Consider the following 121,896-nt stretch of genomic DNA (forward strand, 5'->3'; position numbering starts at 1 on the left):
CCTGTTGGTGAGTAAGGTGACCAGGGCTGCGGGGGGTTGGCGGTAGAGGCGGCTTGCGATTCTTCTGGTGTTGCAGACGTCAATAAGCTACAGTAATCGCTTACGTGAGCCGTAGGCTTATTTGCCGACTTAGTTATATATAAAAACTAGCGGCCCGCTCCGGCTACGCACGGGTATAAAATATATAGCCTATGTCATTCACTGAAAATTGATTAAAATCGATCCAGTAGTTTTGATTTATTCATTGTTATTACATATATTTAAGGGGAGGATACTGGCGTCTGCAACACAGTGCAAACTAGTGCAGGAGTCAGGGTAATCTGTATTGTATAATTTATGATTGTGTCCAATAAAGATTATTATTATTATTATTATTATTATTACTGCCCGTGGCCCGCACGCGTTAACTTTAGAGTAAAACAATTCTTCTTTCCCTTAAATATCTTCGAAAATATTCATTTATATCATATGCTGTAAAGGGCCATATAGATCTATATTAAATAAAAAATATATTTAAGGTATTTAATCGGATAAGGATTAATGCTGTATTGGTCAAAATCGCTTCGAAAATTAGCCATTATTTGTCGTAAAAAGTAAATGACAAAAAAAATGTTATTGTGGGATATCCATAAGAGATAGGTATATACCATCGCGGAGTTTTCTGTAGACCTTTTCAATGTGTACTGAACTTAGTACATTATTTTGATAAATCTCGTAGGGTTCAGCCTGCGTTTGCATTGTAAACGGAAAAAATGTAATTATTTACGACATCACATTAGAAACCTTAAAAATAACAGTATTTCTCCACTAATGGATGTTATTATACATATAAACCTTCCTCTTTAATCACTCTATCTATTAAAAAAAACTGCATCAAATTCCGTTGCGTAGTTTTAAAGATTTAAGCATACATAGGGATAGAGGGACATAGGGACAGAGAAAGCGACTTTGTTTTATACTATGTAGTGAAGGCCCTCAATGTAAACAATTGTTAGTTACCTTAAAGAAATCGAACATGTCCTGTTCGAGCAAAACGAACATTAAAATTCGTCAACAAAATTATTCTCTGTATATAATAAAAATAATGAAGCTTAAAAATTTTACTTAATTTCGTGCGATTATGCCAGATTATGCATAAGAAAGCGTCACTCTATTGCGGAGCAAGAGGGCCCGTAGCAACAGCCTTCTGCATTCAGTCCTTATTGTATTATTCAAAAACATTGGATAGAAACAATCACGGGTCAAATCAACTTAATTTCCCTTACACTACTAACAATAACTAACACCTTTATACGCAAAATCGTTGAGTCATTAACTCATCACGAAATCTCAAAAACCGCTGGACACATAAGGATGAAATTTGATAGGGAGGCAGTAGTTTATAAGATAATATTGTTACTAACATCAAAATATTCTATGGATGTAAGTATATGAAATAAAAAGAAATATTTATTTATTTTATTTATTTATAAAACGATCACGGGCTTGCCACAGATTTGTATTCAGGATAATCAATGTAACCATCGTTGTTCTTGTCTGCTTGTTTCAACGCCCCTTCGACGATTTGAGACAGCGAGTCATCTTCATACTTAACGGATGTTTCAACTTTCTCACCGTCTGGTCCTGTTGCAATAAAAATTAGATGAATCAAGTTTATGACTCTAAATTGTAAAGTATAGAAGGTAGTAAATATAGCACAAGAAATACAGTCAAGGACGGCTCTGACATTGAAAAAGATAAAAAATGGCTGTAAAGTTGGTTTACGGACGATAGTTTAACGTGACAACGTCATAACAAAACATCTCCTCGAACGCATAGGCCGTCATAAGGGTTAGCCGAGAACGTGCGGCTTAAAATTAAAGTATTTGCATATCGATACCGCGACTGTCGACATCCCCTAAGACTCGGGCTCGGGTGCACCACACCTCCTGCACTACAGGTAAAGGTACTGAATACAGCCCAAATTGTAGTACTATATGATTTCAGGTATAACGAGAGATGACAGAACGTAAACTTACGGCTTAACGGCTTTAGATTAAGAATCGCATTTTGAAGTTAGATAGGTTAGTGGTGGTTTTTTAGTCAGTAGGAGTCTGACATAACCCTCTGGCGCCCCCGCGCCTGAGGGTAGCCAAGATGGATTTTCCCCACGTAAAAAAAATAAATCCCCAGTCAGGCTACTCAAGAACCCACATTCACTTTGAACATTATATTTGCCGTAGAACGCAGCAGGAAATCCTTCAATTTAAGCTTATAGTTTATCCCATAAATCTTCGGTCCTTCTACGTGTTAGATGAATTTGACTTAAATGGTTACTATTTGCGGGTCGAAATGAAAAATTACTAAATCTTGAAACGATTTTTTGCTTTAAAAGTGATAAAGTTATCACTTATCACTTCAGCCTATCGCATTCCACTGCTTCCTCAAGTTCGCGCCTAACAATATGGCGCGAACTCATATGTTTTTGCCCATAGTCACCACTCTGGGCAGGCGGGTTGGTGACCGCGGGGCTGGCTTTGTCGCACTGAAGACGCTGCTGCCCGTGCCTGTGTATTTAAGCCAGCAGTTCGATGGTTATCATTGATAAAGTTAAATCTGAGTAAAAAAACACCTTTCAGATGGATCCTGTGCTGTGGAAAACGGAGATAGATTTTGAGAAAGAGATAAGAGTTTTAGTCGAAGCCATTTTCAACATAAGTTACCTCAATATATACCTTGTTTCATTGTTATACGTGCCTACACTTAGGAAGATCGGCTTGTTGGTATTACCTGTTGAACAATGAAACTCGAGCATGTACACCCCAAGCATATCAAACTGAAGGCATTCAGTAAATTAACTTGACAGTCTTTACGACATCGTGTTCACTTGGCACAATTCGGATCAATTCAGGGTTGTGTTTTCTAATGTTTGATAAAATTGAAGATATCTTCAAGCTCCAGTCGCGAACAGCTTTTTGGCTTGGCTTACAAGGAGAAGGCAGGAGGTGAGACATGGGTTTTGAGATGAGACTGTGTATATTTAGTACTCTGTTAGAATGTTCTCAATTTGGTTGTATTTTTGTATACGTATTACCTCAGAACTATTGACTGGGTGGAGCGATATCGATGATTTTTTTAAACGAAAGGTGGTGCATCTCATGAGGTCCAATTTAAATTTAATTGATATGTATGTGTATTTACTTGACTATTTCTTGGTCTACTTACTTTGTATTACATGTCAATATAATTGAAGTTTTTTTTTTTCGTTTGCGGGAAAACACAGATATTTCAAAATATTTCTGACAAATGGTCAGTGTTATTAGAGAAAAATGCCTTTTTCACATCTCGTCATCATCATCATCATCATCATTACAGCCTTTACAGTCCACTACTGGACATAGGCCTCCACAAGTTTACGCCAAAAATAACGTGAACTCATGTGTTTTGCCCATAGTCACCACGCTGGGCAGGCGGGTTGGTGACCGCAGGGCTGGCTTTGTCGCACCGAAGACGCTGCTGTCCGTCTTCGGCCTGTATATTTCAAAGCCAGCAGTTGGATGGTTATCCCGCCATCGATCGGCTTGTCAAGTTCCAAGGTGGTAGCGGAACTATGTTATCCCTTAGTCTTTCACATCTCGTGTCCTCCCCTTATTAGCAATATGAGGTAAGCTCTACTAACCCTAACGGTCTTTTCTCAAACATAACTACGTTCCCATTGATAGCCCTGGCTGACAATTTATGTCAACCCTCCTTTTTCTACGAGTATAGCGGGTTTCTTTAAAATATTTCAAAACAGTCAAAAAAATTATAAGCTCACACATACACACACACACATTGACAAGCTACATTAATATTATAATTTTTTTTACAATTTTTAAACGCCTTCACCCTCAATGGCCTTCACTAGGATTAACTGCTGTGTTGGAGGTACAAAGACACAAAATACACAAGCACAAACGTCTAGACTACGACAAACATCTGTATGGCTGATACAAATATTAGCTAAGTGCACCACAAACCAGTGCTGTGACCAATGCGCCAACGTGTCGTCTACTATAAGTATCGACGAAAACATTTACAATATTACGGTATAATCTTGCACGTTCCAAAATATTATTTAAGGTTATTTGGATGAAGAAAAATAAAAAATATATATTTTTAAAATAATTTTATTAAAGAAAAATAAATATAATGTCTTGTTCACGAGACTTAAGTTTGCGGGTAGATGTTGACGGCATTAAAGTGTCCATACCGGACTACCTCCTTTCTCGTACGAGTACATTTGCAACGCAAACACTGATCACTACTACCATTGCTCCACAAAATGAAAATAAGAATCATGGTAAATATCCCGTTCTTCAATAATTTTTAACCGACTTCAAAAAAAGGAGGAGGTTACTCAATTCGACCGTATATATATAAATATATATATATTTAATGTATGTTCGGGGATAACTCCGTCGTTTATGAACCGATTTTAATCATTCTTTTTTTGTTGGAAAGAAGATATCCCTAATTTGGTACCATGATAAGGAAACCAGGACCTGATGATGGGATCTTAGAGAAATCGAGGGAAACTCTCGTAAATCCGCATAACATTTTACTGGGTGTACCGATTTTAATGATTTTTTTATTTAATCGAAAGCCGATGTTTATCATGTAGTCACATTTAAATTACATCGAGATCTGATTACAACTTTTGGAGTAATCTTTGATAATGCGTATTTACTTGATTAATTTTTCGTCTACCTACGTTGTATTACTTGTCGATATAATTGAAGTCGGTTTTTCTTCGTTTGCCTGCAAACACAATTGTACTATCAAAAATTATTTATAAGTAAACTAGCTGACAAGGCAAACCTCGTTTTTTTTTTTTCATGAATATTTCAATTTTTTACAGTAATACAGACCTTGTCCAAACAATAAAAAGAATAATGAACACAAAAAAAATTCTCATAATTGCAGCCGTTTTTAAATTATGCGTGCCTGGTGGAAATATTTGTCTGAAAAAATCTTAAACACCCTTCATAACTGCATAAAACTTTTAAAATAATAAGTCAGAATCTTTATACTAACTTTGTAAAACTCTAAAAAAGTCAAATATTCTCTAGTTATAATGATATAGTATATACATATAAAAGGTTAAAGATAATTATTTAGGAAAAACGTCATAATAATTTTAATGCCTATGATCTCTTTTTCAACTGAGCCTTAATATTACTGATTCTGTATTCCAAATAATCAATATAACCATCGTCGTTCAAGTCTGTGTGTTTCAATGCTTGTTCCAGTACTCCTTCGATCTGTTCGTCCGTATAAATAGCACGGTTTTGGTCAATTTGATCTGAAAAAAAAAATAAAAACATCATTTCAAGACTATTTTTAGTACTAAGTAAGAAAAAATGTGTGTGTTCAACTTGTTCAAATGTGTGTGTGTGTTCAAATGTGTTCAACTCCGACACGCGACTGGAATTACCGTGGTATTTTAAAATTATGAGTTATATTCAATTAAGCAAATTATGTTTTACTAGTGGTCGCTAGTGGTCGTAGTGGAAATTCGACTATAATTAATTTAAATTGAGTTTTAACATTGTTAAGCTTCTGTTGTCAAATACTCATACTTATCACTACATAGTATAAAACAAAGTCACTTTCTCTGTCCCTATGTCCCTATATATGCTTAAATCTTTAAAACTACGCAACGGATTTTGATGCGGTTTTTTTTAATAGATAGAGTGATTGAAAAGGAAGGTTTATATGTATAATAAAATTCATTAAATAGTGGAGAAACACTGTTATTTTTGAGGTTTCTAATGTGATATCTTAAATGATTACATTTTTTCCGCTTACATTGCAAACGCAGCCTGAACCCTACGAGATTTATTAAAATAATGTACTAAGTATTGTACACATTGAAAAGTTCCACAGAAAACTCCGCTATGGTATACGTCTATCTCTTATGGATATCCCATAATAACATTTATTTGTCATTTACTTTTTACGACAAATAATGGCTAATTTTCAAAGCGATTTTAACCAATACAGCATTAATCTTTAGCTTTTACTATAAAGTTAACGCGTGCGGGCCACGGGCAGTAATAAATAAATCAAAACTACTGGATCGATTTAAATAATTTTCTCAGTGAATGACATAGGCTATAATTATATTTTATACCCGTGCGAAGCCGGAGCGGGTCACTAGTACTTCTATAATAATAACTAGCTGACCCCGCAAACGTGGTTTGGCCATATATCTTATTAACCCTCTTAATCCCCCCCCCCCCTTCTTAGGGGTATACTCCTACTTAGGAGTATGAAAAATAGATGTTGTTCGATTCTCAGACCTACCCGATACGCACACAAAATTTCATGAGAATCGGTCAAGCAGTTTCGGAGGAGTTTAACTACAAACACCGCGACACGAGAATTTTATATATTAAATAAAAAAGAGTAGATAGATATACGTGTGTATCAAATACATGTTAGTGTGTGTAATGTTTTTTTTATTGATTTAATGTTTTTTATGCATTATTAAAAAAATAGAATTCTACACTCCTTCTCTATATAAACTTTAAGTGTACGAAATTTTATAGTCCGCGCCGCGACCACGCAATTTTTATAAAAAGGCGTTTTTAGTTTTTTACTTTTGAAATACTACCATAATGACGATTCGAAATTGCTTTTGAAGTATATTTGAACAAAGTTGGTTTTAATTGATTTAATATTATTTTTTATTAGAAATGAATGAATGTTATTTGGTCAATCTCTAGCTAAGTTTTTAAATGTAAAATAATCAAACATCGCTTCCATATTTTTTTAACATAATGTGTTAAAAGGGGTGCTAAAGATTGTATGAATATTAAATTCAACATTAATTTATATCTATACAGATAAATAAAATGTATGTGTCTGTTTGCTATATTAAAATACACAGTACATATACCAAAATAGCACTTTTCACAATTTTTGTCTGTCTGTCTGTCTATCTATCTGTCTGTCTGTTTGTTCCGGTTAATCTTTGAAACGGCTGGATTGATTTTAACGTGACTTTCACTGGCAGACAGCTAGTGTAATAAGAAGTAACTTAAGCTACTTTTATTTTAGAAATTTATTTATTATATAACTCTGCGATCTGAACAAAATAACTTTAGTAGACTACAGAAACCTGCAACACTAGAAGCATCACAAGCCCATTGCTGTGCTCATTACCGACCCCACCCCCGATCTTTCTCCGGAGCACTGGCCACCTGCTTGAACTACTTAAGAGCATTAGAATTTAGCTGTTATCTTTTGTAAGGTATTTTAACTTCAAAGACATTTAGTGTGTCATAGGTATTTGAGACGTGAAATTAATTCCCCCCCTTTTTTATTTTTTTTTTTACCCAGAGGAAATCCCTAACGGATGCCTACAGCCCGGGGGAGCTGGAGGGTATGTTCGAGTCGCACGGACTAAAACCTCTGGGGTGTTCCTTCGACACGCCTGGGCGGAATCACAGGGACGCAGTTGCACTTCCGCGAAATTAATTCCCCGCCTGGCAAATCCAGTCATTTTCTCTTTTATAAGGAGTTATAGATACCATTTATCAATTTTTTATGTAAGGCTCAACAAGAAATATCTTGCTCAAAGTTTACAACAACCCGACTGAGAAATTACCTCAATCTTACAGAGCGATAACACAGCTAAATAGCACTGCTCTCAAATAGTGCTGTGTTCCTGAAGTAAGGTGGCCAGTGCTCCGGAGAAGGGTCTGAGGTAAGGTCGGTAATGCGCTTGCAATACTCCTGATGTTACAGTTCAGAGGCTACGGGATCCGCTTACCATAAGGCGTACGACACGCTTTTGCTATATTTACAATGAAAAAATAAACCAAAAACCTTAGCAGCTCTGTTTGTCCCTTTAGGGGGTTTGAGGGGAAGTCAAAAATCTTTTGAAATGTATTTGTACAGGCTAATGCTAACATTTAATTTATTTAAATTGAAAGTGACAAATGTTATGTGCAACATTAATCAGGTATAATAAGGTCGGGGAAAAAGACTTTTCATATTTTCTAGTAAACAGTAGCAATAGAATCTTTTTTGTTGTATTGTTAGTAACTGGCTGGATTTGATACCGTGAAAAGCATTTGTTTTTCTGTCCGCCAAAATGGATGAATTCAACGAAGTAATTCGTTATATTTTAAAGTTTTACTTTAAAACCGGGAAAATTTGAAACTAATTTGTTGCGTTTATGGAAATAATGCAGTCAGGCAATTTTGATGTCAAATGTGCATTTCGCCCAGTTACGGATAAACATTAGGACATTTTTGAAAAATTGAAGCTAGAATATTGAATGGCTACGATATAGCTGAAGATCTGATAATTGACCATAAAACAGTTTTCACGCGTTTGAAAAAAGCTGGCTATACAAAAAAGCCCGATATATGGGTGCCACATGAACTCCATGAAAGAAACGTAATGAACCGTGTACTCAATTGCGACTCTCTCTTAAGACGTAATGATATCGAACCATTTTTGAAGAAATTGATCACTGGTGCGGAAAAGTGGAGCACCTACGGTAAGTATGCACGAAAGAGAATGATCAATAAGTTGATGTGGTATGTATGTATGGTGGGGTTGGAAGGGCATCATTCATTATGAGCTTTTACCAAAACGGCCAAAACCATTGATTTAGATTTCCACTATGAAAAGCTGATGAGAATTAAGCAATAAATTGAGAATAACGACCAGAATCGATCAACAGGCAATGTGTGGTCTTTCATCACAACAACGCCCGACCAAATACGTTTTTAGCCACTCAACAAAAATTGAGGGTTTGACTGGGAAGTATTACTGCATCCACCATATAGCCCTGATCCACCCCAATAGCACCCTCAAATTTTCATCTGTTTCCATCTCTTCAGAACTCTTTCGCTGATTTAAAGTTAACATCAAAAGAGGACTGCCAAAACTACTCGTCACTGTTTTTAATGAGGTCTTAAAATTTCTACACTAACAAAATCCTGTCACTACCTACGAGATGGCGGCAAGTTAACGAACAAAATGGTACATACATATTATAATTAATGTAAATAAATTTTATAAAATCTTTCCTTTAATTTCTATACAAAATACGAAGGAACTTTTTCCCTGACCTAATATGTTTGGACCTTCTATGAGATAAACTTCAAAAACTGTCACTTAGCGTCTAAAATAATAATTTAATTGCTGGTATCAACAAATTGCCCTCGATTTCTGAGATACTGAGTCCCAAAAACTTCAGAAAGGGTAAAAGGGCCTGATAAAATGCCTGCGATGACTGAAATAAGGACTATTTTACATAGGATCATCTTTTCTCGTGAAGATACGGGGAAGCGATTTTTCGTAGCTATAAACCTAGATTGTATAACCAGGTTTCCTTCAAAAGTTACCAGTATATTGTCAGACAATATTTCTTTTAACAATGTAATAAGCATTGTGATTATTACTATTATGCTGTGTGTATATGATTGATTATCATTATGCTGTGTGGTTACGGCAGTAAGAATATAGCCACCCTCTCTCTTCCCGTTAGTATCGTAATAGGTGACTAAGAGAAACGGTTCCGCTACCACCGTGGAACTAGGAAAGCCGACCGATGGCGGGATAACCATCCGACTGCTGGCTTTGAAATACACAGGCCGAAGACGGGCAGCAGCGTCTTCGGTGCAATAAAGCCAACCCTGCTGTCACCAACCCGCCTGCCCAACGTGGTGACAACACATAAGTTCGCGCCATTTTTTAAGCGAAATCTTCCACTCGCGATTAGAAGTGTGTTATTTCTATTAAGCATGATGTATCTGCCTGTAAGTGTTTGTTACATCTAGATTAAGTTATGTATATTATGTATTTTTGTTTTTCTATGTATTGATGTAAACAAATGTTGGTGGATCAATAAATAAATAAATAAATAAATAAATAAACTTGTGGAGGCTTGTGTCCAGCAGTGTATTAGGCTGAAGTGAAGTTGATGATTAAATGATTCAGCGTGTAACATCCCACTGCTTGGTATCGGCATTTTTCTCCATGAAGAAAAAGGGTCGGAACTTAATCCAGCACGCCGCTGCAGTGCGGGTTGGCGGATATATTGCATACTATGAGTAACGAACGCTCATTCGGTTTTTTTTTTGTTAGAGAAACAGTCATTGCATCGGATGTTTAAAAATAACAACATACTTGACAGTGACTTAAAACACAAATAAAATAAAAAATAAAAACAAAACTTACCCCAGTCATATAGAAGGGTAAACAAAACTTACCCCAGTCATATAGAAGGGTTTTCTTCACACTTTTCTATGTACACACATACACCAGTTTCTAATGGTTATTTTAATGCACACAGTATCGCATTTTTGTATGTAATTTTAATAAACTTTTCCATCCACCATAGCTTTTAAACAATTTTACAGATTTGCACAGCACAACATTAGAACCTTAAGGGCCTGTATAAAATTTGCCTTTAGCGCTATCTAAAGTACAACAGTATCTAACAGATAAATAGTTTATGAAGTTCTTTTTTATATAACTAGGTCATAACTATAACTAGGCAAACAAGCGTACGGCTCACCTGCAATACCAGAAGTATCGCAAGCGCGTTTCCGACCCTATTCCCAATCCCCCCAGGAGCATGAGAGAAGAAATTTTCTTTAACAACATCGAATCCCAATGTGAATCTAAAAGTTGTAGTTAATATGGCATATTTCAGAGGGTAGGTAACAGGTGAAATTGGCCTTCAGAAACTGTATCGTCTCTATTCTATATGCGAATTGGAATGTCATAAACATTTACCTATCTGTTGGATACCGTCATCCGTTAAATAGCGATAATATTACAGATTTAAGCACTTTGTTTAGGAATTAAAATTTAAGCCTAGATGCGTTATTTGATTTTTCCCTTACCTTATATTTACACGAAAAAGTTTTCAATATTTCATCATCATATTTACTATATTTGTATAATAAATACAACATAATTATAGAAATTTAGTCCCACAATCCGAAAATTACTTTATGAGAACTTTCAAAAAATCCAATCAAAACCGATATAATTAAATATCCGGTATGATAACATAGCAAACAGCAAAAAAGCAATAAAACAACATTTAAAGGTACAAATTTATTAACAACATTCATCAAGACGACACAACCATATAACCATAGACAACACACTGCATACAGAATATAAAAATATATGCTTATTTCAATTTTTTTATTTTTTTTTTAACTTAAATAAACCTGCTTTCTTACCAACTTTTTTTAACTTTGCTATAAATATATGTATTTATATTGTAAATTAAATGTACAAAGACTATATTGTAGTACATAATTATATAGTTTAGGAATGTAAAAAAACTCATATCAGAAGACAATCTTCAAAAGTTATTAAGTCTACTTTTGCACAATCCGACCTACAAATAACATTTGAAATAAACTTATTCCTAATAGATTATTATTTAAAATTGAGATTTTGTATTAATTCATTTAAATTCAATTAGACATGGTTAAACCGAATAATGATTCTAGGCCTCAGCAGAAGCATTTGCACAATTTTGTTAAAAAAAATATGACAATTTTTGAAGATCGCTCTCTTACTTAGCGTGTGTAACAAGGCTTGAAACACAAATGCATGACAATGTATTGTCTACAGAAATAACATACAAACAATACAAATTTACATTAAAATACTCAAAACATGACACTCATATACAGACATGTACATGTGAAATGACGATACAAAAAATAAAAAAACATGTTCTTAATTATTTCTATATTGAAGACAGAATAGATAAATATTAATAAATAAAAACGTATAATCTTGTATTAAATACAATGTTTTGTGGCACTTTGAAAAGATAGTAAAGTACATTTGCGACACTTTTTCAATCAATTTTACTTTATTTTATAATAATAAAAGAAGAGATTCAAGATTATTCGAAGAAGAAAAAAAAAAGAAAAATATAAATTATTTTCTTTAAATATTTGAGTAGTAAACATTAAAACTAAAAAATTATTTAAATATTAAAAAAAATAAAACAAAAGAAAAGTTTTACAAAATAGTAATCGACCGTATTTGGAAGCACGTCAGAACAAAATATACATATATTTAATTATTAAAAAATACTCCTTAACTGTATCAGAGTAGAAATCAATTTATTTATTATGGCAACACTGGCATCAGACAGAGTATAAACAAAAGAAATAATGCTTTCTAATTATTCTTTTTATCAGTTATATTCATAATACCTTTACTTTATCTTAGAAATTATTTAAATTAATTGTTATTATATGAAACTGGCAAATTATTATTAGATTATTTAATAGATTTCAATACTGAAGAAGTCACAAAGTATAATTATTGATTGATACAATCGAGAATTTCAACTTCATTTAAATTTTAGTGAGTGATGGAGTCATACCAAAATTGCCACATAAAAAAATATCATACTAAAAAACACTAGTTCCCTTCCTTATTCTGGTTCTTCTGCTGTGCCCTAATAAATTCGGGATAGTCTATAAAGCCGTCGCGATTATGATCATCCATATTTAATATAGGATCTATTAAGTTAATTAATTCGTCGTCTTTGAATATTTTCTCTCCCACTGGGGGCTGACCCTGCTGTTGTTGTTGTTGTTGTTGCTGATTATGGCCTTGTTCTGAATGACAACACGAAAATGAAACAATGAAACAACAAAATGTGTGTCAGCAGAATTTACTCTTTAAGAACGATTATTGTTAATAAATATGATATCTTTCTCGCCGGAGACATTGCGCGGTAAAACGTAATGTTTCTTTTTTCCATAATTTTTTCATACCCGGGCCTTACAGCATTTCTTAAAGAGTAAACTCGAAATATATATATATATATATATGAACAGATACCTGCATTAAATTAACCACATATACTACATACCATTTATAAGACATATACATAATATCAGTCAAATAGAAATAATGTAGGAAAAAGATAGATATTTAATTTCAAAAAATATACTTTTAGGTCTATGAGTGTTTTATTAATTTTGTTAAACCTATCTTGTAGATAAACTTCTGCTGATATTTGTCTGATTATTTTATATATATTACAGAATGGTATATAGTAATAGATTTGATTTAGTGCTATCGCTTTCGAACTTGTATATAAAAGCATAAACTCGATGGAATCCACAAAAATGTTAAAATAGCGGAAAAGTTGTCCCACTTCGACTTTTTTTTTAAATTGTATGTTATAAATAATAAAGCTATGTGGCTACGGCAGTAAATAATATAGTCACCCCCTCTCTTCCGGGTGTCGTAAGAGGCTACTAATGGATAACACAGTTCCACTACCACCTTGGAACTTAAAAAGCCGACCGATAGCGGCCGAACTGCTGGCTTTGAAATACGCAGGCCGAAGACGGGCAGCAGCGTGTTCGGTGCAACAAAGCCAGCCCTGCGGTCACCAACCCGCCAGCCCAGCGTGGTGACTCTGGGCAATACCATGAGTTTCAGGCCATTTTTTGGCGCGAACTTGTGGAGGTCTATGTCCAACAGTGGACTGCGATAGGCTGAAGTGATGATGTTATAAATAATCAAGTTTAGTTGTTCTTTGGTTTATTTTAGTAGTTTTTGAATTTACAAAAACAAAACAAAAAAACAACAAAATTCAATTTTTTTAAGTGTAAATTAACATTTTTGTAGATTTTCTGAACTCCTAATTTAAGCTGTAAATGAATACATTTAACATAAATAAAGCCCTTTTACATGTTCACCAAGTTTTCAGTTTTTTTTGAAAAAAAAATCTTATAAATGCTTTTTTTTTTAAGATTTTAGGCTATAAACATTACTTTATATAAATGACAATCACAAAAGTCGATAATATAAAAACCGTTTGAATTAAAGGCTCCTAATACTTATACATCTTTGTAATTGTACTTTTGCTTGTATTTTATTTATCATACTTACAAAAATATGCATAGTTTTCTAATTTCACGTAAAAGGACTACTTTCATACAAAACCAATGCAATTATTTATGGAGACTTGGATACAAAAACAATATATGAGATACCAAGCATATGTCAATAATAAATTAAGGAAACAAAACTCTGTTTTTATAAATATCTTTTTTTATGAATCCCATATAAAATATATTAAATTTAATACGCCAAAAAATGGTCATACATACCAAAAAAAACCAGACGCAATCCAATTTAGACACCCAGCCTATCTTTCCAATAATCTTTTAAAAAAATAATAAAAAAATAAGACTAAACCTCAATCTATAATTTCAATAGTGTTACCAGTACCTAAAGTAATTTTTTTTTTCAATTATATATCAAAATAATAGAAATTAAAAAAATTTAACCAACATTACTAAAAACCTGTCAACTGAAATGAACAAAAATTGCAAAGTAACTATATTATACCCCTCCATCTTTCTATGTCATCGGCTTTATATTAATATATAATATATACATATTATAGTTATATACAATGTGTTATTAAAGTGGCGTCCTTCCATTGAACTGCAATACCAGAATCGATATTATAACAAATATATGCAACTTACTTGCCCTAACACATTAATAAAAATAACAAAATTAATTATGAAAGAATTATTATTTATAAAATTACCGTCCCTAGTGTCGTAACAATGACCAAGTAACCTGATTTTACAGTTAATTCAGTTATTAATTAGCCAATTTCTCCATGTCTTTTCAACATTTTCTTCTGCTGTGTGGTTACGACAGTAATGAATGAAGCCACTCCCACTCTCAGTTGCACTACCACCTTGGAACTTAAAAAGCCGGCCGATGACAGGATAACCATCTAACTGCTGGCTTTGAAATACACAGTCCGAAGACGGGCAGCAGCGTCTTCGGTGCGACAAAGCCAGCCCTACGGTCACTAACCCGCCTGCCCAGCGTGGTGACTATGGGCAAAACACATGAGTTCATGCCGTTTTTGGCGTGAGCTTGGGGAGGTCTATGTCCAGCAGTGGACTGCGATAGGCTGTAGTGTGTGTGTCTCAACATTTTCTTACAAATTAGTCGATTTTAAAGTTACGAAGAAATGAGCAGTACTTACTACTGCTCCATATTTTCCACGTATAATTTCGGCTATGGTATGCCTTCATATATCTCTATATATGACCCTAAACGGCAGGACGACAGTCTAATAACACGGTGTATATATAAAAGTACATACCGTGCCAATGTATTAAGCTCTTTATAAGCTCGCATCCATCGAGCTTATTGTTGTTATCGGCGTCGTGCATCTTGAAGTAGTGGAACTGTAACTCCTGCTCTGACATCTTTGACGTATCGATAGGCACTTCCATGTGCTCCTGGATGTGACTGAAGTTCAAATGAATATGATAAGCATACACATATGGTCGTATTTTTTGTTGGTACACAGGCGGTGAACAAGAGTTTGATGGTAAGACTAGGAGCATCGCCAGCGCAATGCCGACCCTACTCCCAATCCCCCCAGGAGCTCTCTATAGTGCGTTCAACGAGCCGAGATACCAAACGTAAACAAACAAAACGCGAGGTCATTCAACTATTCAGACTTTTGTAACCTTTTTTTAGTCACAATTTTTTTAAATGCTAAATATATTTTATATTTTGATAATTACTTAATTAAATATAATTAAAATTAGCGAAATATAAAAACCATTCCGAGCGCTTCAGGACATGGAATGAAATAAAATAATACAAAATCAAAGCAACCTCCGCGGTCCGAACGTTTTCAAAGCCAGTTAAAATATCGTTAGACCTTGCAGAGAGACGTGCAGCAGATAGCAAACAAACAAGATAGAAAGAGATAGACTATATTTTGTTTGTTCCGTCGTCGCTACGAAAAAATGATGGGCTTTGTTTACGTTTGGTATCTCTTCTCGTTGAACAGACTTTAACTTAGTTACACAAGAACACAACACTACTTTGGACCTGTTTTATCTGTGATTTTCTATAAGGTTGAGGAATTTACAGACGGTACTCCAAATTTTTAACAAGATATTTCCTAATCTACCATATCTCAATAAAAATCTATATATTCTGTTCCTTAGGGAGTCTAATGCCTTTACTGCTCTTCATAGCTTAACTTTTATATATATAAGTCTCTATAAAATATATATTACATATATACTTACTCCCTTTCTTGAGCAATGTTAGCGGCATTTAACAATTGCGGATCTGAAACGAAAATTAAATATGATAATATTGATTTTTAATAAAAAAAAACGATTCCACACGACTGAAGTAAAAGCTCTTTAGCTCCATCTAACTTATATCACCTTCTCAAATTTCGTCCGCCTCGCCCGATCACACTTTTCGTAACGCTCTCGTAACGCATTCACCAGCTTACTCGCCAAGTCAAGCGTGCATAAAGAAGTTTTACTTAAAAAATTAGAAACCTTCTAAAGAATATCGTAAACATCAAGAACACTGAACAATCTTTTTAATTCCCTCACCCTTAACAAATGTATGTACTTTTCAACGTAGAAATGACATCACATACCACCATGGCCATGTCCGTGAGAGTTCTGCACTGGCATCTGTTGTACGGGCACCTGCTGTTGATATTGTTGTTGGGGGGGCTGTTGATATTGTTGTTGAGGGGGCTGTTGATATTGTTGTTGGGGGGGCTGTTGTTGGTATTGTTGTTGTGGAGGCTGTGGACAAAAAATATGATTTTTTTCTTTTATACGAATAGGTCTGCAAACAAGCATATGGCCAACCGAGGCATATGTTTGTTTTTATGATGGTAGGCGATTACCGTAGCTTATACTCGTAGATGATTATTCAGATGATTACCCCCGACCCTGTCCAGAAGCTTTCTACCTTACTCACACAAAAACACTTTAATGCTTATGGTTTAATTAAAAGCGGGCTGATAGATAAGGTGGGTTTCTTTTACCTGCTGAGGTGGGGGTGGTGGCTGGTAATTCTGAAATAAAAAATACATATCGATAATATATCTGTGATTTAGATAACAAAGAAAATCCAATGTGATTTATTATTAATATCAGATAAGTATTATTTTTAATTTGTAAAATGTTGATTCAAAGGTTCTTTTGAAGCCTATTTGAATAAAGTTACTTTTGATCTTGATTTTTTATATGATGATGTGTTAAAGCAACGGTCACAGCACTAGCTTATGGGTATTGCGATGGCGGTAGTAGCCTTGAACACCGCACATGGCACACATTTGTTGGCTACACAGATGTTTACCGCAGTCTGGGCGTTTCTTCTTGTGCATTGTGTTCCTGGACTCCAGATAGAGAAAAAAATTCTAGTGGGAGCCATTAAGTGTAAGGCGTTTATTTATTATATTAAAAGGGCAAAATAAAAATTATTTTATGATTACTAATAACTGTGTTGAAGTTAAGACTGCACATTAACAGTCTGGCCAATTGTAATAATTCTTTCTTATATTATAAATGTGAAAATTTATGAGGATGGAAGGACTTTTTACCCTGAAATTTCCACAGCATCATAACTGCATTTAGAAAATATCAAATATAGCCTACATACTTTTTCTGTATAAATTATTTAGTATCAGTATTAAATTGCATTTCTGATTTTGCTTACCAGGCATACATTACTGACACAATTATATGTTTTGTGTGTAATATTTTAGCTACAGTGAGCAAAATCAGTTATTGGTGTAGCTCCCATTAGACTTTACTACTAATGCCCTAACATATTGATGAGTAAATGTTTGTAGTTTTGATTTTAAATAAATTTAATGAACCTTATTTTGATTTTAAATCCATTTAATGAACCTTGAAAAACTATTTTTAAAATTTTAAAACAACTTTTTTTTAAGGAAGGCAAAAAGTAAGGTCATAGGTAGGTTTCTTGATTATAATTTACAATAATATAATTTTTGCAATGCAGCAATAATAAACTTAGTATAGCCTTTGTTTCGACTTTTTATCGATTAAAAAAATAAAAAATAAAATGTTGGAAAAAGGTTCATTATAATGCCATCTAAAAAATATTGAAGAATAATTAGTATTGTTTATACGTTACCTGATAGTTCTGAGGAGGCACACCTGGCGCAACTTTTTGTTGGTACTGTTGCGAAATAGTACATTGAAGTAACCCAGCTAATATTAACAGACGAAGCATTTTTGCACCTGGAATCGACACACACGCTCACTTGACACGTATTTCACACAAAAAACAAACTTTTAACACTTTTTAACTATAGTTTCGTGTATTTTTTAAGTTTCTTAAATATTATGCTTTAATTTCTTATTCCTTATCGTAATGTGTTAATAATTAGTTTACCTTTAAGCTACGTGGACATGCGGTCACGATAAATTAGCTTATCGAATTGATATATTGATAAAATTAATAAAATGCTGTGCGTTTTGCGGACGTTTTCAAAAAACAAGTCGAGAGTCACACGTCACGGTAACATGTCATACATGACTTTTCCTGTTTACGTTTCGTTGTATGCAAATTATTATTATTGATGTTACAAGTTATTTATTTCGTATTATAGTGTAATATGTAACAATAGTAGTTTAAAAATTGAATATTAAAGTTCTCCTTACAGATAATAAATAAAAAATATATTTGTATATTTTTAGTCGCATTAAGGAATCTAATTCAGATTTTACAATATTATCTTTTAAATTGATAAATTTAAAAATTTGTGCGAAGGGGGTGGTTCTCACTTCGACTGATTTTCATGGTTCAGCACATAACATTTTATAGGATGTACGCAGGGCGTATTTTCAAATTCGGCGCCCCGGGTCATTTTAATTTGCCGCCCCATAAATTAAGAGGAATAGTTAAAGCAGCGTATTTAATTAGGGATGTGATACTAAATAATCGATTTAACTGGGGCATTACTAGGGCACATCCGGAAATATCCTTCTCAAAATCTGGAGCAGCCCGACTGGGGAAGTACCTCGACCTTACAGAAGATACCTACGCACAGCTAAATAATACTGCTGTCAAGAAATGTTGTGTTCCTGTGGTGGTAAGGTGCCCAAAGCTTCTGGGGGGAATTGGGGGTACGGTCAGCAATAGGCTTGTGATTCTTACCATCAGGTGAGCCGGACACTTGTTTGGCGACCTAGTTGTATAAAAAAATATTTTGTGAAATTTTTAGCAACCTTTTTTTTAGGCTGCTCATTCCTTGATTGGATTGAATAATGAAGCCAACGTAAATAACCAGAATAATAAAAATAACGACAATATGCCGAGTACGTGTCATCAGCTTACGCCGCCCCTCGCAGAATGCCGCCCCAGGCCATGGCCCTTTTGGCTTTGGCCCTAGGGTAAATACGTCCATGGGTGTACGTCGAGTACTTATCAATGTGTATTTAATTGACTTCAACTACATTGATAACGTTCTAATTTTATTACTTGTTGATGTAAGCTGATGTATTATTTTTTCTTGTTTGAGAACAATCATAGTCGTTCTATAACTTATTTACATGCTAAACATGCTATCCCACTTAAATTATAAATGTGAGAATGAATGGATGTTTATTACTTTTTTTAACACAAAACTACTAAACTGATTTTAATGAAACTTGAACTTTTGTCTCGACATACCCAATGGATCGCAAATTATAAAAATTAAATCACGGGCGCAGTAAATTAAAAATATAATGATTTTATTCACAAACTTTATTTAGCAGTACATTTAGAGAAACAATCAATAGCTATATAACAGGGTTATCTTTATTCCCGCTCAAAAGGTTATCCATACTAATATTATAAAATTTAAACGTTTGTATGTTTGTTTGTTTAAGCGTGCTAGTCTCATGAACTACTGGATCGAATTGAAAATGTATTTTTGTGTTGGACAGCCCATTTACCTCAGAAGGCTATAGCCAATTTTTTCCTATAATTAACGCTTGTGAAACCGCAGGGCACAGCCATTTTTTTTTTTTAAATATATAACATTCAAAATAGTGTTATATTTAGGAATAAGTTTAGTTACCCGGATTTGCGCTTAAAATACTTTTTTAAGATACATGAAATTTTGAAAATATAGTTTTAATTAATATAATTTAACAACCAGGAACGTAGTTACAAAAATTGTTACCTAATAATTTAAAATAGTTTTCCATTACTTACAAATATATATATCAAAAAATATTATTTCAGACTATAATATGGGAATACTTTTATGTTACTTGTAGGGGCCGTCCACAAAATACGTTCCAAAATAAGGGGGAGAAGGGGGTTTTGCTTAGCTAGGGGAAATGTGACAAGCATGACAAAGGCCTCAAGCTATTGTGACGTAATATTTACTGAGTCACTGAAAGTGACATGACAGAGAAAGGGAGGGTTTTAAAAAAAGTAAAATTTTGCATGACGTATTTTATAAATGACCCCTTATGTAAGTATTGTACATTTATATCTCTATATAAATATTTAACAAGTACATACTAAATAAACATTACAGGACGGTTTTAGGATCCCATTGGCACTTATTGAATACAAAGAAAGGTCACGGAACAATTTTATCTATGGATGACAACATTTTTACAATTGAGTAATATTTTAACAAACAAAATGACTGTATTTATACTCAGAGCTCTACGGAAGCTTCCCAATTAGTCGACAGAGTACAGCGTGGGCATTGTCCAACTTCGTTGATAGTTTGGGGGGTGTTAGCTATGAAGGAGTGTCTGAGCCATATTTATGTGAAAAAGGTATCAAGACATCGGCACAAGTGTATCAATATACCATTCTTGAGAAGGTAATTACGCCTCTTAACAACGCCATGTTTAATAAACAAGAATGTTTTTTTTTAGCAAAACTCGGTGCCTCGGTCATAAAGCTTGATCCACCCAAACTTGATTAGAAACCAACGTTCTGGACCTCATCAGACCTGAAGACTGGCCATCATCTAGTCCCGATCTTAATCCGCTGGTTTATGATTTATGGCGATGGAAAAATATTCCCATGGAAAGAGTGCGTGCTTCAATTGATAACCTTACAGGAGTATACACAGCTAAATAACTGTTATTGCTCTCAACTAGTATTGTGTTCCTGTGGTAAGGTGGCAAGAGCTCCTGGAGGGATTGGGGGTAGGGTCGCTAACATGCTTCCAATGATTCTGGTGTTGCAGGTGTAAGCTACGGTAATCGTTTACCATCAGATGAACCGTACGCTTGTTTGCCTCCCTAGTTCTATAAAAAAAATTAATACCATTTATAGCAGAGGTTCCCAAACTTATTTTGTCTATTGCCTACTTTGAGAATAAATTATTTTATAGTGCCCCAATTTTTTCACCAATTTAAAAACAACTATAACTTCAAATTAAATTAATTATTCGAGCTATATTAACGTAGATTAAACATTAATTCTAAAAGAGACTTTTACTTTAACCCGCAAGAGTTAACTTGAGACCTGAGCGCAGTAGGTAGTACACAGCGGCGCTCAGGTCTCTCAAGTTAACTCTTACGGGCTACATCTGCCAATGAGAATGATTATTTAAACGCAACTTTATAGTATTTAGACGGAGTATCTTTTTTCAAAATAAAACAAACATAATCGATTCTAATATAAAAACTAATGTGAATGAGGATTTAAATCACCCCCCAAGCGTCTACACAACGCCACCATTTTTTTTCCGGGTCTCTTACCCGCTTTATGCCTGCAACGCCCACAAGGGGGCGTTATGGCCCACTTTGGGAAAGGCTGGTTTATAAGATATATAAAATCCATTAGTCAAATAGCAACAGTAGTTTAGTCATAATTTCTAGTTTTACGTAAATGAAACACCTGATACACAGGAACAAGTCACTACTTGAGAGCAATGTTACTTGTCAAATATTGTGAGATTGAAGTACTCCCCAAGTAGGACTATTCCAAATTTCGACCACTATATTCCCTAGTTTCCCTATTGCCTCCTACACATTTAAAATCTCAAAGAAACAAACTTACAAACAAAAATATTAAATATATCATAACATTACTTCTTCGGTCAGACTGTGTCTGATTTTGACCACGAGATTTTTACTTTCCTCATACACATTTAAAATCTTTAAAAAAAAACTTACATTAATTCAGTCTTGTAATTACTATACATATACTTTGTACTTAATCTGTAGGTACAGAAAGCAATCTCGACAGGGACACTTTACAACAACAAAAAAATTACATTTTCGATTTTTTCACAACCGAAAACCGTTTCTTCCTACCTTCCCCTTCCTCCAAAACGACGATACCCTCAAACTTCGAGCTCAAATCCTTTATACAACTAATCTCATCCTTAGTCAAACCCGGCGCTAAATCAAATTTCGCGTACTCATCCCTTGCCACCAAATTTTGACACATGTCAACGACGCCATTTTTAAAATCTTCATCGACGTCATAGACAATCGCTTTCTTTTGCGACGTACACTGAAACGCATTCTGCCACAAATCTCTCTCTTGATCAGCTGACTTCTTGAAATACTTATCTAAGTTAGCCAATGCAGCGCCTATATCAGTATTCTTAGGTTCTAATTTTAGAGCTTTCTTGTAATATTTTAAAGCTTCCTCGTACTTACCGAGCATTTCGTGACCCCTAGCGTAATAGAACATTACTTTACAGTGCTTCTCAATATCTGTTACGTATTCTAAAGCTTCGCACATGTTTATTATGTGTTTCGGTTTATTTAATTTATAATAACAGACGGCTAAGTTAGTGTATGAATTGATTTTCAATCTTTTCACTTCGTTTGATTCGTCAGAATTTTCCGTTTTAGCCGTGTTCAGTATTGATATAGCTTGTTGATAGTTCTTTATAGCTTTTGAGTAGTTTTGTTTTTTCGAGAACAAAACTTTTGCGTGATTGTGTAATGATTTAACGGTTTTGATGATCACTTCATACTTTTTCTGTTCTTCTGATGGTAGGTCGTTGTATCTGTGGACGATAGATTGATTAAAATCATTACTGCGGAGGTAAAAGATATATTTATATGTATATATAATAATTGTGTTTGCCCCCAAAAGAAAAAATAAAAAATCAATCCAAAAAATAACTCGTCATGTCTCTATTAAATAGGACCACATGACTGACAAGCACCAGCTTTCGGTTAAAAAAAATAATCGTCAAAATCTGTACAGCCAGTAAAAATATACACACATATATGAAATATTCGAATTAAGAATAACTCTTCCATTTTTCGAAGTCGTTTAAAATTACAATAAACGCATCATATAAAATACAATATTAAAACCTACGAGATGCGCGGCCTCGGGAGATGAAATAATACAACGAAATATAACTCAGCTAATCATGTATTAATGACACTATCACGTATTACACTACACCTACCTCACATAGCCCTGTATATCATCAACGTCATACAAAACGATGACAAACAGCGCGGGCTCCGGTCTAATTCTCGGCGGGACCCCGAGTGGGCCCCAAGCCATACTAGGCTGCAATAGTAGTAGGAATCTAGCTTTAGGCCCTTTTACTGACGTAAGACCTATTTCTAGACCGGGCAAGAACCTGCCTCTACCCAGACGAAGGCTCTGTAAAAAAAAAACGTGCACCTATTAGCTCCAACATGAGACTGGACTAAACTCCATAAGAACCACAACCACGGTATTTAATAATTGTGTTTGCTCCCAAACGAAAAAAACCGACTTCAATATTACATCGACAAGTAATACAACGTAAGTAGACGAAAAATAGTCAAGTAAATCCGCGTTATCAAAGATTACTCAAAAATTAGTCATCTGATCTCGATCAAATTTAAAAGGGATCACAAGACAAGCATCCGCTTTCGATTAAAACAAGAATCGTCGAAATTATTTATAAATAATGTACTGCTACTGCCCTCTAGTGGATAATATTAATAACTACGTTATAGTTGATGGATAGTCCGAACCGAAGTAGTTTTACTGAATTCCGATAGATAGCGTCGCGATTGCGACAATGTACGCACCGTCACGTAAATACGCGTAATCAAATATCACTCAAAAAGTACTTATTATATTTCAATCAAATTTAAATGTGACTGACTACAACACAAGCATCAGCTTTCGATTAAAAGAAGAATCATCAAAATCGGTAAACACATTAAAATGTTATACGGTATAGTACAACGTAGGTCGATGAAAAAATATAATCAAGCAAAGACGCATTATCACATATAACTCGAAAAGTACTTGTTAGATCTCAATCAAATTGAATTAAATGGGACCACATAATACACACCACCTTTCGATTAAAACAAAAATCATTGAAATCGGTCCACCCACTCAAAAGTTCTGAGGAAAGGAGATCTGTGGTCGAGGTACTTCCCCAGTCGGGCTGCTCCAGATTTTGACCTACCTCAATAAAATTATCCACGCGAATCTTACTCACCATAGGAGCGCCATTGTTCATTGTCAGAGTGCTGTCAAATGGCAATGAAGCCTTTTCGAAGTAAGCCGCGTAGTGAAGGGTGCACATTGCATCAACTGGTACTAGGGGACCATCGCCTATAAAGAGATCACAATTTGTTACAAATATCAGTCAATAATAAGGGCCTACTTTAGTTGCTGATAAAGTTATCTAACATATAAAAATATTCAGCTATATTTTATATAGATTTTTTGTCAGATATTTCTATTTCATAGCAAACACACCCTATACAAGCACACACGCATACGCATACGCATAGACACACGCACACAAGCAGATACATTAAAATAAAATCAATAGCAATCAAAAATTACTTCATTCAAATAGGCTTCAAAAGCACTCTCGACCTGTCATTTTACAAATTTAAAATTATACTCGTATTAAATCGAAGCAACCACATTCGGAATGTCGACTCTGCAGAGACGAATCAGCAAGAAATTCGGCACACTGTCACACACACTCGCACACGTTTAGTTCACACGTTTTATTACTATTATTTATTAAGGCAGACAGTTGGCAGCCGGCAGACATTAGGGTTCAATAGATGAATAATTTAATCACAAATGCATACAATTTGTTTTTGAATTGATATATTTTTTGGGTGTCACTATTTTCTATGGTAACTTATTCCACACACACCGACACCCTGAAGTTAGCTAGTCAACGAAGAAGAAGTTAGCAACGTGAAGTTAGCTAGCCAATGAAGTATAACTTCTTACATGTGTACGTAAGTACACACACACACTTCTTTTGGTAACTTTGGTGATTTAAAAAAAAAATTAAACAAGTAAAAAGTGTAAACATACCTTCTTCAATTATCAACATCTTAACTTCACCACTCGGTATGCAATCAACCATTTTTGACGAGAGATCACTAAATGAATGGTATTCCGGAGAGGAGAGCATATTCTTTTCTGTCTCCGCTTCTAAGTTTTTGTATGTATCTTCTGAATCACTGTAACAATGAAATTTAATGTGACATGAGCGGCATCTGGAGATGAAATAATACAACTATTCAGCCAGTAACATGCCTCTGCTGGGCCTAGGACTCTTTCTCCGTGTATGAGAAGGTTTGGAGCTTGATCCAACAAGCTACTCCACTGCGGGCTGGCGGATATATTCCCTACGATTGCTATCAAGTGTCTAAGAAAACAACCGGGGCCGATAGCTTAAGCGAGCTCTCCAAGGTACGGTGGTTCGCAACAAACAATAATATTTCAAAAATAAGAATCTTTAAATAAAATTGAACTCTTAATACATTTATCTTATAACTTTTCCATTAAAACAACAATTCAAGAAATCCCTCTAAAACATACAACCAGAAAAGTCAGAGTAAATTTGGACACGATTCCCCAACGCCAACACTCAGAACCTGGACGTGACCTACCAGTTGTTTAGCTCGTAAAGAAGTTAAGAAAAATTCATTCAAAAAAAGAGAGAAAGATAATTTATTTTGTCGTTAGTGAGGGACAGGGGTGAGAGTGAGAAATTTAAAGAGTAGGCAGCAATAGACCACAAACTGGCCACACGCAAAATGGGATATTCTCTGGCCCGCTGGAGATACAATTTACGTAAGATCACCGGCGAAAGCTAGGTGAGGACTTTGGCGCGAATTCTGAATAAATAAATAAATATCTATGACACAGACACGATCACCTGTTCCTAAAGTAAGCAAGGTAATGTTTATGTTATGGGTAACAGCTGGCTGATATAACTGATTTTTTTTGTCGATAAATACATATAGATAATACTTATATAAAAATAAATAATTAAATTTTATAATTTTAAATAAGTAGGAAACAACCTACAACCACAACATGCTGTGTGGCTACGGCACTTAAGAATTTAGCCATCCCCTCTCTTCCCGTGGGTGTCGTAAGAGGCGACTAAGGGATAACAAGGTTCCACAACCACATTGGAACTTAAGAAGCCGACCGATGGCGGGATGACCATCCAACTGCTGGCTTTGAAATACACAGGCCGAAGACGGGCAGCAGCGTCTTCGGTGCGACAAAGCCAGTACTGCGGTCACCAACCCGCCTGCCCAGCGTGGTGACTATGGGCAAAACACATGAGTTCACGTTATTTTTGGCGTAAACTTGTGGAGGCCTATGTCCAGCAGTGGACTGTATAGGCTGTAATGATGATGATGAACCTACAACCCCCGAAGGAGAAAACGGGGTCACTGCAAACTGTCCCAACAAGCTAGCCAGAAGCAAGTGAGATTTTAAGTTCAATAAAATATTCATGTTATAACCTGTTGCCATCATCCATGTCAGGAAACAAATCATCATCGCAGTTCAACATCATACCCATGCTTGACTTCTTGAAGTCCATATCTAGATGAAATTCTGCATTGCCACTCAATAAATCTCTGTAAATTAAAACAATTATTTTAATGGAATATGATAACTGAGGTAGGACACAGCAGGATATTCCTGCTCAAAATATGGAGCAGCCCGACGGAGGCAGTACCTCAACCTTACAGAAGATCACAACTAAATAATACTGCCTTCAAGCAGAGTTGGGTAAGGCTTTAGATTATGAACCGTCGAATTATCTAAGCTCAAAGTTTTACCTTTTATCGGCATAATATCGTTACAAAAAAAAATAACCCTAACCTATCTAACTTCAAAATGACAGTTCTTAATCTAAAGCCTAGCCCAGTTTTGTGTTCCTGTTGGTGAGTAAGATGACCAGAGCTCCTGGGGGGAATTGGGGCTAGGGTCGGCAACGTGCTTGCGATGCTTCTTGTGTTGCAGACGTCTATAAGCTACGGTAATCGCTTACCATCACGCGAAGCCGTACGCTTGTTTGCCGACCTAGTTATATAAAAATAAAATAATTGTGTTTACTTGCAAACGAAAAAAAACCGACTTCAATTACATAGACAAGCAAAACATCGTATGTTGACGAAAAAAATTAACAAACGCGCTAGTCGTCACTACGATTTTCGAAGGATACCCTCGATTTCTCTAGGATCCCATCATCAGATCCTGGTTTCCTTATCATGGTACCACCCCTAGGATATCTCCTTTCCAACAATTTCTTTTTTTTATCACAATCTGTTCATAACCGGCAAATTTATCCCCGAACATACAATAAAATATATATAACAACTTAAGTTAAAAAACTTGGCTTTTTCAGGAACTCTTGGAATAAAACTAACAACCTAACCGACTATAAAAAATAGGAGGCTCGCAATTCGACTATATATTTTTTTAATGTATGTTACCTCTGAACTTTTTCTGAGTGGACTGATTTTGATGATTCGTTTCTTAATAGAAAGGTGGTGCTTATCACATGGTCTCATTTAAATTTAATCGAACTCTGAGAAGTACTTTTCGAGTTACATCTAATAATGCGTATTTACTTCGTTGATCTATGTTGTATTATATTTCATAACTTTTTACTGGGTGTACCGATTTTGATGATTCTTGTTTAAATCAAAAAAGCTGAAAGCTAAGAAAGCTGATGCTTGTCTTGTGGTACCATTTAAATTAAATGGAGATTTGATGGAAACTTTTTGAGTAATCTTTGATAACGCATATTACTTGACTATTTTTTCATCTACCTACGTTGTATTACTTGTCCATGTAAAAGTCGTTTTTTTTAGTTCGTGTACAAACACAATTATAACAATTGAAAGGCAGTCCTTGTCATGCAATATTAAGTCTGATAGAGATTTGACGAGTACTTTTTGAGTTATCGCAAATAATTTGTATTTTATTGACTTTTTTATCACCTACCTAAGTCAGTTAGTCGGTCTAAATGAAATATTTTTTCATTTGAAAGCAAACATAATTCTCATAATTTGATATACATACCTAACATATTTATTTTTAAATACCTACTATTTCCAATCTAATTTCTATTTGTTTCAAAAAATACTTTTGATTTTAGTACAGTTTTTTTTTAAATAATGAATTAATCATTAATTAAATATAATTAATATTATATATATATATATGAGAGACCTAAGTTAGGATTTGCAAACACTTCAATTTTTTTTTATATTTTATTGAATTTTGAATTTATGAATTACTGTTTTTACAAAGCCAAGATTGTATATTGTTGCATATTAGGCTTTTTTCCTTTTACTTATCTTTACAAATGTTAAATAAATTCTAATTAATTATAAAATTCGAATAACTACAAAAATATTAAAATTGAGTGTCGATTGACTAATTCTTATTAATTATAACAATTTAGCCTTCTAATAAACACATTAATATTATAAATGAAAAATTTTGTGAGAATGGATGGAATTATTTTGCAATTGTCTGAGAATAAATTTAAAGTTTATATTAAAATGAAATTAATGACTCAAGCTTATTATTCGGTGAAGGATTACATAAATCATAAAGATGTGTAGACTTAGTGATGAGTGAGTGTTTTTTTTTAATATATAGACTAGCGTTTCACTGCGATCTCACCTGATGGTAAGTGAAGATGCAGCCTAAGATAGTGCGCACTTGCCTAGAAGATGCCTATTCACTCTTGATTTGAAGATACCCAAGTTATAATTATTTGGAAAAAGGAAGCCGGAAGGACAGTCCAAATTTTTGCGGTGCGTATTAGATAGAAGAAACAAAACGCTTACTGCGAGATCGTGGGATTTCAACCACGTAGCGGTGCAGACTCATGCGATGCCTTGCTTTTCAGTGATAAAATGGTGATGGTAGATGGTGTATTTACCTGACTATTTTTTCGCCCACTTGCATGGTATTACTTGTCAACATAATTGAAAATGTTTTTCTAATACTAAAAAATGTCTTTTAATGATTTTTCTTTAGATGAGACTTGTTTAAAAGAAATAAATTGGTTACAATCTTCAGTATGTAGTCAATCAGAAATGGATAATATTGTTCAAACGTGAAAATTACCTCCTCACCCAAAATAAATTAATTCGAGGTGCGAAGAGTTTCGAAGTAAAATGAATAAAAATTATTTAATGTAACATTTCTCGTAATAGTTTATATTTTTTTATTGCGAAGATTTTTGTTTTTGTTTGAAAATTTTATACAAAATGTGTACTTACTTTAATTTTATCCCTTCGGAAAGCGGCACAGGATCTTTAAAAACATCTTCCATTTTCGAAAAAACAAAGCCCGTGGGCTCTAGAAATTATAAAAAATAAAATAGAAAACAAAACGACTCTGACTTTTATTTAATAATTCTGGTATTGAATTATGAACCTTAAAATAATGGTGATGATGAACCTTAAAAATATGCAACTTCTTTTAAAATTATGGCAATTGAAATTTTATAACATAGAAATATCAAAATAGAAGAAAATCAACAGGACATAATTGTTTATTTGTTCTTACATATTCTCTTTTCTTTGTAAATTAAGATATTTTTTTATAAACGAGAATCAAAGCAAGAGATATCAGATAACCTACAAACTAGACATGCGATCTGAAATCGATTAATCGACCAAAGAATCGATTTTTTAAACCGATAAATATGTTGTACTGAATCGATTAAGTGAATCGATATTCAGCCTTGAAAATCGCCATTCGATTTTTTCTGTTTTGGTAAAAACTATAAAATTATTTACAATTAGATGAATGTGCTCGTAATATTATGGTGTTGCCTGTTAAAGGGGTAATTACTCAAAAACTTGCGAAATAGTATTCCTTGTATCCACTTTCTCAGTTCATTCACTATATTCTCTTCATATTTTCTGTTTCTATTTGCTATAACTCATTCATCTCTTTCTCTATACATCCTCATCTTTTATGACAATTTACTCTCAAACAAAAATCACAAATACCAAACAAAAACTTTAGAAAAATAAAATATTTAGACACTAAATACAAAAATTAATTATTGTAGTGAAACTTATTTATCGACGTATGGGAGAAATCTTATAGTTATTACTGAAATTGATGTGAATAAACAATGAAAGTGAGAGATTATTTTTTTATTGTTAACCGACTTCAAAAAAATGAGGAGGTTACACAATTCGACCGTATATATATTATTTTTATGTATCGGGGATAACTTCGTCGTTTATGAACCGATTTTGATAATTCTTTTTTTGTTGGAAAGGAGTGTAGCTCAATGACGAATCCCTCCTTACTCATTAAAACAATAATTAAATAAATAAAAAGCGTTCAATTGACTAAGAAATGATATTTTAGTCAAAACACCTGAAAGACGAAATTGAGTTACAAAGAACTTAAAATACTGTTAATTAATACAAATACAAGATAATATTAACACATTTTTCTATATGTCGAAATACAAGTTATTCTATAGTAAATCAACTAATATTTTATACAAACTTCCTTAATTATTCATAACTTTTAGTGAAGTTGACAATTTATTTTTAATGCATGAGTAAAATATTTTATATGTGTAATATTTATTTGGAAATTAAGACATAAATTAACAAACATTTTGCAAGCTAACAATTCGTCCATCCTGACAAGTTTCGCGTCCCCGCGAATGATACAGCTTAGAGTATGAATATTAATTATTATACATTATAAAAATGTATATGATAATAATATTAATTAACAATATAATCGTATTTATCTACAACTAATGTTGTAACATTCTACTTATGTTTCCAATACTTGACTTATAATTACTACTGTTATAGCGCAGACAACAAAACACTCAATTTAAGCTATTTCACAATTCAACAATTGGTTTATTATCCACATCGATATCGTAAAATCTCATTATAACATCGCGCGCATGCGCGCAGCTGCGCTCTCATTGGTTAGATTTTAATGGCGGCAAAATCACTGTGACAATACTAGCCATGCGAAGTTTATATCACTGAAAAGAAAAGAGAGATATATATCATTTTGATCTTAGGATATATATCACTCATTTAGCTCTTCAGCTCATTTAGCTCAGTGAAATAATTTTATAATACAACCAACTACTTTCTACAACTACTTTCGCTTGTTCAGAGCAAGACGATTATGTGAAATAGGAATCGAAAAGATACAAAGCCATAGCTAACTGTCTCTCTCTTTCGCATGATAAACGCCATCGTCCGATCGAGTGGCTCACTAGCTCAGTCTCGTTTACTCCCGCTCAGTACGTCAGTATCTCGAAAATGAATCATAAGTCTAGTGAGCTGGAGATATATTTGAAACGCAAGTGAGCTGATGAGAGACTAGCTCACTTGAAAAGATATGTTTCATTTGTATCACTCACTCATGAGTTACCCAAGTCTAGACAATACACGTACGCGTGAATTAAATTTAATAAATTAAAAGTTAAAAATGGATAGCGACGATGATATTTGTACGCCTCCGGATATTCTAGAATTGACAACAAAATTAACTCACAAACTTTTGCCAGAAAAATCTAGAAAATTATATGAAAAAGAATATAATAACTTTTTGGCATGGAAGATAGAAAAGAAAACTACATCATTTTCTGAAAATGTCATTCTTACGTATCTCAAAGACCTCTCCGACAAATTCAAGCCATCTTCTATGTGGGCTAAATATTCTATGCTCAAGTCCACACTAAGTATCTATAACAATATTGATATCACGAAGTATTCAAAAGTCATAGCGTTCCTGAAACGCAGTTCAGAAGGACACAAGGAAAAAAAGTCCTTGACGTTTACATCAGGTCAAATAAAGATGTTCCTGGAAGATTCACCAGATATTTTGTATCTTTTTGAAAAGGTAAATATATTTTAGTTCTGTTATTTAATCTACCTAGTACTTACGTACTACACACGCAAGTTATCTAGACACTCCGTTTAAGCGCTTTGTGTATAAATTTGCTAGTAGGTACCTACACTTTACTACTACATAAATCATAGTTTTTGCCTTGGCTATGTATCTCAAGCTTATTATATCGTTTATTGTTACAGGTTGCACTAATCTTCGGCATAATGGGGGCATGCCGAAGGCAAGAGCTATACAACATCCAGTTCGATGAAGTCTCTAACATAGATAACAGTACAATCATGGTGAAAGTTTCGAAAATAAAAACGAAAATAGATCGTTCTTTTGTTGTGACGGGCAACTGCTATGCCGTATGTAAAAAATACATGGAACTTCGACCAACCCCCTGTCGAAACCCTGCCTTTTTCTTGAGCTATAGATCGGGTAAGTGCGTCGATCAAAGAACTGGTATTAATAAATTTGGTGCTCTGGGAAAAACTATCGCAAGTTTTCTGAATCTGCCTAACCCAGCGTTGTACACGGGGCATTGCTTCCGGCGCACCTCGGCGACCCTTCTCATAGATAGCGGTGGTGATTTGACCGCACTGAAACGACACGGAGGGTGGAAGTCTTCTACTGTGGCTGGAAGCTACATTGATGAGTCTTTAATGAATAAAATTCAAGTCTCAAATACGATCTTGAACAGTAAAGAAAACAAGACGAATGAAGTAATTATAAATATTCCGACTCCGTCTACGAGCTCTACTGCTTGCCCCGCGACCGCTACAGCTGCTGGATCAATAATTAACATTAACTTTCAGAATTGTACCATCCAAAATTTGAACAATCATTATAAATAAACTATTGTCAGCTTTTACTCTTGTTGTTTGATTAATTGCATTAGTGAAGATAAAGTAGTATATGCAACTGCATATAACACGGGTATTAAAACACTCGTTACTATTATGAAACTCGCTGCGCTCGTTTCATAAACTCACACTCGTGTTTTAATACCCTTCATTATATGACAGTTGCATAAACTACTATTATATATATATGTATTTCGTAGATTACACAAGTATTAGACAATGAAAATTACACAATCACTTAATGCAATTCACAATTAATTCATAATGTTCACAATGAAATTAAATAATACATATAAATACATTATAATTACTTTGCACTTTACACTTAAAAATAAAATTCGCTCATAGCGACTGTTGAGGCCAGTGCCCTGTGCCGCAGTGGTTAGGGAAAACTGGTACCCGATGAAATATTGATTAATGAAGTGGACTGTATTTCTTCGTATCGTATATTGTTGAAAATAAAATTATAAATATATGAAACTACGGATGCTTGGCGTTGCGGATAAAAAAATAGTAGTGTTGATGGCTCGGCGTCGTGGATGACCATTGAATTCGTCGCCGCTGCGCTCGCACCGTCGCCGGTGCTCCCCGCCGCCTCTTGTCGCTCGCGCCCCACGCGATCATCAGGCGCGCACGTACTCCAACAGCGACACGTTACGTGCACATTGCACTTCTAAATTCGCTCATAGCGATATTACGTGCACACACATGAGTTCACGCACTTTTGGCGCGAGCTTGTGGAGGCCTATGTCCAGCAGTGGACTGCAATAGGCTGGAATGATGAATTATGAATGATATTACGTGCACATTGCACTTCAAATTCGCTCATAGCGACATTACGTGCACATTGCGCTTCAAATATTATTTATGTTCGCTCATAGGAGTTTAACATTAACACATGTCCTTGCATAAATCTACTTTTGCTCATAGCAGTGTAGAATTACAATTTCTGTACTTTAGAAATTTTAGGTAAACTTCTTTTTTTAAATTTATTGTCTAACACGTTACGGTAATCAAATCATTCTATATAAATTATCACAATTTTTTATATTATTTTTGGGAAACGTGATATCTGTGAGGAACATCTCTAAATCGTAAAACTAATCATTAATCATGATTACTTTCGCTAGATGATTCACATTCGTTGTTAAAACAAAGCCAAAGACGTACCTTGTCAATCGAGAATATACCTTTATAGTTCAAAGTGCCTTTTTTGTGTTAGTATTTATATACCTAGTATAGTATTGTGATATAATCTTCTACCTCAAACCTATCATGATCCAAAATTTTAATTACTCTTTACGGGCCTGAACGTTTTGCCAAATATTTCGACTTACCTACAGTATGTGTTACTCTTTCGACTTATACCAAATTCCCAACTTTAAATTAAACTTTTTTATACATATACTTATCTATTCTTTTGTTTTTCTTGGAACTCTTTCGTATGTAAATCTACTTCATCCCTAATCTTACGTAATTTATCACAATTGTTATTCACTTCAGTTATTCACTTCGCATTCGATTGTTTTCACCCATATACCTTTTTCCGCAATTAAACTACCTTTATTGATCCCCACAAGCCTTATCCCAAACGAAACTTCAGAATGGTTTTACCTGTAATTACTTACTAAACCTTATTAACAGTATTGTTAAGTCCCCATTGCACTTGCAATACTCGGTCATACCAAAGTGTTTCGCCTTTGCCATGGTTTTGAGATGTGCTGTGTGGCTACGGCACTAAAGAATTTAGCCACCCCCTTTCTTCCCGTGGGTGTCGTAAGAGGCGACTAAGGGATAACAAGGTTCCACAACCACCTTGGAACTTAAGAAGCCGACCGGTGGCGGGATAACCATCCAACTGCTGGCTTTGAAATACACAGGCCGAAGACGGGCAGCAGCGTCTTCGGTGCGACAAAGCCAGTACTGCGGTCACCAACCCGCCTGCCCAGCGTGGTGACTATGGGCAAAACACTTGAGTTCACGTTATTGTTGGCGTAAACTTGTGGAGGCCTATGTCCAGCAGTGGACTGTTTAGGCTGTAATGATGATGGTTTTGAGAGTCTGATTATAACGCTTCACCTGGCCATTTGCTCTAGGTGAAGCAACTGCATTCTTTATACACGGTGATTTTATAACCGTTTTGGAAACGAAATATTTTACTTTGGGATCATCTATAGTACCTATAAAAATGGATAAATCAATTGTAATGTTGACTAATAAAAAGTTTCAATTTTAAAATTCATTTTTACTCGATCGACTTGGAAAGTAGTAAGGCACTGATCATTCATTCATTATTTTATATGAATGAAACACGTCCGTGCGCGTTTCGGTTGATAAAAGTATACCTATAGGCACGAGCTAGCGACTACTTACGTAGATAGACTCGTTTGTCCTTCATACTTTACATGGGCTTAGGACCGTCAGAAATACCTATTTTATTTAAACTTCTTTTCGATCATTAACCACGATTGTTCTTTTCACAACAAATCAATTATAAACGGGCTGTAGGTATAAATTTCAGGCGTATTTAAAAAATCGGAGCTATCTAGAGAATAATTAACTTATATACCTATTAACAGTTTATTTACACTATTTACACTTCTCAGTATCGAAGCAACTGCTCAAAATGGAGTCTGCTGCGTTCAATACACAAACGTACACGTTTAATACAATTGTCTTTTAATTTTCTTAATGTGTCTTTATCACTTTTCACTTTATCAAAAGCGTCCACTATCGCAATGCGTAAATCATCACAGCTTTCATATTGACGTGTATAACTTTTTATTTCCGACCACAAGAAAAAATCCAGGGGCGTTAAGTCCGGACTTCCAGGTGGCCAAGACACAGGCCCTCCTCGACCTATGCAACGATCACTAAACTCATTGTCCAGGTACGCACGCACTACACTCGTGTAATGAGCGGGACAGTCGTCGTGTTGGTAGTACATACCTCTCGAGTAAGCTAACGGCACATCGTCTACTAACTCCGATATTACTCTCCTTAACATCTCTAAGTACGAGTTGCCGGTTAGATGACCTTCAATAAAAATAGGCCCTATTAATTGGTCGTTAATAATACCGGCCTACACGTGTTCACACTGAAACGAACCTGGTGATGGTTTTCTCGTATCAAGTGGGGGTTAATTAGAGCCCAGTAATGCTCATTGTGCACATTGTATAGCCCCACTCGAGTAAACAGTGACTCGTCCGTCCAGAGTATGTTGGCGTTTGTATTATTTAACAACCACTGGCAAAAGACGATTCTTGCCGGTGCGTAGTTTATTACGTGAGCCTTACGAAATTCCATACGAAGTTTTGGCTAACATCGAATTCTCTTGCTGCCATCCTTGTCCTCCGCTGGGGATCACGCTCGAAGTGCTCAAAAACATCTTCAAACTCCGGTGAATAATAATTTAAATGTCCTTGACCTAGTGTACGCGTGAACTGTTATGGTATTACTGACCAACTGAAAGCCAGGGGCACGCGCGACGCCGACCGTTACAGGTGAGCAATGCCGTCATTGATCGACTCCGGCGCAACTCGGTAGCTTTGTTTTTATTGGCTAATACGATTTTGTGACGCGATATTAAAACGTATAGTATTTCTATTTTTAGAATATACCTACCTTGTAGCACTACTACTGGTTCTCACTTTTTGTCTGTAAACGATATGAATATCGACCTTGATGAAAAAAAAAAATACATATATTATTAAATTAACGTTATATATAGCTTCTGTTATTGATAAGTAATTCAAAATTTTCGTTTCCAAAACGCTTTCAAAATCACCCGGTATAATGAACTCCTAAATCACTAATAAAAAATTTGGATTTCGTACTTGTAAATGACGTACCGCTATCACTTAGTAGATGTTTCGGTAAGCCAAATGTCCCGAAGTAATCAGAAAAATCACGAATGTGGAAGTTGACTTCGTATTTTTTAACTGCCTTCAAAACGATAAATTTTGTGAACGATCCTATAATAACTAAAATGTAACAATTTTTTTTTTGTTTTTAAGGATAGGGTGCTAAAAAACTTACTTTTTTTGCCGCCGATAATTGGCATAATTGGAATTCACATTTTTTTTAAATTTACTAATTTCGTCAAGGGCAAGCTATTTCACCAAAACCCCGGATAAAACGTCTAAAAAAAACTAACTGTACCTATTAAGTGACGGACGTCTTGTAACATCCATGGGGCTAGGAACTGTTTTTTTTTTTACATATTCTATCTTTTTAATACCCAGTCTTACACCCTCGCTAGAAACTTTAAAACCTACGTAACCGTAGCGATTTTGAAAAAGTAACATTTTCAGGGCTTTAACGTTAATCCTGTCTCTCTAATTCGTATAAGTAAGACCTTTTCGATACCTTCTTCAAACAACTTACTCGCTACCAAGACATCGTCCAAAACGAAAATCAAAATCAGGATGTAGATTCTGCAGAGAAGAATCGACAAGAAACTCCGCAGTTACTCTTTTGAAAAATAATATATAAACTGTGTTTTAGTACAAAATTACTAACTTGTTGCATAAAATACAGCGTCACTAAGTCCACACATCTTTATCAACTATGTAATCCTGCACCGAATAATACACTTTATCTATTAATTTGTTGTTTTCTTGAAAATTTTAAATTTATGTTGAGACAATTCAAAAAATGTTTGTGGGATTTTATTATACATGCGTATCTATATAAGTTAATGCCATATCATAAAATAAATTGCCAAGACTAAATTAATGCTTGCTGAAAAACTAGCTAATATGAAAAGCATTCTGTTAAATTCCTACTGACTATGGAGAGTTACATACGCACTTTTACTCCTGCTCTCTTCAGACAATCGAATCTGATAGTAACCAGACGCTAATTCTAAAGCACATAATTGTGTTTGCTCACAAACGAAAAAAAAAACCAACTTCAATTACATCGACGAGTAATACAACGTAGATCGACAAAAAAATAGTCAAGTAAGTACGCGTTATCAAAGATTACTCAAAAAGTAGTGATCAGATCTCAATAAAATTTATACGTGACTACATGACAAACATCAGCTTTCGATTAAATTAAAAATTATCAAAATCGGTACACCCAGTAAAAAGTTATTGCGGATTTTCAAGAGTTTCCCTCGATTTCTCTGGGATCCCATCATCAGATCCTGGTTTCCTTCAGAGATTCAGATTCTTTTATTATATTGTAATAATTCCTCAACCATGATTCTAACTTCTTCCCGTTCTGAATGACTCAACCTATATGGTCGATATACCACTGGTTCCGTATCTTTAATTTGAATATTCATTTCTGAAATAACTGTCTGACCTAGCTCGGACAAGGCTCTGGCAAAACAATCGCGATACTGATTCAAAGTATGTAATAATTGAAATTTTTGATTGTCGTCTAGATTTACATGAACATTAAGATCATTCAAAATAAACGGAGGTTTAACGCGATAGCTTTGATTCTCTTTGATTATATTAATATTTTTAACTAGCTATACCCCTTGCGAATAATTCGCACTAAAAGAGTATAATAATTATCACTTTTATTATTTAAAAAATTGTCGACTGTCAATCATGTTGACGTTGTTTCAAAATTAAAGTCGTCATATACATAATTTTAATAATTAATTAATTTACATAAAGAAAAGTAATAATATATATTTTTTATTATTTCAGGAACAACAACTACCTAAATAAATATTTTAACAGTATCAATCGTCAAAGATATTTTATTTTTACCTATGGTACTCACATATGAATATCCAAAACCTTTAAGAGGCTCCCCCTTCTCAATGACCTTGAGCATTTAGACTTTGCCACACCCCACCCACCCGCACTTCACCTGATCAGTATTACATAAAGGGTATTAAACTCGGCCATCTACCGGCTCTAGCTTGTACTACTAGGACCTGCGATTGATCCGTTTCCTATATATACCAAGAGCTTGCGTATAAGTTGTGATCATCCATAATTATTATTTAATTTTCTTCTTGTCGTGTCGATCATTTAGGCTATAACATTATATTAATTACTAGTTGTTACTTGTTGTTCAGTTCGCAGTTATAAAATAAATAAATTTCTAAAATAAAAGTAGCCTAAGTTACTCCTTACTCTATCAGCTATCTGCCAGTGAAAGTCCCGTTAGAATCGGTCTAGCCGTTTCAGAGATTAGGCGGAACAAACAGACATACAGACAGACAAAAATTGTCAAAATACTATTTTTGTGTATGTATCGTGTATACATCCATATGAATTTAGTAAAAAGCGGTTATTTTAATATTAAAAACAGCCGCTCCAATTTTATTTGTATAGATATACTAAATTTATATTTTATTCTATTATCGGCTCGGTGAAGATCGACTTTAGGTTCGGATCTTAGACCACAAACTAAGCAGCTTTACATTTACACAGCTCAAAATTAATAATTTAAATTATTTTTTTATTTGAAGTAAATACAATTGCAAAATTCAACAGTAAGTCTGTCTGCCTGTTACATTTCATGCCTATCTTGGATTAAAAAAAGTAAATAGATTTGCGCGTAAGCAAGAGCAGCGTGCGATGACGAGCGACACAAGTTCCCCGTACAAAGGCCTCTGGCCGTCTGCCGCGGCAGTGTTGCAAAAGTGTAAAATAAAAAATCGGTATATTTGGCTCCGAAAAATCGGTAGAAATCGGTAGATTTTTACTCGGAGTAAAACAAAAGTATTTTAAGTCAATAATGCGTTCATTTATTTAAATTTGTTCCGTTAAATTAAATCAAATTCTTTATTTGCATGAATATAGTTAATACATAAGGTGTTATTAGTTACAATGTCTCATATAATCTACCTTAAACGGCGTGCAAATTTTTGTTCCATTTATAATTATAATTATTTTGCATTACAGAAAAAGAAAGTACTCAAAAGAAATACGTTTTATCACTAAGAAACATTAATTATAGAAGTTGTCCATACAAGCATCATAATCAAAGATAATAATTGCATAATTTCATTCTTCGCAGCAACTGCTAAATTGCTAATAATGAAACAGATTATTAGTATTCCCGACTTCCCGTGGGTGCGATAGAATAGCACGTTGCCGCGAAAGAAGTATAAATTAGCTATGAATTCGCTTAACACTTCACAAAATTTCGCAACTATATTTAATTTGTTAAATGCGAATTGAATCTTCCCATGTCAATAATGAATCCGAATACTAATCCTAATCTATCGATATAATCCAAAAATAATCCATCACTAGTCCTATACCTAATTCAAGAAACAAACCCGAAGAAAGTTATCTTCAGGGATTTTCCCTTGTATACTCACCAGACAATAATAAACTCTATTATATGACGTGTTAGTACAATTTGTTTTAACACACCGCGGATTTGAACGGTCATATTCGACGTGGTGGGAAGAATTTCGGGAAGTCCCCGTGCATTGATTTTGTGTTACCGTTTTCTTTTAGAATATTATTTTACCTTTTTTTTAGAAAATTATTTTACATTAGTTGAAAATTCAAAAATTCGGTAGATAGCACTGCTAAATCGGTATATCGGTAGACAAGGGCCAAACTCGGTAGATCTACCGATAAATCGGTAGCATTTGCAACGCTGTGCCGCGGGCCGCCTGTCGCCCGGCAAATAACCAGAAATTATATTTTTACGATTTTCTAATAAAATACTGCACTTAATAAAAAACCCTTCTGTAGAAATATTAAGTACAGGATTCTTAATTAATAAAAAAAAAAATATTCACTATTGTAAGTAGTAAAATTAGAAAGCCTATACGATTTTTGTACGCGAAAGGAGGTCCAGGTAAACAATTATTTCTCTTTATTTAGAGAGTTTTATACAATTATCTTACAGTCACATTAATAAACTGAATCCGAGTTACAACATATATTTATTTGATATTTTTAACGTAACTTTAACGTATACTTTATAGCACATGAAAACGGCCGAATTTGTCTGGGATCCCCTTAAGAGATGGCAAATTATTCACTAGCCATTTCTCAAGTGGTAGATATAATCTCTCTCACAACAGACTTCCAAAATCTCCGTATCCCGTCAACTTTACATTATTAACATACTAGCGGCACGCTCCGACTTCGCACGGATATAAAATATATAAAATATATGTCATTCACTGCAAAAATGATTAAAATCGATCCAGTAGTTTTGATTTATTCATTACTGCCCGTGGCCCGCACGCGTTAACTTTAGAGTAAAACAATTCTTCTTTTCCTAAACCATGAAAATTTCTTGTTATTTTTGGAATATCTAAATTCATACACTACATTTTTACTTATTTACTTTTTATACTATACTCACAGGCACGCTCCCGCCGCCCCGGCTGGCCGGAATAGCCGCAAACGCTACGTATCGCAATTTTTAAATCTGTAATATGTTCGAAAATATTCATTTAAATCATATGCTGTAAAGGGCCTTATAGAGATCTATATTAAATCAGCAATGTATTTAGGGTATTTAATTAGATAAGGATTAATGCTGTATTGGTTAAAATCGCTTCGAAAATTAGCCATTATTTGTCGTAAAAAGTAAATGACAAAAAAAATGTTATTGTGGGATATCCATAAGAGATAGACATATACCACAGCGAAGTTCTCTGTAGACCTTTTCAATGTGTACAATACTTAGTACATTATTTTGATAACTCTCGTAGGGTTCAGCCTGCGTTTGCAATGTAAGCGGAAAAAATGTAATTAGTATTTAAATGTAATTTAAAAATGTATTTACGACATCACATTAGAAACCTCAATAATTGTGTTTGCAGGCAAACGAAGAAAAACCGCATTCAATTATACCGACAAGTAATACAACGTAGGTAGACAAAAAAATTGTCGAGTAAATACGCATTATCAAAGATTACTCCAAAAGTTGTAATCAGATCTCGATGAAATTTAAATGTGACCACATGATAAACATTGGCTTTCGATTAAATTAAAAATCATTAAAATCGTAAGACCCAGTAAAAAGTTATGCGGCTTTTCGAGAGTTTCCTTCGATTTCTCTGGAATCCCATCATCAGGTCCTGGTTTCCTTATCATGGTACCACACCAGAGGGGAAAGGGATATCCCCTTTCCAACAAAAAAAGAATTATCAAAATCGGTTCATAAATGACGGAGTTATCCCCGAACATACATAATTATATATAATTATATATATATATATATATATATATATATATATATATATATATATATATATATATATAAAAGCGAAAGGTCACTCACTCATCACGAAATCTCCATAACTATAACACCTACAACCTTGAAATTTGGCAGGTAGGCTCCTTATAAGACGTAGGCATCCGCTAAGAACGAATTTTACGAAACTCGACCCCTAAGGGGGTAAAACGGGGGTTGGAAGTTTGTATGAAAATGCTATGTTTTTGAAGTAAGAGACTTGAAATTTAAAATGTATGCTCTATAGATAGTGAAAAGGTGTTAAAATAATGTATCTTTAGAAATTAATTCCCTTTTGGGGTTAAAACGGGGGATAGTAGGTTGACTCACTCATCACGAAATCTCCGAAACTATAACAGCCACAAACTTGAAATTTGGCAAGTAGGCTTCTTATAAAGCGTAATCATTCGTGAAGAATGGATTTTACGAAACTCGACCCTTAAGGGGGTAAAACGGGGGTTGGAAGTTTGTATGAAAGTCTTATGTTTTTGAAGTAAGAGACTTGAAATTTAAAATGTATACTCTATAAATGATGAGAATGTGTCCAAATAATGTATCTTTAGAAATCTACTTCCTTTTGGGGTTAAAACGGGGGATGGTAGGTTGACTCACTCACCACGAAATCTCCGAAACTATAACAGCTACAAACTTGAAATTTGGTAAGTAGGTTCTTTATAGGGTGTAAACATCCGCTAAGAACGAATTTTACGAAATTCGACCCCTAAGGGAATAAAACGGGGGTTAGAAGTTTGTATAAAAGTCCTATGTTTTTGAAGTAAGAGACTTGAAATTTAAAATGTATGCTCTATAGATGGTGAGAAGGTGTCCAAATAATGTATCTTTAGAAATCATTTTCCTTTTGGGGTTAAAACGGGGGATCGTAGGTTGACTCACTGCTCAAGAAATCTCCGAAACTATAACACCTGCAAACTTGAAATTTAGGAAGTAGGCTCCTTATAGAGTGTAGACATTCCTTAAGAACGAATTTTACGAAACTCGACCTCTAAGGGGATAAAACGGGGCTTGGAAGTTTGTATGAAAGTCCTATATATTTGAAGTAAGAGACTTGAAATTCAAAATATATGCTCTATAGATGGTGAGGAGATGTCCAAATAATGCATCGTAATCTATATATATATAAAAGAGAAAGGTCACTGTCTCACTCATCACGAGAACTCAAAAACCGCTGGATGGTCCATGCATTATTTGGCAAGGAGGTAGATTATAGTTAGTAGACGTCCGCTAAGAACGGATATTGCGATATTCCACAATTGAGGTTGGTAGTTTGTATGAAACATATACAGCAGCTATAAGTTCGCCTAATAGGTTATTTATACAGCAGCCTGAAAATCAAACTAAAAATGTGGTGTATAGAGAGGTTTTATAAAAATAACTATTAAATTATAGCGTCTTGTCGTCTCCTGTCAAAGATTTTCATTGTAATATGAAACTTTGAATAGTTACGGGTCTCTGTAAAGAACTCACTATTAAATTATACTAAATTGTCCCTTTTAAAAAGTTAGTGTGATAAGCATTTCAAGTGACTGAAATTAAAAAATAATTTGCGTTAAACATCTTAATAGTAATGCATGTCTTCATAACCACGCGAACGTAGTCGCGGGCAACAGTTAGTTTATTATAAAATAAAGTCCCCAAAAGTGCATGTGATCGATTCCCTCAAAATCTACTGAACGGATTTTCATGCGATTTCGCCAATGGAGAGAGGGCTTTAAGAGGAAGGTTTACGGAACGGCTAAGCCGATTTTGATGAGAGTTTCACTGGAAGTTTGCAGGGAAAACTTTGTGACACACTGATTACAACGCGGGCGAAGCCGCGGGCACAGCTAGTATATATATATATACGGTCGAATTGAGTAACCTCCTGCTTTTTTTGAAGTCGGTTAAAAATAACAGTATTTCTCCACTACAATCACAATGTATGTTATTATACATATAAACCTTCCTCTTTGATGAGGGGAAAGGGATATCCCCTTTCCAACGAAAAAAGAATTATCAAAATCGGTTCATAAATGACGGAGTTATCCCCGAACATACATAAATATATATAATTATATATATATACGGTCGAATTGAGTAACCTCCTGCTTTTTTTGAAGTCGGTTAAAAATAACAGTATTACTCCACTACAATCACAATGTATGTTATTATACATATAAACCTTCCTCTTTGATCACTCTATCTATTATAAAAAACCACATCAAAATCCGTTGCTTAGTTTTAAAGATTTAAGCATACATAGGGACATAGAGATATAGGGACAGAGAAAGCGACTTTGTTTTATACCATGTAGTGATGATACACTCTTAATAAGTTTTTCGTACTCCTAATCACTATCTAGTCATAATGTCTTAACTTCGGTTTTATCAACTCTAACATCCCTCTTGAATTCGGGAACATCATGACTAATCCGTTTCCACTTAAAGCAATTAACAATATGTTTTTTTACAACACATCCCCAAACTCTGTTCTTTTTCCTACATTTCCATAAGCAATGACCATTATGTTCATATGACCTCAAAGCTAATTTCAGTCTTGTGACCCATTCGTCCCACGTAACAATACTGATACTTCGTACTATTTTTTTTAGCAGTACCGACTCGTTCGAGAGTGCATAGCAACTGGTCTGTTTGCTATCCCAGTCATAATCTCAGAGCATTCTTTTACTTTATTTAGCCAATCATCAATCGTTTGGTTTTTTTATAGGGTCAAATTCTGGAACTACGTTGGTATTAGCAAATCATTTTTTTTTTTACTCGATGGATTTATAGATGAGATATATGAAATAGATTATAGAGGTTATTTAATACATTTGAGTAATTCATAATTAACAACATTACAGGGTTGAGCCTGTGGCGTCACGGATTTGAGATTTTTTCATGAACTTGATGGTGGAGTGGACTACGTGACTGCTAGAGCCTTTTCTACAGGGAGTTTGCAATCTATGGCGATTCTGTTTGCTATGACTACAATCCCTACTTTTACTTTTCGGGTCATGTCCCCGCGTATTTGTTGGTGGCGTACGCGCTGTACGCCGTTGCAATGGAGATATTACAACTAACCTGCTTCGACTTTTTGACTGCAGCTTAATCCTTGAAGGTGATTTTCTGGATCTTCGACGCTCGGAGCCACGCCTATTGGTGCGATACGTTGCTGGCAAACGATGACCTTGTTTTGAGCCTCGAGCACGTGTCCTGGATCGACTGCGTGTCGAGGATCCTCCCAGCACAATGCTGAGATGCCTCTTGGTAGACATTCGTCTACTCTCGGACCTTTCACAAGGCATCTTCACTAGATGTAAAAATTTTGCGATGTGCAATGATCTGAAACAATTTTAACAAAAAGTATCTATAACACAAAAACATGTAGTATATCCTAAGCAAATTATCAATTACCGTTCGGAAAGTTAGATAGGTTATAAAGTTACCCAAGTTCATAGTTATCAGGTATCTGCCAGCGAAATTACCGCTAAAAATGTGTTTTACCATTTGCGAATTCTATCAAAACAAAATTTTTATTTTTCATTATTAGGTTTTTTTTATGAAGGTATAATTATATGGTACAAACCATACCTACGTTCATATTCATAGATTATATATTTTAAGCCTTTCATAGCCCGAGCTTTATTACTCCTCTTACAAAGATTAGATTTACGTTTTCCTAGCATTTCGAATTATTACATTAGTTACAAAAACATACAACTAAACTAAAAACAGTTTAATTACATTATCAAACATTGACCTAAACAAAACGGCATTCAAATATTTTTTTTATGACAATCAGTACAGTTTACACTAGTGTAAATCTATTTAAACAGTCGAAAACAACAGCTTAAAGATTTAAATATGCTAAAGGTGAAGGTAAACAAAAAAATATCCAAAAAAAGGAGAAAAACCGTTTTGTTAAATTGTTGACGGTACTTACATCAAATTTTCTTGGTACCTTCAAGTTCTGTAGTATTTTAGAATTAAAAAGACTGTTCTTCTTCAAATACACTTTTATTACAATTGCTTTTAACACCAATTTTTAGTTGAAACGACCAACTTTTTTATGAACCGATTTTGATAATTCTTGTTTCGTTGGAAAGGAAATATCCCTAGTTTGGTACCATGATGAGGAAACCAGGATCTGATGATGGTATTCCAGAGAAATCGAGAGAAACTCTCGAAAAGCCGCATAACTTTTTATCATGTGGTGACATTTAAATTTCATCGAGATCTGATTACAACTTTTGGAGTAATCTTTGATAATGCGTATTTACTCGACGATTTTTTTGTCTGCCTACATTGAATTACTTGTCGATATAATTGAAGGCGGTTTTTCTTCGTTTGCTTGCAAACACAATTATACACTACTAAATTTTACTGCAACATGTATGATGACCATTAATCGATTTAAGAAAAGGATTCTTTTTGTATTTTTACGTGCATTTCCAAAATATTTTACTGTATGTACAGATTTTCATGATTCCTTATTCCAAAGCTTGCGCTTGTCGTGTGATCTTCCCATTAAAATTTTTGTACGCTCAGTAAAATGTGACGAGGTAACATACATTTGGGAACCTTAATCCTAACCTTTTTTTACCTCCTAACCTAATCTTGTTTTTGTTTTTTTAAGTCTGTTAAAAGTGGTCGCAAATTTATTATAGTTGCACTATTGTTACCATAAAGGATATTTATATATATAAATAATTGTGTTTGCAGGCAAACGAAAAAAAACCGACTGCAACCGAGCGAGGCGGCGAGCGGGCGCGGCAAGGCGCCAGCGGAGTGCGGCGACATCCTCAACAACAGCGGCTGCATGGATTACCAGCCCACCAGCCGCCAGCTCAGCGTCAGCTTCCGGTGCTTCATTCTTGGGCTAACTTACGGTACAAACCCAACAGTTGAGTTATTGATCATACGAATTTGATTATAACATTTACTATTCAAAGAATAAGTTCATAAAAACGATTTTATATAGCTGTTTACTTAGTAATTATTATTTTGTCAACAGAAATATGCAACTGAGAAAAATTAAACGCGCTGAGAAAAAGGACACTGAGTGTCATGGACGAGAACTTAACCCTGCAATTCCAATCCGAGTTTAATGTTGGTGGAGGAGAGTTGGTTTTCCAGGTGAGTCAGAAGAAAGAATGATCGGAAGATAGGAAAGAAAATGGCAAACTATGGCATAGCAGGATATATCCTGCTTAAGATCTTGAGCAGCCCGACTGGGGAAGAAACTCCACCTCACAGAAGATCACAGTTAAATAACACTGCTCTTAACTAGTGTTGTGTTCCTGTAAGTAGGGTAGAGAGCTCTTGGACAGGGTCGGGGTCTTGCGATGCTTCTGATGATGCAGGCGTCTATAGGCTACGGTAATCGCTCGGCATCAGGTGAACCGTACCGTTGTCGCTGGAGTCCACCCTTTCAGCTATTTTCCAAATAAAATGAATAATTTTTTTTGCGCCAGAGTTTTTAAATATATATATTTAACAACAATAAAATCATGTTTGTACAAAGAGCTACAGGTGAAGGTGAAACAGTGGGAAAAATTGTCAGAAAAAGTTATTTACTATAAAGATAACAGTGATATCTACAGTGAGGGCCGCTCTTATTTTTAGAGTCTGCTGGCCTATAGCCCCGGATCTCCTACATCTGCACCTGCGTATGTGATATGTAGATAGATAAAAGCAGCGTTTATACTTATGCTAAAGACAGGTAGCTAAGGACAGTGTTGGTTTCCAGGAAGGACCCTGTCGCTGCCCGTGGTAGTGATCGTTCACGGCAATCAGGAGCCGCACGGTTGGGCCGCCGTCACGTGGGATAACGCGTTCAGCTCTCCAGGCAGGGTCCCCTTCACGGTGCCCGATAAGGTGACTATACATATACCTAAATATCAAAAAAAATACGATTTAGCTTGTAACATCCCACTGCTGGGCAGCAGCAGCTGCTGGGCTTTGTAGGAAAAGGATCGGAGTTAATTCCATCGTGCTACATAACTCCGGGTTGGTGGATATTGCTATCAGGTGTATATGATAATAACTGGAACTGATAGGAGACCCAAATTGTGAAATTTCGTAATTTATTTCCGATACATCCCCTCTCCTTTCGATTCTGACGTGATTAATGGAAAACCCCTTGTAAAAAAAAATCATTGTAATTTTTAATCCTTTAAATGTCGATAGATTCATTGGATATAAGTGACGTATTCTACTTTAAAAGTATCGCGGAAATGTGAGAAAAATTGTAACCATGTACTGACATGTTTTTATGTAGCTCCGTAACAGGACTTACCGAAACTAAATTACGAAATGTTTTCATATTATAGGGTATTTAAAACCGGACTCCGAAATTCTATTAAAGACCTGTGTAGGCTATAAATCATCACGTTATGACATTATAGAATGTAGCAGCTTCGGCTTAGGATTATATTAATGATATATATTTTTGGATTAAGTGACGCTGTATTTCAACAGTTTTTTTAAAGAGTAACTGCAGAGTTTCTTTCCAATTCTTCTGTGCAGAATCTGCATTCCAAATCGATGGTAACACTAATGCACACACTTTAGCAATATTTTTTTTTTGTGAAATAACTATTCGAAGGTGCTTTTCAAGCCTATTTGAGAAGTTGTTTTAGATTTCGAGCAGGCACATCACATTTTTAACAGACTCCCGAAATAGAAGGTTTTCATTTCGATTATACTAGCCGAACTCGCGAACTCGTTACATCTGTGCAAAATTTCAGTAAATCAGTCGGTCATATCTCTCAAATTGGACCAAACTGCACATGGTCACGGATAAACAACGACGTGTATTTTACCTCAAAACTTTTAATTGCGAATTCACTAATACTTTTTTCGTTTGCGAGCAAACACAATTATACCAAGTATTAATGGTATTAAATTTCAAGTCTCAACACATAAGCTTTATATATTTTTCAGGTATCTTGGGGACAATTGGCTGAGCCATTGCGCATCAAATTCTGCTCCGCAACCGGAGGCGATCTTTCCGAAGATGATGTACGATTCCTTGCTGAGAAGATATTCAGGTAACTTGTTTGCAATAAATAAATGCCTCACAATCAACGGCCCCTGATGAGGTTTAATCTTGTGTTGCGGGTCTGGAACACAATACACAAGCACAAACGCCCCAGACCACGGCAAACATCTGTATGGCAAATACAAATGTATGCCATGTGCGGGGCTCGAACCCGCGACCCCCAGCGCAATCGCTATAAGCCACCACTGTGACCGCTGCACCAACTCGTCAATATATCTTATCAATATATGTGATATCTTTTCAGTGATATAATAAGAATCAGAGATGTGAATTAATTGACTTAACCACTAACTAACCACTTTCGAAAGGAAATATAAAACTGAACAGAAAATCCAGCTAACCGTTCAGTGTGAATTGTTAGGCAACTATAAGTTACAGTAACCGCATACCAGCAGGTGATCCGTGCGTTTGTTTGCTGATGTAGTTGTTTAAAGTGAAAAAACGGACTCCAATTACATCGGCAAGTAATACAACGTAGGTAGACGAAAAAATAGTCAAGTAAATACGCGTTATTAGATATAACTCGAAAGTACTCGTCAGGTCTTAATCAATTTAAACGGAACCACATGACAAGCACTAGCTTTCGATTAATCACCACTAAAAAGCTATGAAATACCGTATTTAAAAAAGCTATGACATTAAAAAAATAGTCGAATTGAGAGCCTCCTTCTTATTTGAAGTCTTTTAAAAAAAATCTCATCTATCACACGCTATACCGTACACTTCGCAAGTGACCCTCCTAACCCCCCCAGGAGCAGCCTCCCCCTGAGCAACATGGAGCTGAACAGCATGACGGTGAACTGGACGCAGTTTTGCAAGGACGCCCTGCCGGAGAGGAACTTCACCTTCTGGGAGTGGTTCTACATGGTGGTCAAGGTGACTAGGGACTATATGAGGACTCTGTGGTGCGACCGGTGAGTTATACTTAGATTATTTACGTGGATAAATACAGTCGAATTGAGAACCTCCTCCTTTTCAAATTTGGTTACTGGAACACTGTCTCGATGGAAAGTTTAAAAATGCTTAAAATACAATTGACAAGTAAGGGGACATCCATTAATTATGTGAGCTCAGAATGGGGGGAGGGGTCCAATGAAATCCTCACCAAATCTCATTTAAGCCGAGGGATCCGATCATTGAAAATATCACATCAACCTCAAGAAATATAAATTATCAGATATTCCAAAAAAATTAATATTTTGAGTGTTCATCTTTCCTTAATATTTCCCGTCAATCTCTGTTATATTCAGCGTCAATCTGACGTCATCATTGGTCTTAGTCCGTCTATTGCAGACGATTTAGACAGTGTCAGACAGACACTTTGTCGCCTAGGACACTTCAGGAAAACTCAGAGTTGCCTAAGCTCTCGACCTCATTGGCTAGGCCCACAGGAAAGACGAGTCGATACGTGTGGAGCCAGTTTGGCTGCAGGAGTCTTTCTCATTTTAGAGCCATGCCACGAATGCTTGACGGATACCCCATTCCGGGTTTCAAATGAAGTTTTCCTTCTCCAGGACCCTGATGATTTTGAGCCAGGTTTATCCCTCGGTCGCCTTTTACGACCCTCACGGGAAGGAAGGCAAGTGTGTGTATGTGCGACACACCAAACAGCTAAGTTCCGCCGGATATCCGACGGCCGGATATTCTGCTATTGGGCCACATGTTTGGCCGAATATCCGGTATCCGGCCAAACTGCTATCCGTTTCATCTCTGGTCTAAATGATCGAAGATTAGCTCACATAATCAATGGTTGCCCCCTAACATTACGTATACAGTCGGCAAAATTGTCAGGTATGAATTATTTATTAACTACGAGTTTTCTTGAGTTTTAGCAAGACTAGCAACAGCAATTGATTTATACATATATATTTTTTTTCTCGTTATATATATTTGTATTATATCTTCCGCAGTCTGATCATGGGTTTCATCCAGAAGACACAAGCCGAAGAGATGTTGTCCAAGTGTCCCCCGGGAACTTTTCTTCTGAGATTTTCTGATTCTGAGCTCGGTGGCATCACCATCGCTTGGGTTGGAGGTGAGTATTTTTGAAGTTAAACTTCTTTACAATCGTGATTTGAAACTCGATGAAACTAAAAATTCGTCACGATAAAGAAACAAACAATATATGAGAGAATCAGACTGAATACATTACTGCTCAAAACGTGTAAGACACGCGTTTTGCACAGCACTTAGGACCATTTTTACGAGACCGTGATCATAGTTGATAGAACATAGCAATGGCCTACCTTCCTTTATATGTATGTGTGTGTATGTATGTATATTTAGTTCTTCTAATATCATATTGCTTGTTAACTATATGCCAATTCTTTATCAACTGTTTGTACACTTCCCTACCGCTTCTCTTTTTCTATGCTATGTCCTATGCCCAAAGGTCGTCTGGAAGAAATTGCTCTTTGCGATAAGACCGCCTTTGTACATCTTTCTTTGCATGTATCACTTTTTTTGTAATGTTTCTTTCTGGTGTACAATAAAGAGTATTTATTATTATTATTCCTATGACTTTTCAGGAGTTTCAGCTATGCCATGTGTGAATTTCACACCTACTTTTGACCAAGTTAAAGGTAGGCCAGTGAGGGGTCTTAATATATTTCACAAAATACCTCATCAGTATGTTATAGGCTGTCCATTTAGAACTGTTCACTTGAGTGCCAAAGGTGGCTATTGCGTAGCAGAATTTGGGTACGGAACCCTAAAAGAGAAAGAGCTATTCTGGAAAACTCTCAATACAAGCCCAGTCACTTATAAACATATATTCCGCAGAGGGCAACGAAGTGTTCAGCCTGCAGCCCTTCACCTCCAGGGGCTTGATGCTTCGCTCTCTGGCAGGTCGTATCCTAGATCTGGCACAGCTGCAGTTCCTCTACCCCAACGTGGCGAAGGATGACGTTTTCTCCAAGTACTACACTAAGCCTGGTCAGTGAAACTTATTTATTCGTTACTAGCGGTCGCCCAGTGATCGACATTCGACCATAATTAATTTAAATTTGATTTCAACTAATATTATAACAAATATAATAGTTTTCAAGTAACTACAACAAATTAATGGTCACGAAAAATGAAAAGGTCATCGCATTATTATCAGGCAGACATATGAATACTTACGAATGAAAATAACTTTATTGACGAGACAATTTTATGAACATATACTTTGTCTGTTAGTGCTTAGACGTATAATTTAGGAGATGATGTAACATCAAATTAACTCTTGTATGTCGCCCGGGTTGAACAGTAACGATTTCAAAATATGATTAGTACGTTTTGTCCTAAAATTAAAGCGGATAAAACTACGTGGCCAGCCTAGTCTGTATTATGTTATAAAGCTGAAGAGTTTGTTTGTATGTTTGTTTCTTTGAACGAGCTAATCTCAGGAACTACTGGTTGAATTTGAAAAATTCGTTCACTATGACATAGCCCATTTATCGAGGAAGGCTGTAGGATATATATCCTCTGCTAAGAGCAATAGAAGCGGAGTCCACGCGGACGATGTCGCGTGCAAAAGCTAGTTAAATATAAATCCAAATCCCAAAAACGCAACGAATTACAATAAAACAAATAGTAACAATTGAAATAAACAGATTAAAAAATATATAAATAAAGAGTCTGTAAAAAATTTAGTTAAAAATAATACAAATGCCTCGTTTTCTATATTCAAAACGATTTTTCGAAATTTTCTGTTGTGTGCGTGTGTGTGTGTGTGCGCGTGTGTGTAAGAACATGTAGTATAACTGATAGTATAAAGTGATGCGTGTGAGTGAGTGCGTGCGTGCGTGCGTGCGTGCGTGCGTGCGTGCGTGCGTGCAGCTCTAATTGTACAATTCTGAATCATACAGACAGACAAACAGGTTCTTAAGTTAGAACAAGCCACTTGGGCCTGTTTCATCACAATCGATAAATTACAATAATAAAATTTACAATGGCGAATACAAATATCCTATAAATAAGTTATCCTCTTATATACTTCGGGGATTCTATTTGTTTATATAAATTAGAATTGTCTTTCAACGAATAATATTTTTTAATTATTATTTTATGACCTTCTCGTAATTTCTTTAATATAGGCCAATATTTAATTAAGTCTACTCAACTACGACAGCCGTACTGGTGTAGTGGTGCTTGGTGACGCCTGAACACCGGCGGTTTGCAGGTTCGGCTCCCGCTCGGGGTGGATATTTTATGAATATACAGTATTTGTACAAATGTTTGTTTCCGATTTAGATGTCTCTCCACCATGCCTTGGAGAACATGCCAAGTTGTCGTTTCCGGTTGTTATCATAAACACCACTCACTGCAGGGAATATACCGGCAGTGCAGCAGCGTGGTGAATTGAGCTTGTGATAGGCTGATGTGTGTGTGTGTTTTTTTTTTAAAGATGACTTATAACTGTCCCAATCATACTGAAAGTGGAAAATTGGAGTATTTTTCTAAAGATAGTATTAGGTAATTTAGACTTTAAGTAGAAAGAAATACGAGAATTTAGAGTAAGGGGTACATACGACATTATGTATTTTTTTAATTCGAACAAAATGTGAGATTTATATCCGGGTTTTGTTTTTGTCCCCTCCATTTTTAAAAACCTAAGTTTTATGTCTCGTAAAACTCAGAATTTTTACTTTTTATATCTCTTTCATTTCTGTTCTCGCTTTCATGCCTCTCTTACTTTCATGCCGCATACTTGTTCTTTCTTTCATTCATCTCTTTCTTACTCGGGGTGGATTCCCCAAAACTTTTTTTTGGCCTGCTTTTACTTAGCTACACTTACTTAAATTGTACGCAGTTTGTTTTAAAAATGATTTTGGTTTACAGGGCTATTATTTTATGTTGTGATTTTTGTACAATGTAGATTTTTTTTTGGTGATGTTTATCATCCCCATTTCAAATTATTTTAATTTTGGCTAATTTTAATTTATACAATTTTTATTCTATATATTATACACTATTGGGTCTTAAACTATGCTTAATCTTTGTTAACAAGTATTTACTAACAGTAACTTTTATTAATATTCGGCAGTGGTAGCGATAGTGAAGAATAATCTACAGCCACCTCCGTCTATTTTGGCCGAGCGGTACCGGCTTAGTCAGGCTGCCGGCGAGAGCGTTGCGAGTTACGTAGCCGAACTAAAGAGATTGGCGCGTTACTGTAAGTTTGAAAAATTATTCTATATACATACTAGCCGACCCGTGCCCACTTCGTTGGGCGTTAATTATTATTATATTAACCAAATAACATACTTTAAAGAACAAATTTTATAGCACTTGAACAAATAATATGTTGCTCCCGTGTATTTATTATTTTAAATTACAGAACCAAATAACATACTTTAAGGAACAAATTTAATAGCACTTAAATAAATAATATGTTGCTCAAACGCCATCTATCGGAAATCGAGAAAACGTCGTCGATAAGACTAAGATAAGGCTAAATTAATAACGTCGAAAGACTATGAATTTCTTGTCCAGAATAGTATAGCTTTGGAGGAACGTGTAGATTTCGTGATTACGTTTGCAATAAGTGTGGACGATCGGGTCATGTTAACTCGGGTGTGTTTAACGAACAGTGCTAACAGGTTCCGTAGGCAGCAGTACAAACCGGGGTGACAGGATGATACAAACCCGACAGTTGGACGAAGTGGCAGCACCGACGGCCCCGGAAGTGGCAGCGGTGATGGCGGACGGTGCTCAAGAAGTAGAGCAAGATGTGGAAGAGGACTTCCATCATCTCTGCTTAAAGGATTATCGAGCGGTTAAGTTATCGATTTCCATTGAAAATCATGTAATTAATATGGAAGTAGACACTGGCTCGGCAGTTTCGTGTATAAGTAGTGTTACATACAAAAATAAATTTAGACATTTAAAACTCGAGTACTCAGATGTTGTCTTAAATTTTTATAATGGTGTGAGAATTAAACCCGTAGGTGTCATGAAACCAATCGTTTCTAGGTAGGCAGTGGTTGATCGAATTAAATATAGATATTCCGAGGTTCACTAATTGTTAGTCTGCATTCAAAACAGAATGTGTCATTTAATGAGGACATGTCTAATTTGATAAACAGGTATAAGGTAATATTCGGCGGCGGGCTAGCTCGGTACACAGGCGGGTGTGCGACACTGCGGTTGCGGCTGCGCGCTGGCGTGGTGCTGGTGTTCCACCGCGCGCGGCCATTGCCGTACGCGATGCGCGCGCGTGGACGCCGAGCTGAGTGTGATGCTACGGGACGGCATCGTCGAACCCGTTAACTGCTCTGACTGGGCCTCGCCACTGGTGCCGGTGAGCAAGGCTGATGTTTCTTGAGAATTTGGGCTGATTATTAAGCAACGGTTAACCCGAATTTACTGATCGATCACTTTCCTTTACCCAGAATTGAAGATGCCTCAGTTAGATTAAGCGGGTCGGCTTATTTTTCAAAAATTGACTTATCACAGTCGTATAATCAAATAGAGCTTGATGAATCGAAGGAGTATACAGTTATAAGCAGGCATTTTCCAAAGAATTGTGTGTTCACTTTTAGGCAACATACCTACAATACATTACAGTCCGCAATTTACACAACTCGCTCCGAGGCTCGAGAAAGCCGCCACCGCGCTGGTTAGACTCCTGTCCAACGTTGGGGAAGAAGAAGAAGAAGAAGAGTTTTAGCCAATATGTATGTATCCGAGCTATATTAGCCAATACAGTACGCAACTTATCACATACGTGATTAGTATGTTCAGTCCATTTTAGTCGATCGTCAATTATGAGTCCTAGATATTTTTGTTTATTGACTATTTCAACCAACTTACAAGAACAATTGTGAAGATTAGCATGTAGACATTGTTGACTGTGCGCTATTAATTTTAAATTATTAAGTGATTTCCTATTTTGGGTAGAACTGATATACATTAGTTTCGTTTTATCGGCATTTAGAACAAGTCCTACATCATGAGACCACTTTAACAACAAGTTGAAATCTGTTTGTAAGTCTCTCAGAGCTGCATCGAGATCGCTATTTGCTGCTATGAGACAGGTGTCGTCAGCAAACTGGTAAATTTCACAGTTAGATATTAGGTTGACGACATCATTTACATAGGTTAAATAATGTAATGAGCCAAGTACGGATCCCTGCGCTGTTCCGTCTAATACTCGTACGTTTTTGCTGGTAACATTGCCAATCTTCACTACATATGATCTATTATTAAGATAGTCTCGACACCAATTGTTTAAGGGGCAATAAGAATGTCATGTTTAAGCGTGTCGAAGGCTTTACTATAGTCAATAAATACTACCAGAACGTGTTTTTTAGCGTTGAGGTATTTATAAATATTATCCGTAAAATTTGAGAGTAATTTAGTTGAGCTCTTCCCTGATTGAAATCCAAATTGTTTATTTGTTATTATATCGTGATCTTTATAGAAGGAGTGAATTAATATATAATATATATTATAATATATTATGTCAAAAGTCGTAGAACAAATTTTGTTACTTATGATGTTAGCTATCTTGTCCTGCAAGGATGCTGGTGTTTTACAAGTAACCCTGTATATCATACAGATCGCTTTCATCTTCTGGAATTTCTGCAAATATGCTGGTTTGCGATGATACAATACTTACGAGTATTAACACATTTTACTAGAATTACTTAGTGTTAAGTTCGACTACAATGTTTTATATTAATTTTTGCAGGTCTCCTAAAGATCCAAATTTAAGGCATACGTGGAAATTTTCTTTTAATAACAAACTAACCTGGACACCTACAAGAAATAGTGTCATTTGCTCAAATCATTTCAATACCTCTGACTTTCAAGTGTGGAATTGGCAAGATTAATAATGAAAAATATACCGGCACAAGCATTTCTTAATGAAAAAAAAACCTACAAAAATGTATTCGTTATATTTATAGAAAACTAATCCATTTTAAAAACCAGTAATAGATACTACTGTCACTGGTTTTTAAAATTATATAATATTATAAACATTTCGTTTATTTCTGACATGATAATTATTGTAGTACATAATAAATAAAGTCCATCTCTATAATAACACCTTATCTTTGTATCACTTTAAAAACCTAATTTTTCCACGACCGCGTGCTTGAACTTATCGATAATGCGTATCGACAGTTGTTACAACCACGGATTTAAGGAACTTGTCAGTGTAGTTGCGGCATGTCATTATACTGTAATGACACAGAATGTATCTATGCGTGTGTGAAAAATGTAAGTGTGTTTTTAATTTAGTATGTGTGAGTTTCGTAGTCACAGACGATTATTTTTGTGTGGGAATTAGATAAAGTGTGCATGTGTGTAATTTCCCCCCCGCAAAAAATGACAGACAGTTTTGTATCTGTAACAAACGCATTGGTTAATTCCCCTCCGTGTTGCTCTATGTGGTTAACTAACCTATGGAAAGTCAATGTCGGTTGATTATTACGTCTTTAAATTAAAGAGATTGTGAAATACTCTACATTAAATATATGGTCTAGTACTATTGTCTCATGATTGTTTTCAGTAGTCATCGAAGATACCGCATTTCTGTTTTCTTATACTTTTCGATTAAGTTTACCGACCTACTTTATACTACTTACGTTAATTTATTAAAATGATTACATAAATCTTGATCAAACTTTTTACTGTAAGGACTTTTATATTACGTATACAGTATCAGAGCTATTTATTTGCTGTGAATCTTCGTCTATCTTTCATGTCAGATTTACCGCGGGCTAAATTCAATGTAGAATTGAAATTTGAAACTACAGATGTAACGCGGGCAACACGAGCGACACCGCAAGCTCGCCAGAGACCACGGAGGTTACCGGCTCGTTATTTAAGAACTGTCAATTTTGAATATTAAAAAAATTAGATTTAAAAAAGAAAGGAACTGTCGATTGTCGAATTATTATTATTATTAGATTCTTTGTCAATAAAACTATAAAAAACATTATTATACAAAACATTTTTGTGGTTTGATTTTTTATCGACTACAAATTGGCGCCCAACTAGAGGCCTGAACCGACGGTGTTCTCCATTGCTACATCGGAAGAATAATCATGACGCGAACACGGCGACAATCTCGCCGACAAAGTGTGTACGGCGACGCGGGAGAAAACGTGGACGACCATGAAGAGGATAAAATGACGGCGTCTGGCGTGGCTAGCATTATGGCCGCCGCGCAACGCTTGCAAACCGAAGCGTTCGAGCGGATGTTCGAACGGCTGTTGGAGCAGCGACCGCCGACTCCTGCTTTGGCCGCCCAGCCTTCGGGCAATTTCTCGATGTGTACCGTTCGTTTCGCCGCCGCTGCCGACGAAGACATCGAAGATTCATCAACACCGCTGAATGTTACTAAAGCATTTTCCAGTGACATTAACATGTTTACTTACAGCCCGATATCCAGTGAGGAGTATAGTCACCTGTCACCCGTAGATGATTTTTCTAGTTCGATATACTGTGATGCCTGCTACGACGCAACGGTAGATAGTGATCACCGCTGTTCCGACTTGGAGTATTTTAATTATGACGACTCGTCTGATGGGGCAAACGCAACAATGGTTGACCCCAATTTTGATAAGGTAAATTCCACAATAATTGACCCCGATTTTGATGAGGTGGAAAGCACTATTCTCGCCCCACTTTCTCTTTCGATGCCAAGTCGGAGGCCAACGTTAAGTATAACTATTAGTGGTAAGAGAGGCATTGCACTTATTGATACCGCTGCTAAAAGTTGTATAGCTGGTCATAAACTTTATAAATTGCTTAAAGATATGGGGCAAACGTTTATGACACGACAAGTAAATGTGAAATTGGCTGATGGCATAGTACGCCCACGGGATGTTTTGGTAGCCCGTGTGGATGTGACTATTTCTGTTAATAGGACAGTTACAACAGATTTCGTGATTTTCCCAGAGGCCGACAACAACGGGACCCTCTTAGGGATAGACTTCATAAACGCCGCTGGTATGGTAATAGACTTCGCAGCTTCTACGTGGCATTTCTCAGGTAACCAACAGTTTTATCCTCTGGAATATGAGGTGGATGAGGAGATACCGAGAACTTCTGTTATGGCTTCTTCGATTGTACTGAAGGAAGACGAAGGAACCATGCTTACCTGCGAACAACGCCAACGTCCAGAAGAGCTGCTGCAGCGACATGAAGATACCTTTCGGCCAGGAGGAGAAGCTACTCCATTTGCCGAACACCGGATAGATATGGGCGATCACGCACCCATTGCCGTACCACCTTACCGTCTTACGCCAGCGAAGAAGACAATTATGAAAGCGGAGCTGAAAAAGATGTTAGAAGATGGGATCATAGAGGAGTGTAAAGCTGCATGGGCCGCACCAGCACTGTTGGTCCCTAAAAAAGATGGTACTTACCGATTTTGTGCCGATTACCGTCGCCTGAATGCTGTAACTAAAACAGATAACTCCCGTCGACCAGCGCCTGACTTTCAAGAGGGTGACCTCGTATTACTGACGACGCATGTCCATAGTAACGTGCAGAAGGGCAAGACAAAAAAGTTCATGCCTCTACGCGATGGACGATATAAGGTACTACGTGTGGTTAGTCCATGCACATACGAAATAGGCGATGTGCAGGGGCAAACCTTAGGACGTTTCCACAGCTCTGACCTTACTCCGTTTATAGGCATGACGGGGCAATATCTTCCTGTACAGCCTCGTCGATTACGTGGGCGACTTCGTGTTCAACCCGACACCCCCGTAACACCTCGTGTAGACGCTCACCCATCCACACTCACTCCACCTCGACACACTTACACCAACTCACTTTCGGGGCGAAATCGTGATTTGGAGGAGGAGGATGTAACGCGGGCAACACGAGCGACACCGCAAGCTCGCCAGAGACCACGGAGGTTACCGGCTCGTTATTTAAGAACTGTCAATTTTGAATATTAAAAAAATTAGATTTAAAAAAGAAAAGAACTGTCGATTGTCGAATTATTATTATTATTAGATTCTTTGTCAATAAAACTATAAAAAACATTATTATACAAAACATTTTTGTGGTTTGATTTTTTATCGACTACACAGAGTAATATTGTGCAAATTTTGCAATATGTAAATATAGCGTGAAATACGAATGATTAATTATCATTATCTGTGTGATTGTGTATGTCAAATTTGAGTGTCAAGTGTCAACTAATTTTACGTATTCTTATATTTCTTAATCATTGCTTATTTGCACTTCTCCCGGGGCTGGTTACCTGGAAATCTCTGCAATTTACTTTGAGGGAGTTATCCAATAGGATTGCTCGATTTGCTGTGAAATTGTTCCCTTGAAAAGTTAAAGGTAATTTTTTATTAGTATTATTAAATATATATATTCTTTTGATTTGTGACCATTAATTTTTTAAGTATTAATTAAATATTATCTTTATTCTGTTCTCAATGTCTAATCTGTTAGAATATATTGTTAGTATTATTATATGCTAACATTTAAAATTATAATGTATATTTTTGTGTGTAAATTTATAATAATATTTTAAAAGGAATAAAAAGTTAAAAAAAAATTTGCACCTACCCCATTTTTTTTTTTTTTAATGATTACTAGCAATAATTTTTATATTATAATTCTAGCTATTTATACATACTTTAAGACATGTCTAAATTGATTGCTATGCGAATAATTTCTTTATTTAAGTACTAAAAGATTTTATTGGGTGTAAAATTTATAAATTATAGATTAGGAGGTAATTAATAAAATCAGCTGTCTAGTTTTCCACAACCCCACCTACAACATTTGAAATTAAACTCATTTACATAGACTAGTGTTTAAAACAGGGATAGATTAAAAAATAAATTTTAAGAAATTTACATTGTATTAGATTTGTATTGAAATGAAATAATTTCCAATCCTCAGTCAAAGGTACTGGTAAATTTTGTTTAAAATTTTTAATTTGTATATTATAATTTTAAAAATTGCTTTCGGTTATTAATTTTTATTATTGTTTGTTTGAAATGAATTTACTATCTATACATATAATAAAATGGTAGGAAAGTCAAAACTGTACATTGAATATTTTTTTAAAGAATACTTGGGTGTGATCTACAATCGATACCGAAGCCAAAAATATAGTTTTTAGAAATTTTGTCTGTATGTATGTCCGGGATAAACCCAAAAGCAATATAAATTGCTAATGCCTTAGCAATTCGAGATAGATATAAGTTTAACGTTTGGGATCAAATTTTTATTCTTTATATTCTATATATAGACATTGTTTCTGATTTATAATATAAAAACCCACCTACCCACATTTTTTGGTTTGTCGATTCACTAAAATTAAAGGATTATTTACAACTAGCTGTGCCTCTGACTTCGTCTGCAGTTTGGGTATCTACATGTTCAACATGATTCTTTAAATTGGCATACCTTTTTTATTTATAAATCGATTGACATGAAACATGCGTTGGCGCAACGGTCACAGCCATGGATTGTACCCGTTGTGCTGGCGGTTGCGGGTTCGATCCCCGCACATGACTAACATTTGTATTGGCCATACAGGTGTTTGACGTGGTCTGGGTGTTTGTGCAGTCCTTGTGGGTCTCCCCACCGTGCCTCGGAGAGCACGTTAAGCCGTCGGTCCCGGTTGTTATCATATACACCTGATAGCGATCGTTACTCATAGTAGGGAATATATCCGCCAACCCGCATTGGAGCAGCGTGGTGGATTAAGCTCTGATCCTTCTCCTACATGGGGAAAGAGGCCTATGCCCAACTGTGGGATATTACAGGCTGAGGCGATGCGAAACACGTGTTTAGTGAAGTGTACCATAATATATTAGTGACAACTACTTAATCGGATAAGCTGTTTCTGAGATTAACGTACACAAATGCACAGACTAACAGACAAAAATTATTCTAACAATCATTGTTTTGAGTGCTATTTGCGATAATAAAGGTCCAATAATATTTTTTCTCATATATCTTCTATGTACAGACAGCTATGTACAGATCCATTACATTTTTATTATATGTATTGATTTGTTATTCGACTTCAAAAAAGGAGAAGATTCTCAATACCACTGTACTTTTTTATCTGTGTCACATAATAACTTTTAATTGATGTATCGATTTTGGTGCCTTTACTTTAAAATTAAAAGTTGGTGCTTTCCATTTAAATTTTATCGAGAGCTATTGAGTAATTTTGAGTTATCCCTAATATCCATATATAATCATGTTACTATTTTTTTCATCTACCTACGTTTTATTATTTCGACACCAACAATTTTTCCTTTTATAAGGCTCTATTGTAAAGTTCACTTTTATGAGTTATTTTAGTATAAATTGCTGGTGTCGATTTGGCCATGTAAATTGGTCGTTTTTTTTTTTCGTTTGCAAGCGAATACAATTATCAGTGAGTCTTATGACCTAAATAATAAAACAATTAATATGTTTAAAATTAATGGTATAAAAATATAAGAAACGCTATTGTGAGTTAGTGCTGAGTCAATGCGTGAATTCGTTGACTCAGATGGTTAAAGTTTTTATATTTATTTATTTATTTATTTATTTATTTTTTTTATGAAGTTACGATTATTAAAAATCTATAGTTTATATTATAAACTATAACACTAAGATCGCGTTCCTAAGTTTCGAGGCGTTACTTTTTTTCATTGAGGGTACATTTAATTTAGGAATATGGGTGTGTATTAAATTAAATATTTCAAGATTCGAATCACGTCGAATAAATATTTAGTGAATCGGAAATAGTTATTAAGAGATTTGCTTCTACTCTTTTTGGAGACTAACTCCTTATAATAGGATATAATTTATCAAATCAGAGTGCACATATTAAAAACTAAATATAAAAAAATGTAAATATTTTTTTTTAACAAAGGAGTCTACAATTTGATCGTACCATTTAAAGGCGGAGCGTGGTTTTGGCATTATATCAGTAACAAATAAATCTTACGTTCAATGCATTATTGCTATTTTGTTTACATTACGGAATATACCTATTAATCTATTATACGTGATCCGTTTTTACAATTTTTACCACTTTTTTATTAGCTTGGGTTGTATGTATGTATGGAATGGAGTAATGGAATCTTTGAGCATAATTTTCACCAACTTCCAGAAGTTTGATTAATTTACAACTTTGCACACATATCGAGGACCGTTGACAATGAAATAATACAATAACAGTTAATATCCTTATTAGGACTGCCAAGATTAATAAATGAATAATAATATCGCCGTGTTGGCGCAACGGTCACAGCCATGGATTGTACCTGTTGCGCTGGCGGTTGCGGGTGCGGAGAGTTATAAAAACAGTAAAATGTTATAAAAATATAGTAAAATACACCCTACGTTTTTTACTCTGAATTGACTTATTCTCTTAATAACTTTTTATTATTATTTTATTTTGAAGGAATTAATTATGATTGATTGTTCGATCTCCTACTACTGTAATATAAACTCTTTGTAATTAAAAATTATTTTCTACTTTTCAGTTCGATTAGCTAAAAAGCGTGGTTTTTTTAGTTTTTTTAACCGACTTCCAAAAAAGCAGGAGGTTCTCAATTCGACTGTATATTTTTTTTATCAGAACTTTTGACCGTGTGGACCGATTTCAACAATTTTATTTTTAAAACGAAAGATGGTGTGTGTCATTTGGTCCCATTTAAATTTATTTGAGATCTAACAACTACTTTTCAAGTTACATCTAATAATGCGTTTTTACTTGACGCTTTATTCGTCGACCTACGTTTGTATTATACAGCATAACTTTTTACCGGGTGTACCGATTTTGATGATTATTAATTCAATCGAAAGCTGATGTTTATCACGTGGTCACATTTAAATTTCATCATGATCCGATTACAACTTTTTGAGTAATCTTTAATAACGCGTATTTACTTCACTATTTTTTCGTCAGCCTACGTTGTATAACTTGTCGATGTAATTAAAGTCGGTTTTTTTTTCGTTTGCGAGCAAACACAATTATATTAAAATAAAACATGCAAGTAAAAGTAAGTGTAAATTGCACGCATTTTTTCAAGGTTCTCAAATCGACTGTATTTTTTTAATGTTTGTTACCTCATAACTTTTTAACCGACTCACAACAACTTCAAACGACAAAAAAATGAGGAAGTTCTCAATGCGACATTTTTTATAAAATTTGAAATCGGTTTTTTATACACAACTGCTTATGCACTATTTAGTCACGTATCGAGTTTTTTTATAGCCTATTATATACCTTATATAATACTAGATGATCTATATCCGAATATATGAATGTATGAATGTTTGTCTGTATGTCCTTTATAGAACAAAGGTTTCTGCGTTGGTACGACCAAAAAAAACCGTAGTAACGCGCGCAGGGTACAGCTAGTACCTACTATATAAACAGTACGTGGAATACTCAATATACTCTTTCTTGGTTATCAGATACGGAGCCCAATTTACAAAATTACAAAACTTATTGAACATTTTTATTTTCAGCCATGGCTGACCCATCTCCCAACCAATTGGTGTCCTGCCCCTTCGACAAAGCGCATCAAGTCGAGCACAGCCGTCTGCACTTTCACATTAATAAGTGTAAAAAGCAACACCGTAATTCCCAAAAAGTAACGTGTCCATTTGACAGCACGCACATCATCGGTTCTATACATTTAGACGTAAGTATTTTACTTACGACCTGTTGAAACATGTTAGCGTACACACAAACATGCACGCACCTACGCACTTACCTACACACGTACGCATGTGCCCACAGATACATGCACAGGTGTGTTAGGGAGACAGGGGACATCTATTAATTACATGAACTCAGAATGGAGGGAGGTGATCCAATGAAATCTCACTAAATCTCATTTTAATCGAAACTTGAGGTGAGCCTCAACTTCAAAAAATATAAAATATTACAATATTAAAAATATATATATAAGTATATATTGAGTGTTCATTTTGCCCGCTAAAATGAATGTCATGGCTACTAAAATCATTTAGTTTATTATTTTCCCGTATATTAAAATTAATTTACTTTAAAATATTTTTAGCATCAATCTCACATAAGGGGTTAGGGTCCAAGCAAATCTTACTAAATCTCACCTAAGGGGGGAGGAGTCTTAAACTGACCGCAATGCTATCGTGAGTTATATCACGTAGTTAACGGATGCCCCCTAATATCATAATATTAGGGGCCATCCAAAAATTATTTCACACGTTAAGGAGGTGGGGGGCGGGTAGTAAGGTCCAAATATAGGCGACATTGCAATTCAAAATATACTATATCTAATTGTTATAAATTGAAATAAACAATGTCGAAACTTATGTTTTAATTTAGTAAATAAGAATTTATAGGTTTAAAATTGCAAAATATGTAACGTAAAACTAGCTAGAGGGGGTCTCATAAATGTGACCATCTGTGACTTATCGTAAAATTCGTGTGACGTAATTTATGGATGCTCCCTTATTGTTTTACTCGTCGTTCTATAATCTCGAAATTCCACTTTACCCGTCAGAATACTGTTATGGGTAAGATGATAAATTTGTTTTTATAGATATTTTCTTTTTAGACTTTACTACTTAAGTAAAGCCCCGGTTTGAAAAAAATATGAGGAGTTAAATCTACTGAACGAATGGCCTCGTTACGTTTCTCATAACGCCATCTATCGCGTAAAATCTAAAAGCGTAACGACGTTTTCTAATAACGCCATCTCGTCGTTACGTAACAAACATCTATCGTATCATTTATAGATCGTGTTATTTGACTCGCTTATTTACCATTTGATATGGTATTAATCTTTTTCTTAGACTAGTAAGCCTTTTTTGTGCCTATTTAGACAGTCGATCTGAAGGAGTAAACTCCAGTCGTCCGTCAAAGCTGACAAACACTTTTTTTGGAAAAAGGACGAAATGAAGTAATTCTTGATATTTTTGATTTTGGTTTTCAGCACCATGTACAAACGTGCCCGAAACGTTTTATACTAGATAGTCAAAAGTACATAATGGACAACAACCACCGTCCGGTAGTAGAAGTGCAAGAAGCGCGTTCTATACAGAGCGAAGAGAATTGGGATGATGTGAGTATAAAATCATAACATACTTGTTTTCGTTTGCTCTCAAACGAAAGAAAACCTACTTCAGTTTCACCGGCAAGTATTGTATTGTATTGTATTATTGTGGGCTCGGTTTTCCGCATTTAGACACAAGAGTGGTTCGTTATGCGTGAAAAGAGCTCCTTCCAGAAGCTCAGAAGCCTCCTGGGGCGTTCACAGGCTTCTCGGAGCGTCCTTATTTCCTGAAGGATGGTAGCCCGGTGTGCGGCCACTCCCTCGCATTCCAGGATTACGTGGGCGGCTGTTTCTTCAGCAGCTAGACATCCCCTGCAAAGAGGACTGTCCGTTGCTTTCATAATGAATAGTTGGTGATTAAGTGCCATGTGGCCGGTAATCGTGCCAACAACTATTCGGATGTCCAAGCGGTTAAGACTGAGCAGTCGGCACGATATCACCGGCAAGTAATACAACGTAGGTAGACAAAAAGAAGGCAACAAATACGCGTTATCAAAGATTACTACGTAGTAATCATATCTCGATCAAATTTAAATGGGACCACAAGACAAGTATCAGCTTTCGATTAAAAGGTTAATCATCAAAATCGTTACACTCACTGAAAAGCTATGCGGTATAATACAACGTAATCGACGAAACAATTGTCAAGTAAATACACATTATTAGATATAACCTCAAAAAGTATTTGTCACATCTCAGTTAAATTTAAATGGGACCGCATGATACTCACCGCCTTTAGATTATAAAATTAATTAAAATTATATGTATATCAAAATCGGTTCAACCACTAAAAAGTTCTGAGCTAAAATACACAAAAAAAAAATACAGTCGAATCGATAACCTCCTTTCAAAATCAAAATCAAAAATAGCTTTATTTAAATAGGCTCCAAGAGCGCTTTCGAAACGTTATTTTTTGAATCGTCTTTATTTAGATAAGTTGGTTGAAAGGTCACCAAAATCGGTACACCTAGTAAAACTAAAAAGTAATGACCTTGTAAAAATAATGGTAATACACTTAAATAAACGTACACTCGAATTGAGGGCCAAATCCTTTTTTGTCTATTTTGAAAAGTCGGTCGATAAAACAGCGTAAGTAATACACTGTGGAGCAACGTGTGTGGTGAAAGAATTTTCAAAATCGATTCAGAAGTACCCACAGGAGTAGTACTAAACATAGCTCTTACAAATAATCTCAATTTTTTTTTTATACGTAGTATAAAATAAGATATGTTTAGCAAAATATTTCTTGATATGATTTAATTGTCAAAAGAATTAAACTCAGAAAATTCACTTAAAATTATCATTTTATTTGTTTATTTAAAAAAAATACAAAAATTTCTCTCCGGCGGGGAATCGAACCCCGGTCTCCCGCGTGACAGGCGGGGATACTGACCACTATACTACCGAAGATCGTGAGAGGTTACGCGAAATAGTGCTTTATATTACCGCAACATGGGTATTTTGCACCGTCAAATTATTGATTGACGTGCTGTGTGATTGTGTATGAAGTAAATTATAGCTAAAAATAATAAACCAACGCTTTAATAGCAAATCAATGAGTTTTAACTGATTTCAAAAAAATGAGGGGGCTCTCACTTTGACTGTATATTTTTACACGCCTCCATGGAGGCTGCGCTTTACTCTCACAGAGTGAAAAGTACGGGAATCGCTTACTCTTAAACTCCTCTATGCAATAAAATACACACTTTTATGCAGAATACACATCAAACTATAAATTAAATATCACTTAGAATTCTTTTTTTTTTAACTATTATAGTAAAAAAAAACTCGATTAAATAAATATTATGTTGAACGTTTCGGATGTACGGATGATAGCAAAATAACGCAAGAACCACTTGACAAAATAAGCAAAAGTAAATAATAGTTTGTTTTTTTTTTTCATTTTGTTGTATTTTTTTTTTTGACATTCGTTTAGTTTAATCAGACACGGCGAAATCAAAACTTTCGTTTCACCTCAGTACTAAAAGTATTTTTTGGAGTTGAATCGATTTTCGCATAAGGCCCTTAATATGAAAAAAAATATGAAGAGCAAAATCTAATGAACCAATGACCTCGATGATACGAGGTTTTCTTTTTTTTTTTATGTCACTAGGTCGGCAAACAAGCGTACGGCTCACCTGATGGTAAGCGATTACCGTAGCTTATAGACACCTGCAACACCAGAAGCATCGCAAGCGCGTTGCCGACCCAATCCCCAATCCCCCCCCCCCAGGAGCTCTGGTCACCTTACTCACCAACAGGAACACAATACTGCTTAAAAACAGTATTATTTTGCTATGATCTTCTGTAAGGTCGAGGTACTACCCCAGTCGGGCTGCTTTTAATAACCCTATTAGGTTCCGATAAATTGCGTTATTTGATTCGTTTATTTACCATTTGATTTGGTATTAACCTTTTTCTTAGACTAGTAAGCCTTTTTTGTGCCTATTTAGACAGTAGTAGTCAATCTGCAGGAGTAAACTGCAGTCGTGCGTCGGAGCTGACACACACATACTTTTTTTATGTCACAGGAACATACATCAACCTATGTCCCTGACCTGGAGAAGAAGGGACCGCATATAATTAGAAAGGTTCAGGGCGCAACTCCGTCAGAGAGAAGGAAAGCCAGGATGGAGGGTATAGCGAACTTTAAACCCCTTGAATAATAAATATGTGATATTCATTTTGACATTATTTGAAATGTGTCTTTATGTTTCTATTTAATTGTATTTGTACAAATTCTAGAGAAAAGGGATGTTACAAATTTGCAAAATACTACAAATTGACACAAACTATAAATATTTGTTTAATATTGTTAATTATTTATTAGGTGAAAACAGTGTTAAAATCATTAAAATACACATTAGTAATTAACAGTATTCGAATACTTTATTGAGAAAAAATATCCTTTTATAAATTCCATATTACACTGGGAAAATTGGCAGACCACGTAGTAATGCTTAGGGATATTGCAAATTTTGCAAAATACTACAAATTGACTCAAAGTGTAAGTAAAGTATTTGATTAGTCCTGTTAATTATTTATTACGAGAAAACGGTGTTAAAATCATTAAAATACACATTAGTAATTAACAGTATTCGAATACTTTATTTAGAAAAAATATTCTTTTATAAATTCCATATTACACTGAGAAAATTGGCAGACCACGTAGTAATGCTTAGGGATATTGCAAATTTTGCAAAATACTACAAATTGACTCAAAGTGTGAGTAAAGTATTTGATTAGTCCTGTTAATTATTTATTACGAGAAAACAGTGTTAAAATCATTAAAATAACATTAATAATTAACAGTATTCGAATACTTTATTTAGAAAAAATATTCTTTTATAACTTCCATATTACACTGAGAAAATTGGCAGACCACGTAGTAATGCTTAGGGATATTGCAAATTTTGCAAAATACTACAAATTGACTCAAAGTGTAAGTAAAGTATTTGATTAGTCCTGTTAATTATTTATTACGAGAAAACAGTGTTAAAATCATTAAAATAACATTAATAATTAACAGTATTCGAATACTTTATTTAGGAACAATAAGTTTTTTAAAAGTTCCTGTAATCGGAAAATATGCAGGTTACGTAGTAATGCAATAGTTATATGCAAAAACTTAGTACAAATACAATTAAAATATTTACCTTTTTAAAGTACTTTTAAGAGTATTTCCATTTTTTATTTTTATTTTATATTCTCGAATTGGATTTTATATTACTTTTTTTTTCGTAAACGTTAAATACGTAAGAAATGTTACCATTTAGAAAATGAGAGTTGTTGGTACTTTCTTATTTGACGCAACGTATAATTTTTCATACTCAATAGATCATTAAGCATTGTTTATCGAAAATTAATTTGAACAATATAATACAATGTATACTTTTTTTTATTAATTTCTCAAATTTTCAGAACAAAGTAAATATAATGACAGAACACTGCATGCCAGTGTTGCCAAATACATGAAGTTTGATAAAATAGATGTATCAATGATGCTTAAAATAATTGTTTTTCCTTTATATGCTGAATGTGCTTATTAAATAAATGTTTAGATGTAAGAACTTACTATTTTTTTTTTTTCGTTTTCGTTTAAAGAACAGGGATACGTCTTGAACATTGTAATTATGAAATACGACGATATATATCAGGAAATAAGTATATTTGTAATACACATGAACGCACCCTTAGATCTGAGTCTACTTTGGTGCTCGGAACTCCAGCTCACACTACTTCTTTTTACTCCAATTCTTTTTCAGTTAAAACTGTTCAACTTTGGAACGCTCTACCTCTTCCTATAAAACAAACCCAATCCCTGTCTTGCTTTAAAAAATACCTCAAGTCGCAATATTTGTCACTTAGTACGTCATAATTGTTTTTATATCTCTGCATATAACATTATGATACATATGAGTAATGCTTCACTTGTATTTTGTATTCTATGCTTTTATCCATATTATATGTATTTCGTATATATGTATGTTATTTTTATGCGTATGTTTATATACGTTTATATATGTGTTTGTATGTATATATCTATGTATGTATGTATTGTGCTGTATATGTATGTGTATTTGTACTCGATAGTTGATATTGTTCTAGGTGTCACTAATTGTCACTTCTCTGTGTACACTTCCCTACCGCTTTTCCTACGCTGTGTCCTATACGCCCAAAGGTTGTCTGGAAGAAATCGCTACTCTAGCGATAAGACCGCCTTTGTACACTGTTTTTTATTTGTAATATGTTATTGTGTTGATTGTTGTTGTGTACAATAAAGAGTATTATTGTATTGTATTATTATTGAAATAATATCAAAATTGTTCATATTATCACGTTCCAGACAGTTCTACTGAGGATATGAACAAATTTAATTACTTTCAAACCAAGTCTTATGTAATGACAATTTCTTAAACATAATATTTAACAATAATGTTGTCAAATTTTTTCAAAAAATAGCCAATCACAAACGAGTTCACTTGCAAATTTGGAATGTTAGTTTGACTACGTAGTTACCCTGCTTTCTGGTCCAGTGATTATGTATTCGATTCTAGCACCGGGTCTTGCTGTTAATATATATGTATATTTATCGAAAAAAATATACGTACCTGTATGAGTCGGCTGTTACCTAAAAACACAAGCATTCAATTGATTATCTTAGGAACAGATGACCGTGTGTGTACGTTTAAGATATTTATTTATATATTTATGATATAGTGAACTTGTCTAGTTTTGATATTATCTCTTGAATTTATTATATATTAAGATAAACCTTATATTTTTTTAATTATATATCCCGGCTGTGGCAAATCTCAAGGAGGGTTGTTTTTTTTTTCCTTTTATTTTATATATTAATAGGGATATGGTTTATGACTGACTGTCAATAATATATTAATTAAAAAAAAATTAGTATACATTACATACAAATGTGATATTTTATATGGTATCCCTAAAGTACTGGTATGTAATAATAATTATTTGTCTATTATGTCGATTTAAGGATTAAATGGAATCTTTTGACAGTATTCAAAGATATGTTTTAATTTTTTTTTTTTTAATGTCTAAACTTATTTCGAAAAAAATATTGAAAGTTTTATGGGTGTAATTTTGAATTTCATACATATTGATTAGTGACTTTAAATAGTATAAAAACAAATTTCTACAAAGTAGAATTGAAAGAGAATAAATACAGAATCAAATATTAATAAGTAGGTACTGCTCAATGTAAGTGTCTTTCATTTGTCAGACTAATGCCAAGGGCCTGTTTCACTAGTTGTCGATAACGCTATTTGACGGATGATGATATCCAACAGAAAAAAGTTTTTTTTTAATATAATTTTTTTTTTTTTTCATCAAATTCCACTATATTTATGGGATACATAATTGAAGAGAAACAGGTCCTAATGCATTGGCCTATTCTACCTCCTACTGTTAGCCTCCGCTATCCTCCTATTCGCAACTTATGTGGAGGATAAACTTTACCACAACCGGGTAAACCGGCCCTAAGGTTAGCCATTTATAAGACTGAGTAAAGTAAGGTAACAAGGGTCAAAATTGATGTGTCCAAAGACAGACCACGTAGCATTTGGTTTTAAACCAATTACGTCAATTTCCTTTCAAGAGATTACTTAATTACTTTTTAAAGGGTACTCCCTTATGTTTTATAATAAGGTGTAATATTCTAATTTTTATTAAATTAAAATTAGACTAAATAGTTATTTTATTTTTAGTCGATAATGTTCCTCAGTTAAAATACAGTTTATATATTATTTTCAAATGAGTAACTTCGGAGTTGGTTGCCGGTCCTTCTCTGCAGAATCTATATTCCGAATCGGTGGTCGGATTAAGGGGAAGGCAACCGGGGCTAAAGACCCGGGGTCCCCGCAATAAACTTGTAAAAAAATTTAAATTCAGACTAATAAACACGAATAAACAACTTTTCCTTTCATATTTTTTTTCGCATTTGACCTTAAAAAAATTGTCCAATTCATTTGGAAAATAATTTGCGGCCAAGGGGCCTCTACTCCTTTGTAGCCCCGAGGCCTCCCGACCCCTCAGTCCGGCCCTGTGGTGGTAACTTTATCTACTTTTAAAAAATAATGATCACTTTAAAATTTTAAATTGTAAAATGATGATTCGAAAGTGCTTTTGAAGCCTATTCGAATAAAATTAATTTTGATTTTGCTGAAATGCTTCACCGTTGTTGCTGATAAAGTTAACTGATATATAACGGTATCCAAATATATACATGGCTTTACATCAAACATCAAATATCAACAAAAAAAATATATACAATCGTTAAATTTAAAAAGTTGTATATAACTTATTATTTGAAAGAAAACAAGTCCATGAAGATCTATTTCATCTTCTGCTAATAAAGCATATCAGTAACTTATCTGTGAGTCAGAGATGTAAATGGGGTGGGGTGGCAAATTAGCACGGGTCTGTATGACGGGGCCTATAAGGTAGCGAGGCAATTAAACTAGGCTTGAGGCAGTTGTGCCACTGTTGATTCTGTCTGCTAAATGTTTGATTTAAATGGCCTGGCCAGGAATTTTCCATCCAACCCTTTTGCGATTTATCCTTAACATGCTCAAGTAGATAATAAAATATTTTTTATTAATTAACTAGATGGGTGAAACTCATGTCTAGTTCGGACCTTACATCTATAATTAATAAAGTAAATGATGGTTCAATATGAGCTGTGTACTATATAAATATTATAGATTTATATCATATATTTTAAATTTATTTAAAACTAGATTAAAAAATCTATTTGAATTAAATATTAACAGTTATTTTATATTAATGTAAGTCATAAACATTAAATGTCTGCAATTGCAGAGGGTATATACATAAAATTGGAAATTGTTGCAGTCTATTACTTTATATACAATAAAAACTTCTCGGGCACATTTGCTTTAAATGTAAAAATGCTATTAGACTTGAATTTTTAAAAATAATCAAAGAGTTGGCTAACAAAACGGTTATAATATAAACATAATTTTTATTTTTAAATTACAAAAAAGTTTTACGAAACACTGATTTTACTATCAATCGAACAATAACAAAACCGAAGTAAATTGCTATCAATTCAAATCAAATCAAATTAACCCGCAACCGCCAGCGCAAGAGCCATAAGCCAGTGCTGTGACCGTTGCGCTAATCCGTTATTTTTACGAAGATTTCCAAAAAAAAAGAAAACGAGTGTGCTTTAGACCACACGACTGAAGCAAAACTTACGAAACGTAACTCTCTTTTTGTCTTCACTAACATATCTTACTCTCAACTTCCGTCCGCCTCGCCTGATCACAGTTTTCCTAACGCTTTCGTCACGCATTCACCAGCTAATTCGCCAAGTCAAGTGTGACTAAAGAAGTTTTACTTCAAAAAAACTTTTCCTTTATCTAGAAGGAACTTTAAAATATTGCTATAAATATGACATAGCGAAAATACCTTAGAAATCACAGTAGTAATCTTATATACTTAAAATTATCCGATTTTGTTCGCCAACTAGTAACATTGTGCAATATTTAAAAACATTTAAATATTGTATACTTACTAAGTTACCAGCTTAAATAATAATTTAATACACGTTCTACCATTGTATTTAAGTGTGTACAAATAAATCTAAATGTTAATGGTATATTTGTTTTTTATTCATGTTGGGACCCATACAATAACATCAAACTCGTAGCTCCTCAGTGCGCCCATGGGGCCAGCAACATGCCAGAATATCGAGTGTGTCGCGCGTTCAAAAAATTTTATAAATATGTGTAAATGTAATCTTATACTATTAAACGAGCAATTCTTGTATATATATATAGAATCTGAATCTCGGAAACGGCTCCAACGATTTTCATAAAATTTAGTATTTAGGGGGTTTCGGGGGAGATAAATCTATCTAGCTAGGATTCATTTTCAGGAAATGTCGTTTTATCCCTGTTTTTAGGAATTGAAAAAAATATCGTTAGAATAAGAAGGTAAATTTCGCATAAATCTATGTAGTTGCAATAGCTCGGTGGGAAATCGGCCGCTCGGGATCAACCGAGAAGATCATGGTTCAAATCCTCATGTCCCTGATCAACTATTTTTTCTTTTTCTTTTTCTAATTGCACTCGTTATTTTTTATTTAAATAGACTGTTCTTATTTTTTATTATTATGTCGGTAAAATCGAAAAATATTATTCATATTTTATCAATATGTAATTCGTAAAAATACCGAGCTTAGCTCGGTCACCCGGGTACTTAAATTAAAAGAGCATAGATTAAGAGAATATTAAATCTTTCTTAACGCGATAAACTAAATCATAGAGGTAAATATATATTTTAAAAAAAAAGTTAGCGATCAGATTGGATTGGAGAATAAAATTAAATTAGACTAATGTAGAAAGTAATTTAATAAAAGGAAACACAATTTTAATACAAATTTGAATGAACAAACAAATTTATCTCCCTTTTATGGATTAATCGAACGAGTTTAACACAACCCGAAATTATTTTAAACCTACATTATGGACCGAAATACATTTTTGATAAATCTAATATTAATTTAAACTACACTGCGGGTTCGAATTATTTCTGAACACGTAGGTGGAGGTTAACTGTGGTCACTTATCATAGCGGATCTCCGTGACACGTGGCTCCGCAGAAACTCCCTAGATGATCACCCGCCAGTCTCTCGAGTTCAGTTGTCCAAACTCCACGAGACCATCTTCACCATCGACTTCTTTTTTTTATATATCACTAGTTCGGCAAACAAGCGTACGGTTCACCTGATGGTAAGAGATTACCGTAGCTTATAAACGTCTGCAACACCAGAAGCATCGCAAGCGTGTTGCCGACCCAATCCCCAATCCCCCCAGGAGCTCTGGTCACCTTACTCACCAACAGGAACACAATACTGCTTAAAAGCAGTATTATTTAGCTGTGATCTTCTGTAAGGTCGAGGTACTACCCCAGTCGGGCTGCTCCATATTTTGAGCAGGAAATTCCTGCTGTGCCCTACCTCAGGAGAAAGAGGATTATGCCCAGCGGCAGGATGTTACAGGCTGAAACATGAATTGTGATATACAAAAATAAGTTTCTAGATAATGTTTTAAAATTAAAAAACAATTTACATTAAATAATTTTTATTGCACACTATTTATATATTCTTCATCCATTTTTTTAAACTTCTCCTTCATATCATCTGGAACTTCAACTGTTGTTAAATCCTCAGCTCCAACTTCATGTTCCTTCTGTATCAGTATATCTACAACATTTTCACATGCCAGTAATGCATTCGGATCTTTCTCCCATTTATGATACTCTCTAAGCACATAATAAACTCCATTCTCTCTCAGAATCTCTCTACTTTTCCGTTGAGCGCACAACTTGTTCAACGTCTCTATAACCATTTTACGTATATCAACGTCGGCATCTCTCTTCTTCTCTTTCGGCAAGTATTGTAACGCAATTGGTAGTTTGTCCATTTCATCGTCAGGGTATTCTTCGTTACCCATCAGTGGCGACAGTAAATATGTTAATAAATCAATATCATTACGTAGTAGAAACTCATGATAGTCTGTATCAAATGATAAGTTTCTTACTGTCCCAATAGCTCCACCTCGTCTGATAACAGATTCTTCGTAATTACAAAACGGTAAAAGCTTTAATAGAGGTACGTGGGGGTTTTCTTTTGTGAGCCAATTCCTTATCCTAGGAGAACAGCTAAGGTTACTGAACATCGGCGATAAGTAATGTAACTTTGACCCTTTTTTATTATAGCTTGTATTGACAAATATATTCAACAAATCGTTAAGATCAGGCATTAAATAGTCAACACACAACTCGACCGAGTTCTCCGGCCTTGTGATGTTTGATAATATCATACATACGGCATCGGCGTCTTGTTTCTGTTGATCCTTAACATAACCTACTAAAACTTCGATAATGTTTTTGTTAATCGTTTTATAGTTGAGTAATTCCGAAGCACCTTTAGCATTTGCTGTTAAGTTAACTAGTAATAACAATGAATTTCTGGCTATTTCATTAACTCTATCGTTTGTTAATTCGATAATACTTCGTATTAACTTTTCACTTTTCAATAAAGCTTTTATACCATCTTCTGAACCAGACAAACCTAGTAAGTGATCTAGTGATATGTGTTTTAAGTCTATCCTCGCCTCCGGTTGTAGGAACTGCACCATTTCATCGAGAGGATCATTCGCCATAGTTATTTATCTGATTTCTTTAATTGTTTTAAAGTAATTATGATCAATTATGATTAATAAAAACATTAACATGTGACGGTGTTGCCTTAGAACTCAGACTGTCACTGTCAAACACAAACTGTCAATAGAAGCTTTTGGCAGTTATATATTGGATATGGATGGCGTTGTGGGCCTTAGGTGGAATGTGCCCACGGTCTTAGATTAGTCCATAGAGTAGAATAAATATTAAAAGGAAGTCTTAGCGCTCCCGCACACTTACAATTAAGTTGGCCGAACGCCATTACGACTAAATCACAGAGTATACTAATAGGTATAGTGACATATAGTGGAAGCCCGCACATCTTCTCCAACTAAGTTGTCAAGAATCGAAATGCACTTCCGATCGACGTACAATTAAAAAGTTGTCTAACTGTTCATTAGCACGGTTCCTTATACAAGCTCGCTATCTCCAACTTATTTGGTCAGTCGCACGGCAAGATGCAGGGCGATTAATCTTAGTACAAAAAACTGGGGACAGCAATAGGTACAATGATACAAAATCACGAAGTATATGTAGTCCCTCTACAAAATAGATTTAGATGTGTTTTTTAATATTGTCGGATTATAATCGTAAGAAAAGTGACAACTATAAATAAGAGATGGCAGTTTTAAAGCATGTTTATAATTCATATACCTAGATGGCACGAAACACAAATTTTATTGTTTTAAATTCACACAATACAATTCTCTTTGATACAAATTACAAATGTCTGCTAATTTCTGACGCTTGCGCCAGTTTTTTGCGATATTTTGTTTATTTTCGTGATCTTGCTGTGTTATGCGTTTGTTGTTGAGTTGAGCTAATGTTCCTCCGACTAATTCATATTTGTGATCAGAAAGTAATTTTGTGTGTGGTTGTGTCTTCAAAATTGAGATAGGACTCTAGTGCGTGTGAACAGACACAGTGCAAGTGTTGCGGGTGTTGCAGGTCTTCCAGGTGTTGCAGGTGTTGCGTGTCTTCCAGGTGTGGCAGGTGTTGCATGTCTTCCAGGTGTTGCGGGTGTTCCGGGTTTTCCAGGTGTTGCAGGTCATGCGCCAACATATAATACAAATAAAAATAAAAAGAGAATATATATATATATAAATGAGACAGGAAAGTCGTCATCTACAACATCGGCAGCCGGTAGTAACGAAACGGCCAAGCCACATATTTTGACTAAGGTGTAGAGTTTGTGAAGTTAGGGCTTGTAGAGTTAGGACGTATAGAGTTAGAAGCTTGGTTCTACATGAGATCTGATAACTTTTTGACAGTGCGAGCCATATGATCTCGTCTTGGCAACATTTTACATGAAAATGTTTTTGGTGGGATTAACTATTACTAAAGGAAACTGACAGTAATATACATCAATAATTGCATAATTAGTTTCAGGCATACATGCAGTTCTTCGTGGATTTCCGAACCCTGAAAAAGATAAATTACGATTGAATACGTAGTTATATTCAATTGGAGGTGATATTTTGGAACTTACAAATGCACACTAAATTAAATTAAAAGAATATAATTACTAATACTAACTACTAAACATATTTAGTATAGTTCCTAGACTTAATCAAATTAAATGACTTTCATACCATTATAAACATGTTGACCACATAATTATATATGAGTGGCCACTGTTGCTTTAATTAATTACAAAACTAAAGCATCTGAGCAAAATTGTTAATGCAGTTATTCCTTTATTTATTTTTTTACGTTTCAATCGATTATCACAACCAAAGATACCATGTGTTGGAAGAAAACCTTTGCAAGAACTTGTAAATCAGCCAATTCCATCAACTTCTACAGGTATTATTATATTATTCTTCTAGGGTTCTGTATCAAAATACATGTTTCAATGTTGATCCCAGCATGCAGTTTAAATTTTATATGTCGCATTATTTGAATCTTAAAATATGGTGCGAACAGTCACAATGGCCTCTATCATACCAAGTAAAATGAAGATAAAGGTAGTTAAATATGTTTGTATATATTTTATTTCAGCTCGTGAATCATTTCAGCAGTTGATGTATACATCTACAAGCATTGTAGAAAATATTGGTCAGTACTATTTAGCATTAAATACAATATCATAAAATTATTTTGTGTTTGTGTCTATATTTTTAAAGTTTCATAGTTGGCACTATCACAAAGGTCGAAATCGACATAACTTTTATACATAGTATAAACATATATACTAAACAGTCTTATTCTGTGAATAAATTTTGAATTTTTGACAGTTACTCTATACAAAAACTGTTAGATGTCAATTTAAATCCATGGTTAAGCATAGATGAAGTAAAAAAAGTAGATAATGCGCGGCCTTTGTTGTTACTGAAGCCACAAAACTCGGCTCCTTCAAGTAAACAGACGCGTTCACGCACACATATGCATCAAACTACGCAGCCTCTTAGGGGTCGAGTTTCATAAAAAACGTTCTTAGCGGATGTCTACGCTCTATAAGGAACCTACCCGCTAAATTTCAAGTTTGTAGGTATTATAGTTTCGGAGATTTCGTGATGAGTGAGTGACCTTTCGCTTTTATATATGTAATAGATAATAGATACTGCAATCGACCATTTTGATTGAAACAATCACAAATCAGAAATCACATCACAAGAGGTTAAAAAACTACGACGATAAAATTCGCCCACAACGCCCGCGGCGTTTTTTCCAATTTCAGCGGTCGTAGGCGTAGGCATTGTGGGCTTTAGGTGGAACGCACTCAAAGTGTCAATATTCTATAGTCTATTTCACGTAGGATGGGTACGGTGACACATGTCAAATTAACTCTATAGTGAGGTGACCATGCATAATTAATTGATGTAATTCGATTATCGAGTACAAATGCGGTTAAACTTTAATCGATTATATAAAAAAAAATTTTAACTGCTTATTAAAAATAAATCATCGCTATAGTGAATAAATAATATTTTAAGGGTGGTGTTAAACGCGAGAAATGAGTTATCGACAAACTCATTAACACAGCTCACGTCGCAAATTATTAGTCGTTAATTTTAAGTTATCATTTTTTCTGTACCTGTTTTATTTTGTTTAAAATGTAAAAACGCATATATAAATACAATTTCAATCTAATCAAGCATTATGATTTGCTTTGGAAACTAATTGGTGATTTTTAAAAATGTATATTTATCCGATTTGTTCAAAATAGTGAGCGTGTATTGGAACATATCAAATGTCACCGTACCCATCCTATGTGAAATAGATTATAATTCATTGTTTTGTTTACCTTTATATACCCACAGAGTACATTAAATATACGATACCCTTCGGTTTTGTTCTTGTGAATAGTTCATAATTATACCCATTTGGATTGGTTTTTTAGTATTTCACGTTTAATTTATCGACTCTTAATCTACCATACAACAATGGAACTAAGCATTTTAGGGCTAATAGCTCAAATTTACCCAGGATTGATGTACTAATGTTGGGCGATTTTCTCGCAACAAAGAATTTTGCTCGTGTGTGTATATCTTATGACGAAATATATGTTTTCATTTCATTTCAGAAACTGAAACCCGCCCAATCCAAAAAATAATCTTTGGTTTGAACTGAAGTACGGGAAGGTAACCAAAGAGTATAATAACTTGCTTATACAGGTTAACTGCTTCTAGAGCTTACGAAGTGAGTCGGTGTTAGACCAATGATAAGACTGATTTCTACTGTCAAATAATAACTAACTTTTGATGAGCATTATATAGGTTAGGTTTTCTTGAAATTGTTATTAAATTTTGGAAAACCCATGTAGAATAGAAAATAAAAATGCAGAAATTTAATTTGTGTTTTAATTAGTAAGAGAGTCTTGTATATTAATCAAACCACAGGCTATCGTTATAATATCATTAAGAACTTTAACTAAACTTAAATTAATAATTGTGTGAGTTACAGAAGGAGTATAAGAAGTATCATGTCTGTCTGTATGTTCAATTTTTTTAACTATTTTACTAAAGTAACACACTTGGTATTGATGAGTTACTATTTACACCATGATGCTTGATTTTAAACGGTGATGTAGAGATGGCTTCATTGGTGATGTCAAATAATCTACTTAACTGATTTACGTTGGGTTAGGTTTACTTCTGTATGTGTGCTTGAATTGATTTATCCAACACTCTTGGTGTTAATTGGGGAACTTCGTCTACATTCTGCTGAACTGTAAAACAAATATTTTATTATTTAGTGCAATATTATAATTATTATGAACATAAATGGGAGATTACTAGGTTACAGAAAAATCTATGTAGTATATTGAGTGTACCAACAATGTACCTATGTAATAACAATGAGAATAAAATTTACTTGTTCAATGCTAATAAATAAGTAATACCTGAATAATATATACCTGAACCACCGGATGCAATTCCTTCAAAAATTGATTGTTCTGTAACTATACATTTTCCTTCGAAATCCTTATTACACTCTTCAAGAATCATAATTTTTCATTTCTTAGCTATATAGGGTCGCTCTGTTGTGTCAGATGTTTGTGTTTTCCTGTCTGGTTGGTATATAAATTTATGGGGCATACATCCTGGTTTCATACGTACTTGTGATACTGATCCCATCAAATGATGCTTCATATAATTTTCCATATCATTTGGCAACTGAAAAAATAAAAGTTAAGGATTAAAATAGATAATAACGAATGATTGATTGATTGATTGGTTTAATGGCTTTCAATTGTGCCTGAGAAGGTTGATTCCGCCAATGTATATCGAATGATAGCCAAAATAAAACAAATAATCTCAATAAATTAGTCAAACCATAGCCTCATTAATTCCACTGTTTCACGTCAAACAAACATTTTTGGACTTATCATTACATGATTAATAACATATACCTACTCACATCAAAGTGGTCTTCACAGAAATAAAAATAGGTAAAAAAACTTTTTAAGTTAAACGGTTTTATGTTAAACATACATTGCAATGTTTAAGATAAATGTACTAAAAACCAAAAAATAATAAAATAGATACAGTCGTGGGAATTATAAACATATGCATAGACTAGACTAAAATAAAACCGTGGGGCACGTCAATTGTCTACAAATTATCGACTTAGTGTGCGATAGAAGAATCGTTTAATTCGTCGTTAAAATAGGCAGTTGGCCCGCAGACGGTGAGGAAATTACTTACTATTTTCTTGCTCATGGAAATTCCAATAGTTATACACTCCATGTAAATAAAAGAGATGTTTCAACTTGTAGACAATTGACGTGCCCCACGGTTTTATTTTAGTCTAGTCTATGCATATGTTTATAATTCCCACGACTGTATCTATTTTATTATTTTTTGGTTTTTAGTACATTTATCTTAAACATTGCAATGTATGTTTAACATAAAACCGTTTAACTTAAAAAGTTTTTTTACCTATTTTTATTTTCTAGTTTTTAGTTTTTATTTCGCATTCTGTTTAATTCATTTAGTGCTTCATTATTGCAAGGCCCATCTTAAATATTGAGGTTGTATAGTGCACTGTATTCTTCTTGTCAAGCCCTTTTATTTGATACCCATATTGGTGGGATTGATAAAAAATTGTTATCAGACATTTGGTAGCGGCGGCCAGCTTAGATTTCAATTTTGCATAGTAAATTCTATTCTACTTGTTGAGACCTTTCATTTGATACCCATGTTGATGGGATTGATAAAACCTAAGTTAACCGCCATTTTGTAGAGGCCGCCATCTTGGATTTTAATTTTATATAGTACATTGATTATACTGGTTGAGCACTTTCATTTGATACCCATATTGATGGGATCGATAAAACCTACGTTAGCCGCCATTTTGTAGCGGCCGCCATCTTGTATTTCAATTTTTTATAGTATATTGTATTCTGCTTGATGAGCCCTTTCATTTGATACCCATATTGATGGGATTGATAAAACCTACGTTATCCGCCATTTTGTAGCGGCCGCCATCTTGGATTTCAATTTTTTATAGTATATTGTATTCTGCTTGTTGAGCCCTTTCATTTGATACCCATATTGATGGGATTAATAAAACATAAATTATCCGCCATTTTGTAGCGGCGGCCATCTTGAATTTATAATGATAATAAATAAACATAATTGTATTGTCACCAAAATCCAAAGTGTATACAAAATTTCAGATTAATCGGTTGACAGGAAGAGGGTGAAATTTGAATTACTAAATTTGACCCAAGAATAAATAATAAATAAAAAATAAAACAAACGGGGTGAGCTAAATAAAACCGTTTAATAAAGTGGCGAATTCGAGACTACGTCGTTTGGGTTTCGCCGTGCCAGCTTTAACCATTTATCTCTTATTATTTTCTTGTTTGGAACATGTACAAACACTTTTTTGGGTGTTTTTATTGATGTATTTTTACACTGCGGTACTGCACACCATTTATAGACTTTGGAATTCATTTTTATTTGTTAACTTTCTTCATTACGCATAGACTAGACACAATGATATGTTTACCTAAGCGTGATGTCAGAGCAGGGCTGCCAGGTGCACAAAGAGTGTGATTGTACGACAACTACAAAAAAAATAGTATGCCAAGGAAATTTTGAAATAAAAAGATCGTACAGCCCTTTAAGACTAAGTACTAATTTTTTATTATAAATTATCAAAATTCGTTTAGTTTTAGAAAATAAATGTAATAAAACTATTTGTTACACTCATACAAAATTTTCTGTGTTCATATTTTTTAATAGAAGAATTTGTTGGGTTAAACTTTTTTTTTTTTTTATGTCACTAGGTCGGCAAACAAGCGTACGGCTCACCTGATGGTAAGCGATTACCGTAGCTTATAGACACCTGCAACACCAGAAGCATCGCAAGCGCGTTGCCGACCCAATCCCCAATCCACCCCAGGAGCTCTGGTCACCTTACTCACCAACAGGAACACAATACTGTTTGAAAACAGTATTATTTTGCTGTGATCTTCTGTAAGGTCGAGGTACTACCCCAGTCGGGCTGCTCCATATTTTGAGCAGGAAATTCCTGCTGTGCCCTACCTCAGTTAAAATTTTCTGAAACTTCAACTTCGTAAAATTTTCGTTTCTTCTTAATTAATTGCTTAGCTAATAATTTGCCCTTACGTGTATTATTGGATAAACTGTTTCTAAGTTTTGTTTTGATTAAATAAACTTCGTTGAATGCTCGTTCACAACCTGGGTTCACTGTAATGGCGAAAACAAAACAAATTTAAAGCAAATTGAGCCAGTGTTTTATAATTTTCAAACTGTTTTATATTTCAAATATGTTTTTTTTTTCAAGTCGCAATTATTACCGAAAGAGAAAATATCTATGTTATATATATTAGTTTTGTTATAAAGCAAACAAATGCAGCTCTTTTAAGATTATTCAAAGAGACTTCATTCAAGTAAAAGATCTAGGCACGCGTTAGGTAGTTGGGGTAGTTCTCCTAAATTCATGCTTTCCGGTGGATGACGTTTTTTTATTATGAAATGCGGTAAGGTAATAGGAATATAAAAATCGTACATTTTATGTACGATCTTGGTCTAGCGATCGTACATGAGTAAAAATGCGAAAAAATCGTATGAGTACGATTAAAATCGTACATCTGGCAGCCCTGTGTCAGAGTCGACGCCATGACTCATGCAACCGTTTTTGCGCACTATTTGAAAAATATTAGAAAAATCGTTTTAAACTTCCTTAACCTTGAGTTTGTTACCGAAATAAAGGTTTTTCGTAAAAAGTAAATGTGTTACCATACCACATTACGGAAGTTTTCAAAACCTTTCGTCACGTCTATTGCCGTTCCACTAACGTAAAAATGGCCTTGTAGGCGAATTTTATAGATGAAACGAATATTTGAGCGCATGACAAAAATATGCCGCTGTGGTTGTAATTGGAGTAAAATTTAATTCAACAATATTATATTATTTAATAGCGATTCAACGGGGAAATGCTGCCAGCATTCTTGGCACAATTCCACGCGCACAGGATTTGTACCAAAACTATCTGTAAATGTGTAGATCTTAAGTAGTGAATTGTAAATATGTATAATGTTTAATAAACTATTGATATTTCATTCAACATGGATTCTCGTAAATTTTACGTTGCGTCTTTAACGCATCTAATGATAGAGAATGACTCGGAAAGTTCATCAAGTTCTGATTCGGACTTCTTAGTTCTTAGTCCGAGAGTTCTGATGACATTTATAATTTAACATTGACAATTTATTTTTTTAGGATTCTCGCCACGTATTGGTGAAAGTCCACTTTGACTCACCAATATTTTGTGGGCGAAGTGGGCGCGATATGGTCGCGAACAGGCAATGAATATTTTATTTGGGCGTTTTTTCGTTCATTTTGAGCATTTATATTTTAACAAAAGCATAAATAGTAACTACGAAAAACGAAAGTGCTTTAGACCACACGACTGAAGTAAAACTTGTTTTGCTCCTTGTAACACTAACTTAAATTTTCCTCAAGAATCAAGAAGTTTTACTCAAAAAACAAGTTAACTCTGATTTATTTTGTCCTTTTTTATCGTAAGATTTTGGACATTTCAGCAGTAGTTACAGCAGCTGGCTACTAGAAGTCGCGCACATGGGAAATATTGAATAGGTCGTATGTTTGTAGAAGTCTGGTATGTATGTAGAAATCATTATTAGCCACAGCTCAAAAAGTACTTGTTAGATCACAATTAAATTTAAACGGGACCACATGATACGTAGTGCATATCATGGTCCCATTTAATATTATTGCATACTTATAGACGCACGTAAGAAGTTATACTTCATTGGCTAGTTAACTTCACGTTGCTAACTTCTTCTTCGTTGACTAGTTACCATCAGGGTGTCATTTTTTTGTGAGGTTGTACGCGCACATCGTAAAGATTTACTCTCATAATTTTTCCCTAACACGCCAAAACAAGTATAACTTTTAAAAAAAAATGAACAGAACTAATAAACTATAAAATTTATTCATTCATATTATTGCTCGGTTCCGGGCTGAGGAAGTAGCTCCTTACAGACGATCGTCGACGTTGCCAAATAATACTGTTTCTAAGTAGTTTGTCTGTAAAAGTAAGAAAGCCAGAACTCTTGAGGAGAGTCAGGAAGCAAGGAGTCTTATGATGGCTAGGTATCAGGTAAACATCAGGCGGATTATGTTCCACGCTATGTTTGCCGCCGTTCTGGGCCAACGCTTGGCTGATGGTGCCTCTCTATCGCTTGTTCCGCGGTCTCGCTTGCACGATCAGACTCAGGCAGAACGTGACATTTTTTTCGTGTGTGCAGCCGGTTTACATTGACTTTAAAGAAATTATCACGTCAAAAAATATATTAAAACGAAAAAAAAACCGACTTCAATTACATCAAAGAGTTATACAACGTAGATCGACGAAAAAATAGTCAAGTAACTACGCGTTATCAAAGATTACTCAAAAAGCAGTTATCAGATCTCGATAAAATTTATATGTGACCACATGATAAACATCAGCTTTCGATTACAATAAAATTATCAAAATCGGTACACCCAGTTAAAAGTTATTGCGGATTTTCGAGAGTTCCCCTCGATTTCTCTGGGATCCCATCATCAGATCCTGGTATCCTTATCATGGTATCAAACTAGGGATATCCCCTTTCCAACAAAAAAAGAATTATTAAAATCGGTACATCCAGTAGAAAGTTATGCGGTATAATACAACGTAGGTCGACGAAAAAAGCGTCAAGTAAAAACGCATTATTAGATATAAATCGAAAAGTAGTTTTTAGATCTCAAATAAATTTAAATGGGACCAATTGACACACGCCACCTTTCGATTAAAAAAAAAATTGTCGAAATCGGTCCACCCGGTCAAAAGTTCTGATGTAACATACATTAAAAAAATACAGTCGAATTGAGAACCTTCTCCTTTTTTGGAAGTCGGTTAAAAACAGGGGTGGGTACTAGAGGAGTGAAAATTTAGTCATAATAAAATAAAAATAAAAAAACCTTGTCAAAAAAAAATGACAAAAATATTTAGGGCACCCTTATAGCAAAGGAGTTTAAAAAAATAGTTTACGACCCATTCTCAGACCTACCAAATATGCAAAAAAAAATTTTTAAAGACTAAATTTTATAAGCTAGCTTAACTCACGCCCGGGGCACAATAACTTTTTAATCAATCAATAAAATCTCTTGTAAGCGACTCTTCAGAAGTTTCACTTCTGCCACGTATGAATTCCACACGCATTTTAATAATAGCGAAATCGTGAAACATCTTTTTCGGACTTTATCGCTGTTTTTCGTTTTCTAGATGCCGAGATAAAATCAGAAAAAGTTCTTTCACAGTAATGAGTGAAATTCGCCTAAACATTAGAAACAATAGATAAATAGGCTTTTATCAGTTTATTCTTTGATAATTTACAATTTTAATTCAATACAATGGTTGAAAAGTTTTTGTGTTGTGTCCGCTCGTGGGTTTTCATCGCAGACCTCTGGGCAAAGGCCGCGGGGCAGTATGAGCAAGTGAAGGGCCTCTCGCCTGTATGGGTCCGTTTGTGGTTTATCAGCACGCGGTTTGTCTGAAAATATTACAATACACAATGTGCCATATAAAAATATTGTTCAAAAATGTTTTTACCACTAGCAACTTTAATAATTGTGTTTATTTGAAAACGAAAAAAAAACCGACCTCAATTACGTCGACAAATAAAAACGTAGCTAGTCAATAAAATACGAAATAAAGGTAACTCAAAAAGTACTAATCAAATTTTGATCATATTTCTATGGGACACGATAAGCACCAACTTTCGATTAAAACACGAATAATCAAAATCGGTACGCTCAGTAAAAAGCAATAACACACATAAAAAATACGCGGTGCAATTTTTAGTTGTAAAATATCTTTTAATATTCAAATGATGCAAAAGTAATTATTTCACAATTAAAACGCTGGGTTGATTTTGATAAAACTTAACACGAATATGATTTCCACTATATTATTTTCTGCTGTTAAAATATAGGCTATGTCAGTTACGGTCGGTTTCAGCGGCTACGGATAAAGTTTATCCTGCAAACATGCTACGAATAAAATATTACAGCAAGTAGAATAGTCCATTAGAACCTGTTACTCCTCAATTAATAATAAAATATGTTATAAATAGGGTGAATTCAATAGCAGAAAAGAATAATGCATGAAAACATTTTATCTGTTGGATACCGCCATCCGTCAAATAGCACTGTCAACAACCGGTGAAGCAGGCCCTTAGTGACAACGTAGCATTCTACTGGACAATAAGTTTTTTAATATCGATCCAGTGGTTTTTTTATTATATAAATATTTTATTTTTATAATATTAGTACAAATGTTACTTACAAAGAACCCTCTGCCGCATATTTCACATATTTTATCTTTTGGCTTCTCTAGCTTATCGTGAACGAATTTCTTGTGCGTCCGTATTGCATAGCCCGTAATAAAATACTGGAAAAAAAAACGAGTGTGCTTTAGACTACATGACGGAAGTAAAACTTTCTATCTTTACTAACTTAAATATAATATCTCTCTCTCAACTTCCGTTCGACTCACCCGATCACACTTTTCGTAACGCTATCGTCACGCATTCACCGGTTTACTCACCAAGTCAAGCGTGCGTAAAGAAGTTATACTTCAAAAAGAATTATTCAATTAATACAGAGGCTTAGAAGTTACGCGCGTACATACAGTTCGTGAAGAAGTTATACTTCAAAAAGAATTATTCAATTAATACAGTGGCTTAGAAGTTACGCGCGTACATACAGTTCTTAAAGAAGTTATACTTCAAAAAGAATTGTACAGAGTATATACATACATACTCTGTCCATTCAATTTATTTCAATATATATATTTTTATGTTCTTTGTCTACTAAGCGTTTCATATACATTGTGTATTAACGTGTATTAATATGAATAAACCAGTGTAAAAACAGCACTCGTGGAGTAAAGTTATTTCGCACCTTAACTCCTCCTATATTATTGTATGTGTACAAACAGTTCCGTACAATAATTTTTTGGTCCTTCGAGAAATTGATAATTTCAGTAAAGTTTAATTCTGTGTGATAACAGTCACATCTGTGCAAACAGCACATTTTTATTGAACTTTAAACACATCACGTGGCAAACAGTCACTCCCTCGCGACACGTGGCTCGGTGTTCAGTGAACAGAATATTAACCTGGACCTTTTTTAGTGCTAGTAAAGTGAGACATTTAAACTGTGATCAAGAGTACTTTTGGTGTGACCCCTTCGCACGCCCAGAGGACATCAGGGACGTGACCGTAAGGCGCTACCTAACAACAACTCAAGTAAGATCTTTCCTTTTTTTTCTGATAAAATGGATACGCTACTCCAGCGTCAGGCTGAAATTCTCGACGCCGTTAAGCAAATAGAGCGTAATTTCAAGAAAGATCCTAGTAGCCGCAAAACGCGTCAATATTTAGACGCCAAGCTCGAGTCCATCGACAAACTGTGTTCGGAATTTAATTCCAATGACAACAAGTTAGAGGCTTTTAGGGACGACTCGCCATACTTTGCGGAGGAACAGTACGACCGAGCGAAAGAATATTACGCCAAGGTTCGCTTTATGATAGCGTCACATCAGGCCGTTCCATCCCTGCAGCACAAGCCGGTCGTATGTAGCCAGGACGCCGAACTGAAGGCCACACCATCAGTCAGCACTGGGGGCGACGCAACCGGTGGCGCCGGGACGCCCAGCCCGCTGCGCGCGCCGGCGCCGCGCGACGCTCACCAACAGTTCGCTCCCGCACCCGTGTTGCAGTCAGAGCTTGAAGAATTATTGTCACAACAACGAACAAATTTTAGAGCCTTGTCGAGACAAATACAAGCTGTAAATTTAAATACTATTATAGATAAGTGGGAGCTGGAAGAGGAGCTTCGTAATCTGCAGACGCGTTGGGATACCGTCGATAAATTGCACCTTAAAATCGATCATATAAGTCAGGGTTCCAACACGCAATATGAAAATGAATTTAGTTATAATGAAACAATATACAAAAATATGAGAAGGTCAATTTATCAAAAATTGTCAGCCACTTCCCATCTTCAACAATCCACCCCTAAAATAGATATTCCGGTTTTCACAGGCAAATATATTCAGTGGCCTACTTTCTTTGATCTATTTAACGAAACAATTCACAACAATAACTTTTTAACTAAGTGTCAAAAAATGCAACATCTAAAGGGCAAGTTGAGGGGGGAAGCGGAGAGGCTAATACAGCATCTTAATATTTCTGCTGATAATTATGATACTGCGTGGGATCTGTTAACCCGCAGGTACAATAACACCCAACTGTTATTTACAAAAAATTTAGAGACCTTTTTGAATCAACCTACAGTTCAAAAGCAAACAGCTTACGAAATTAAGCGTCTCTATGACACTAGCATGGAATGCATTCATGCTATACAAAATTTAGGGGTCAACATTTCTTCATGGGATCCGATATTAGTTCATTTAATATGTAAAAAATTAGATCCTGTTTCCTATAATGATTATAAAGAAGCCCGTAAGTCACCACGTGACTTGCCTTTGCTTAACGAGCTTATGAACTTTTTAGAGGGAAAATTTACAGCCCTCGAAGAGATTAGCAAAAAAGATTTAACTTATGTTTATAAATCTAATTTGAATAAAAATCAATCACCTGCAAACGAATCGAGTAATATTAATCAATTTCGTTCATCAAATCGCAATGGAAAATTCCAGACCAATACAACACGTGTTTGGAATTGTCCATTTTGTAAGCAAAAACATAATTTGTTTAAATGTAATAAATTTGCGCAATTAGGACCGGATGCGAAACTGAAAACGGTAAAGAAATTGGATATCTGCGCAAATTGTCTGTTCAGTCATGATGGCAACGCATGCAATTCTAATAAATTGTGTAAAATATGTTACGGTAAACATAATTCCATTTTACACGATTCATTTGCGTCATATTCCGCGCCCCCTCTTACCGCTGCCGCTAGTAACTTGATTCATGCGTCCCCGAGTGCCCCCGCGCCGAATAAATTGCTGACACCCGTTGCAGACGGACATCATAACGTTAACTATGTTTCCAAGGAAGACGAGGAAATTCTTCTTACGACATTATTAGTAAAAGTTAAGGCAGCGGATGGTTCATACATTACCCTGAGGGCTCTACTCGACCAGGGCTCTCAAATCTCGCTTATCTCTGAAAATGCTGCGCAGTGGCTAGGCCTACCGAGATCTCGTTACCATGCATCTATTTCCGGTATAGGTTATGGTTCAAAACAAAGTAAAGGAGTACTTAATCTCTCTTGTCAGTCTATATACGACGATTATGTTTTTGAAACACAAGCCTTAGTCATAAATCATGTCATAAATAACTTACCCAACGTCTCCTTTGCTAAGCAAACCTGGGAACATCTCCAGCATATACAGTTGGCTGACCCGCATTATAACATCTCAAAACCCATAGATTTATTATTAGATGCTAGTGTTTATTCCGAAATATTAATGAGTGGATTAGTTAAGGGCCCCGGCAAAGCACCCATTGCCCAACAAACAAGGTTGGGTTGGATATTATCAGGAAATGTGAAAACATTCAATTGTAGTGTAGTTATTAATAATTTATCAGAGATATCGAATTATTGGGAATTTGAGGAAATAAACGAGTGTGCCGCTGACATGACGGAAAGTGAAAAATATTGCGAACAGCTTTATAAAAATACCACTAAACGCTTAGAGAGCGGTAGGTACGAAGTAGCGCTTCCTATGAAGCCAAATTTTGAACAAAACTTAGGTAAATCAAAAAACAAGGCCATCGCACAATTCATTAATTTAGAAAAGAAATTAGCTAGTAATGAGCAATTTTCTCAAAGTTATAAACAATTTATGAATGAGTATTTGAGCCTCGGTCATATGAAACCTGTCGATAACAGTCAACAAGGACTGTCATGTTACCTTCCCCACCACGGAGTTATAAAAGCTGACTCAACTACCACTAAATTACGAACAGTTTTTAACGCTTCATCAAAAACGTCATCAGGTAACAGCCTGAACGATTTGATGGAGCGGGGACCAAATTTACAAAAGGATCTGCATAGCCTTATTTTAATTTGGCGTCAACATAAATATGTAATTACTGCGGATATCGAAAAGATGTTTCGTCAGATTCTTGTAAATGAGTCAGCTCAGCATCTACAGCGTGTTGTGTGGAGGGAATCCCGAGGAGACCCATTGAGAGAGTATCAGCTTACTACTATCACGTACGGTACCAAGGCCGCCCCATACCTCGCTATGCGCACATTAAGGCAGCTCGCAGACGATGATGCGCAAATATATCCCATAGCCGCTGCCGCCTTAAAGAATTCGTTTTATATGGACGATCTCCTAAAAGGGTGTAGCAGTCTCGAACAGGCTAAGGAACTTCAACAACAGCTGATCAATATATTGATGAGAGCCGGCATGAAAATACGTAAGTGGAGTAGTAACGACCCTGCTCTTATTCAAAATTTATCACCGGAGGACGTAGACTCCTCCTTAGACTTCCGATGTGCGGAGTCCAGAAAAACACTGGGGTTACGATGGAATCCAAAATATGATACATTCTCATTTAAAAATATATTTTACGACATTAATGATGATACACATATTACGAAGCGACAGTTACTATCACATATTTCAAAAGTTTTTGACCCCGTAGGGTGGCTCGCTCCACTGACCATCAGGGCTAAACTTTTATTTCAGAAGACCTGGTCCGATGATTGCATGACCTGGGATCAAAGGTTACCGCACCACTTAGTAGAGGAGTGGCAACAACTAAAGCAAGATCTCCAAAATATTGAAATTTTTGAAATACCGAGATATTTTGGAGAAAGTGATAAAATTAACCTATATGCTTTCTGTGACAGCTCAGAAAAAGCATATGCTTGTGCAATTTTTGTAAGCACTAGAAATGCTAAGGGTGAGTACACAACAATGTTACTCACCGCAAAAACAAAGTTAGCACCGATAAAAAATAAATTAACACTACCGAAACTCGAACTTTGTAGCGCTTTATTACTATCACGCCTTATAACAAAGGTTAGGCAAGCGCTAAATAATAAGATAAATAAAATACATGCTTTTACAGACAGTATGATTGTTCTTGGCTGGATCTACGGAGATACCAACCGGTGGAAGCAATTCGTGGCTACCAGGATCAAACGGATCACTGACGTTATTCCATCCGCATGTTGGCATCATGTAGAATCCAAACAAAATTCAGCAGATTGTGCGACGAGAGGGATGACCGCAGCACAACTAAAAGGTCATTCCCTGTGGTGGGAGGGCCCAGAATGGCTTCGAGAGTACGATTCAAAAAAAATAAAAAGCGAATGCTACTCGTCCCCCGATATTGAAATTAAAGAAAATCTAACCAAATTCAGTGTGTACGCAGCCTTAAACGAGAACAATGCATTTATATTTCAATTAATAAACGAATGCAGTTCGCTGAGGCGCGCGGCCGTTAACCTGGGATGGCTATCACGTTACATAGTGTCATTAAGAAATAAACAAAGCGTACCGCGACTTAGCTATCTAACTTCCTCAGAAATACAACGTTCGTATTACGTAATTATAAGGACGATACAAAAATATGAATTTGAAGAGGATTATCAACGTTTAATTAATAATAAAAACATTAGCCGAAACAGTAAATTATCAAGCCTATGTCCCTATATAGACCAAAACGATAAACTTATGAGAGTTCGAGGAAGGCTCAATAACCCACTTTTAGGTTCATCAGCAAAACATCCAATCATACTTCCGAGTCACAGTCGTCTAACAAATCTAATTATATCTGAAGCACACACATTGACACTTCACGGTGGTCCTCGACTAACACTTTCTTTTATCAGGGAGAAATATTGGATCATAAGTGGACTACGCACCGTTAAAAGGGAGTTGCGAAAATGCGTCAAATGCAGGCGCTTTAGTGAACAGAAGTCACAACAATTGATGGCTGATCTTCCACAACCCAGGGTTACCCCATCACGTCCCTTCACACATACAGGTGTAGACTTTACGGGTCATTTTGACATAAAAATAAACAAAGGACGCGGGGTTAAAACCTCAAAGGGCTACGTAGCAGTTTTCGTATGTTTCTCTACCAAGGCAGTTCATTTAGAACTGGTATCAGATCTCAGTACTCCGGGATTTTTAGCTGCGTTTAGAAGGTTTTGTGCTCGACGCGGGTGCCCTCGCCGAGTTTACAGCGATAACGGAACTAACTTTGTGGGCGCTAACAGGCTGCTCAAAAGAGAGTACGAGCAGATCATAAAAACTATAAACCAAGATTTCTTTCGTAACATATATAATTACAACATTGAGTGGGTATTTAACGCACCAGGTAATCCAGAAGCCGGAGGTTTATGGGAAGGAGCCGTTAAACGTATGAAGTATCACCTGAAAAGAGTGGTTGGGGAACAAAAACTCACCTACGAGGAGTTCATCACCGTCCTTCATCAGATAGAAGCTTGCCTTAACTCTCGGCCGCTGGTTGGTTTAACAGAAAACCCAGAGGATGTATATCTGACCCCTGGGCATTTCTTGGTCGGAAGCTCTTTACTCTCTCGACCACAGACAGACCCTGAACATATTAGTTTAACTACCAGATGGAAGATGATACAATCCATGAATAAGCAGTTCTGGAGAAGGTGGTCTGCCGAATACTTACAGGAGTTGCAGTCTCGTTCGAAGTGGCGTAAAACTACCAAAAATCTAGAATTAGATGACATTGTCGTTATTAAAGAAGAAAACTTGCCTCCTGGTAAGTGGGCTCTGGGGAGAATTGTAGAAACTCATCCCGGCAAAGACGGGTACGTTCGGGTGGTATCGGTAAAAACTAAGAACGGCGTCATAAAAAGGCCAATTATTAAGCTTGTCCCTCTACCGGTAAAAGAGGAAACAAAAGCGATGACGTTATCCCCTGACGACTAAACTACAGCTCGTGACGTCACCGCCGTATTAATGAAAACGCATCGTAGTGTGCACTGCCTCACGGAATCGTTTTTGTAATTTTATAGTAACATTTTTAATGCAATTTCTTTTTACTTTATCTTCTATACACGCATCTTACATTTTTTCTTGTTTATTATATTAATAGATATATATTAGCCTTTATTATTACTTATTGTACTTAGCGTTATAAAATAAAAGATATGAGCCTCATTCGCGAACGGAAACTGTCCTCCTATTGGCCAAGCCTAGAGAGCGTTAATAAGTATGTCAGTCATATACGATACGATATATAAATCACTACAACGATATTCTTATGATTCATAATAAAAATCGTAGGCTGAAAAAGGGTTTGGTTAACGGAATTGGTTATTTAGCAAACAGCTTATTTAGCGTTCTCGATGACAGGTTCTTTGAACGATACGAGAAAGACATGTAGAAAAATAAAATCAACGAAAGTCATTTACAAATACTGTTAAAAAACCAGACTAGTGTCATAGAGGCACAGTATTGTATTTTACGTAGAAATGAATACATAATGAACAAACACTTTGGTGTTATTCAGGATTATATTAGAAATATGTTATTAACTTTGAATGGTGTTCAGTTACATAATAGAAATGAATTGTATATTTTGTCTTCTTTTAGCTGTTCAAATAATTATATCAAATATTAGGTGTTCAACAAAATTTGATTAATACTGTAACCGATATTTGACGTTTAATATGTATCTATTTTATTTTAATCCGTGTCTTCTCTTATTTCCTTTTTGGAGTGGGCAGTATGTACAGAGTATATACATACATACTCTGTCCATTCAATTTATTTCAATATATATATTTTTATGTTCTTTGTCTACTAAGCGTTTCATATACATTGTGTATTAACGTGTATTAATATGAATAAACCAGTGTAAAAACAGCACTCGTGGAGTAAAGTTATTTCGCACCTTAACTCCTCCTATATTATTGTATGTGTACAAACAGTTCCGTACAAGAATTATTCAATTATTACAGTGGCTTAGAAGTTACGCGCGTACATACAGTTCGTAAAGAAGTTATACTTCAAAAAGAATTATTCAATTAATACAGTGGCTTAGAAGTTACGCGCGTACATACAGTTCGTAAAGAAGTTATACTTCAAAAAGAATTATTCAATTAATACAGTGGCTTAGAAGTTACGCGCGTACATACAGTTCGTAAAGAAGTTATACTTCAAAAAGAATTATTCAATTAATACAGTGGCTTAGAAGTTACGCGCGTACATACAGTTCGTAAAGAAGTTTCACTTCAAAATTTTATATCATTAAAAATCTGTCAATGAAGTTAAGGATGGCAAGTTAAGGGTGGCCAAACTAACAAAATGTATGTAATATATATTCACTCCCAGCTGACCAGGTGTACTTTGTACAGCCGTATTTCTTTCGAGAACGTATCTTTTTTTTTTACAGAAATCTTGTCAGTAAGGTAGTGCTGCTGGACAGGGTCGGGGGGTAGGGTCAGCTCTTTTAGTATTGCAGGCGTCCATAGGCTACGGTAAACGATAACCTAATATTAGAAAAGTACCTTATCACAAATATCGCAGTAGTGCTTCGACTGCCGCACGTGCACCAATTTGTAATGATTCATCATGTAGGTCTTCCGAGTAAATATTTTACCGCAGTCCGGACATGGGACTCTGGAATTAAATAAATATAATATCCTTAACATATTCACAAGGTCGTCTCCCCCAGACTTAGAAAATTTTTATGCCTGTTTTTTGTTTGTGTCTGGTAGAGATGTGATTTTGAAACAGGCAAGGGAATTTCAATTTTTTTTAATATAACAAATATTATTATATAATATTGTAACAAAAACACACGGTCATCTGTTCCTACAATAAGTAAATTATTGCTTGTGTAAAGTAACACCCGACTTATATAGCTATTTTTTTTTTTGAAGTTATACTTCTTATAGCGCGTTAGGGTAAAATAATGAGAATTTTATGTTGCGCGCGCACTCCGTCACAAAAAAACGACACTCTGAAGTTAGCTAGCAACATGAAGTATAACTTCTTACGTGCGTACGTAAGTACACACACACACACACACACACTTTTTTCAATATGTACATATAAATTATACTTATATAAAAAATAAATATAGACATATAGCATAAATGAATACATGTATCACATCCAGACTCGAGATGAGAATCGAACCAACAGGCCCCGGAGCAGACAGCAGTGTCACTGCAAACTGCGGCAACAAGACAAGTTGCTTTGTAAGAACTATGATGAAATTAAAAAATTGCTTGTTTCAAAATCAACATAACTTTATTCAAATAGGCTTCGCATCGACATCTTGCTTTTTACTTGTTTTGTCCAGATTTTTGGAGCTGTTGACAGTAAATGGCATCACTCTGGTGTAGCGGTAGGTCTAGGAGTAGGATCTTGGACTGAAAATAGCCTATTGCCTCTTTTCAAAGATCAACGTCCATTATTTATGGCCTGTATGCTTGATTGCCAACCTAATCATATAAAAAATATATATGAAATACGGCCTATGAAGGTCTACTCACTTCTCTTCTCGCCTAGGCCGATGGGCCACAGCCGACCTCAGGTGCCTCTTATACAGGAAGTCGTTTTTAAACCTCATGTCACACTCCACGCAGTAAGGCTTCTCACTCTCTCTCATGAACTCAGAATGGTACGCGTACTTGTGGGTCTTCAGGATGTTATAGGTTCTGTAGCTCTTGTGACATATGTTGCATTTCGATGGTAGATGATTTCTACTGTAAAAACAAAGTGTAATTAAATGAAAACATTGATTTCGCCATAAGATAGATATTCGCGCTAATGATAGAGATACACACTCAACGGACGACACGTTAAGAATTAGGTCGAGCATTTCGTATGACTGGGTCAAGACACGCACTATGAACCTAAAAAAAATTTAATCGTATATTTTTGAAATATACGATTAAAATCGTATAATTTTGCGCTGGCGGTTGCGGGTTCGATCCCCGCACGTGACAAACATTTGTATTGGCCATACAGGTGTTTGCCGTGGTCTGGGTGTTTGTGCAGTTCTTGTGGGTCTCCCCACCGTGCCTCGGAGAGCACGTTAAGCCGTCGGTCCCGGTTGTTATCATGTACACCTGATAGCGATCGTTACTCATAGTAGGGAATATATCCACCAACCCGCATTGGAGTAACGTGGTGGATTAAGCTCTGATCCTTCCCCTACATGGGGAAAGAGGCCAATGTCCAACAGTGGGATATTACAGGCTGAAGCGTATATTTTTGAAATTCGGCTAAGAAATAAAATTCTTCATTCACATTTAAATGACACTTTTATAAAGCATACATAAAAAAGGCGCATCAAGACGTCGAGTTGCGGAAAATAGCCTGTGTACAACAACAACAACAAAGCATACATAAATTTAATTATTTATAATTATAATTTTAATAAAACGGGCGACTAGCCCGTTGGCGCAGTTTGTAGTGACCCTGCTTTCTGCTCCGAGGGTTGTGGGTTCGATTCCCACCCTGAGTCTGGGTGTAATATAAATATATATTTATATATGTATTATTTATAAGTATGTTTATCGAAAAAAAAAAAATATGTAGCTATATACCAGTCGGCTGTTACCTATAACACAAGCATTAAGTTGCTTACTTTAGGAACAGACGACCGTGTGTGTATTGTGTAAATATTTAAAAAAAAAAAAAAAAATTTTTTTGAAGTGAAACTTCTTGAATTGAACTCGATGAATCGAAAATACGTTACAACAAATAAACACAAATTTATAGAAGAGAATGAGATAGAATACATTACACAGTTTTACAGAAGTTTCACTTCTACCGTGTGTCAATTGCACACACACTTTTTTTTCATAATTTATTATACTTAACGTGAAGCTACCTCCGATTGGGAATAAATGCCTCACACTCAACGGCCCCAGCAGGACTTTCACGTGTCAAAGAGTCATAAGATTTCGATTAAATTTCAATGGGACCACAAGACTAGCATCAGCTTTTCATTAACACATACATCGTAGATCGACGAAAAAATAGTCATGCAAATACGCCTTATTTATTTTTTATTTTATTTTTTTATATCACTAGGTCGGCAAACAAGCGTACAGCTCATGTGATGGTAAGAGATTACCATAGCTTATAGACGTTTGTGACATCAGAAGCATCGCAAGCGCGTTGACGAACCAATCCCCAATCCCCCCAGGAGCTCTGGTCACCTTACTCACCAACATGAACACAATACTGCTTGAAATCAGTATTATTTAGCTGTGATCTTCTGTAAGGTAGAGGTACTATCCCACTCGGGCTGGTCCAGATTTTGAGCAGAATATTCCTGCTGTGCCCTACATCACCGCGTATGTGCACCACCTTTTGATTACCACATAATAAAAATTACAGTCAAATTGAGAATAAACAATCAATAAACTCACAGCATATGTTTCTCGATGGTAGCTCTTGACTTAAATCTCTTCTTGCAAATATCACAATCGTACACCGTATGTAAATTCTTGTTATGTTTAAAGTAATCCCGTATACTCCTGAACTGCGCTTCACAATTACAAATGTAAATCGTCGGGTGTTTCTGTTGCAAATGGTTCATGATCTCATCCTTGTCGGTACCATAGTATACACAGAAGTAACATTTGTACATAGGTATTGTGTGATCGTTCCAATGTTGTATCATTGACGTTCTATTTGGTAGGACTTCTGTACATTCCGTACAAGTTGTGTTGGACTGAAAATAAAAAAAAATATCTGAGGTATTTTTTGTGAGGTAGGGCACAGCAGGAAATAAACCTGCTCAGGGGTAGTAACTCGACCTTACTAAGATCACAGCTAAATAATACTGCTGTATGGTGAGTAAGGTGACCAGAGATCCTGTGGGGGATCGGGGAAGGGTCGACAACGCGTATGCGATGCTTCTGAGGTTAATGTTAAGAGGAAATCTGTACACTTGTTGTTGTGTATAAAAAAAGGAATTTTATTCACTGACTATAAAAATGAGACAATAAAAAAGGAGGTTCTAAATTCAACTGTATTTTTTAAATGTGTGTGACAAAGGTTTTTACTGAGAGTACCGAATTTGATGATTCTTTTTTTAATTTTAGTTTACGTGTGGTCTCGTTTAAACTAAATCGAGGTCTGACAGGTGCTCTTTACGTTATCCCAAATAACGGGTATTGGGCAACAGGGGTTTTATCGATTACTTGTGTTACTTGTTGATTTCACTTACATTCTACTTTTTAAAGTTGTTTTTTTTTTGTTAGTAAACAAACAATTGAAAAGTAATAAGTGTGTACTTATGTACGCACGTAAGAAGTTAGACTTCGTTGGATAGCTAACTTCATGTTGCTAACTTCTTCTTCATTGACTGGCTAACTTTAGGTTGCCGGTTTTATGTGACGGTGTGCGCGCGTATCGTAAGAATTTACTCTCATCATTTTTCCAAAAGAAGTATAACTTCAAAAAAATAGTCTTAATTGAGAATCCCCTCCCTTTTTGGAAATTGAAACCATACTTACACTACACATTTTTATATCCTTCGTTCTATTTGACAACATTTTTTTAACTGCAACATTAGCACGATACGACATATCATGTATCACTCCTCTCTTACTTCTCGATAATGACTCGATTTCCTTAACAGTAAGTTGCAAACAACTCATATACGCCTCACTATCGGCCTCATTATAATCGACTCTTTTAGTATTTATTGCAGATTTAAAACTTTTTCGTTTCTTTTGTAATTTTTTTTCTTTCTTATCTATGCTATTTGATATGACATCTGCTTCTGTTATATTATCGAATGAATCTTTTTCATCATAAAAACTATCACTTGTTTCTTCTTTTATGGCTTTTTTGTTAAATTGTTCGGTGACTTCTGTAACACTAACTGTAAAATCTACATCGAGTAAATCCCTTTTATCGCAATAACTGTCATTTGCCTCAGTCTTTATAACATTATTTCTGTTAAATAATTCTAATTTTATAGTCGGTTCAGGTTCTATTTCTTTGTGTTCAATTATTTCATCGTAGTTATTTTTATGATGTACGGAGAGACGGGATAGGCTTAGACAGGGCTTTTTGTTTTCCTGCAATGAATAAATAAGCAAGTAAATAAATGTCTTACACTAAACTGATCCCATTAGGATTCAATCCTGTGTTGGGGGACCAGGAACATAATACACAAACACCAGACCAGGGAAAACTCTTACAAGGTTTATATAAATCTTTGCCATGAGTGGGGATTGATCCCGCAACTATATGCACAACAGCCATGTCACTGTTGTGTCTGTTGGCACTGCATTATCTGCTAAAATTCTACCATACATGGTTTTTTTTATATCTCAAAGGGTTTATCGAAAAACACTCTTACACACTCTCACTATACAAATAAATAAAATCGAATTGTCTGTTTGTAATATTAAAATAACCGTTTTATAATAAATGCATATGGATGTATACACTGTACATTTCCCAAATAACATTTTTTACAATTTTTGTCTGTATGTCTGTCTGTCTGTTTTTTCCAGCTAAGCTGTGAAACAGCTGGACCGATTTTGACGGGTATCTCACTGGCAGATATGTATGGCTGATGTAATAAGGAGTAATTTAGGCTACTTTTATTTTAGAAATTTATTTATTTTAAACGATGTTGCGGACACAGCTAGTATTGAATAAAACCAAAACTAAAATTACCAATTCTTGTATAAATATATCTTTAGATCTTTGAATTTGCTTCTGGAATTCTGCGACTTTCTTCAACAGCGCCATGCACTCCCAACATAAGTGCATATTAAAATAATTGGATTCCTGAAAGTAAATAAATAATAAAAAAAAAAAATTTTATCAGAGCAGATATTGAAAAAAAAAAAAAATATTTTTAGTAATATCAAAAAGCCTGTTTATTCATTATAGGCTATCATTAATTGTGTTTATTCTCAAACAAAAAAGAAAGACTGATTTACATTGACAAGAATAGAACATACTTAGGTATGTTCTAATTTTTATGATTGTTAAAAACTAGTAGTCATATCTCACTCAAATTTAAATTGGACCACATGACAACCACAATCTTTTGAAGGTAATCATCAAAATCAGTACACCCAGTAAATAATCATGAGGTAAAAAAAAAATTTAATATCTAATAGAGACCTTCTTTTTTGAAGCTACATAAATATTTATTTGGCTTTCTGAAACTCTTTATGTTGTAAGGTTAAACATAATATACTAACAAAAAAGCTATATTCCATCTATATAATATTTTACTTCAAGCTTGTTTCAACAGCACTCCAAAATGTTAGAATAATAAATAAATGTTCAACAAATGTTTATTTGTTTACAAATAATACTCCGTAAGAACTAAGCCATCAATCATTTTAGAAACATTTTATTTAGAAGTGACAGGCTATAAAGTATCATGCTATGACAAATAGCAGCAGAATAATAGCAGTAAAAGTCTACTCCTAGAAAACATGTGATAGATCTATAAAAGTAAGTCAAACCGATATTTTTTTTGGTATAAACTAAACTTTTTTTAACCTACCTTAGGTATAATACTATCTTCTAAAAGAAAAAAAAATAAACTAGTATTGTTTTTCATAGGTTTTATGTTACGATCCGAACTCAAACAGCCTCGACAGACATTTACAAATTCTATTTTGATACTCATTTTTTAAAATAGCCTTCTACATTTAACTGCTTATTTCAATAACTTAAAACGCTAATTTTTATTCATATGAAAGAAACACGAATCGAATATTACGACAATATTTCTATTTTGACGTGCTTTGATAATCTGACACAAATCTGACATTATTCAATAGTCAATATTGACATTTTAGAAAACAAGCTTTATTGACATTTAGAAACAGAGTAAGCGACAATATAGAATAGATAAGTTGTGTTTTGAAGCGGGTTTTGGTTCTTAACTTTTGAAATAGGAAACTTATCTTTAGTTCAATATTTTATATATATATATATATATATATATATATATATATATATATATATATATATATATATTTTAGGAACCAGAAGTGATAACTATTAAGGCCAAAGCACATACACAAAATAACACATTGAAACTGTAGGGTTTACATAAATTACATACATCTATAATATGCTGATTACATACGATCTCGCTACGTGTAAGCAAGCATTATAAAAAATATAATGATACCGCGTTGGCGCAACGGTCACAGCTCTGGTTTGTGGCTGTTGCGATGACGGCTGCGGGTTCAATCCCTGGACATGATAAAAATTTGCTTTGGCACTGCAGATGTTTGCCGTGGTCTGGGTGTTTGTGCAGTCCTTGTGGATCTCCCCACCGTGCTTCGATGAGTACGTTGGGTTACGTACGTATTGTTAGGATCCTCAAGGCGAGTCTTTTTAAAGAAAGGAAACAAAATTTATTTTTAAAGCACACCTCTAGCGCGGATGGAAGATGGGAATGAGACTGACTGTGGCGGATAAGTAACAACACCTGCTAAAGAATAGAAGTACTAAATAGGCAGAATAGGAGTGCTGAATAGGGAATAAGGGTAACTGATCAGGGTTATAACAGTACATTAAAATAAACAATAAAACTATAGCAAATACATATGAGTAGTAACATTTGAAAGAATAAATGAAACAAAACGATTTAAAAAATCTCAGTATAAATGTAAATAACAATAGAAAGTTCAATTTTTACTGGTTCTAATTTAAAATAGAATAAGACTTGGTTAATGTATTGGACCAGGTTGGCGGATATATTGTATACTGGCTGTGCCCGCGATTTCGTCCGTGTAGAATTTAGCACAATGATTATTGTGTAGTTTGTAGAGTTATAATATTAAATCAAAAATAAAAGTAGCCTATGTTACTCCTTATTACCTCAGCTATCTGCCAGTGAAAATCCCGTCAAAAACGGCCCAGCCGTTTTAGAGATTAGCCGAATCAAACAGACAAACAGACAAAAATTATAAAAAATGTTATTTTGGTATTTGTAGCGTGTATAAATACATATGAATTTAGTTAAAAGCGGTTATTTTAATATTATAAACAGACACACAAATCTTATTTATTTTTATAGGTGTTATTAGATAAATAGGAATGGATTGGGAATAAAAATTTACCATTACTTTCAGACATAAACTTGAGCTTCTTTATCCATAATGTGATATTTTAATCTATTTTATTTTTAACCGCATTCCAAGAAAGGAGAATATTCTCAATTTGATTCTATAAAATATCAATACTTCTACAATAGTTATTGATATCGGGACATCTATCTCGCAACATACGAACTAATAACTGACGTATCCTACATCGCGATATTAAACTTGTCCGACATATACAAGAACCCGACAAGAATCGTCGGGTGGGAGGGGGTGCAGTAGCCCACCAGCCACAACATCCGTCTGGTCGGAGGACCCACCCAAAATAGGTTACTTTAGAGCTTTGAATAATGATTGATTATAATGAAACGAAAGGCAACAGTTGGACATGTTTTATTAGGCGTCGTCGCGGCGATGCTTCTGGCGGACGTGCCGCGACAGGCAGGAGTGCCAGGAGAAGCGCGCCCCGCAGGCCGGGCAGCGGTAGGGCGCCGCGCGGGAGTGCAGGCCCAGGATGTGGCTGCGGAGCTTCGCCTGGCTCTGGAACAAAAAAAAAAAACAATTGTGTTTGCTCGCAAACGAAAAAAAACCGACTTCAATTACATCGACAAGTAATACAACGTAGATCGACGAAAAAATAGTCAAGAAACTACGCGTTATCAAAGATTACTCAAAAAGTGGTTATCAGATCTCGATAAAATTTATATGTAACCATATGATAAACATCAGCTTTCGACTAAATTAAAAATCATCAAAATCGGTATACCCAGTAAAAAGTTATTACGGATTTTCGAGAGTTTCCCTCGATTTCTCTGGAATAACATCATCAGATCCTGGTTTCCTTATCATGGTACTAAACTAGGGATATCCCCTTTCCAACAAAAAAAGAATTATCAAAATCGGTATATCCAGTAGAAAGTTATGCGGTATAATACTACGTAGGTCGACGAAAATAGCGTCAAGTAAAAACGCATTATTAGATATAACTCGAAAAGTAGTTGTTAGATCTCAAATAAATTTACATGGGACCAATTGGCACACACCACCTTTCGATTAAAACAAAATTTGTCGAAATCGGTCTACCCGGTCAAAAGTTCTGATGTAACATACATTAAAAAAAAAATACAGTCGAATTGAGAACCTCCTCCTTTTTTGGAAGTCGGTTAAAAATAGTTTATTTAAGTGTAAAGATACACATTACATGAAAGGAACAGTGAATCCCACACTAGGCGATGCCTGTGTCGTGGGATTCAACAAATCAAATAAATAATTACCAGGCGTAGTGCGGCTTAAGAAGATAATAAGTATATTTATAACTAACTATTGATAACTGAATTACAATAGAATATATTTAATTTGCGCGTGAATTGGTAAAACATACGAGTATCTATAGTGAGCCAGCATTACAACTATATTGGTAGCAATGAGATTGACAAATTACAGAACAGGGCGCCGTGTACTGTTAGAGTATGTCGAAAAAAAAAACGAGTGTGTTTTAGACCACACGACTGAAATAAAACTTCTACACAATAGGGCTGCACTGTGTCTTAGATATACGAAAAGTAACTGGCTATGAGAGAAAGAGAGAAAGAAAATCAGTGCTCGCACCTCTCTCTCTTACTCCGTCCGCCTCGCCAGATCACACTTTTCGTAACGCTACGTCACGCATCGTGCGTATAGAAGTTTTACTCCAGAAAACGACTTCAGTTTACATGCATGCGTTGCATTCAGCCTGTAACATCCCTCCGACATCCAAACCGGAAGGAAATATTTACACAAATCATTTTCGACACCAACTATTTATACTAAGCTAACTCATAAAAGTGAACTATACAATACAGGCTTATAAAAGGTAAAAACGTATTACGGAATTTTGGTGTCTTTAATAGTTAATATATTCATTGCAATCTGATATATAAAATTCTCGTGTCGCGGTGTTTGTAGTTAAACTCCTCCGAAACGTCTTGACCGATTGTCATGAAATTTTGTGTGCATATTGGGTAGGTCTGAGAATCGAACAACATCTAATTTCATCTCCCTAAGGGTAGTCCACCCCAATTTTTTTTAATTTTTGGATAAATTGTATACTTTTTATTTTATTATGATTTGGCGTTGAAAAATACATACAACCCTAAATTTTCACCCTTCCCTACCACCAACCCCTATTTTTAAATAGCGTTTAGAGGCAAGACAACGTTTGCCGAGTCAGCTAGTTACATATAAAACTACATTTTATCAAGTTCGCATTAAAAAAAAACAACTTATCGAAAATTCGAGTTGGCGTTGTATAAATTGTTGGTGTCGAAATAGACCCGCAAAACGGTCGAAGTTTATTCAGAGCGGTTGTTACATCAACGATTAATAAAATGAGAACACCATCGACTTAATTGAAGTCGAGGAGAAAGAGTTCTATGACCAGCAGTTGGATGTTACAGACTAAATCAACCACTCAACAGCAATAATAAGTCAAGTCCATATAGAAAACTACCTTGCTTTAACAAAATCAAACAACCATTTTAAAGTCGAGCCTACACAAATTTAATATTGGAAGTTGTAAAATATATTAATCTGTACTCACCGGAAACGGCTTCCCGCAGTGATCACACAAATGCTCGATGACGTCCTTCTTATGCACTTGCTTGTGCAGATACACCGAGTTGCTAGTCTTGAATACCTTTAAATTACAACACTTTGAAATATAAAAAGGAATAAAAATTTAAAGAGAATTTCATTGATTTAGTAACATGTTTTTATCATTATCTGCTATGATTTTCTCTCTTATTCTGACATTATCTGACATGATAAACTCTGTTCTGATATTATCTGACATGAGTAATTCTGTTTTTATACTAACCTGTCATAATTAATTCTCATTCTGACATTACCTGTCATGATTAGCTTTGTTTCTGAGTTTAGCTGAGATTTACTCTTTTCTACGTGACATTGGCGAAATCATCTGTGCTTATTTGGCACTATTGAAAGCTATTTTAATCTGAAGAAGAGATTAACTCTTTTCTGTTACTAGCTTAAACGATTAACTTTGTTTCTGATATCTATCTGTCTATTATCTATCATGATTAACTTTTTTCTGTCATGATTAATTGTGTTTCTGTCATTATCTGTTATAGACCAGGAGCCCGTGAGTACCAAACCTTCGTCATTTTATAAAATCTTAATGTTTCTCAATGTATGCTCCCAACATAAGTAGAAACAATGGCCAACTATGAAGCCTGTCTCATAGTGGCTTTGGTAGGTACCAGATAGCAAAGGTATACAATAAAAAAAAACTAACTATCGTCAAATTATAAAGCATAATCTATACTAATATTATAAAGCTGAAAAGTTACGTTGTTTGTTTCAACGTGCTAATCTCAGGAACAACTGGTACAAATTGATTTTTTTTTTGTCTTGAATAGCCCTTTCCCGAGGATAGCTAAAGGCTAACGCCTGTTAACGCCTGTGAAATCGCGGGGCACAGTTACTTTACACTATTTTCTTCAAAGTAATTAACATAAAATAATTAAAATAAATTGGCTCACCTTCTGACACTCATCGCAGCTATATACGAAGTTTTTCAAGTGCTCCCAGTTGATATGATCTCTCAGACGAGACTTTGTAGGGAATTTCTTACCGCAGTCACTACACATGAATCTAGGAAAAAAGTTTAAATAAAATTAAACACATATTTCTTCGATTTCAAGAAAAGAGGAAGGTTCTCAATTTGAGTGTATTTTTTTATCTGTGTTACTTCATATGTTTTTATAATACCGATTTTAATTTTTTTTTATTTGAAAGTGAGTTATCCCTAACAATGTGTATTTAAAAGACTATTTCTTCAACTACCTTATTTTTATTACTTGTAAATAGAAGTCGGTTTCTTTTCCTCGTTTATGAGCAACCACACATTATTCAGCTGGCACTTGCCTTGATGAAACGTGATAAATATTTAAGTATTCAATAATATTAAAAAAATAGGAACCAAAGGAAAGACTTGCTGCTAGTTAACATTTAATGCGGAACTGAGTTACCTACATTGAGCATAATATTATTTTAATACAATCATTTTCATAGTACCCGCACTAGTCGGTACCTACTTACATATATATCAAAATGGGACCACAATTTAAATTTTATCGAGATTTAAATAAACATAAGAAGCATAAAAGGTCACAGTGCATACTTGAAGTCGTTTTCGGACACGTGTTTCTTACTTATCTTCATGTGTTGCTGGTAGGTCGCTATTGATGAAAACGTTCTGTTACAGGGCTTGCATATTAGGTCACCGTTGGCCCTGAAAATTAAATTAAATACAGTTACAGAGGGGATGGTCAGTAAATGACGTTCGCAAATACTTGGGAAGTTTAAATGAATTTTTGTACCTTATAGATAAAACCCCTTCTTTTCCAGTGGGTGTCGTAAGAGGCGACTAAGGGATAACACAGTTTCTTTACCACCTTGGAACTTATAAAGCCGATGGCGAGATAACCATCCAACTGCTGGCTTTGAAATACACAGGCCGAAGACGGGCAGCAGCGTCTTCGGTGCGACAAAGTGCCCTGCGGTCACCAACCCGCCTGCCCAGCGTGGTGACTATGGGCAACGCACATGAGTTCACGCCATTTTTTGGGGCAAACTTGTGGAGGCCTATGTCCAGCGGTGGACTGCGATAGGCTGAAGTGATGATGATGTGATATTTTAAGTTGGACAAAGATACATACGGATGATAGCAAAGTAACGCGAGAACCACTTGACGAAATACGCTGTTTTTTTATTATGTCAGGAAACTAATATATAAGAAGCCTCTTGAATGTTTTTTTTGTTTAATAAAAAATTAAATATAATCTATATTAATTTAATTTCGGCTAATGACCGCGATATCTTTATTGTAAAACTAGCTGACCCGGCAATCGTTGTCTTGCCGCTAAACGCTATTAAAAATAGGGGTTGATGGTAGAGGGTTGAAAATTTAGGGTTGTATGTATTTTTTAATGTTGTATCATAAAAAAATAGAAATTAAAAATTTTGTCTAAAAAATAAAAAAATAATTTAGGGGTGGACTACCCCTAACATTTAGGGGAATGAAAAATAGATATTGGCCGATTCTCATAGATACCGGATAAGCACAAAAAATTTCATCAAAATCGGTCAAGCCGTTTCGGAGGAGTATGGCAACGAAAACTGTGACACGAGAATTTTATATATTAGATTAAAAAAAGAATGGCGGTACCAAGTTCGCCAGGTCAGCTATAGTATATAATTAAACACTTACTTTGCTGCATGACTGTTCATATGTCTCAACAAATTCCCTCTCCAAAGGAAACGTTTATCACATTGAGTGCAAGGATACTGGAGTCTCGATTTATTTACGGATGTCCTAATCTCCAGCTGAGCTTTGTGTCTGTCCGGACCGGTCAGATCCGGTAGTGATTCTGTTAGCTTCCTGGAAGAAATTGCTAAATAAATAAGGCTGTAGGTTTATACATGTATATATATGTAGTTCCAATAGGCCAAGACATTCATTAGGCGCGTAATAGCAAAGCACGGTTCATGCAAGACCTTGCCAGAGTATATTAAGACAAAGTAACACTTAAATAATTGTGTTTGCTCGTCAACGAAAAAAACCGACTTCAATTTCATCGACAAGTAATACAACGTAAGCAGACGAAAAAAATTAACAAACGCACTAGTCGTCACTACGATTTTCGAGGGCTTTCCTCGGTTCCTCTGGGATTCCATCATCAGATCCTGGTTTCCTTATAATGGTACCACACTTGGGATATCTCCTATCCAACAAAAAAAGAAGTATCAATATCGGTTCATATACGACGAAGTTATCCCCGAACATACAAAAAAACACTCCTCCTTTTTTGAAGTCGGTTAAAAAAGGAGCTAGGGTTATTTTTTCACGTAGTTGATCTGCAACACCTACAGGACCTCCCCATTGAATGACCGTGGTTGGCAGTCGAAAACTTTGTATATTTTTTTTCGGTACATTTCTGATACGTATGTTGATAACAGGTATACGAAATATTGAATAAAAATAATTAGTGACAGCGCACCAAAATATAAAATGCAAATTTCTTAATGAAACGAAAAAAAAGTAAACTAATATTACGCACAGCACTAATAGTACTACCTTAATTTAAGTTGTATTTGATGTTTTGAACTTGTTCGGACATGTTTCTGTAAGTTCGAGGTGGTTGTGAAGGACAATCTGCGAAAAAGAAGACATGACTGTAGTCAATTTTAAAGTCCCATAGCTGGGCAAAACTACTATCGCTTCCATTACCGCTACCGCTACCGCTATCTCTACCACTATCGCTAACGCTACCGCTACCGCTGCCAAAATTATTGATACTGTTACTGCCGCTCGTAGTACACCTATTCATACTAGTGACATTCCGGATATCCGTATCCGTATCCGCAGATATCCGCGGGAAAATGAGATCCGTATCCGTATCCGTCACTTTCATGCGGATCTTTTATTAATTTACAAATTCAATTGACAGGATAAAATGCTTCATAATATCTTAGAGTAGTATAATTTAAACAAATCTCTTGTCACTTTTAATACCAAACATATATTCTAGTAAGTTACCATACTAATAGTATAGAACTCAAAGATACTAAATCAGTTGATTACTAATCATTGATCTTATAAGATCACTATTACACATAGAAGGTGACTATGACTATGACTTTATTTTTATAAATATAAAAAAAATTAAAAACAAATAACTCTTTTATTGAAAAAACTTTTTCGGATATTATCACACTTTACTAAGCTTTTTAGATGCTCGCCGTTTGCTGGACCTGGTTGCTAAATAATTGTTACTCGCAAACGAAAAAAAAAAAAACCGACTTCATTACAAAAGTAGTTATCAGATCTCAAGCAAATTTAATTGAAACTACAAGACAAGCACCAGCTTTCGATTAAAATAAGAATTATCAAAATCGGTGAATCCAGTAAAAAGTTATGTAGTATAACACAAACGTAAATCGACGAAAGAATTGTCCAGCAAATACGTATTATTAGATATAGCTTGAAAAGTTCTTCTTAAATCTCAATTAAATTTTAATGGGGCCACGTGACACGCAACACCTTTCAATTAAAAAAAGAATCATCGAAATCGATCCATTCTGTAAAAAGTTCTGAGGTAGCATACATAACAAAATACGGTTTTTAAAAGTCGGTTAAAAAAATACGCGCGCAAATCAAGTTGAAACCTGTCCTACGGCGGGCGTGACGTCAACTATCGTTTTCAGGTCACGTGCCGACACCGACTGAGTGAGTAAATAAAGATCCGTATCCGTATCCGCGGATCTTGATACTAAATCTTGGGGTTGTCTGGAAGAGATTGCTTGAAGCAATAAGACCGCCTTTGCATGCTGTTATTGTAACTGCTTTTTGTTTAATTTTATTTCTGTTCTGTTTTTTTTTTCTTCTTTTTTTTACTACGGAAAGTGTTTGATTATATGTATGCAAGAAGTAATAAATAAATAAATAAATAAATATCCGTATCCGTATCCGTATCCGCGGATATACATTTTTGACGATCCAGCACATCACTAACTCATACCAATGCTGTCTGTAATGTAAACTTGTAGCAATTTTGAAATTGTTTGCTGATTTGCTACCATTACTGCTATATATTTTTTTCGACATGTCAATTTTATTTTGACGTCCGTTGAATTACCTTATGGCGAAATAAATATTAGCATATAATTTCCTGATATTTAAAAAGTCATAAATACCTGCAAGGCGCGCAGTACGGTTTCCTCTTCTCCCCGGTTTCGATTCTATGCGTCTCCAGATGTTTCCTGAGGGACGTTCGCCACTTGAAGGTTTTCCCACAAAACTCGCAGGGGAATGTCTGTTCTTGTGCACTGGAAATAAAATTAATGTTTGTTGAAGATAATTGTGTTTGCTCACAAACGAAAAAAAAAAACCGACTTCAATTTCATCGACGAGTAATACAACGTAGATCGACGAAAAATTTGGCAAGTAACTACGCGTTATCAAAGATAACTCAAAAAGTAATTATCAGATCTTGATAAAATTTATATGTGACCACATGATAAATATCAGCTTTCGATTAAATTAAAAATTGTCAAAACCGGTACTGAAAAAATTATAAAAACTGGGTACACCCAGTAAAAAGTTATTGCAGATTTTCGAGAGTTTCCCTCGATTTCTCTGGGATCCGTCATCAGATCCTGGTTTCCTTATCACACAAAAAAAGAACTATCAAAATCGGTACATCCAGTAGAAAGTTATGCGGTATATAATACAACGTAGGTCGACGAAAAAAGCGTCAAGTAAAAACGCATTATTAGATATAACTCGAAAAGTAGTTGGTAGATCTCAAATAAATTTAAATGGGACCAATTGACACACACCGATTATTTCGATAAAAAAAAAATTGTCGAAATCAGTCCACCCGGTCAAAAGTTCTGATGTAACATACATAAAAAAAAAAAAATACAGTCGAATTGAGAACCTCCTCCTTTTTTGGAAGTCGGTTAAAAACGACTAACTGACAGCGACAAGTAATAATAACAACAATACTCTTTATTGTACACCATCAAACGATACAAAGAAAAAAAATTAAAAACAAAGTTAAGATGTACAACGGTGGTCTTGTTGCTAAAAGAGCAATTTCTTCCAGACAACCTTTGGTTACAAGTAATTTTTAAATGAATTAGAATAAATTACAATCACTACATAGTATAAAAAGGTCGCTTCCCGCTGACTGTCTGTCCCTATGTATGCTTAGATCTTTAAGACTACGCAACGGATTTTGATGCGGTTTTCTTTAGTAAATAGAGTGATTCACGAGAAAGGATTATATGTTTAATACACGCATAATATAGTAGGGGAACACTGATAGTTTAAGAGGTTTCAAATGTGATGTCATAAATAAACATATTTTTTTGCGCTTACATTGTTAATATTTATTTTATATTTTATATTTAGTATCAGCATTGCACCTGTGTGAAGCCGGAGCGGATCACAAGTAAAGTATAATAATAAGGTGGTCTACGTAAGATTGCCAGTGTAGGCTGGATGAGGATCGCGGTAAACCGGGATGTCTGGCGCGAGCTTGGGGAGGCCTATGTCCAGCAATGGACTGCAATAGGCTGAACTGACTGACTGATATAATAAGTATAGTTTAATATACGTAAAACATAAAATCTACTACAGATATAACTTAAATTTAAATGGAACCATTGACGTGTGGCACCTTTTGAAGTCACTAAATCAGTCCACCCAGCAAAAAGTTCTTAAGTTTAGCACACATAAAAAAATACAGTCGGAATGCTCACCACCTTTATTGAAGTCGATTAAAAGTTATTATCAATGGAAAAAATTAATCACTAAACTGTTAACATGAAGCTTGGATAACCACCTGATATCTTGATCTTGACGAACATCAGCGTTACACATCACATCATCACAATTGTCCAAATTATCACCGTAATTATATTCCATGTTCGTTCTGTAAATAATTTTACAATTAAAATACTTTAATATACATGAATTTTAGTATTGATTTTAAGTTTGATTGGATTTTGATTTAATATAATTTGTTATCCGCCGACGCGGCTTGAAGCAACGTAGTGAATTAAGCTCTGATCCGTCTTCTACATGGGGAAAGAGACCTATGCCCAGCAGTGGGATATTACAGACTGAAGCGATAATTAGTTCGTCACACATATTGAAACTAACAAAGTTTAAAAAGAAAATGTAACTAAAGTCTGTTCAACGAGAAGAGATACCAAACGTAAACAAACCAAATGCGAGGTCTTTCAACTATGCAGGGTTTTGTAACCTTTTTTTATTTACACAAATTTTTAAAATGTAAAATATATTTATATTTTTATAATTACTTAATTTAATATAATTAATTAAATACAATTATTTGTATAAGATTTGATACTTCTTAAATAATAATTATCAAAATATAAAAATCACCCCGAACGCTTCAGGACACGGAATGAAATAAAAATAAATAATACAAAATCAAAGAGCCATAAAAATAAATAATACAAAATCAAAGAGCCGTCCGCGATCCAATTGTTTTCAAAGCCAGTTAAAATATCGTTCGACCTTGCAGAGAGACGAGCAGCAGATAGCAAACAAACAAGATAGAAAGAGATAGACTATATTTTGTTTGTTCTGTCGTCGCTACGAAAAAATGATGGGCTTTGTTTACGTTTGGTATCTCTTCTCGTTGAACAGACTTTAACACAAATATGGACTGATGTCTGCAATAAATAATAATTATTATTTACCGTTTCACCTTTTAATAAAAAGAGATTATAAGAAAGATGAAAAAGAAGAAGAAACGGGGAAATAATAAACTTCCTTAGCTCCATCTAACTTATATCTATCTTCCGTTCGCCTCGCCCAATCGCACTTTTCGTAACGCTCTCGTCACGCATTAACAGCTCCAAACAAGTCAAGCGTGCGTAAAATGGCTTTACTTCAGAAACATACCTGTGACAATGTACCAGATTGTAGTGTTTCAAAACACCTCGCTTGCTGCTAAATCTCTCCACACATACAACGCACTGGTACCTCCTTGCATGTTTGTTTGTATGATAGTTGTATGACACCTCCGTTGAAAACGAACACTCGCATATTGAACATTTATATTTTGATGAGTTCTGGAAAAAGTATATAAAGGAATATATTCCTTTGAGTTTGTATATTTGTATAGTACCTTTTTTTATAGCAGTAGTAATATGTATTGTTTTTATAAAGAGATTTTGACACTTCATAATAGTCACATATAAAAGAAATATTTAATTTTAATTTTATGTATAGGAATTGGTAAATAGCTTTAAATGTCGTTTCTTTGTTTTTTCAGGTACGTTAAGGGTTTTTATAATTAATTTTGTATCAAAATGTATAAAGAAAAATTGTATAATAAAATCTTTGTTTTTTCAGAGCAACACATTGTATAATTTTCCGATTCCAATTTAAGTAATCAACTAATGTCTTATAAGTATTTTTATAATTAATCAACTTCCATGAAAGAAGGAGGTTTTCATATATTTTTTTATGTATGTTACCTCTGAACTTTTAACCGGGTAATAACTTTCGATTTAAAAAAAATCGAAATTGATTCACCCGGTTACAAGTTCACGTATTAATTTAAATGTATACTTAACTTACCAGTTCATGCTTGAGATGTATATGATCACTAAGATCATCTGCATTAGGAAACGATGAAAAACATTTCTCACACCTAAACATTGCATTAACATAATCTTCTCTGGTCGATAGAGCCTTCATTTCTTCTGCTATTTCATCTCTATTTAACTCTACTTCTATATACTGTGCATCTTCGGTCTCCTTCTTAATATGTCCATTCTTTTTCTTTCTCTTTTTAACTTTAATTAATGGTTCATCGTCTGAGAAGTCACATTCTTCTTTTATATCTGATACACATTCGTCCGTATTTAGTTCTGTTTTAATTATTTCTATTTGAGGCATTTCATCGTCTATTTGAGGATATGGTGTTGATATATTATATAGGTTTTTTATTTCTAAATTGTTATATTTTAAGCTCTTGTATATCAATAAATCCTGTAAAATTAATGGTTTGAATTTAAAATAGAATAAGACTTGGTTAATGTATGTATTGAGCCAGGTTGGAAGATATATTGAATACTAGCTGTGCTCGCGACTTTGTGTGACTTGTGTCCACATGGAATTTAAGAAAAAAGTTATTGTTCATTTTGCAGAGTTATAAAATAAATAAATTTCTAAAATAATAGTAGCCTAAGTTACTCCTTATTACACCAGCTATCTACCAGTGAAATTCCCGGCAAAATTGATCTAGCCGTTTTAGAGATTAGCCAGAACAAACAGACAGACAAAAATTGAGAAAATATTATTTTGGTATATGCACCATGTATATATCCATATGCTTTTAGTAAAAAGCAGTTATTTTAATATTACAAACAGACACTCAAATTTTATTTATTTGTACAGCTTATGAAAAATGGTTACTATGGTACACCTGGTGTATTGTACAACTAGGGCTGACTGCTTGACGTACTCTCTGAGGATGGAACAATATACCAAACAGTTGATATAATTTTTTTAATTATAATTATAGACACTTACTTGAACGTTATCTTGAATAGTTTTATATGAGGCCAATATTCTTCGTTTATACTTGGTAAACTTCAATAATAGGGCGGCACATTCATAGCAAAGTTGAACTTGTATATCTGCTAACGTAATCTGTAACAGAAATATTTAGTAACAATATACATAAATCATAAGTGTCACGGGCTATATTACGGGCTGTGCCCCGCTATTTTACATTTGTTATTTGAAGAAAACAATAGCCTATAGCCTTCCTTAGTATATAGGCTATCCAACACAAAGGTAATTTTTCAATGTGAAGCAGTAGTTCTTGAGATTAGCGTTTATACAAACAAAGTTTTCAGCTTTACAATATTAATATAGATTTTAATTTAGTGGTATTAAGTTTCCTAATCAGAAAAATTTTACACCAAGCGAAGCGAACACAGGTCTATTTGTAAATAATGTTTTATTATCGGTCACAAATACTGTAAATTATAACAAAAAATAAATAAATATTGACAATACATAATTTATGCTGGCTTGATATTCAATGTAATTGTAAACTAAAATGAGAATTTTAGACCACACTGCTATTACATTGCAAAATATTTATATTTTCAGCTCACATGCGAGTCATAAAATAAGGAATATTAATTATTATAATTATAAACATAGTACACATACCGGTAATTCACTAATAATTTGTAAAAAACACTGTTTTACATCGTATTGTTCTATTTTCACCATCCTGCGGTCATTATTAAGACACCCATAGCATACTTCAGTCATAATTCTATCTCTAAAAGACATTTTTATTGATTATTTTGATTTCATTTTAAGCGTCTGTTTTGTTTGGGTTAAGTTGTTGTTGTTTTAAAATTTATCCCCAATAGGGAAAGGCAAAGGACTATAATCCATACAGCCTAGTCTGAATTTGTAAGTTTCGTTCTGATATATCAAAAGGCCGGAGCCAAGTCTGAAGTAACTTTATTGTTCTTCTGATTCGATGACTGGTAGAGTAAGGCCGAAACCAAGTCTGAAATTTCATATTTTCGTCTACTCTTCTTTGTCTATAAGTGATAGGCGAGGTCGAAACCAAGTCTGTAATAGGCCGAAGCCTGAAATATCAAAATAAAATTTCACATCCGATGAATGAAGGTCCTGATCCTGTTTCAAATATCATTGATAGTATTGCAAATAAATTCAAATATACTAGTATAGTTATCCAAATTAGTCAATAAATCTTGTGTATTGCGCGGGACATTTTTTGGTCCAGAAGTTGATAACAAGTTGGCTATAAATAAGAGGCGTTCCAGATTAAAAGCGGAGCATTCAAAAAATATGTGATCTAAAGACTGTGTAGAGTTGTTGGTGCAATGTGGGCAAACGGGCGATGAGATGATACGCATACGATTCAAATGTGCATTAAATCTGCAATGTCCAAATCTCAAGCGGCATAGTATTGTATAATATTTTCTGCTTCTATGTTGATGCGATTTAGTAAACCAAGGACTTTTTCCAATATCTTGATTTATCTGAGCATACCAAGATCCTTTTCTTAACAAGGTTTGTCGCCAAAGATCACGCCAATCAGATAGGATTTTTGATTTAATAGCAACTAATAGATCAGTGTATGGTACGGCAACATTCTCATCAACAGGGCTGCCGCTGTCACTGTCAACAATTGAACGTGCCAGAAAGTCCACATGTTCATTTCCCCTTACTCCTATATGTGAAGGTGTCCACAATAATTTGATGTTGTAGTTTCTTCTGGATAGTTGATAAAGGAGATGTCTTATTTCTAAAATGATGAAGTTTGTATTAGCACTGAATTGATAATTATCTAAAGCCTTTAGAACGCTCATACTGTCAGTAATGATCAGCCAATATTGATTAGTTTGTTTTTTAATGAATTCTAGGGCAGCAGTAATTGCTAGAGCTTCAGCTGTAAATATTGATATCTCCTTTTTCAATCTGACGCCTTGGCCAAACTTCAGATGAGGTACATAATAGGCCATGGAAACATTTATATCATTTTTTGATCCATCTGTGTAAACTTGTTTGAACTTATCAGAGTATTGTGCTATGAGGTTGTAAACTTCCTGGCGCTCTTTTAGCTTATGGTCAATAATAATATCGATTTGATTAATAAGACAGTCAAACTCCTTTTCGTAACACATCCAATTGCTAGAACTGTGTATTTTGTGTTGGTTATTTAGATTTAACATGAATGAATATTCGAAGAGAATAAATGGGTTATTAGAAGTTAATGGAGCATTTACAGGATATTTACTATGTAAGTAATTAAGCTTTTTAATTAGAGGATGATTACTAATGGAAAACAGTTTTAGCAAAAAACAGTATTTCAAATATTTAAATCTAAGGTGTAAAGGGGAAATGTTGCACTCGACCTGTAACGAATTAATTGGGGTTGTTTTCATGGCGCCAGTGATAAGTCTCAGGCTGTGATTTTGAATAATATTTAATTTGTTAACCAACTTGTCATTAGCAGAAAAACATAGAAATCCATATTCAAAATGACTGCGTACAAGAGATTTATATAGGGTAAGAAGGATTTTTGGATCAGAACCCCAATATGTTTTTGCAAGAGACTTTAAAATATTAAGAGCCTTAAGAGCTCTATCAACTATGTGGTCTACATATTTGTTCCATGATAAGTTATTCATGAATATAACACCTAAAAATTTAACTTCATTTGTGATAAGAAGAGATATATTATTATAGTTTATTTTAATTCTTTCAGACCCTACTTTATTAAAAACTATGACTTTAGACTTTTCAAAGCTAATGTCCAATGCAAGATAATTAAAATAAGAATTTAATTTAACTAAAGCTTCGTTTAACTTAAGATTTAGGGTAGTTATATTATTACTAGAACAATAGACTACCAAATCATCAGCAAACTGTAAATTGTATATATGAGAGCCTAGAATTAAGTTTAATCTATGTATATAAAGTGTGAAAATCAATGGACTCAAAATGCTACCTTGACATGTACCTTTATGAGAAAGCCTTGGACCAATAAGTCTATTATTATACTTAACAAATACCTTCCTACTGTGCAAAAAATTAAAAATCCATTGTATAACTTTTACAGGTAAACCAATCGCAGCTAATTCCGTGGATAGAATATGATGGTTAACATTATTAAAGGCTCCAACTACATCGAAGAAAACTCCAGCGAGAGCTTGCTTTGATTGTATAGCATTATAAATATCAAGATGTAAGTGAGCAATGCTCTCCCTTGAAGACCTGCCTCTTCTAAAACCAAACTGATTAGAAGGTAAAATATGATTAGACTCTATGAAATGTTCCAATCTTTGTTTTAAAAGTTGTTCAAATATTTTTCCCATGCAAGAAGTCAATGCTATAGGTCTATATGAATCAAAGTTAAACTTGTCCTTGTTGGGTTTTAAGATAGGTACTAAACAATCAACCTTCCAATCCATAGGAATAAGATTATGCTCCCAAAGAAGATTCAGGATATTTAATAAAATTAGTTTAGATTGAGAAGACAGGTGTTTAAGCATTTTATATGAAATGTAGTCAAGGCCAGGTGTAGAGTCTTTTCTGGATGAAATAGCAGAATTTAATTCGACAATGGTAAAAGATTTTATAATAAAATTTTGATTAGGAAGAATATGGCAGAAAGAATTAAGATTAAAGGCTGGCTCTACAGTATCTGGAGTATATTTTTTGAGAAAATCAAAGATCCAAGAATAGTCAGAGTTGTTATGGGAAGGTGGAGAATAGCTTTTGTTAAATTTTCGCATATACGTCCAAATGACTGATATAGGAGTTGATCTGTTAAATTGTTCACAAAGTTTTATCCAACTGTTTCTTCTCTCATTTCTGATAATATATTTTTTGGTGGCTTGTAGTCTTTTAAAATTAATGTAATTAGCCTCAGTGGGATCAGATTTAAAAGTCAAATAAGCGTTTTTGCTATTTAATACGGCTTTGGTGCAATTGAAATTCCACCAAGGAAGAAGTTTTTTTTTTTTATTTAAGTTAGAAGGAGAGCATGAAGATAAAGCTGTATTAACCAAAGAGTGCTTAGAAATAGAAGATGATTTCCACAGTGCTGAGTGTAAAATATCTGTAAATTTTGTGTAGTTATGAAGGGGGTCTTGTGTATCAAGAGAAAATTCAGTGAGCAATAGTTGGACATTTAAATTATAAATGTTCCAATCAACGTTGTTCAGGTTAGGGAAGCAGGGTAGTGAGCTACTATTGGGAATAGGAGTGGCATTGTAATGATTGTTATTAAGTAAAATTTTTGTGATTACAGGAAAGTGGTAGCTGCCTAAGGGATCGTCATGTACTGACCAGTCACACTCTAGAGCCAATGGAGGTGATACTATGGTTAAGTCAAGAGCATTCTGTCTCCATATGTGCGAACCAACAGTGGTCATACTTCCGTCATTAAGTATAACCAAATTATTGTTATTGATAGAGTCTAAAATGTCTTTGCCTCGACAATTAGAAGTAGAACAGCCCCAGGCTGAGTTTAGGCCATTAAAATCTCCTGCTAGGAAGATTGGTTCTGGTAAACTTTTAATTAACCTGTCTAGTTTAGATTTAGAAAAAGCAGGATTGCAATTAGTTGGACTGTAAAAGCTTATGATAGTAAGTTCTTTGTTGCTAGAGTATTTTATACGAACAACAACATTTTGAATGGAGTCATCATAAAAAGTATCAATTTTAGAATAAGAAATAGAGCTATGTATTAATATGGCTACGCCATTGTGGGTGTTTCCTGAATCAAGACGAATTACATTGTAATGACGTATCTTAAATTTTTGACAAGGCTTTAACCAAGTCTCACAAATTAACGCAATGTGAATATTTTTGTCCAAAAGGAAATAATTAAAAATATGTTGATTGTGTAGAATACTCTGAGCATTCCATTGCACAATATTTAAAGTATCCATAAAGTACAAATTATTTATTAGTAACCTTTTTTAATGTATCTTGCAGGACATTTTTAATATTTTGGGAAGAGATAGGTATTTCATTATTTTTGTTTAGTGTTATAAGTTTTACTAAAGCTTCTGTAATAGATTTGAGTATTATTTCGGAATTTAAAAGAGATAAGAACTGATCAGTTTTGTTTAATGATGGAAAGTGAGAGCTGTTTAAAACATCAACAAAGCTTTTTTTCTGAAATTTATCTCTGTTAAGCTGGATTTTTTCTTTTTTAACAGGGCATGCAGGGGATATGGCAATGTGATTGCCAGAGCAGTGACAGCAACTGGCTGCAGTATAAGGAGTCTGACAATCTTTAAAATTGTGACCTTCGCCACAAATGCTGCATCTTTGTGAATTTTTACAGAATTTTGCAATATGACCATATCTTAAACACTTTAGACACTGCTTTACTGGCGGGATGTACTGCCGTACTTCGAACCGCCAGCTGTTGAGGTCCACACTATCTGGTAAATTGGGACAGGAAAAGGTTATAGAAATTGTTTTTGTGGGGATTAATTTTATTTCTCCATTTTCTCTTACACGTCGCATAAATCTACGTATAGATATAATATTTTTCGTGCTAGTTAGAGCTGAATATATTTCTTTATTGGATAATTCTATAGGCACATGAGAAATTACCCCAGTGACCTCTGTAGCGGCAGCCGGAAGGGAAGCTTTAAGTTTGTACCCATCAAGATATTTTTTGTTGCCTAAGACCGCGTTAGCAAAAGCAGGTCTATCAAAGATAACTCCAACTTTACTTTTATTAATGCGTTTTAGTTGTTTCACGCCTTTATTATATTTTTTTATGCTATTAGCGAGTGTCATCATGTCTCTTGTTCCGA

The 121,896-nt window shown here is 34.8% G+C and overlaps 7 protein-coding genes, 1 long non-coding RNA gene, 1 other non-coding gene and 1 pseudogene across 9 annotated transcripts; 3 read left to right on the top strand and 7 right to left on the bottom strand.

The window, feature by feature from the left end:
• Nucleotides 1-12,274: 12,274 nt before the first annotated feature.
• Nucleotides 12,275-18,400, bottom strand: LOC123665910 (multiple coagulation factor deficiency protein 2 homolog). The gene is made up of 7 exons (XM_045600138.1): nt 18,271-18,400; nt 18,010-18,116; nt 16,892-16,921; nt 16,493-16,646; nt 16,125-16,167; nt 15,179-15,327; nt 12,275-12,647 (listed from the first exon to the last, which is right to left on the bottom strand). The coding sequence occupies exons 2-7, from the start codon at nt 18,106-18,108 to the stop codon at nt 12,448-12,450; spliced, it is 675 nt and encodes a 224-aa protein (XP_045456094.1). The 5' UTR covers nt 18,109-18,116; nt 18,271-18,400; the 3' UTR covers nt 12,275-12,447.
• Nucleotides 18,401-22,014: 3,614 nt separating this feature from the next.
• LOC123666257 (inactive peptidyl-prolyl cis-trans isomerase shutdown-like) lies at nt 22,015-29,759 on the bottom strand. Its single transcript, XM_045600429.1, has 6 exons — nt 29,397-29,759; nt 26,613-26,729; nt 25,162-25,310; nt 24,317-24,432; nt 23,276-23,478; nt 22,015-22,861 (listed from the first exon to the last, which is right to left on the bottom strand). The coding sequence occupies exons 1-6, from the start codon at nt 29,447-29,449 to the stop codon at nt 22,111-22,113; spliced, it is 1,389 nt and encodes a 462-aa protein (XP_045456385.1). The 5' UTR covers nt 29,450-29,759; the 3' UTR covers nt 22,015-22,110.
• A 2,062-nt stretch (nt 29,760-31,821) lies between these two features.
• Nucleotides 31,822-55,428, top strand: LOC123666035 (annotated as a pseudogene).
• A 9,142-nt stretch (nt 55,429-64,570) lies between these two features.
• On the top strand, nt 64,571-68,831 carry LOC123666230 (gametocyte-specific factor 1 homolog). Its single transcript, XM_045600411.1, has 3 exons — nt 64,571-64,750; nt 66,029-66,157; nt 68,680-68,831. The coding sequence occupies exons 1-3, from the start codon at nt 64,577-64,579 to the stop codon at nt 68,812-68,814; spliced, it is 438 nt and encodes a 145-aa protein (XP_045456367.1). The 5' UTR covers nt 64,571-64,576; the 3' UTR covers nt 68,815-68,831.
• Nucleotides 67,487-67,558, bottom strand: Trnad-guc. Its single transcript has one exon. It is a non-coding gene; the product is annotated as a tRNA-Asp (tRNA).
• Nucleotides 68,832-75,766: 6,935 nt separating the features above from the next.
• LOC123665962 (protein HGH1 homolog) lies at nt 75,767-76,962 on the bottom strand. The gene has a single exon (XM_045600184.1). It carries the CDS (start codon nt 76,864-76,866, stop codon nt 75,784-75,786), a length of 1,083 nt encoding a protein of 360 aa, XP_045456140.1. The 5' UTR covers nt 76,867-76,962; the 3' UTR covers nt 75,767-75,783.
• Nucleotides 76,963-80,082: 3,120 nt separating this feature from the next.
• On the top strand, nt 80,083-80,679 carry LOC123665952. Its single transcript, XR_006745133.1, has 2 exons — nt 80,083-80,329; nt 80,412-80,679. It is a non-coding gene; the product is annotated as an uncharacterized LOC123665952 (long non-coding RNA).
• On the bottom strand, nt 80,675-83,389 carry LOC123665951. Its single transcript, XM_045600173.1, has 4 exons — nt 83,124-83,389; nt 81,749-81,774; nt 81,246-81,504; nt 80,675-81,056 (listed from the first exon to the last, which is right to left on the bottom strand). Exons 1-3 carry the CDS (start codon nt 83,287-83,289, stop codon nt 81,343-81,345), a joined length of 354 nt encoding a protein of 117 aa, XP_045456129.1. The 5' UTR covers nt 83,290-83,389; the 3' UTR covers nt 80,675-81,056; nt 81,246-81,342.
• A 3,824-nt stretch (nt 83,390-87,213) lies between these two features.
• LOC123665992 (zinc finger protein 879-like) lies at nt 87,214-102,694 on the bottom strand. The gene is made up of 8 exons (XM_045600209.1): nt 102,399-102,694; nt 101,552-101,665; nt 100,375-100,944; nt 99,283-99,587; nt 97,393-97,605; nt 96,400-96,511; nt 88,199-88,303; nt 87,214-87,404 (listed from the first exon to the last, which is right to left on the bottom strand). Exons 1-8 carry the CDS (start codon nt 102,522-102,524, stop codon nt 87,252-87,254), a joined length of 1,698 nt encoding a protein of 565 aa, XP_045456165.1. The 5' UTR covers nt 102,525-102,694; the 3' UTR covers nt 87,214-87,251.
• Nucleotides 102,695-104,330: 1,636 nt separating this feature from the next.
• LOC123666164 (zinc finger protein 595-like) lies at nt 104,331-116,915 on the bottom strand. Its single transcript, XM_045600369.1, has 11 exons — nt 116,744-116,915; nt 116,093-116,212; nt 115,136-115,549; nt 114,451-114,624; nt 111,709-111,881; nt 110,090-110,167; nt 109,223-109,393; nt 108,134-108,244; nt 107,493-107,604; nt 106,532-106,627; nt 104,331-104,493 (listed from the first exon to the last, which is right to left on the bottom strand). The coding sequence occupies exons 1-11, from the start codon at nt 116,867-116,869 to the stop codon at nt 104,350-104,352; spliced, it is 1,719 nt and encodes a 572-aa protein (XP_045456325.1). The 5' UTR covers nt 116,870-116,915; the 3' UTR covers nt 104,331-104,349.
• Nucleotides 116,916-121,896: the final 4,981 nt, after the last annotated feature.

The sequence above is a fragment of the Melitaea cinxia genome, chromosome 25, assembly GCF_905220565.1.
Source record: "Melitaea cinxia chromosome 25, ilMelCinx1.1, whole genome shotgun sequence".
NCBI classification, from domain to species: Eukaryota; Metazoa; Arthropoda; class Insecta; order Lepidoptera; family Nymphalidae; genus Melitaea; species Melitaea cinxia.

What these genes read in the sequence shown, in the direction of transcription:
- LOC123666257 (XM_045600429.1), bottom strand. Translation starts at nt 29,449, where the DNA reads ATGGAAGATGTTTTTAAAGATCCTGTGCCGCTTTCCGAAGGGATAAAA. An exon ending in GACATGGATGATGGCAACAG is followed by an intron (nt 25,311 to 26,612) that starts GTTATAACATGA and finishes TCATTGTTACAG; the next exon opens with TGATTCAGAAGATACATACA. An exon ending in GATATACAGGGCTATGTGAG is followed by an intron (nt 22,862 to 23,275) that starts GTAGGTGTAGTG and finishes TATCGTCCACAG; the next exon opens with ATACAACGACCTACCATCAG.
- LOC123665992 (XM_045600209.1), bottom strand. Translation starts at nt 102,524, where the DNA reads ATGAGTATCAAAATAGAATTTGTAAATGTCTGTCGAGGCTGTTTGAGT. An exon ending in AGGATATAAAAATGTGTAGT is followed by an intron (nt 99,588 to 100,374) that starts GTAAGTATGGTT and finishes TTTTATTTTCAG; the next exon opens with TCCAACACAACTTGTACGGA. An exon ending in ACCATCGAGAAACATATGCT is followed by an intron (nt 97,606 to 99,282) that starts GTGAGTTTATTG and finishes TTGTTTTTACAG; the next exon opens with TAGAAATCATCTACCATCGA.
- LOC123666164 (XM_045600369.1), bottom strand. Translation starts at nt 116,869, where the DNA reads ATGTCTTTTAGAGATAGAATTATGACTGAAGTATGCTATGGGTGTCTT. An exon ending in CAAATACAACTTAAATTAAG is followed by an intron (nt 109,394 to 110,089) that starts GTAGTACTATTA and finishes AATTTCTTCCAG; the next exon opens with GAAGCTAACAGAATCACTAC. An exon ending in ACTGCGGGAAGCCGTTTCCG is followed by an intron (nt 104,494 to 106,531) that starts GTGAGTACAGAT and finishes TTTTTGTTCCAG; the next exon opens with AGCCAGGCGAAGCTCCGCAG.
- LOC123665951 (XM_045600173.1), bottom strand. Translation starts at nt 83,289, where the DNA reads ATGAATTCCAAAGTCTATAAATGGTGTGCAGTACCGCAGTGTAAAAAT. An exon ending in CGTAGTCTCGAATTCGCCAC is followed by an intron (nt 81,775 to 83,123) that starts TTTATTAAACGG and finishes TTTTTACCTATT; the next exon opens with TTTATTTCTGTGAAGACCAC. An exon ending in TCTGTGAAGACCACTTTGAT is followed by an intron (nt 81,505 to 81,748) that starts GTGAGTAGGTAT and finishes TTATTTTTTCAG; the next exon opens with TTGCCAAATGATATGGAAAA.
- LOC123665962 (XM_045600184.1), bottom strand. Translation starts at nt 76,866, where the DNA reads ATGGCGAATGATCCTCTCGATGAAATGGTGCAGTTCCTACAACCGGAG.
- LOC123665910 (XM_045600138.1), bottom strand. Translation starts at nt 18,108, where the DNA reads ATGCTTCGTCTGTTAATATTAGCTGGGTTACTTCAATGTACTATTTCG. An exon ending in CACCACCCCCACCTCAGCAG is followed by an intron (nt 16,647 to 16,891) that starts GTAAAAGAAACC and finishes TTTTGTCCACAG; the next exon opens with CCTCCACAACAACAATACCA. An exon ending in GAGCTTAATACATTGGCACG is followed by an intron (nt 12,648 to 15,178) that starts GTATGTACTTTT and finishes GTTGTCATTCAG; the next exon opens with AACAAGGCCATAATCAGCAA.
- LOC123666230 (XM_045600411.1), top strand. Translation starts at nt 64,577, where the DNA reads ATGGCTGACCCATCTCCCAACCAATTGGTGTCCTGCCCCTTCGACAAA. An exon ending in TCGGTTCTATACATTTAGAC is followed by an intron (nt 64,751 to 66,028) that starts GTAAGTATTTTA and finishes TTTGGTTTTCAG; the next exon opens with CACCATGTACAAACGTGCCC. An exon ending in GCGAAGAGAATTGGGATGAT is followed by an intron (nt 66,158 to 68,679) that starts GTGAGTATAAAA and finishes TTTATGTCACAG; the next exon opens with GAACATACATCAACCTATGT.